This window comes from Cyrtonyx montezumae, unplaced genomic scaffold (assembly GCF_038088225.1).
Source record: "Cyrtonyx montezumae isolate F1298 unplaced genomic scaffold, pur_monq_1.0 scaffold_8, whole genome shotgun sequence".
In the NCBI taxonomy this organism is placed as follows: Eukaryota; Metazoa; Chordata; class Aves; order Galliformes; family Odontophoridae; genus Cyrtonyx; species Cyrtonyx montezumae.
In genome coordinates, this window is record NW_027072089.1 from 67,468,837 (window position 1) to 67,613,015 (window position 144,179).

General features: G+C 41.3%; 2 protein-coding genes across 2 annotated transcripts; one reads left to right on the top strand and one right to left on the bottom strand.

Annotated features, from left to right (window-relative positions):
* The first annotated feature begins 21,691 nt into the window (after positions 1-21,691).
* Positions 21,692-53,311, top strand: ANKRD33B (ankyrin repeat domain 33B). The gene is made up of 4 exons (XM_065751971.1): positions 21,692-22,105; positions 42,015-42,144; positions 46,817-46,957; positions 51,966-53,311. The coding sequence occupies exons 1-4, from the start codon at positions 21,692-21,694 to the stop codon at positions 52,814-52,816; spliced, it is 1,536 nt and encodes a 511-aa protein (XP_065608043.1). The 3' UTR covers positions 52,817-53,311.
* Positions 53,312-68,678: 15,367 nt separating this feature from the next.
* Positions 68,679-110,766, bottom strand: DAP (death associated protein). The gene is made up of 4 exons (XM_065752066.1): positions 110,641-110,766; positions 100,757-100,853; positions 70,667-70,709; positions 68,679-69,030 (listed from the first exon to the last, which is right to left on the bottom strand). Exons 1-4 carry the CDS (start codon positions 110,693-110,695, stop codon positions 68,911-68,913), a joined length of 315 nt encoding a protein of 104 aa, XP_065608138.1. The 5' UTR covers positions 110,696-110,766; the 3' UTR covers positions 68,679-68,910.
* Between the last annotated feature and the right edge of the window lie 33,413 nt (positions 110,767-144,179).

The following is a 144,179-nucleotide window of genomic DNA, read 5'->3' on the forward strand; positions in this document are numbered from 1 at the left end:
AACAGCCTTTTCCCACTCAGCGTGGTGAATTCAGCAGCACTCTTTATTGTGGGTTGCTTTCTGTCTAATTACTGGAGGGATAAGGCAACTGAAGATTGCAGTGCAGTTTTCCCCAAACAATCCCAGTGTAAAATGAACTAAAGGACCTGTGTGAAACCGATCAAGGGGAAGAGAAAATAAGGAGGTGGGTGACAGATGGTCCTAGAACTGAGGGAAGCTCTCCGAAATGAGCTCAACCAGACTAAGCTATGAGAGGCTTCCGGCAAATGGGCCAAAATAGCCCTTGCTAAATACTGGACTCATTATCACATACACAGATCTGTCTGTAGACAAGACAGTGTTTGTACTGAAAAGAAGATTGTCAAAAGTACAGCCTCCATATTCTGACTATCTGCCATGAGCACCTAAAGGTGTGCACTGCTGTTCCAGTGCCAGCAATGAGCTTTCTCTGGATGCTTCTCTTTCTCCCGTCAAACCAGTACAGGTGTGAATGCAATACACACGTGGCTTCATCCTGCCACTCTTAACCAGGATGTAGGGAAATCTGCCTGCAATTGATCTTACTTCTGTATTCACACCTCCTCTGAACACTGATAAAGGCCCTGATCGAACAAAGCACGCAGACACATGCTTAGCTTCAGGCAGCCTGATTTTATACTTGCAGCGATTTCACATCAGTGGGAACAGGCACATGCTGGCAGCATGTTGCTGGGCTTGAGTGCTTCTGGGTACAGCCTGCACAGTTCTGCACTTAAGGCTCAGCTTCCAGAGTGGAAATGAAGTTCATAGCGACTGCTTTTCCCCCCACTGCAAATGCAGAACATAGCACAATATGCTGAAGTCTCGCATTCTCTCATTGCTTTTTTTTTTAACCAGTTTCCTAAGGATGTAAGGTTAATGTGACCATATTCTGCACATTGTTGCTGCACCTTCCTCCTCCAAGAATGCCAGAGGCAGGATTTTAATGTAAAGTTGACAACTTGGAGAAACAGACTGCGGGACATTAGGAGACAAATCTGTAAAGAAAAGTGCAAAGTGAAGGAGAATTGGTTCTGGAGATTGCAGTGGATCATAAACTGAACAAACCTATGACAGACTGCTGTGAAGGAAATGAGCACTGTGCGGGACTGTATAAAGAGCAGGATGGCCAGCAAGGCCTACAAGCTGTCCTGCAGGTGTTTCTTCTGCGTGTTTGCCACTGGTGAGGCTTCTGCTGGAGTTATGTACGTTGTCATTCATAAATGCAACATTTGGAATCACTGATGGCAGAGAAGCTGGAGAAAATCCAGTGTTGGAAGCTTGTAAGAGCACAGCAGTGGGATGCTAAACTGGCAGCATCAGTAACGTTTGCTCCTATGCTTGGGCAGATGAGCTTTTAGGGTTCAGGTCACCAACTGTAGAACAGGTTGATGGAATAAAAAGGCTTCAAGTGCCTCATGGAAGCCCTTGCTTTCAGCCAGTGGCCAGAACATAGTGTCACAGTACCTGTGTGTTTGACCTTCAGAAGGCAGGGCTATCTGTGCAGCTAGCATCACTGGGCCGGTTGTAGAGGGGGCGGATAATAACACTTACACTTCATCATCTGCAGATGGCAAAGAAGATAACTGTGCCTCTCCTCCACAAAGGTGCTGATGGCAGTGGTCTTTCACATTACAAAGGTTTCATAGTTCCTCCAAAAAATGCAAAGGTGCAGCAGCACAGATTATCTGATGAGATGTTGCTCTTGGCTCCCGAACAGAGATCCTGGCTGGCTGTGCCCAGGGAGACTGGAGAAGTTTCTGCCTAATTGCGCAATGCTAAAGAGATGTCCAAAAAGCAACTAACCGATTTCCTAACATCATGATACCCGAGTCCCTCACAGAAATGCCTGGCTTTACCCTTCTAATCTTGCTAGCAGGAAGAAGAATCTAATTGCAATTAATCTTACTTGACAAACAGAGAAGTGAGCCAGAAAGGCAGAAGGGCTCGCTGAAGGCAGCGATGTGCTGGGGCAGCAGAGCCAGGTCACGAGCTCAGCCCGACCCTGCCAGGCACTGCCCCAGGTGCACAGGCTGTACCTCCCATTGCAGCTGGGAATAGGACACCCCAACTGCCCTATAAGGCAGCATGCTGGGTTTTTTTATGTTCACAGTTCTTCCTCTACTTTATCTTTACCAGCACGGTCAATAAATATTCTTACCGCTGTCACAGACGAGTCAGATTCAGCGTTATTTATTGTGTCACACTGCTGTGAGAGCCATGCACTGAGCAGCTCTCCAGCTGTCTCCCACTGAAAAGGAAATATTTTGATGGAAAAATGAGACTTGGCAAGCCATGGTGCCATTGTGTTCACCCGGATGAGCTGGGGGAACAGGGAACAGTGGGCAGAGGGGGAAGAGTGATATTGCTCAGCATGAGCAGCGCTCTGAGATCTCCTGTACCCGTACAGTGTCAAGAGCTGCTAAGGGCTGCTGTGAGGAAACATTCTCTCAATGTATTTTTATACATATATATGCACAGAAAGAGTCTGCGAAACAGTATATCACCGTGTAAGACGAAGTAAATTGCTGTTGACACGTGCATTTTTGGAGGAAACTAAGAGATTAACTTCTAATAACTACACTTGTACCGAAAGGACTGCGGAGGGCAAGCTACTCAGCTGCTGATCGTACACCTCTTAATTACTTATTTCTTTTCTTTTAAGGAGTGGTTTGAAAATGCAACACATTTATGCACATTTCGCTGCGTTAAAAGGCAAACCCGCCTTAGGATAATAAACTGCCTCACCTGTAAGCAGCACAGAGGCTGACACAAAGCCTCCTCTTGGTATGCCGCGACAGCTGAGATCACGATGTTTTCTAAAATGTAGTTTTAATAGTTTCCCTGTTCCTAAATATATTTGACTGTTTTGCTGTCTTGTTTTGCAGCTCATTATTTCCCAGCTGGGAATAGAGCAGACCGTGGGCTGAGGCAACTGGCAGATGGACAGGGAGGAAGAGCTGCCATCCCCAGCAGGCCTCACCCACACTTGCTGGGGAATTGCTTTCCTCAGAGCACAGCCCCAATTTAGGTTAGCTGGCAGCTATTTGCTCCTGAAGGACTCTTATGATACCCGGTGTAAAAAGAAATGCAGTGAAGAGTTCTGAGGTGTATTGCTACATCTCACCCCACTTTACAGCAGCAATCCCCCCCTCACAATGCATGATACATAAAAGAAAAATCTATCACAAATGAAGACTTGGGCTCTATTCCCGCCTCATGCTTCCATTGCTTCTTATGTCTCACGCTGTGAACAGAACTAATTGGAAAACCCACACCACTAGTTTTCCCCTTGATTTTGGACTGATGAATTCATCTGCTCCTAGATAGAGTAGAAATGCCAATTACTCCAGTCAATGTTTTGAGGGAGGAAAAAAGGAAGTCCTTCCACGCACACTCCTTTTGAGGTCTGAGAAAAGAAGTCAAGGAGAACTTTCTGAGTTCAGGACATGGGGATCCCCAGGGGCTATCTTCACTGCAGCAATGGCAATAAATAGCGTTGGTTCTGATCTCCCACAGTTTGACTTTGCAGCTGGGAAAGCGGAAGAGTTTCCTCAACATGTGCTCTGTATCCTAAAATACACAATAAAATGCTTGTGGTGCTCGTGGGACTTGGTTGTGTATTCGTTTTGCAGGCAGCAAAGCAAGGGAATTTGGCCCCCTCACCAGGACTCCTGTAGTGAGCCCTCCATGTGAGCCCTCGTTTGACTGCTATCAAACTGTGGTGGCAATCTGGGGAGTCACAGCCAAAGTGGCACTGCAAAATTCCCCTTGCAGTGCCACGTATCTGTTGGCATAAAAGAATGCAAATTTGTGTTCCCCCGTGTGCACAGTGTGCTGCAAATTAACAAAATACATGACTTCTCCTAGACACTCCTTCCATGACACATATGGCATGACCAAGTACGGTATTTATTTGCTAACAACAGTGTCTGTACCAGTAGTGGAGTTGCTGAATTGGGGGCTTCTGGCTGTCCAGTTGGAGCACCTGAGCTGAGTTGTTCCTTTTTTTGTGGTTGGAGAGCAGCTGCTGGCTGCACCTAACTGCACCAGCTGCAATGGCATGGCATATATATCAGGAAGTGCACTCATGTACTGCAAATTGCAGGGCTTGAGCCTGGGACTTCAGATCCTTTAGGACGGAGACCCCTTTTAGCTGGGGTTATATACAGTGCATAATAATAGCCCAGTGCCTAGCGTAATGATGGCCTACCATGTCTGCTCATTAGCACTGATGATCGTGTCACAGTATTACCAACAGTTTGCTTCTCCAGAAAGCAGCTGGATGGCAGAAGGCATTAAAAAGTTTCCCCTCTGCTAACCTACCCGGTGGCATGAATAGGGAATGCTAAGTCCCTGCAAAAAGACAAAACCCAGGCATCCTTCCTGCTCTCATTAAAAGCCACTTTCTTAGGAGGAGGTTAATTATTTAATGAGCTATGTGATTCACCTCCTCAGCCCACTTTGCTTGGCTGTCCTCATGCTCCCTGTGCTGTGAGGATGCTGTGTGGTCCCCACAGGTGGGATGCTCCAGCACCTGCCCAGTACTGCTGAAGTGAGCCCCTCTCTGCAGGACGGGGGGGGATGGAGGCTGGAGTGGCTGCATGTTTTCCCCCTGCCCTGTCACAGCAGCCCCCGCTGCAATGGCCAAGACTTCCAGGAGCAATTAATTCCTAAGTTGGACACAAACATATTTTTTGAACCTAAGCTCCGTGTTCTACCGCTATACACATTGTAAAAATTACAGAAAGGGGAAAAAAAATGCTTTCAGTGGCAATTATGCTCTGTTAAGCATACTTTAGCACGACAGTGTTACGCCTAATGGACAACCAGAGTCCCATGAAAGAACCAGGGGAAATATGAGCAGCACCAGCAGAACGCTGCCTGCTGTGACAGCTGGTCGTTAGCAACATGGCAAGCCGCACCGATGGCCGTCCTGCCGCTGCTCACTGCTTCCAGTAATAACACACAGTATGGTAGGGCACGTCCTGATCGCTCCAAATAACTGTTACCCATAAAGAAATGTCATACCTGATTAATAAGATAAGCTCCTCACGAGGGTTTGAAGGCGGACATTTACTTGAATTTATTCTTTCATTTGAAGCCTGGGTTAAGGTTTGCGTGTCCTTTGAAATAAAAGCATGCTAACAGCGAATGATCAGGGCGTTTGTTCCAGAGGAGTTAAAAACAAATGGCTTGATTAGTGCTGGAGTGCTCAATCAGAAGCTTCATATCAATTGTTTTAATATATCAAAGATCAGGAGAGGTGGAGATTCGCTGATTGCTTATTAGCATCACGGTTTGTCTTCTTCTGCCCTGCTTCTGTACAATACAGAATTTCTGGGCTCCTAATCCAGGCTGTCAAGTTGGCTGTACATTGGAAGCTGAGTGTCTGAATGTGGTCCATCACACAGGAGGCTGCACCTCTGTGTGAGCCTATCAGCCACAGCCATAATCATCCAAAGCCTTTCAAGTGCTCTAAGGACTGTTTTTCAGGTGCTGTCTTCCCTGTACAACTAATGAGCTCAGACGCTTCCACCTGTAATCAGCGTATTTTGTTTCAAGATGAGTGCTCAGCAAATTTATGTTTCTGATGTGGTCAAAAATCTCAAATGAAATAAAAATGTAGAATGCCACAGTACGATTTCATACATTTCTATTCTTGCCTTCAGAGGCCCCGTGGCAGTAATGGGAAGAATATCTTACACAAATCCCCAGACACTCATTCCTAGAGACCTCGGAGTGCTCTGTGTGTCTTAAACCCCAGGTGTGCATTCAGCCTGTGTGAGTAAACTTCATGCATAAATACATGTAAGAGGGATTACACCTGTGTCTCTGTAAAATATATGTATGCGCACATCTTCAGGCCCCCTTTCCATCTGAGACATCGGCAGCCTCAACTGTTAATTGGCCTCCCCATTAGTAGGCCAACTGCTGATGGCTTGGGATACAGAAGACTTCTCTGGCTGCAGAAGTACTGAAAAGATCAAGTTCAAGGGAGATCCAATGAGGCAAAGTAAGACTGAGTGCACCACATCTGTCTGTGCTCCGTCTGAAAGTGCCCAACACCGAAAGCCAATAGGGGAGCTTAGGGGTAGGACAAAAGGGTGTAGGTGTTTCAGACTCAGGCTGCGATGAGTTAGGATTTATTCCCAGCTTCAGCTTCTTCGACCACATGAATCATTCAGAGCTTACTGACAACCATTAAAAGCAAGTGAGCTAAATGTTTTATCTTGCAGAGCTGTCCTTAGGGTATTTAATTAAAAATAGGCTCCTGACCAAAATAATTTCATCAGATTATTTCTCTTGAAAGCATTACTGTGAAAGAAGGTAATTACTTGCGAAAGACTTATCCCATGGCATGTTCTTCTGTTATAAAAGTAATTTCCATTCACGTTCCAGGTGTTCTGGCAAGAAAGAAAGGACTGTAGCTGGGTATGTGGCTATTTTTTTCCCTGTGTAGAGTATTTCAAGATGATTTGACAATTGTTTGACACAAGACACTTTTTTCTTCACCAGTAAAGTTGACGTTAAGCTCTTGTCTGTGGCGGAAGGCTGTGATGTCAATGTTAATGCTGAATTCTCAATTTCTTTCTTGAAAACATAAAAAACAAACAAACAAACAAACAAAAACCTTACAGCTGTTTATCTGGAAAGAAGTGCCAGCATGGCCTTCCCATTCCTCCCACCCCACCTCCCATCTCCACCTTCTCTACCTAGGGAAGGAGAGCTGTGGGTTACGATCCCCCAACTAATGAGAAGTTCCAGTTCCTTTTTTACTGCATTGTTCTCCAGCTGGAAGGAGTGCAGTATATCTTAGCGGTAAGGGAATCAGTAACCCAGTTAAATGGAGGTGCATTACAACCTCCTGAAGAGCATGCCACTCTGAAGCATTATACATCTGGAAAGCACGGGCCCTGGTCACTGAAACCTTTCTCACATGTGAGGTATTTTGTTTATTACATCTCTGAGCGCACTTTGTGTGTTGAGCCCTCTCTCTGCTCAGCCTGTCCTGAGGCCAACGGGATATCAGTACTAACAGAGCCTTGCCCTAATGCAGTGAAGAAAAGAGATGGAAGGACTGTAGAGGCACACAGTGAGTAACCCTGGAACGCAGAGGGGGCCAGCAGTGCGACCAGGCCTCCCTCCTGTGTAACTTGGCATTGGTAGGTTCAGATAAGTTACGTTAATGTTGGCTTGGTCCATCACTGACACTTGAGTAACAGCAGCACAGCTATTAGCAAACATTTGGTGTGTTCTTCTTCCTCCTGCTAAGAAATTTTTGCAACCTTTCCTGGCCCCTCAGCTGATATAAATCCGTACGAGCCTGGAGTAATATCTTCTTAAGTTTGTCATATAATAACCTCTACAGCATTGCCTCAGATCATGTCCAGTTTCTCTGATTTATCCCCACAAAACGGTGCCTTTGGGTAAACCATGCCTTACATTATTCGCCATTTGACAACAGTAACTTTATTCACTACACTGAGAATGAAGCGATTTATTTACACCACATGTAACAAATATCCCAGAGAGTTATTCCTTGATTAAGCATTAGACAAGATGGTAATAAAAGATCTTGTTTTACTGGACAGCTAATTGCACTTCTTGGGCATGACAGCTTAAGAATAATGCAAGTGAATGCAGAGATGCAGTAATTCCCTTCAGGACACACCACGCACAGTTCTGCAGTGACAAAGTCAGCTGATGCCCCGTTGGCCAAAATGTCATTAGTGACATTAGGAAAATGCCACTGCTTGCTGATTTATGCAAAGTCCAGGCACTCTTCAGAACTAGAGAAAATGCTGCCTGTGAATTTTAAGTCCAGCAAAGTGGCAGTTTCATATGGCTTTTGCAAGTATTTTTGTCATTCCCACTTTTTACCCTAAAAAAACAGTAATAAAAGATCACAATTCGTTACTTTGTTCAGACACTGAACTAAAAATGTAATTACTTGCACTGGATTAATGGACTGTGCACTACACGGTTGCCAGAAGATCAACATTTTATTTATTTTACTAATACCTTGTACCTCTACGGAGGATATCTGGCTACACCAATCTCACTGCATTCACTCGCAGTTCATATGCACACACTGTGCCCTGCCCTTGGATAAATCCTGAACAGTGCAGGCCAACTGTGAGCTGCAAGCAGTTTGTACAGGAAGTCTGTAGTTCTCCCTCTTTGGTTGCACTGATGTCTGCAGCACTGGCTAACTCAAGCTAACAGCCTAACGTGAGGTACCATTTTTATTCCTTAAATCTGAGTGGCCACAGTCAGTAGCTGTATCTGAGGCAGGGGCAGGACCCACTTGATGCTGTCAGTGGAGGGCGTGTAGGTGTCCACCGTGCCACTGCACACTGATCCTTGTGGAGCTCTGAGAAATGTGTGGCGGGGACATCTGGATCAGGGGGCAGAACCTGCTCATGTTCAACAGCACAGATTACTGACATGCCACTTTCATGCCTTAGCATTAACGAATAATGAATGCTTGTTGAATTTTCCTGTGGCTTCATGACACAACTTACTCCCATCTGCTGTACACCAGATGATTTACTTCTCCCCAGATTTCTTTACTTGCCACTTAATAGACTCCTGGATATTTGACCATGCTGCCCTTAATTCAGCTCCTGAAACTATCAGCAGAGGGACATCTTTCCTTTTTCTGTTTCCTTTGAATGTCATCTACCCATGATTCTGTTAGGAATAAAGCATACCTAAATGAATTTCTTTTATCTGCAGTTAATAAAAGCAGAATTAATATAATTGAGATGGGAGTTTCAAACCCAACCTGCCTTCCAATTTCTTTCAATTATGTTTCATTAAAATTACCCCATGTCATCGGTAACTGTTAAGTCAGGTTTACGTGTCAAGGAGAGAACTCAGCTTCAAATGGCAATTTTCCACCAAACCAAAACCATGATAGTTCTGTAACTACATTATTGAACACCTATATTGTTATCCTTCAAATGCAAATTTCCACGTGTAACTCCTGAGTGAGTTCTTCCCTCACACAGTTCTTGGATGTGCCCCTTAGCTTACGCACAACTGACTGACATTGCTTTTATAGTAAATATCCCTCTGCATCTTTCAGCTCAAGTGAGACACTGCATAGGAATGGAGGAACTGCACAGCACTTCATTCTGCTCACACAGTATTTGAGCTGTTGAGGGGAGCAGGCATCCTAACAAAAAGACAAGTAAATGTGATCCCACTGTGGAGTGAGGAATTCTATCCTAGAGATATCAGACTCATCAGAAATTGTGCAATTAACACCACTGATAATTTTTTTGTGTCTTTTGGGGGGGAGTTATTTATGCTTTTATAAAACGCCTATCAAGAGCTACCCTTAACTCATTAGCACAAGTAATAGACAATATGATTATATGCATGCAAAATCACTGCTTTCTCTGATTTTGTCAGCCAAGTCGTATTACCTCTGAATCTTATGATTTTCTAATTTGCTTTTCTGCTCTGGTAATTTTTTCTCTTTTAATTACTTTCTCTTCACACAGCACAAAGATTTTTTAGAGAAGCCCAGTGTAAGGAAGCTTTGTGTGCTATTCTAAGGCAGAAAAAAAGCCAGAAGATGGTCTGAAATCCAGGGAGGGCTGTGAAAATTCTCCCTCCCCACACCCTCTGGAAGGAGGTCCAAAAGGCAGAGCAGACTTCCCCCTCACACGGGACCTGGTTCCCGCTTCTGTTCCTTGCACAGAGCAGCAGAAATGAGTGGCTAACACCTCGGCTCCATAGCCACACAGACCCACTGCATTTATGTGGCAACATAGGTAGGTGCTGATACACCAGCTCTGTTCTTGGAGACTCTTGCTGTAGGAAAATGAGAAAATAAACTACTTAACTGTGCAAGTAATTTCAGCTGGAGCCGATTATCCGTCTGCTAATACAGCGCAGCCTGGAAGCTGTGCCAGTGACAGATTAAGGTCAAACAAATGATCATTCCTAGGAGATATGCTCCTCTTCCTAAACGTGTTTTTCTCTCCACATGCTGCACTATGGGGAAATGCTGATCAAGGAGATGATAATAATGTCCCATTATACGTGTTTTGCAGTGAAGGTGCAGCAGTTCCTAGAATAACACTGGGGTCCAGTCAGTGCATATGTGACAGAGACCCTGGTCTCTGACAGGCAAAAAGACAAAGCAGATGAAGACTTGTAAAAAGAAAGCACAGTTGTTTTATAAAAGCAGAGCCCTGGTGGGAAGTGGGCCCTAGGTGTGTAGACATGGGGCGCGCCTTACAGCCTGTACCCAGCAACAGGGTGCAAGAGGCTGGAGCCCCTCCACTGCAGTATGCATAAGGGTATTTCACCCTGACAAGAACTTATGACTTTTCTTTTTCTCTCTCTCCTTTTTTTTTTTTTTTTTTTTTTTTTGCAGGAACACATTTTCTAACAGGCTTTTAATGTCGCTGACCCTCCAGCCTGCACAGCTGTGTGCACCCACACAAACTGCAGGCATCTAAGGACAAAGTCATGCTATGGACAGCCTTTAACAATGGAAGTTACAGGCATGGAGTCTCCGCAGTCTGAAACAGAAGAGGTCAGACAGCCACGTATTTGATAGCATTCAATTTTATGATAGAAAGGTTGCCAAGGACAGTAACTCAGGCTTGTTTCAGGTTAGGACACAAGCCCTGAGTGCTAAACAGGAAAGTCTCATTCACTCAGGAATACTAAACCACTGTGAACCTTTGTGCTGGCAGCCTACTGCTGCCTGAACTAGGAGAAAGGCCTTTCCCTCACAGCCAGGCACAGCACAGGCACACTGAGGATGTCTGTGCTGGCCTCCTTCTGTGCAGTGCTTGAGTACCCCCCAGCGTGAGCTGCTGGGTGCTGTTACACAAACCCAGCACCCCTGCAAACTAATCCACAGGTGTCTGCCCCAGGACTGTGTAAGAGCAGCAGGGCGAGCTGCAGCAGGGCCTGCTTGGAGGGATAAGGGCCTGGGAGCACATCTGGCTGGCCCCAAGGTCATGGCAGGGTAGGGGATTCTAGATCTCGTCTCTTCTTAACTTTTATAGTTCCTGGTTAAAAAAAAAAAAAAAAAGAAAACTAAAAGGAATGGTAGAAGCGAAGCACAGAAGATTTCAGAAGAAAACGGTTCACCGTGAAATAAAATTTGTCACACAAACAAAAAAAGCTTCTCCAGAGGAGTCTGAAAAATAACCAGCCGTCATTAGTGTCCACTTATTTACAGCACACTACTGGAGGTGCTAAGGACATGGGTTTGGTCAGTGTATCTACAGTAAACAGACCTACCCGACACACGTGCCTTTACATCTCCCTTAATATTCTTACAGCTTCTCTGTCTTTTTTTCTCTATGACATGGACATGTTTCAGTCGCAACAGTGATGGAATAAAACTTTTGAAAAATAAATCAAGGACTTTGAAAAGAAAGAATCGAGACCCTTGGGAAACAAGGACTGTCTGCTGGTGACCAGCAGCCAGCACAGCTCAGAGGGCCACAGGAAGGCACCGCTGGGGAACAGAATTCATCAAAATATTTCTGGAAAGTCACTATTCAAAGAAGACATCAGAGTGTTTTCTCTCTTGGTTTGGCTGGTTGCTTTTTTCATCATGCCAGAAAAGCGCACTTAAAAAAAAAATCTATTGAAAGTAGCAAAGAAAATTAGGGTAAAAAAATGAAGTCATGAAAGCAACACTCCTAAAAAAGCAAGGATTTCTGCTTGAGAGTTACTTCTGCATTTGAAACTTGCTGACGTTTTAAGGGTTCCTTGCAATGGGAAGACATTAAGCCGCCTTAATCACAGAAGGACCAAGAGGCAAAATCTCTGTTATGGAAGCCTTGATATCAATCAGGAGCTCCAGGGACTTCTCTTGAGAAGGCCCAGCATGGAGCTTCGATTACTAAACCTTGCTCCCCACCAATGGAAGATTGGTTATATACACTCTGTGATGTCCTTGGGAAGTTTGAAATGCAGGAACAGAGGCTGAGGGTAGACACAAAGAAGTAGCCAAGGACAAGGCTCAGCAAGGTATGCTTCCAAATCACGGATTCCCAACAACTGAACTTTAAGTTATGCAGTTTTTATTAATTCACATCAGCAAGTATTCAGAGGGTGGAATCTCCATCCCAGACTGCAGCAGAATGAGCTCGGACAAACCACAAATTTGGGGGCTACTCCCAATTTCTGCATTGTTTTGTAGTAAATGTATCAGAGTTAACAGATTCCAAGGGCTGCCACGTGCAAGCTTTCACAGATCCTGTACTTAGCAGCATAAATAACCACATTATCTTCAAAGAAGGCTACAATAGTTCATTTTCTCTCCAATTTCTGCTGACAGGTCAGGTATTCCCCTGCTGAAACCATGGTGCTGGACTGGGGGAAGTTCTCTTCACCCAGCCTATGTCACTCACTCTTCCTTCACAGCCATAAGATGGGATCCCACCTGTGACACAGAGGTGTGAAGGCTGATGACAGGGGTTGCACCACCTGGGCTGAGCTGCCCCACCACCACACAAAGGGAGGAGGAACTCCACCTACTGCAGTGCTTGGGCTGCTGCCTTGGTATACACAGTGCAAAATGACTCACTCCGAAACATTACAGCAGGGAAATCACGAGTAAATTGAACCTGTCTCTCACAGCACTCAGGTCATCATCCCTTGCAATTCTGTAGTGTTTTAGAGTGTTACTAATGCATTTTTCTTAGCTGCCAAGGGATTTGTTACTCAGAGGTAAATAAAAGCTGAGTGAAGAGTGTGGTATATGCCTCAAGAATGAACCCTAAATCCCAGCAGCACAATTCCAGTTAAGTTTTATATGGATAAATAGAAGATGAACTTATAAAATAAAATAAAATGTTAGATTGCTGTTGTTTGGTGTTTTTTCGTTTTGTTTTTGTTTTTTAATAATTGAAGAATGTATTTTAACTTAATCAAGGACAAAAGAGAGGTACAGCAGGAGGGAGGTGGTTTTTTGTGTGTGTGAGTTGTTTTTTTTTTTAAATTAAAGGCCGCTTCACTGTTTTCAACTGACCACCTGTCCTTCTCAGTTGATCAGATAAATGTCTCAAAATCCCATGGTAACCTGTTAAAAACTTCTCTCTCATGGTTTAACTTCAAAGCGTACGGTGCAGCATATCACAGTGCAAAATCTTGTAACGGTGCTGACAGGTTTGTTACACTGAGACTGTGTTTCCCTATCTCAGTAATATTATTAGATTTTTGCCTTTACAACAAAAGCAAGTTTTTCTTTTCTTAATGTTGTAACCCATTGTTCCCCAAACAACATCTTCAGCAGTGTTTGCAATCAAACACAGCTCGATCTAGAAGTCCCTGTTGGTATACCACTGAAATATATATATATGTATATATAAACCACTACCACTGCAATGTGATAAACAGGATACTGTTTTTGTAAACCAGTCAACAACAGCAAAAAAATGAATCAGCGTGCTAGCAAGTTCTAAATTCTCTCCTATTACTTTGTTAATAAAATTCCTCCTGGAAATTTCTAGGAAATGTCAAGGTTTATGTTTTCTGTCTGCATTCTGAAACGGCATTTTTTTTTTGTAGATCAGTTAGTTCACACTGAGCCCCTGTACCAATTATGCTTCATTATGTTTCTTGTAATGCTAATACTGGTGTAATGAAACTCATGTGAGTAATATAACAAACTGTATGCACAGTTAAGACAAAACCTACACCTTTCCAGGAATGCCTAAATACTGTCTCCAGGCTTCTGATGCAAGAATTACCATCCATCTCTGCAACAGCCCCTGGCTCATGTCCCCCTTATCACCTGGCCACCCGTAGGCCACCTCTGGGCAAGAGGGAGAAAGGAGAGAGCTGACATGACCTCTACTCTAGGGAGATAGAAAAGCATAGCACAGGAATGATGGAGTGCATCCAAATGAAGAGCTAAGACTTCCAAGAGAGGCAGCAAAACTGTATGTCCTATACTAACACTTTTCTGTCGTGTCTGCTGAAAATGGGAAAATCTCTATTTCCTCCACATGCCTTAATGTGAGAGAGGGGCCTGTGAGAGAGGGGCCTAAAGGGGTCAATGAGTTCAAAACACTTGCTTTTCTCAGTTACAAATTAAAAAACCCACATTTTTAAGAGCCCTTCAAAATCCACGCATGCTTGATATGCATTTTGAGAGCCACTTTATTAACAAATTACTTGTAAGCGATGTGAAACACACCAGCTCATACTGCTAAGTGAAACTTAACTTCAAAAACAAATGAGATTTTTGAGGAAAATTTCCTCCCAAGATCTTAAATGGATGAGTTGGAAGGTAAAAACTGTGTAAGCAAAGTCCCTCTTGCTGTAAGCGAAGATCAGGTTTGTAACCATCCGTTGCAACGTCTTTCTCTCCACATTGGAAAGATACAAATTTGACAGGTAGGCTGTTTGATGGATGAGGAACTGATTGCAAGACTGTACCCAGTGGTGGTCAATGGCTCAAATATCCAGATAGAGACTGGTGACAAGTAGTGTCCCTCAGGGGCAACACTACATAACATCTCCATCATCTTTAGTAGGGTCTGTTGTGAAACGACAAGGGGAAATGGTTTCAAACTGAAAGAGGGAAGATTTAGACTGGATATAAGAAAAAAGGTTTTTACAATAAGGGCAGTGAAGCAGTGGAAGCAGAGAGGCGGTGGAAGCGCTGTCCTTGGGGACATTTAAGACCAGGCTGGATGGGGCTCTGAGCACCTTGATCTAGCTGTACATATCCCTGTTCATTGCAGGGGAGTTGGACCAGGTGACCTTTAAAGGTCCTTCAAACTCAAACGATTCTATGATTCTATCTTTATATTACACAAGTGAAAATGAATAAAGGAAGTAATTTAAATGGGTATATCTACTGCTGAAATCCAAAAACTAGAGAGACTCAGAATGTCTTTGACCGTGACCTAACATTGCCCTAATCATTAAAACAAGAATGTTTAACTTGGTTACACCATGTCTGGCATATAAATAAGTGTTCAGTTTTCAGGATTCCCAAGAATGTGCAGTCCTTTCGACTACATAGGGTTTAAAAATTTGCAGTTCATTTCACTCATTTAGATGTTGAAGTACAACCATAGATTTTAAATTAGAAGACGTTGACCTTGGCCTCTTTATTTCAGTTTCACCAACTGAAAAGCAGAGATAACAATATTTACCTATGAGTGTCATCTGATTATTAATTGCTGTTTGTGAAGTAGTTTGACTGTGAAAATTTCATCCCTCGATGCTGCCTTCTTACAGAGAAAGCTAAAGAATTTCTTGTTGCTGGATATTCAAGAAGCAAGAAAAAGGAAGTCACACTAGAATCAAAGAATGCATCAAGAGAAAATAGAACCACACGATTCATATACATCCTTTACTGAATCACTAACTGACTTCTTTGGATCTGTAAAAAAATACATTTTATGAGAGCAATACAGAAAGAGGATACCGTACTCTCAGTTTTGTATTGCTTGTCAACTAGAGCAGTACAAAGGGCAAAAAAAGATCCATAATATGTTCTGAACAGTGACAGCTCCCCATTTTCACAGACTAGACCCACACAGAAGACAGCTGTACAAAGCAACAGAGATTAATCAAATAGAACCAGGTAGTTCACCACAAAAATGTAGACAGTGCCATTTCCTAGCCTACCCCTCTTGTTTCATCTGTAGAAAAATAAAAGGAAAGGTATTTTCTGGCCAAAGGTTAGGAGGTACCACAGAGTAAGACTTTTCAAACTGCATAGACGATGATCAGATGGGAGGTATGGTTTGTAAGGAGGGATACTACATGTATAATATTCAGGTTTTGCTAGAGCATCTCTTGGGACAAGTCCCATGACGTTTGCAATTTGTGGAAATTGCATTACAAAAGCACTAAGAAGCAAGGAAACCTTTGGATGAGACAAGAGTCTGTTTATTTTAACCTGGCAGCACGACAACTTCAGTGTTTCCAGGAAAAAGAAATCTCCTTGAAGAACATTTCTGCAAAGATGAGAAAGAGTATGATCCTGTTAGAGGCAAAGAAAGCTAGCAGGGCACAGTATGAAAATAATAATAGCCCCACAGTCATTCCACAAGTTTCTAATACACTGTCAAAGCACACATATCTTTATCAAGGCTCTAATTCATTAAATTGCTGTAAACATGCAACAAGATTTTCCAGAATATTTAAGTGTATTTATCCTTCACTTGAAGCTCCTGGTTAATCACAATAGTGCATGCCCTGGTGAAACACCAGTTAATACTAGAAAGACCGGTTATCTCTGGAAAGGGGAGGAGAGAGAAAAAAACTCCTCCTCTGAGGCATGGCTCCTTGCACATACAGTCACAGTTTCAAATACAACGTGGTATCATTTTGATACCATGTAAATACAAACTGAAAAAAAATCTGAAGCAATAAAGTAGTATTGTATCCTTGCTGGAGAATACTTTATTTATCAGTGCTCTGGTTTATACTTTATTGTCTAGGAGAAACAGCCTGACAAAAATGCAGGATATTGAATATAATTACTGTGTTGACTTACATTTCACAAAGTGCCTTTTAGAGTATTTGATGGCCACCAGTCATTACATTCCAAAAAGAGAAACAGTTTCAATATGAACGCTGGCAGCCTCCATGGAGATGCACTATTTGTATTTAGATTAATTTCTTTAATGATCTCAGTAAGGAGCAAGACCCTCTCCCCCCTCTTCCTGGCTATATGGGTTTGGACAAGCCATTTAAACCACGAGCTGTTTAAAGCACTTGAGCAGGGCCAAAATAAGACATCTGTATGCTTAAAGTCACATTATGTATTGCTCTAAATACATAATGTATCTAAATACTCTCCAATTCAATTTCAGCACCTGTAAAATAATCACCTTTACAACACGAGCTCAGATTTTGTGCTGGAGCATGCCATGGTGCAAGTTACATTCTCAAGTGCTCTGAATTCTCACGGGAGCGTTTGTGAGATGAACACATTTGAAGTGAATACATTTGGCAGCAAAACTTTAAGATGTTGCCTTTAATTGCTTTACTTTGAAAAATTATTTCTGTTTCCGTTTTTTATGACATTGTTTTTCCACTAGTGGGTTGCATTAGATAGCAGAGGCCAGCTCCCAGTTTGTATTAGACAAAACTGAAATAGAAAGAGGATTAAAAACATCGATTTCAGAAATAGAAAGTGGGTCACATATTAAGGCTTTCTCTGGGGTTTGCCAGAAAATACTGAGTTGGAATGAATTCAGTACTGACTTCCTTACAGTTTACTGATGCAGGACTACATTGGGGTAGACTGGCACATATCTGTGGTACTTGGCTAGCACTTGGTACCCACAGCTTGATGGTAAATACCACCTGAACCTCTTCCAAACTGCAATGCTATGTCCTGAACATCCCAGAAGTACAGAGCCAAAACGTAGGGCTGGAAAGGCTGAAAGCACCCACAGATATGTGGAAAATCTGTAGAAGAGGAGTGACTGGATCTTAAATTTCAGAAGTGCAAGAGTAGATGTGCCATACGTTTTGTCCATACGGAACAGCATCACCAGGCTTACTCATACCACTATCAGCACAACCTATTATTGGTTGCCACATCTGACAATGAAGTCAGAGAAGCTATTCTGGGAAAATGTGAAGCAAATATATGGCTTATTCTTTGCATGTAGAAAGAATTTGTATGAGGGATAAATTAAAGACTTCAGTGTAAAATTACATGGCTTTCTTTTATTTTAGATACCCACCTGAGTGACACCTTTCCACATATAAGTGGGGAGCCCTCTACTACAATAGAGTTTAAAAGCAAAACAATAGTTTGCAAATACCTTCTCATGCATGCTAATATGGTAAAAAAAAATTATAATTTAGAAAGTGAACATATCTAGGGAATATTACCCTACTTGTTTTTATAATTTATTCACTTCTAGTGAAGTATTATACTAAAATGTAGGAAAAGAAAATTAAACTCCTAATTTGAGAAATATTTTGCTCTCCCACTCTCAATGTTCGTTAGCCTTCGTGCAACGAAAAAGACAGAAACTGACATTTCAATGAAGAATATTCAACAACATCATGTGCTTACATGTAAAATTTACGAAAGAATACACAAACTGAAAAAATAAAAAAACAAATGAAGATTTTTTCAAATCCACTCTTCAGACGAGGCAGAGTCCTGCTCAGAGATTTTACACAAACTTCTGTTTCCCTCAGTGTTTTAATGAAACAACATATGAACGTTCAAAATAAATTTTCATCAGTTTTCTCCCAAGAAATTCCCTCAGACAGAAATCATGAGAAATACAAACACAGAAATTCCACAGTGGGGAATTACTGGAAGCCTCAAGGACCTTCATCATTAACGTAGTCTATGGTAAATTTAAAAAGAGCAGCTATGGGGAACTCCATCCATCTCACTTCCCCTTCACTTGCTCCCTCACTGTCAGCCTTTTCTTCACCACCTCCAAAAATATCAAAACACCACATAACATATTCAGGGCCTTACCAGGAGCATGCTGCAACAGTAGTTTCTCACAGTTCTGAGGAAATTGTCCAAAAAAACTTAAGTACTTGGCTTCCTGCAGTGGAGCTTCAGATTTCAACGCCTATATCCCTCCATCACATTACCTGGACAGAGACATCAGATGACATTTAATGAAAATCACTGCATCCAGGAATATCCTGAGTTGGAAGGACTGAGTACTACTCGTGGATTCGCACAGGACCACCCAAAAATCAGACCATATGACTGAGAGTATTGTCCAAACATACCTTGAACTCCAGCAGCCTGGTGCTGTGCCCGCTGCCCCGGCCATCCCGTTCCATGCCCTTGGCTCTTGGTATCGGCAGGAAGTAATTCCTCGGTGATCTCTTCAACTTAATTTTTCATCTTTACCTTGAATATATTCTCCACCTGTATCTCACCAGCCTCAACTTCTCTTGTTTGGAGGATGTCTGCAAACAGCTCATCTGAGGAAGAGGGAAATGCCCTCAGAATTTCAGAATGGGTACATAGGCATTCTGCAGGCAAAAATAAAAGATAATCAGCATTCCTGTTAATTAGAAGTTTCAGTTACCTAAACAATCCAAGTAACTACATGGATGTATTACTTTTTCTTCTACAAATGTGTACTTTTATCCTGACCAGATTTTCTTTTTAACAACATTGGCAATCTTTTTCAGTACGTGAATTCTTTCCTTAAGGTTAAACCATTGAATGTGGGTGGGACACTCAACACTCACTGAATCTTTATTCTAATTTTACTATCAGACATGAACCTCATCAAATCTCAGCCTCAGAATTGTTTATAAAGGAAACGGCTTGCAAACCTTAATGAGGCAAATTATGGGGCCCCAATGCTATCGTCATTCCAAGAATTTATTTCTTTTTCAAAGGGAGTTTTGTCTGCACAAGGACAGGTGGTATCTGCTCTGGATATTTTAATTTCCTGCCTTGTTAATTTCCAGCAATAAATTTTGATGAGTTGTTGATGGTGATAAATAGTTATAATACTAGGCTATCTGCTTTAAGATGGCAGTCTTTATTTCTTTGTTTTTATTGCAATATTTCTAAATATCAACATTTAACTCCGGTGACATTAACCAGTATCTATTCTAGGAGGAAGGTTTGAGGCTTTCCTCTTACAGAAGCCATGGAAACAGTTTCTTTCTGTTCAGTTGAAACCATTTTGCGGACATTCTATAGCCTTTCTTCACATTGTTCTCAGTAGAACTGCACTCTGAAGCACAAATGACGTGAAACTGTTTTCCGTGCCATTGAAGGCACTTAGAAACTGAGCATAATCTGGTTTACCTGTATGGCTGTACTCCATCAGATCAGCATCATGCTGGCAGGACCGAGATCTGCAGCGTCTTTTTGGGTAGCCACTGAGTTCTCCTGGTAAGTTCTGCCTGACTGTAGTGGGAATGCTCCCTGTCAGTATCGGGGTCTTAAGGAAAACTGATGTTCTTCCAAAGTACAAGAGGTGTTCAAGTACAAGAACAAAGTACAAAGTACAAAGTACAAGATGGCATTGTTTGGCTGGACGTGTGGCCACACCAGCTGAGCAGGAAAGTTCCCTGAGTGGAGCCCTGAAACTTAATGGTGCTGTCATGCTGCTGCAATTAGCACCAAATCCAAAGCATGCGATTTGGAAGCAGGCAGGTAGGAGCAACGGTGCCAGGGAGCCTTTCCTTGCATGAAGACTTGACTGGAGATGGGGAACATCGCTGCAAGCGTTGCTTTGAACATGCAGCAGTGATCCGCAGGATGCCTGGAGGTGAGGGAGCAGTTTAATCCCATTTCTTCCTGGGTTAGCCTCTTTGCAGAGGCAGCCAATCAAGGCGCTATCCGTTGCTAATTCTGATTACAGATATCCATCTGCTAGATGCTGCACTCACCCCTTCAGCTCAGCATTGGCAAAGGCCCTTTGGCATGGTGGCAGCGCTGAGCTCTGGTTTGGATGGCATGCTCTTGCAAAGCTGCGAGCATCCACTCGCTACTCAGACCCTGTTACTCATGCTTCCGCGTGACTCTAAATCAACATTTTCTTTTAGTTTAAAAAATGCCTCACGGTCTGCCTCAACTATTGCAGAATGCTCATTTCCTTCTCTGCAGATGTGGAACCCCAGACAACTGCTGAAGTCCCTCACATACATAAGGTTCACCTCAAAATGCTGTTGAAACATGGAATCACAGGATGATAAAAGGTTGGAAAAGACCACTAAGACCATCCAACCACCACCAAGTCCATTAACCCAAGTCCCTTGGTACAACATCCTTGAAAATTTCCAGGAAGAGAGACTCTACCACCTCCCTGGGCAGCCTATTCCAGCACCTCACCACTCTTTCAGAGAAGAAATTTTTCCTAATATCCAACCTGAACCTCCCGTGCTGCAACTTAAAGCTGTTCCCTCTCATCCGATCACTGGCCACAACCTCCCTTCAGAGAGATGTAAAGAGTGATGAAGTCACCGCTCAGCCTCCTCTTCTCCAGACTCAACAGTCCCAGCTCCATCAATCTCTCCCCATAAGATCTGTGCTCCAGACCTCTCACCAGCTTCATATCCCTTCTCTGGACGCACTCCAGAGCCTCAGTGTCTTTCTTTTAGTGAATGGCCCAAACTGTGCTCAGTACTCCATGTGACGCCTCACCAGAGTGAAGGAATGGCGTACCCCACTGGGTTGCCTGGTAGGTCTTCCCTCCTCACACCCCTGTGCGAGCATTTGGAAAGGCAAAAGGGTTACAAAACAACTGTGGCACTGCAGAAACTCAAGTTTGTGCACGCATCACTCCTCCCAGCCTGACCTCTAGATGCCTTCCATTAAACATACGCTGCTTGGCACCTCTGTATGGAGCCGCAGTCGCCCCTCTCGAGGGCCCCGTGCCCGCTACATCGCCCACACGCGGAGGTCCCGCTCCGCTCCGCTCCTCCGCCCTCATCCCGGCTCCGTGCCGCCCGAGCAAATCGCATTGTCAGATGTGCCCTGATGTCAGCGCGCTAAGCCCGAGCCCCAATCTGCTCCCGGGGATGCTGATCGGCTTACGGGCCAGGAGTTTGCCCGCCGCCCTGCCCGCGCCCCAGAGCGGCCTCTCCTCGCCGGGCCACAGAGCGGAGTGCCGGCATGTCTCGGCCCGGGGGCGGCAGGGGGGCAGGCGGCGGGACGGCCCCGCTCGGCCGCCGGGACGCCTAGGGAGCGGCGGCGGGCGGCATGGTGCTGCTGTCGGGGGCCGGGGAGCAGCTGGCCGGGGAGCGGGTCTGCCCCGCGCCGGGAACCGGCAACGAGCTGCCCGAGGCGGAGAGCGGCGCCGAGCAAGGGGCGGAGGGGGCCGGCGCCGAGGGGCACGGCGATGAGGAGGAGGAAGAGGAGGACTTCGAGGAGTATGAGGACTTCTCCGAGCTGCCCGACACCTGCAGCATCGCCTCGGACGACTCTTTCTACCCTCCGGGGGGGCTGGAGGACGAGACGGAGGACAGCTGGTCCCTGGAGCAGGAGGACCGCGACAGCCCCGAGGCTCTGAGCCTCTTCCGAGCGTGCTGCACCAACAACGCCGTGGTGCTGCGGGCGCTCATCCGCCAGGGCCCCGAGGAGGAGGAGGTGCGGGAGACCGACCGCAACCGCAGGGTGAGCGGCACGGCGGGGACGGGCGGGGGGACGCGAGGGTTCGGACGTCGAGGTCCGGACGGCGATGGGATGCGCTCCTTAGGGAGAAGGGGGATGCAGTCCCACTTCCCGGCCGACAGCTGCGAGATTCTGACAGCTTCGCTTTGGGCAGCGTGCTAGGAGGAACGGCTTCTCTCGGCACGGCTGTGATGGCCGGGACCAAGCCCTCCTCTGTGCTACCGTCCCTCCCCTGCAGGACTTAGTGCCAGACACCTTGACAGTGTGAACAACCTCTCACACTTCGTCCCACATCTTTCTGCCTTTTTATCTTTTCATCTTTTGCTCTCTCTAAACTTCCAGCTTGCTTTCAGCACCTGCGCTGCCAGGCAGAGAGTGTGGGATTCCTGTGCTGATCACACTGCTCTGAGTTTTCATCGTATTTGTTTTGCTGCTGGCAGCCTGCTTTTGGATTTTGTGTCAGTACACTGTGATTCAGTTTTTGACTGTCGCTTGGCCAATCTCAGGGCAAGGCGTGCGTTTCACCGAAGCAGGAGAAAGCTCATGTTACTGGGGTGTTGGACTCCACTCACTTTTATGTCTACAATTTATATAAAAACTTTTAAAACAACTAATTTTTACTTGGAGTTTTCAAAAAAATATCCCCAAGAAGTTTCTCTGACTGGTTTGTTCATAGGATGGTTTGAGTTGGAAGGGACCCTAAAACATCACCCTAGTCCAACTTTCAAGCAATGGACAGGGACACACTACATCAGGGTGCTCAGAGCCCCTCCAGCCTGACACTGACTGTTTCCAGAGATGGAGCTTCCACCATGTAAGACATATATGACAGGAATGCATAGGCCTGAGCTCGGGCCCCGGCCTGTAGCAGAACTGTGTGATGATGGCCTTCATCAAGCGTTGCAGATTCAGTGCACCCAAAGTGCTTGGCCGTGGGGCAGCCTTGGGTCCTTAGTGCACAGAAGTGCCCTAGTGGCAGAGATTTTTCAAACAGATGTGAATGGGACAGGAGAAACCTTTCTGCTTGAAGCTCCAGGTGCCCAATGTGGGAGCAATCCACAAAACGAGCAGCCTGGCTGAACCACAGCACATTTGCCATTGGCTTTATGTGCCCAAGAAAACTGCTGATTCCTCTTCTGATGTTGTGCATCTATTCCCACTTGTTGTTTATTTGTTTTTTTCCCCCACTGTTGTTCAGAACATCAGGACAAATTCATGTTATTTTGCAGTAGAATAGCCATGTTTCTCAGAATTTCACCTGACAGAAGGGAAGTTTTCCTCAGCTCTTTCTTTTTCCTGTGGAATTTTTGCAGCTCGTAAATTTGCCCACTATTTGAAATCGATGCAAACGGCACATAAGCAAAACTTATTTGTACTGCCTAAAAATAACTTAATGAGTTACATTTTCCACTTATACTAATAAGGTTATTTTAAATTGCTCAAATTTGTACAATTAGCTTTCAAAGTCCATGATACTATTTGTTTACAATGCTACCTTGCATGCATTTATTGGAAATCTGGATACTTCCTTTTTTTTTTTTTTTTTTTTTTACCTTGAACAGATAAGATGAACTTTTCTTGCTCCTCAAATTTTGTTTCTTTTCTGTTAGTCAGGAGAGAGAAGGATCGCTTGCTTTTGGAGAAGTGCAGTGGTGAAGGAAGGGCTGACCAATTGAGTAAACTGTGTTCACAGCTCCAGTCAGATAACTTCTGTATATACTATGTACCTGGATTTGAACAATTTAATTTGTTTTCCTAAACAACAACTTCTTTTAAAGAGCATTGTGTTATGGGAGGAAGACAAGATCACAATGTGATTAGCAAAGTAATTAAACTCAGATCTCCAAATATAACACAAGGAAGAGACTTCCTAGTGGCTAAATCCTTAAAATGAATTTGGGAGTGAACAGCTGGAATTCTGGCATTGTTTATTTTTATATTTTGACCCCAGCCCTAAAGCGATCTATTTTGTGTGCAAATTTAGGATTTGGAAGAAATCATTTATGAAAATGCCAAGGTCTAGAGGAAACTTTACATATTTTTCTTGATGATTTTTATAGAAAGACACTGATTCCCTCCCTTGAGACTGTTTTCCAGGCCTCCACAGTGACTTTTCACAGGGTTTCTGCAGGAGCTGTCTTTTTCCGTGCTGTATTCATGAGCTGCAGGATCTCCCACGCAGGAACCACCTGTCAGGCACAGGCTTTCATTAAATCCACCTTCTCACAGTAAACATTAAATTCCCCATCCTTCACAACATCTGAGTTATTAGTCACCACATGTAGCCTCAGGACCGATGCCTCCCCGTGTCTCCTTTTCATTGTCACAAAGGAAACAGCAGTTTTTATGCCATGATCTGTAGCTGTCAGTTCCCAAAAAGGTTTGTCCCTGCATGTTCTGCAGCCCTGCTGGCTGGGTATGGAGTCCTGAAAGGCCAGCTTGATGCTGCTTGTTTCCTTTCCTCAGCAGGCCTGATAACAAAATATTTGGAAAACATCTACGACAACGCATAATAGAGTAATCGCAGATCAAGCAGGATTGCCTCTCCTAGCTTTAAGTATTTACCTGCCTCATGCTGGCAGTATTTACTGTATTTACCCGCCTCACTCTGGCAGTAAAGAGGTTTCTGCAAACATATAGGATAAGATGTAGTCTTGGCTTCAGTGAAAATTCCTGACCTGAATGGGACCAAAATGCCAGTCAGATAATGATGCTGCTTTTCACCGTGTGATGGGGGGACTGCTTTTCTTTCCTGCTTGCTAGCTACATTTCCAGATCTTTAGTATTTGCATTTCGTGAGTTTAACATAATATTAAATCCTGTCTGAAGATCAGGATTATGTATTCTCACGAAAACAGTTTCAAAATCTGGTGTTACCTAACCGCAGAATGAAATTTACCATGTCAGGCAATGAGGGATGAGAGAAAAAGGTGAAAAGAAGGCAAAGGACATCCCCACACCAGGTTTACAATAGCCACTGTAGCTTATCCTCGGGATGGTTTTGTGTTAACTACCTAAGTGGTGTAGTCCGTGTTACTCAGTGTGCTGAAAGTCTGTCTTTTAGGGTTGATATACATACCAAAACATTCTGCTGTAGTCGTCTTTGGCTTTTCATTTTTTAAGTCCCTGTTCAGTAGGTGTTTCACCCAGTTCCATGCATACTCAGGAACCACTGCTAGAAAAATACGTGCAATTAAACAGATTGTCGTGTAAGTATTATATAGTGAAGCTTGTGCATTTGTGTTTATAGTTGATTCCTCTTAAAAGGTGTGAAGACAAAATAATCTATGTGGCTCAGCTTGTGAACTCCTCCTTTCAGAAAATATTGCTAAATCCACATATGGGCACAGTTTGATTTTTCACATCAGTTCTTCATATGGGATGCTGTTAATCAGTGCTGCTCTGTAGCTGGTTTTCCCCCAAGGGGTGGTAGTTCCACGGCTCTCTCATCAAACAGACCTGGATTTGTTTCTTTGTTCTTCTCTCCTTTTTCTGTTGAAGGAAGAAAACTGATCTGGGGCTATTTTTCATGATCTAAATTTCTTTTGATTTCCTCTCTCATTAGTGGCTGATGCTCAGTAGAAAAACAAATGTAGAAAAACCTGGGGAGGGACAAGGATGCTTCAAATCTCTGGAAGTTAGTAAATAAAAAGTAGATAGCGATGTGCTGTCTAGGAATTTACTTGAAAAACTGGTGAGAATGTAAGAAGTCAGTCCAGAGAGGATGGAGCAGGAGAGATTTTCTGTGGGGTGAAGTGGAAACAGATTTCTATTTTCTCCTCCTTTGCTTGATGTAGAGCAGTGGGTTTCTGCAGAGGACTCTGTTTCCCAGGTTAGGTGCTGTCACCCTTCACAGGTATGCACATCTCTGTGGAGATGGCACCTGAATTTGCCCTTGCTAAAGGGATTTACTCCTAAAATTGTGATCTACTGAGGAGAACATAGAGCCAGTGGATCCCATTTCCTGGGCAAGGAAATATTGGGTTTGATAAGACTTCTGCAGAAATCACGTATCACAAAAGGTGTCAGAGCTTGTGTAGCGTGGTTGTTTTTGTTGCTTTTGTTTTCTCTGCGCAATGTTAAACTCCAAAAAGGAAAAATAGAGTCTGTAGAATTTTGTGATGGGGGATAAAGATCTTGCCACATAGCACTTTTTGGTTGTAGTGGCACATGGTGTAAGTGATCCCCCGTCAGAGAAAGGACTTGATGAATGTCATCAGCTACACTGGTGGGAAATTTTTTTCTTATATTCAGAGGCTGTTTCAGTTCCCTTGTGTTCTCATGTGAGCAATTGCGTTTATGTGGTGACGCTAAACCATAAAAGGGATTTTTTTAGGGTGGAATTAATTTTTAAAAGACCCGAAAGACAAAAGTTATCTAATTTAAATCCCTCAGAATAGTACAGAAAATCCCTAAATGCACACAAAAAACCCCATTTCCTGGATGTATTTACAAGTATATATTTAAAAAGGAAGTGAGTGAGAAAAATAAAAGACAAAGGATAATAATTGGCTAAGTACAGATGTTGCTTAAACCAAATTAGGAACTTTTCAAATACTGTAATTACAACTCAAGGAAAGCCATCAGAAAGGAGAGGATAAACCATGGAGAACACAAATCTAATTGTGTAGGGAGGAATTTGGTGAAATAGTCAGAGGGTAGATAGTGATAAGACAAGGGAGAATAGTTTTAACTCATGGAGGGAAGGTTTAGATTGGAAGTTGGGGGAAGTTCACAGAGAGTGGTGAGGTGCTGGAACAGGCTGCCCAGAGAGGCTGAGGATGCTTGGTCCCTGGAGGTGTTCAAGACCAGGTTGGATGTGGCCATGGGCAGTCTGGTCTAGTACCAGATCTGGAGGTTGGTGGCAGAACTTGATGATCCCTGGCGACCCTCCCAACCCAAGCCATTCTATGACACTGTGATATGATTCTATGGTACAGATAGGCACTTGGTGTCATTGTCAGAAGAATACGTGCAGGGTAGGTGACTACCTGTCCTTGTGTGTGTTCATTCAAAGAGACATGAGGAATGCCTTCCTACATCTGGCACAGAAACAAATCCTTTAAAATGGCTGATCTGCAGAAGAAATATTTGCATGGAACACCATTTCTATGGAGTAAAGGCAATGGTTAATATGGATTATGAGGGTGCTTAGAAGTAAATGGGAATGCAAATCTTTATCAGACCACTGGAAATGCATAATGAGACCTGCTGCATCCTCCAAGCACTAGGCAGGCAGTAAGACATAATTTGTACTTAGTGTCAAAAGCTGCATTAGCTAACAGATGTAGCTCATTCTGAAATCGACAGATTCAGATTTGAAGACCTCATCAACTTGAGAAAGTTGTACAAGTTTAATCTAATTTCAAGTGATGCAGCTTTTGAAGAAACCAGATGAAGAGCAGATTCTTCTAAGAACTTTGACAAATTGCTTCTTGCAAAGTGTATTGGACAGGAGAGAGGTTTTCAGCCTGACTGCAGCCCAGAAATAAAGGTCATAAAAATCTTTTATTCCAATTTAATCAGTGTTTCACATTAGTATCTTATCACCTATTTGGACTCACAGAGCTCCTCAGTGATGAGGTGATGGTCCTGGTTACCCACTTGAGTACAGGTTCACACCAAATGTAGTAAAATGCAACTGCGTCAAGCATCAAGTGGTATTCTGACCTGAGTTATTCCTGAGACATTTGTCATCAATAATAATGACAGATGTATAATGATGTTTTTAGTAGAACATGTCTGTAACACAGATAAGAAATGTAACCTAGGTATGCCTTACTGCATTTTTGCAGTGGTCTTTTGGGCTTGTTTTACAGTGCACAGTGTGGCACTGCTAATTCCTTCATCTCATTGTGAAATGCAAATTCATATTCTTAGCAGAGGACCGTAAAGGAATTGCTCAAGAAGGAACACCAGCTCTAATTTTCTCACGTAAATGTTCCTATGTTTCTTTTCTTGAAATCTTGTTGAGGTATAAAATTCTCTCCAAAATCAGGATTTAGATGAATTTTGAGTTCTTGTAGTTTGATAAAAGGGTTATTTGGAAGTAATGCGTAGGCACTGTATCTATCTAGGCAGCTTCAGACAGAAGTTCCTTTTGATGCTGAAGCTGCAAAAAGCAGTCTGAGAGAACAGGAGGAAAGAAAGAGACAAAGGAATAAAGGAGCTCAGAAAAATCCATGAAGAACAATTGTCTTTAGAAATTCAGTTTTAAACTCTGAAGTAAAAGAGATAGAAAAAGACAGTGGTATTTCTCTCCTCTTTGGTTATGTTGAAAATAAAGACTCCCTTTCAGAAGAGTTAGATTTTTAACTGAAACTTAGTACAGGCTTTGAAATCTCTGGGTCATGAAAAAGGTTACTTTTCCTTTTTGCTGTCAATCCCAGCAGTCATGTATCTTCTCGTAACAGGAAACAAGCAGTTTTTCATAATTTCTTCCTGATTCTGCTTTGCCTCACTGCAATTTAAGCATTTCAATTGTAGTTGTTCAACTTCATAGAAAGTTACCTTGTACAGAGCATCAGTAGTGTCAAAGGTGCCTTAAAGGGAGCCCAACTTTGGCCTGGGAATCCTCAGAGGATTTGATGGCATATGTATTTTCATTAACAGATTTTGTCTTATATTTTTAAAAGAGGATAAGATTGGTCCAAAATTAAATGAAGCTAGAGTTCTTTGCTGTTTTGTGGTGGCATGAAGGCATTCATTTTTGAGTTATTCAGTTATTTTCAGTGAGCACTGACGTCCAACAAACATGTGGCTGTTATGGGGAATCCCTGTATTGTTTCAATCCCAGTGTTTCCGCTGTTACTAACATGCATACTCGTGGAAGTGTTTAATCTCCAAGCACTGTTGTTCTTCTGCTTTCCCCTCCTCAAGATCTAAGATGTCTGATGCAGATTAGAAATTGTTTTAGTTGCCAGTAGCACTTCCTTGTGAATCAAAGATAACCCAAATGTCCGATCCTAAGAGTGTTTTGAATCCCTGAGCAAGGAGTGTTCCTTGAGTTAGGACAATATCCTGCGTAGACATCACTTTTCAGGCCTCATGCCTGACCTGAAACAGAGTACACGTCAGTGTAATTTTTTGGAAAGAAAGTGGAAGTTGAACAAGATGGCACTAGCACCCGATCACTTGAGAGATGTGGGTCCTGCTGAATTTCAGTAGACTGTAGGAAAGAACGTGGGTCCAAAGATCCAAAACTTCCAAAATTCTTCAATTCCAAGATGAGTACCAGTAGAATGATGTCTGGTTACTTTTCATATTAAGGATTTTGGTCTCAAGGTAGGCTGTATGAAGAAGAAAAATAAATTTTCTCAGTCCAACATCTGATACAGGAAGATGGAAACATCATGCAGGTGATGGTTTTGGGTACAGGCTGTATGACAGCAGTTCCTCATTCTACACCTTTCAAAGTCTTCGAGAGCTTAACTTTGAGTCCCTTCACATTTGTTGGTCCCAGTAGAGCTGGAAGCAGTGATTTGAGTTTTGCCTTCTGAAGGAGCACCGTCACCACTGGCAGTCTGAAGGGAGGGCTGTGTGTCCTTCCCAGCAGGAATCTTCTACTGCTTTTCCTTCTGCTATTGCAGTTTGCATAGATGAGAGGTTTGTTGGCTTTCTGCTCAATGTGGCTTACCCCTTTCTTGGTTTCAGAGGACATTTCAAAAAGGCTTTTGGGGCACCAGAATCACTTGTTGTTATAATTTTAGTAATGTGGCCTTGTGTGTGTGCTTGGAAATAATATCAACTATGAAAATAAATACTGATAAATGTTAAATGCAGGTAAGCAAAGTAGATTTTTGGCTCTGTCTAGGCATTCCAGCGGGTACATTCAAAATCTGTTCTACTGCTCAATAAGTGGTATACTGAAATATAAAAAAAAAACAAAGCCCTACTTACGGCTTTATTTTTGTGATACTCCTGTGTAACAGAGACTACTGAAAACTGGATGATTTATCACAATACTGTTATGTGAGAATAGTAATTCATTTTCATAGAGAAGAATAATAGTGAGACTCTTGCAGTACTGTAGAGGTGTTAGTTGCTTAGTGTCAGATGAACCTAATGCGCACCAGGTTTATTTTAAATTACATTTCATTAAAACACAATTTTCTTCCTCCGTAGAAAAGAGATACTTGATTACTAACTAAAATTCACCACTAACTTTGAAATAAAGATCGATTTGGAAAGTGTCAGCAGACTTCTAATGTGGAGGGTCACAGTGGATGAGCCCCTGTGGTTTGTGCATGGCGAGGTGTCTTTGACACTGGAGTTTGCATGCAGCCATGTTCACGTGGATGAAGAGTATCCACACAGCTAGGACTGGATCTGGCCACAAGTGCTTCAAAATCCCCTTCTATTTTATTTTTTTTTTGTCTTTCCAACACATTGCTAATTATTTTTCCCTGTGTTCTTCCTATATTGTCTGCCTTTGCACTGAAGAGTTAGGCTGAACTTTTGTCACTGAGGTAGAGTTGCACAGAAGACATTAAAAACTTCGGGTAGTGCTTTTAAATAGAAAATAAAATCCATGGATTATGTGACAGCCACGAGGAGCTCCCGATGGCTTTATTGAAGACAGGATTTCACCTTTAATGTTTTTATAAATGAAGTTACACTCAGAAGGTTATGCTGTTAAATAATCTAAGATGTCATGTCATGTAGATTTGGATTTACCCATCTCTAATGGCTCTTCCATTTAAGAAAAAAACCAAAAACCCTTCAACTTTTGCTAAATACACATTTTTTACCATGTCCAGTAAGATACATTAGGAAATAATTAAGTACCACCTGAAAGGGATAGTTGTCACAGAATTTGTAGTTGCACATCTGAAAGAGGATTAGCAATTCAAATCATATCCACTGTGGGAAAAATCCACAATGTGGAAATAGTTCCCTTTTTTCCCAGTTCTGTTATTTTCTATCATGTCTCCACAGGGAGTAATTTGAAAGCAAGCTGATTCAAAATGAGAATGACTCATGGTCGGGCTTTTATTGCTTCACACATTTTGGATGTATAATGTTTCGAGCCCAACCCTGCCATATGACTGGGGAACATGTGAAGACTAGCCATGTATTCTTAGAAATGTCTTTAGGTGTGGATGGAGGAAAAGCAAAGAACAAACTGTATCAGCCCTCACCAAGCCACAGTCCTCTGTCTGCTGACTGAGGGAGGGCTGACTCTTCCTTGCCCTCTGCCTGTCCTCTTTGGGAAGGATGCTGATATTATTTTTGCTTCGCTTCATTTTGCTGCTTTGGGAACTGGTGTTTTCTCCTGCTGCTGTAAAAAGAGTGGACATTTCTCAGCTCAGAAATCCTTCCTCATGAGAGTGGAACAGGGCTGTCCATGTATTCCTGAGCATAATTGTTTGTGGAGTAAAAGCCTTAACACAGTACTAGTAGATCATCACCTTGCTAGTACCTTACCTGAATTAAAATAGATTGTATACAGGTTGCTGAACACAGATGTCTTGGTGTGTTTACAATAACTATCTTCATACAAGTTCCCATGGAGTGCACTGAATGCATGACACAAGTGTGGAAAACTCACTGCAAAAGCAAGATAATTTAGTGCGACAGACCAGAGCTGCCTCACCAAGTCACACCTGTTACAAGAAGTATAGTTGCCTAGAGACTTTGACACGTTGCTTTTGAGTTTTAGAAATATAAGCAGATACCATGGGGTAATCATTTCATGAATGATGCGCATACTACGAACAGATCTTCCACTAGGAATGTGAATTCAGATATGAAAGAAAAAAAACGCCTGAAGGTTTCTAGTAAGGTGATGCTGCTCCTCTGTACTTCTTGAACATCAGATCTGGCACTGTCTGCTGTCCCTAAAGCTATCAGATCCAATAACTGTCTATCATGTGACAGCAAAAAGGACTGCTTCTTTCTGAAGAGTGATGAAAATTGTACTACCCTTGATAGGGAAAGTAGAAATGACATGAAAATTTGATTATGAATCTGAAAATATTGTAAATCTCCATAAGTCTACTGGCAATTTTGATCTTAAGCAAATGTTTAGACCAGGGACTTCTGGTGCAGAAAGCCACGTGCTGATGAAGCTCTACATGCCACAAACAGTTTAATGAGAATCGATGAATATATACAGAAGGAAAGATGCTACTATATCAATAATTTTCAATCTTGGGTGTAAAATCTATTTTCCTTGTTCATGAGTATAAAAAAGAGAAGGAAATTACAAATTGACAGGTGTCTGACAGAAACAAGACCTTGATATTTCCTCACTGTGCTTTGTAATATCCGAGTATGATGAATTAGCACACAGTTTTTAACTCAGAAATAGAAAGGATCATAACCTGAAAACAGTATTTTCTTTGAAATAATTATGGTACCCATTTCCTTCTATTTATGAATGAATCCTGTCTGAATCACTGTCACTGTGTGGCTTGATACCATTTCAGTGGACCTGCATGTCCTTCCTGAGGCACAGAAGGGGACTTGTCACTTAATCTGGTTTTGCCTCAGACTCCTGCAAAACAATTTGCTTTGTCCACAAGTGTTAAGGGTTGAGTAATTGCTAAAGGATCAAGGACTAACTTTGTAAAAATGACTCTGGTTCATTAATAGAGAGGAAATGTCTTTTTTGTTGTTGTTGTTTTCATTCAGTGTAACATATATAATTAGGCTACATGGCTGAAAAATTTGCATTTAAAATGTCATACATCACTATTAACTAAGTGCCAAACTTATAATAGAATATTTAGTTACACCAGCACATCCTGCCTTCCTTTTAGATGCATAAATACTCGTTTTGTTTTTATCTTCGCAATATTTCTTCGAGGTAAATCTGTTCCTTTGTTTCCCTTTCTTAGCAAAGTCCAGTGCTGTGGAGTTGGGAAACAACAAAAATGAAGAAAATTGTGTTGACAGGCCACCTCTGTGCAGGCTCAATGGGCTAGTCTCCAAGCAACCAAGTCAGTATCTTCCAAAGGTCCTCTTTAACCATTTAGGAATTCCTGTGGTTGTTAGTGAACCTTTGTTATATCTTTAGCAGAAAAACATGTCCAGTTTCCTAAGCTTGCCAACCTTTTTGCTTGGATACAGCAGATCAGCTCTGGCATCGTGTGCGACCTAACACAGTGCTGAGCTGATGGGAAGTGTCCTCCTATAATAGGAGAACAAAACATTCTGGGAAGCAACACACAGAGCTGAGGGATTTCCAGACCCATTTGCTAATTCCTTATTTTCTCAAGATGGCTGCAGCTAAATGTGGGATGGGACATAAATGAGATGAAATCCAGTATTGGTGAAATTAGATGCACATCCTAGATAAAGGAAGCTTTTTCATTGTTGAATGCATATCAATAAGGGCATTCAAGGACCTGAATGCTCGAACATCGGAAGAACCATTGTCACTTGCACTAACTGATGTTAATCTGAAGAGGCAAGCTGAAGGGCAAACATTATTTTCACAACAGTGGGTTCTTTGGTTGACAGTAGTGAAAAAACAAAACACCTGCTATATCTGGAAACCCTGTTTCATCTCTACCACTAATAATTCAGCACACATTTCCTCCAGAACATCAGTAAGTAGTTTCTATTTTTGTGAATGGCTTCTACTGATTGTTGTTACCATGTTATCCTCTTGTTGAAAAGAGGATGCTGGTTGTTGCTATATGAGATATTAGATATTAGACCAGGGACTTCTGGTGCAGAAAGCCACTCATTTTTAGTGAAGTATGTGAGGTGAATCCAGAGTTTCAAGTACATACAGGATTAAATACTAACCTTGTTCTGCCCCCTGTTATGTGGTACGAGGGCGGCTGACCTTCTCCTTTCTCCTTGTTTCCTCTTGGGGAGGAATATTTACCAGTTTTCTGGTCCATTCAGTCAGTTCCAAGATCAATACCACTTATTATTAGAAGATCTAAGATCAATAAGGAGGGTTACAATTAGAAGTGTCATAGAAGAAGAGAAGAAATGAGGTTCAGTGAGCAGGAATGAAGATATGAGTGTGTTCCTTATCCATTGATGTTATTAAACTTGATGTCAAACAGTGGATTAAGAGATTGGGTTTACTGCTCTTACAGCTTCTTTAGATCACAAGGAGAAGAAATAGAATTCTGTGTGAGGTGTGCAGGGCAGTCCTCCACCTCTGGTATCCCAAGAAGGGCATACAGTTGCTCTTTTTGTTGAGTATAGGGCCTCTGCGAGGAAGAGTTTTCATCCAAATGAGTTTTTCTTCATCAATATTAATTCCTTTGGAGTAGTGAAACCTTTGCATTTAGTGGCTGATTGACCACTGGTGGTCAGATCTCTTCTTGAACTCTTTCTTAACAAGGTTTGAGCCTGGTGTAATTCCGTAATGAGAAGGTTCAGAGAAACACAGGCTAAGTGAATTCACAGAAGTTGAAAAAAAAGAACTGGAACTTCTTGGGATGCCTTGTCTTTTGTAATATAGCTTAGAGGAGCTCAATGCCATGAGTGGGTGCTTGCAAAATCGTCTCTGGTTGTGTTTCTTCAAAAAGCTCCACAGTGTTGCACGGCAAGCCAGAGCTATGACATGAAATTTGACACTGAGATGAGCTCACCATTATTGGGGCAGGATCCTGATGTCAGTGGGAGGCTGCTGCTCTGCCTCCTGCAGCTGGTGGGTTGTGTTGCTAGTGATGATATGCCCTGAGCTGTTGACGTGGAGTGTGTGGTAGGTTCAAAAGAGCCTATGTCTGAATCCTCTCATTAAGGTGAAGTTTGCCCTTTACACTGTTTTCTGAAGTCAAACCTCTTCCTTCTGTTTCATGGATATCTTCCCCCTTACTCTGAAGCCAGAGGAGAGTGACCCACATCTTGCACAAATATTGAAAAAAATATTGAAAGGCGTAGAGAGGAGGAATGTATAAATTTGGCTGCTGTGTATCGTGTATTATTACTGTCAACATATCAAAACTTAGTGCTAACATCTGACAGTATTAACACTGATTAGTATGTGCTATACAAACAGTAATGCTGGGATTAGTAAGGCCGCATTATTTGTCAGAGATCATCACTGCTTAGTAGTTGTACCTGACATGACAGTCTAAATAAGTGGAAAATGTGAAATGTAACCTGATAAAAGTAGCATTACTTCCCCTGCCATCTTCCCACAGCATTTGCTGTCCTTTACAGCCAGGTCAGAATGCAGAACGCTTCCCCAGAAACAAAATCCTGCTGTTTTCCACGTTACTGAATCCAGAGATAACTTTCTTTGTGTATGGCAAGTGGAAGTAAAGCAGCCTATGGCATCTCTACTGGATGAACTGTCAGTTTATTTTAAGTACGTGTTATTCTTATTATACGCTGTTTCATTACAGTTTCCTCGCATGCTCCTTTCCTAAAATTGTACCTTCTCTACTTCTGTTGTGACCTATGGTGTCACATACCCTGCAAGTTTAACTGTACTATCAGAACATCTCAGATGTAACTCCTGTTTTCAGAAATTCCTTCTGTGGAAGGATGATCCCAGTTTCCTCTGTTTCCATACGCATTTATTCATGCTCGTTATTGGTTTTGTTGCACAAGCCTGCTGTCACTAGCAGTGGCATTTCTCCCACCTGATGGAACTTAAGGCTGATCAGTGTATTCCTAATATAGTCTCACCAGCTGTCACTGTAAAATAATAGATTATTTTTACAAAATTGGTCATTAGCATGAATGCACATACCTGCTAACATACTGAGCAAATAAATTAGTTGAATTAATATATTTGTAAGCATGTGCATATTTTAACAGAATTGCATTGAATTCCTAACTCAGCTGCCCCAAAGTTAAGGTATTCCTGTGTTTGCTGTACCCACAACTTGCTTGTCTGTGTTCTCAAGACTTCAATTCTTTATATCAAGCTGTGTTCAGAGATGAAAAAACAAAATAACATTTTTTTCATGTGACAGCATGATTCTGTTTTTACTGTTTTAAGAAGAATCACCAAGTGACATCTGAATGCACATTGTGAGTTCAGCTAGCAATGCAGTCCTATCCTCCTGCAACTCAACTCAGTGCCTATCAGCTCATTTTATTTTTGCATGGCTGTTTCTGCTGCTAGAACTAATTAAAGAGAAAAAAAGAATTAGAAACCAAGAAATGTTTTCTGTACTTCAGCAGCCCCCAGCCTTTTGCAACCATAGTGATCCGAGAGCAGTGCATGCAGAGGAGGATGCAGATAAAGGAGTTTCCTTTAGGAGATAAGGTGTGGGAAGTGCTCTTGCACACTGGATTGCCTCGTAGGGGGACTAGGAGAACTTCCTGCAGGATTGAGAAGGATAAAGGACTGCTACTTTCTGTGTAACAGTCCCATTCTCCTCTCATCAAACTTCTCAGGGGAAGAGGCTGATGGCTACCTCACCACAGCCTCCCTACAGGCAGCTGTAGAGAGTTTTGAGGTCTCCCCTGAGCCTCCTCTTCTCCAGACTGAACAATCCCAGCTCCCTCCGTCTCTCCCATTAAGATTGGTATTCCAGACCCCTCACCATCTTCATAGCCCTTCTCTGAACACGCTCCAGGGCCTCAATGTCTTTCTTGCAGTGAGGGGTCCAAAACTGCACAAAGTGCTTGAGGTGTGGCCTCACCAGTGCTGAGTACAGAGGGATGATCACCGTATCTTCATATGCACCCTGCCCACTGGAACATCTCTGACCTCACTGTGTGTTTATTTTCCCCTTTGTGTGTCCCCCACAGCCCTGAGCTGCAGCTTCTCAGGGCTTCTGCTAGCTGCTGGTACCACTGAAACCTGTGCATGCTGGTAAAGAAGAGAAGTCACCCTGGTGTTAGTGTGTGTTCTTGTTACATGGTGCATTACACAAGTGGCAGTGGTTTTATTTGTTGTGTAAGGCAAGCTTTTGCGAGCTCATTCAAAAATGAACTTTCTTGAGGCTATTTTTAGAGGTGATTACCAAGATTTAGATTAGACTAGATTAAGTAAGGGCTTTTGTAGAGATGATACATCTGCTAAGCTATACCTTTACTTAAAGACGTGCATCCTGACTGATAGAAGGGGGATTATGAAATGCTTGAGTTGAGCATGTCCCACAAAATGGAGGCGGAAAACTGTGTCTCTTCATTTGCATGTCTGAAGACTGGCCCATGTTTCTTCCTTCTAGAGTGGGATTCATCCTGTAACATGAATTGGTTTGTAATGCTGAGAAGCAAAGGTGGCATTTTTGCGCCTTGTGCATTCAGCTGCTGGAATGTGTAGTGTCATTCAGGCTTGCTTTTGTTGCCAGGTTCTGCTTTAGGCACTGTGCTCCTCTGCAGATCATTGGGATTTGCATGCTGCTGCATCCCTCTGTGCAGGAACACCTTTCTGCACCTGTCTCATTGCTTTCCTCTGCAAAATCATCATCTTCCCAGGCCAGGTGCTGGCTTTTTTTGTCCTAACAATGGTTGAACAAAATTTATTTAAATTCCTGACTTTTTTTTCAGCTTCCTGATATAATTTTCCACCTGGCTAAGCTGTTACTGCTCTTTCTCTCAAAGGTCAGCCTGAATTATTTGGTACAGATAATGTTAAAGCTTATGCGCCTGATGGATTTCTGTGGCACATAACCACCACTTCTCATGGGACTGATGACCCAAATAATTACCTCATCTCAGTCACCACTGATCTCATCAACTAAACCAATTACAATATAAGCTCAAGCCACTTACAGAAGTTTCTCAGATTGCTTTATATGGACTGGAAGATTTTATGCATTGTACACAAATTAATACATAGCCAGTAGGGATGTTCAGCACTAAATTTTACTCTCTTTTACCAGGATGCAAATGAGGATTTTCAGTGTTAACCCAAGTTCTGCACAGTGGCAGAGTAATGGAGATATGATTTTTCCTCAAATAATATAAAAGGGTTTCTTTTGCAATACATATTATAGATGATTACAAATTCTATATTTTTTAAATTAAATTATAATTACAATTATAGATTGTAATGAATCATTATCATTTAATTCAATTGTGGGCTGGCTTAATCTGTTAAGCCAACCTTTCAGAATTGTCACTACTTGTCACTAATACTATACAGACTGCTCACAAAACAATCTGGACAGTTCTTATCCCAGTGTTTATAAAACAAAGTGGATAATGTCAATTCAGTCTTCTGCCAGAAACATTTTTTTTTCTGGGATAGTAAGCAAAAAGCTATAATAATCTCTTTTTATTTTCAGCATCTTGATAGAAAATACATTGCCTGAAGAAATTCTTTTAAAAGATAAACTAATTGTGCGCTGTATGTGATTTGCTCTGCTGTTCAGCTTGAGTTCCTTATTGATCTTCTGGTATTTTTCTGATCTCCATTATCCATAATGATCTAGGTTACAAATAGGATGACATCTGTATTTTTGTCATAAAACCTGATTTATAAAATTGTCTCCTGAGATACCCATTGTCTCCCTTAATCAGACTTGTTGTTATGTCATTAGCCGACAGAGCCGAGCAAGTCAGAGTTTTTTTTGTAGTGGCAGCATTATTCCAGTCTTAAATGGAATCAAAAGCAAATGAAGACATTTCAGTTTAAAGTGAATGACAAGTTATCTCTATTTTATTATATTACATACAAGCGCATTTCAAGTTTATGCCTCTGTGGGAAATTTTGATAAATACCATTCTTCCAGTTACAGAAGAGCAGTGTAAATCTCTGTGAATTCTTAAAACACCACTTGAGGAAAATACAGCTACATGTGGTTAACTTCAGGTAGTCCTGTGCCTGAAATTGTCCATTTGACTATCAGCCAAGGATGTTTTATTTGTAATATATGGCAAATCAAGACTGACTGCTTTGCCAGACAATCTATTTATTTTGCCTTGTTCCTCTGAAACAAAGAGGATTCTTTCAAAAATGTTAGTTACATAAAAATAAGAAATGTCATACTGTATAGAAAAATGGTGGGACTGCTCTGTGAAATATTAAACGTTCCCTCAAAACCATGGCAGAACCATGGCTTCTAGTTGGAAAAAACAAAAAACAAATGAACGAAAAAAAAACCCTGTTTTTGAGCACAATTTCAACATTTCTCCTCTTCTGTGGCACAATCTACCATAAATTTTAACATAGAAATGATGGGTGACATGCTTTCTTTTCTGTCACATGGAACCTGCATGTAATATTGGAAAAATGAAAAGAATCTCTTGCACAACTCAGGGAAGCCAACAACCCAAGACTCCTATAGTGAAGAAATTACTTTTCTTATAGTCCAGAAGCATCAGTGCCATTTTGTGTTTATGGTTTCCTCTGCTCTTCTGCATGGAGGATTAAAGCAGATTTTTATCTGTTGTGTCTTGTTGGTCTTGGTAGATGACCAGCAGCAACCAACAGCGGGAAAGAACAGGTCTCAGCCATCAGACCAGCCCTTGAGAATCAGGAATGTTGAGCTTGCATGGGGGAATGCATCAAGAGCTATTCCTTCTGGTCACTAATTGTTATGATGTGCATTTGAGAGCAGTCTGACTTGTTACTCTATGGTTTCAAATAAGCGGTTGTTGGTACAAAAGAGAGGAGAGGAAAAATAATGCAGTAAAGGGAGAATAGTTGAAGTCTTAGAGGGAAGAATATGTCTGGGAATTTATTGTATTGACAAAAAAAATCCCACAAGATTCAATTAAAAAAAAAAAAGTTGTTATTTTCTACATACGCTGGCCATTTCACAAATGCCCTAAAATCTTTTATGTGAGGAGCAGAATAACTGATGCCTTAGTAGAACAGTAATGAGATAAAGTGTCGTGTCTTGTGTGAGGACAATGAGATTGTTCAGATTCAGAATTTCCTAGATAAAATTATCCATAATGCTTTATTTTTATCTTCTGAGAAACGTAAGATGCACAGCTGTATCATACTGCAAACTGCTGTGAAACAGGCTTCTGCTGTACCAATTGCTTCGAAAAACACTTTACTGAAAGAACTGTTGTGTTTTTTTATAAAGATTAATTGAAATTTTTGAAAGAGCTCGAAGCACATTATGGCTGTGGATAGTTGCTACTATAAATGAAAATTTCCTAACTACCAACTCATATTGCGATGGATTGGGTGTGTGTGCTGGTCAGCCTTCATGTATAAACTCTGAGCAAGCAGAGGACAGGCAGGATCAGAAATGGATGCAGAGAGGAAAAAGGGGGAAAAAAAAGAGCACCATGAAACTACAAATTATCATGGTGTCATTGACCCAGGGAAACAACAGTTGAATCCAAGGGTTTATTGTAATTTTCATTCTAAAGTCATAGTCTCCTACAAGTCGTGTTATCTCAGGCATCCATAAGAGTGGCACCAAGGACAGCTGCCTGTCCTACCACTGCGCCATGATGCCATGAAGCACAGACTGGTGGGTACTCTTGGAGGGCCCAGCGTTGGCACTGTGGCTCTGGCCGCTGATGAGAAGCGTGTGATTATGTGTCTATATATCTTTAAGCAGAATCCTCTGTACAGTTACAGTGAAATGCTTTGAAGTTGTACAGGTTCTTCAGAGGAAAAATGAGATGCTCTTTATAAAGCAGTGTTGGGTTTTGTTTCATATTGAGGACAGGGGTGAGCTGAGAATAAAATAAATCAGAGTAACGATCTTATCTAATGACGTAATTGAAAAATATTGTAGATAGCCTTTGAACATCTTTGCCTCTCTGTCTTAATGAAGCTCGTTGCCACCTAAACCAAAGGAGTTATCCAGAATAAGAGAGCTAGGACATTGAAATATTTATACTTTGTTATTATGACAATATTTCAGGAGCCACAGCAGTGGTCATTTGGTGAATGACTCTGCCTCGGGTGTGTCCATAGGGAAAAGAATGAAGAGTATAGAAGTAAAAGCAGCTTAGAAAAAGGACAGAGGAGTCAGGCTGGGCCATGCAGTCTTTTACATTTCAAAAGGTTTTAATCTTTTTTTCTCTTATATTTATTTTCATAGCCAGGTTCTATTTCATTCTGCTATTTGTGGTGGTGCACAATGTGGTGGCAGTGCATGTGAGCAGGCAGGGTCACCAGAGAGGCTGGGTGTCTCTCCCCATATCCTTTCAGTAGCCAGAAGCTGATGCTGATCTTGGGGCAGTGGTCCTGGCCATACAGGGTGGCTGCAGGAAGCTTTGGTGTGTCTGCAGGTGCCTGGCTTGGCACCCGTCAGCTCCACACACGTGGATTCTGGACTGCTGAGACATCCTGACAACTAGGGATAATGGATTTAATCACTGTGGTCAAACGAGTAGTCAGAGTTAAGCACTGTAGTTCCAGGTAATTAATGACAAGTGTTTTTTGATGTATTTTAGAGAAGCTCCTGGTTTGTTGCCATTGAGTGATATGCTATCTGGATGCCAAGCCAAGTTGTAAGGTTCATTTCCTGACTTGGCTTCCTCCCGGAAATTGTACAGCTTCCAGCCATCATAAAGCATATCAAACAGGAACTCTTGACAGCGATTATATTTATGCTTATCAAAAATGTCAGGTTCTAATGGGAAAGTTGGAACTTTAAAAGACAGCAGCAGGCATCAAGAATGCAACTCCTCCCCATTGCTATCCCTTCCGAGAACAAGCCCGTTTTTCAGAGAATTAATATTCAAGTTAGGTACGATTCATGTTACCTGCCTGGTTCCTTTTATTGTACAATAAAATCTGATTTATTCTCATTTGGATACAGAGTATATAGCCATATAAGTGTAAGGTGGTTATAAACAGTCACTTTCCAAGCACAATGTAAAGCCTACTGCTGGAGGTATTTCTGAGGAATGACAAGCATTACTCGCCAAAGGGCAGAGACAGAAAGCTGTGTTTTGGATCTGAACATTGTGCCTGGAGCTAATCACTAGTTATGCTGATACCTGCTCAGCTCTTCAGTCTAAAAAAAAACCACGCCAACAAATGAAAAGCATGCAAATGTGCTTCCTCAGTGGACTTCCCTGAGTCTGGTAAGCCTAACTCTTTCTATTTTGATTACAGAATGGTCTCATCGTTGCCTGTTACCAAGGGTTTGTGGATATTGTCATAGCCTTATCGCAATGCCCTCATCTTGATGTGAACTGGCAGGACAATGAAGGGAACACAGCCCTGATCACAGCTGCACAGGCAGGTGAGGGTCTTCTCTGCGTCTTCTATGGGGTCTTAGGAGACATCCAGGCTGTGACTGCTATTTGTAGGATTTTTTTCAAAGCCTTACAAGAAATTACTATGCATAATGTTACCCTGGTCAGCCCTGCTCCCAAGTTTGTCATTATTTTCTTGAATTAATCCAAAGCAATATTTATCCTATAGGCTAAGAGCGAATAAGCTATACATTTCCAGCAGATGCCATTAAATATTTTAACTTAGAAATAAAGAAAAGTGTGCCCAGAATGTAGAGTCTGTATGACTTGGTTCCTTAAAACTCCTGCGTCCTAAATTTCCTATGTTTGCTCTGATGAGCACCCAGTCACCACTGCTGTACTGTAATGTGCTGTATTGGTGCTCATAGCTCTCTCTGTCTCATGCTCATTGTGCCTTCCTCAGTGGGTTTGTAACAATTGCTGACTGTAGGAAAATATATCATCATTCAGAAATTTCAGCATACGTCTAAAAAGCCTTTCCAGTGAGTAAACAAACTTCGCTCTGTGTTGCATTTAAAAGGAAACTCTGCTAAAGAACCCTGAAAGAAGGAATTGCAACCAAAGTTATGCTCATAGCCAAGTTGTGAGTGTGACAGCTTTTTAAGGAGGTGGAGAAGTCTCATCTTTTATTTATCTGCCATAACACAGATTTGGACAGTGGAAGGTTTAACACTAACACAAACTCCTTCCTGAGTGTTCTAACTCACGCTAATGAGCTCAGAATTAATCTGGACGGTTGACATTGACTTGACTCTGTCTGCCAGCAAGCACTTGTTATTGATCCCCAACACCTCTGGAAATGACTGCAGTCAGCAGAAGTGTACACAGACCCCTAACAACTGGGAAGTTTTCCCTTGCCTACGATAATCCTGAGCTCTGACACGGACACCAGTTGTTGAATTCATCATCGTGAGACACTGCTGTAGTGTTAATACAGATTACCACGTGGTTAACACTGCAACTGGAGCAGCTGCAGTGTGATAGATGCTGCTTAATTACTGCTGAACTTTAAGTAGCAACACTAAGCAGTGTGTTAGAAAGAACTAAAAGAAAAGCCTGTGCTGTCTCACTGTTAGTGGTGGGCTGATTCGGTTTTACTGAATACTATTTATTTCTGCAAAATAAATCATTGAAGCAGCTCGCTGACATTTATGCCAAAATAACAGTATTTCTTGTGTAAAGTCTGGCCCACATCATTTTAGCTAACTGCAAGACGGTATCCAGGTGCTTTCATAAAGCACTTCTGTTCTTGTTATGGTCCCATAAACTTTCGTATGTGTTTAAAAAGTGCCATGGCTGCCAAGACATGTTGTTCCAGCATAGTCAGCATCTAACATTAAGTAGAATTATTTTACAGTCCAGCTGGGGTCTCAGAAGAGAATTCAGTTCCTTTTCCTCACCTGATAGTGATCATTTTAAATTCACATCTTTCAAAGAACCCATCTTAAACTGAAGCCTTTCTGACGGGCTGACCTGAAAAAAATAGTCTGAGGAGATCAGATGGGTTCTTAATGAGAAAAAATTAGTATAGAAAAAATAACTGCAGACTAAGCATTTGACGTCATGTGTAAATTTCAGATTTGAAAATGGGTCTGTTTTCTTGCTCTCAGCATTCCTTGCAGATGTAGCATCCTTCTCAAGAGGATTTTCCCTTCCAAAACTGAAAACTGTTAGTGGCAAGCAGGGTGTGAAGCCCAGAAGCAGGCAGTGATGCTGCTGAAATGGAAGTCATTAATAGGAAGAATAGGGGAAGTGCAGGAAAAAATGGGAGGTTGATGCAAATGAAAGAATGAAATCACAAGCAGCAAAAAGAAAGGAAGGAGAATGGTTACAAAGAAGGAAAGAGAGTGGAAAACTACATTAAATAAAAACCTGCTGGTTCTCAGTTTGGCTGTTGATGAGGACATAGTTGCATCAATGGCAGTGTACAGTGATTGGCACGTACTGGGCTTTAGGGAGAGCTGTATTTGTTCCCCTTTGAAGTATAGATGCTGCACATTTCAGAGACCAGTTTGGGGCAGGCTCTTGAAACACAAATCACGAAGCAGCAGATTTGTTTGTATTAATAGAGACATGAGAACACAGCTACCTCAGACACCCAGATCATAATGACTGTGCATCTTCAGTCTTACCTGCCTGCCAGAAAGCATCCACTGCCTACAGATCAAATGCAGGCTTTCTGGAGACACGAGCCATGTCCAAGTGATGACTCTATATGACAGAGCATCCTCCTTAATATGCAGAGTATCCTTCCGCCTGCATTAAATAGATTATTAGGTATTATTATAACCATTGTATATGTTCTCTCTGTGGCAGCAATAAAGTGAACTAAGCTGTTACAGACATCTGTGCTGCTCACTAAATGTGTCTCACAGGGCGAAGAACTGTGCCCTCAGCACGCCAGTCCTCCAGCAGGTAGAGCTGGCTCATGGGCAGCAGAGCAGGAGCCTGATTCCAATGCCATGTTACTGCCCTGCCCGATGCTAGGCTCATTTATTGCAGAGCTGCATGCAGCTTCCACAGCAGGCTTTAAATCATGAAAGGCTCACTCACCTGATTTATGACTTAGATGTGCTCTACTAGTTCCTTATAGATGCAGGAGAACTGAAGCAAACATTGTGGCCTTAAATCAAAAGCATATGACACGGTTTGAACACAAACTTGGCAGATCGGAGTTTCGCTTTGAATTTGATGTCTGTTTGAACTTGAAATTTGAAACAAACCTCAGAGGACAGAACCTCCTGCAAACTGAAACTGAAGTGATTTTCAGGAATCCTTGTGACATGAAGGTGCTGGATTTTGTTTTTTATTTCCCCCACACTCCGTTTGGGACCATCTGTAGTACCCCAGAGAGTTTTGCCTGAGCAAAGTCCCTTGGGCTGTCTCTTAGGCTTCCCTCTGATTAAAAAAAAACACATCTCTTACTGCAGCTACGGTGCTGGCAAAGGAAAGACCAACTTCTGTAATGTATAAAAGTGCTGAAAAGTTGTCCATTTTATTATTTCTACTTGTTTCAGTTCCTGTCTCTGATTTCTCTGTCAAAAGGCATTATTCCAGCTGTTACAAACCAATGAGAAAGCACACTGTACATTGATGAAACAGAGCATGTCCTGCAAAACAACTTGGGCATGAAGCTTCTCCTGGTAGTAACTGATACCCTGACAGGGTTTGGTCTCATGCCATGAAGTCAGTGAAGCTGAAGCCTCTGTGCTGAGTAAGCGGGACTGGGTCACTCAATCCTGCCTTGAACACAGTTCACTTTTGCTGTGTTCAGCTTACTGCAGTTTGCCATATCTTTACGTTTCATTTCCATTAGTCTGTCCAAGGTACCGCGAGCATCTTCCCCGGTTTTCCCTGACTCTGACATTGTTGAGCTGATCTGTGCTATCTCTCCACCTGCTCAGGTTTCAGCAGGGTATCCAGTTATGTGGCAAGGTAGCAGACTCCAGCAGATTCTAGGAGACAAAGAGTTACACCTGGAAAACATCTTAAATTCAGTGCTAAAGCTTTTCTTACCTTGCTTTCCAGAGTGAGTCTTGGACTGTGTTAGTGCAAAGCAGCATCTGATGAAATCTGCACCAGATGTGACATGATAAGCTTTAAAAAGTGTCCTGTATGAATTATAATCTGCTTCAGTAACATTTCTAGATGAATTTGAGTGATATGCATCACGGAATATTCAGCTGGACTGTGGAGAGAAGTGAGAATATTTTTACAGTGCCTGGTAATTAAACTGTGACTGTCGCAGCTGCCTGGCAGACTGCATTATTTCATAGAGCATCAGAGCATCATAAAATGAATGGCGAAAAAGGGTAAAGTTTTTTGAATGAGTCATAATGGCACTATATATTTGTCTTGTTCTGATGGTCCAATTATAAAGGCTTGATGTTTTAATTAGTCTTCTCACCAGCTAGCCAGAGATAGCTTCAGCTGATCAGCACACTCCTGCTGACACCAACTCATGAGGCACATGAGTGGTAACAAGTTGCTTTTAGAGGCAGAACTCAAGTCACCTATTTTGCTATCTGAACTGAAGTGCAGCCTCATTTCCCAGTTACTGAGAAGTAGACAAGTGGCTTTGCACGATCAGATGGAAAAGTGAAAATGTGGGGATCATTGCAAAATATTTCTTTGCCTAGTATCATGGCTGGCCTGGTTTGCTGCTCATAGTATTGGCTGGAACTGCCACATATAATTACTTCTTAATGGAGTGCTGTGACTGTAAGGCTCAAATTTATCAGAGGGATGAAAAAGGTGAATCTCTGCATAGAGTTCTCCCAGGAGACAAGCAGTAGGACCCCCTGATTCAAGAAACTGAGGCCCCTTCAACCTCAGAGTGACCACCTCTGATCTTTAATCATTACCGTACTTTAGATTCATTTTCAGGGAGGAGAAAATCTGCCTGAGGGCAACCTGAGAGGTGGTGGAAGTCAGCTTTCCAGGACTGTCCCACACTCTGCCACAGGACAGTGCCACCTAATGCTGAAGCTAATGACTGCAATGAGTGGAAAAGGAAGCGAGAGCAGATCTCATTCATCATCCGTACTTTTGCAGTTATCAAACCTGCAGGAGCAATTTTTGGTTTGACCTTGAGACAGTCTCTTAATTCTATGACGGATTTTCGCTTCTTCTTCTTCTTCTTCTTTTTTTTTTTTTAAGGGCACATAACCATTACAAACTATTTGTTGAACTATTTCCCTGGGCTTGACATTGAGAAGAGGAATGTGTTTGGATTTACAGCACTGATGAAATCCGCGATGCAGGGGCGAACGGAGTGTGTGAAAGCCTTGATGATGGCAGGTATGCAGAGTGCTTTGCTGCTTCTTCATCTTCTAACTGCAAATACCGGACTGTCACACAAAAATAGAAACAAGGGATGGTGAGAGACACTGGGACAGCATCCTCTACAGGAGCAAGGCTGATTCTTGGCAGGGCCATATAGCATCTTTTAGCTGCAGGGTTGTATGCTTTACTGTGCTGAGTAATTGGTATACAAATTATTAGTTAACAATTAAAAAATTAGTATATGTGTGTATTAGCATACTTTATTGCAGTTGCAGGCATTGACACAATTAAATTTTTATGGAAATGATAATAGATAGCATGTGAATATTGTTGTTCCTTAGACCCCAAATCCCACAGGTCCATTTAATTGTAGCCTGAGACGTTGAATAGATAGCTCATTTCTGCTGTCTCGGTGCCACAGATGTCTAATCCTTCGTAATATGACTGTTTTAAGTAGAAGGCATTTATCAAACATAGTGACACGACTTTAATCCATTTTTATAATATCCAGTTTCTTAATGTTGATGTGGCACAGAAATGCATGAATGATATGGCAACTGGCATTACTTTCTGCAAGGTTCTCCAACCTGTTACACTGGAATCAAGGTTTAGGAGTCCGATCATTCATTTTGGAGTTAAATTTTTATGAAACAAAAGTTATAAAACAGTGGTTAAAGCTAGGGTATTGCTAGACACAGGTGCACTTTCTGAACTAATGTCTATTTCATGCAGATGCTAGTTCAGAATTTTCCAGTGGCTGTTATAAATTATCACTTACAATGAAACTTCAATTCCCATACCTTAAAGCTTGTCAAATTGACCTGACAGTGTCACGGCTTTCTATTATTATCACTGGGGATCTGATGGAAATTTGCTCTGCCTGTCTTGGTTGTGACAAGCTATTTCAGAACCTTTCCATCATTGCAGGTAACTCAGCGCAGATATCAAGTTTAAACTATGGATGCTGCCTCTGGCATCTGAATAGCCACCTTCTTTTCTTCTTGTTCCATTAGCCAACAGATCAGTGAGAAGAACAAACATTAGGCCAACCAGAAAATGACTTTGTTAGCCCCTATAACGTTTACCTACAGGAAGTTATATTGGGTTGGTTGTGCATTAAAGATAGTGGGGTAGCAGAGAACATCCATTGGCTAACAGGCTATAGGATTAGTCATAGAATATTCAAAGCTTTAAGGTACCTATAAGAATCGTTGAGTCCAAATATACTCCACGTTTCTAAACTGCAGTTTGTTTACATGTTTTATTGATCACTTTTTGCAGGTCCGCACATTTTCAGCTGAAAAAGGGGGCATTTCAATATCCAACTATTGTTTAGCACTGGACAGCCTGGTGAAATGGAGGGAGGGAACAGCTCGTTCAGAATGGATTTAGAAATAGTTTGGGGCTGAAAGGATACTGAGTGGCTGCTGACTGTAAAGTGCTGCTTTGCTGAAGAACATGTGGTACATCATTATTGAATGATCTGGGGAAAAATCAGTCTCATAAATAAAATAATTCCTTGGGTTCTAGCTGAATTCTAATTTAAACAGTAAGAATACATGGAAATATAGGGGGAGAAAAACCCATGATCAGCCATGGGTCTCTTTGCATAACCTCTGAGTGCTGTACAGCAACAAAACAGGCATGTGTGCTGAGAAAACAATTATAGCCTGGCAGTCTTTAGACTCAGTATCAGTTCAGTCGCTTGGGTGAGATCTCTGCTTTCTGGTAATTTCTTAGGGCAGTGCAGAAGGTTGGTAAAGGAAAACTCACCTTTCCAACTGCCTAAGTAGTATTTGGCTGCTGGATGGGAAAGGAGCTTCAGCAGAGCGTGGCAGATGTTTGGAACTAGGTTTAAGTGACTGCTCTTCCTGAAAATTGAGAGTGGCCAAGGTCAATTAGTACAAGAGGAAGGTGCTTTGAGACACTTGGCCATAATGTTTCCTTCTTCAAAGAGGATCTTTGGAAGGTAGGAGTTTGTAATTTGAGAATGAAAAATGAAAAAGAGAAGAGCTGAGCCACTCATGGGCAGTTTTTCACGGGTGGCTGCGCAGCGAGGACCAAATGGTGCCAGCAGCCAGTGAGCCTGGGCAGGAACACAGAAACGCATCATCGCTCACCACTCAAACCCTGTTGAAATCTCCCGTGTGAACTCAGTGTTGCTTCAGTAAAGTCACTGAGGTGGCAGTGGATATAACGGCTGGATGTTAAATGCTGTGTGTGAAACAGCTGGGTAATAGATGCCTGCCTCACTGGGCTCTCCTGTTAAACTCAGAGTCCCCCAGAGCTAATGTGTTGGCCATGCACCTGCTGCCTTCACCTGCTCCTTCTGTTGCCCTCAGCCACCTTCATCAGCTCCCTAAGGGGGAAACTCTCCTATAACTTTGTTTTCTTCTTTTTGCTATGATGCTTATTCCTGAACTAATTCCCCTGTTGGGAGTTTATGAGTCTGAGCAATATTTCTGAGCTAAGAGCTCCCAGACCCAAAGTCCTGTCTCTTCCGGATCTGTTGCAGTAATACACATGAGCCTCTGCAACTCTGTGCTGACAAGGCCATGCCCCACTCTCTCCCTGTCAGATGGACTCAGACTCAGTCTGAATATTGTCTGAAGGAAATCACAGAGCTGATCTTTGTGAATTTCTCTTTCTCTCTCAGGACCCTTCAGCAAGGCAGGACCAAAGAAAAGGGGCATGGTTGCCTGTCAGGAAACCCTCCAGGATCTGTTGGACAGTCTGAGGTTCCACCTCAAAAATGAAGAGCATGGCTAGCAGGTTGAGGGAAGTGAACCTTCCCCTCTGCTCTGCTCTTGTGAGGCCACATTTAGACTACTGTGTCCAGTACTGGGCTCCTCAGTTCAAATAAGACAGGGATCTATCAGGAGTCCATCAGAGGGCCACAAACACGATAAAGGGCCTGCAGCATCTCCTGTATGAGGAAAGGCTGAATAACCTGGATCTGTTCAGCCTGGGGAAAAGAACGCTGAGAGGGGATCTGATCAATGTCTAGAAATACATAGAGGGATGTGGAAGGCAAATGGATGAGGCTCTTCTGGTGTGGAGCGATAGGACAAGGAGTAATGGCCTAAAACACAGGAAGTTCCATATAAACATCTGAAAGAACTTGCTTATGATAAGAATGACGGAGCCCAGAGAGACTGAGGAGTCCTCCTATGGAGATATTCAAGAACCATCTGGATGCCTACCTGTCCTACCTGCTTTAGCAGGGCAGTTGGACTTGATGATCTCTTGAGGTCCCTTCCAACCCCTGTGATTCTGTGATTCTGTGTCTAGTTAATAGGTAAAAAAAGGACATGACTATTCATATCTCATGCAGGTGTGACATTCTGTTAAGTGACAGGTTTTTTTTAGAAGTGCCCCTGGATTTGTACAGAAAATCAATACCATGATAGTAAATCATGCCTTACAAGAGATTTTGTGTTACAAGTTACAAAGTCAACATCAATTTCCATTGAAAGGTCAGGATTTCTACACTACATAGTATTCTTTCCTGAGATAACGTTTCCCAAATACCTGGGTACGCATCTGTCAGGAGCAGCAAGGGATGGCTTCACCTCAAAGGTGAGCGAGCCGAGGGGTGCAGCAAGGCACACAGAGGCGCTGGCCTCATCAGCAAAGGTATTTCTTGAGGGACTGGAGCAGGTCAGGTAACGGTAACCACAGTCAGCCAATGGCTGCCAGTGAAGTTCATGGTGATGAGACAAGAGACAGCATGGAGACAGGGGAGGTCTGAGGTGAAACCAGAAGTCAGGCCTGCAGGGCAGGGTCAGCAAGGCTCCTGGCCAGGCATAGCTGCAGCACAGCTCAGGCAGTGACCAGAGCTGAGAGCCTGAGCTTGAATGCAGCCTCCAAGCAAAGGTAGATTTAGACACTATTCCCTTAGCTTTTACTCTTCCCTTAGTAAATCTTTGCCTGTTATGTGTACAACAGACAAACAACTTCCATGTAGTCTGCCATGTTTTCAGTCAGCTCTAGTGAGAAGGAGTGCAGACACAGGCAAGTATTCAGAAGGGGACAAGATGAATCTAGCCCAAAAGCGAGAGTCAAGGGTAGGAAGTTGGAGCAGGAGGAGTTCAAAAACAGGCTAGTGTAGCAGAAGAAAATGCCTTTTAGTGCCTTTCTTCCAGCCTCCTCTCACTGGTCTGTCTGTAGCTTCTGTTGTCTTGAACATCTTCAAACCCTTTGCCTTTGAGCTCTCACAGGCCTTTCTTCAGCCCACAGCTAATGAACTCCTTGTTTTGATCAAATCTTCCTCTTCTTTGCCTCCTTCCAGATTGGGCTCCATGCTTGACTCTTTGAAATGCTTCTGTGCTTTCTTTCTGAATGATTCTGCAAACTTCACTTAAAGACCTCTTCCTCTTAGACTGAGATCAACTTCTTTGCTTTGGGTTTCTCCTTCCATTCACATTCACTTTTTCTATGTCTCCAACATTCTCTTTATAGAGATTTTCTCAGGGAATTTGGAATCAAATGATACTTTGTAGGGTTAAAACTGAACTTCTGATCACTTTCCCTGTGCTCTCCTTTTTCCTGTTTTCTGTGACTGTGAAACAGCCTTTGAGCGGAAGGTTAAACTGGAGCCATTACAAACCAGTTTCTGGTTGCCTTTCCTTATCTAGTCCCTCTCACGCTGTTTTGTAAGGCTGTCACTGAGATAAATCCAACTGGGAAAAAATAATCCTTCATGATTCTTCTCTGTCCTTTTCTCAGTCTCTGTGCATGTCCATCTTCCAAAGCAACATGACAGAATGCCTTTTCTTATTTGACAAGATATCTGTAGGTCAGTTATGTGTTGGCTGTTTGAAAGTGGCACTCCATCTGATAGAGAAGCCCATCAAGAAGTCAGAAGTTGTAACCTGTTCACATTTCAGCTTAAAACTTTTATAGGGAAGCGAGAAGTTATCTACAGGAACAGTGATACTTGTACATCAAAAGTGAATATTGAAGTGCTCAGAAATTTGAACGGTTTCACTGACTAACACTATTTGTTTTTCTTTTCTTTGAGGGGCAAATGTTCACACAACAGACCCAAGCCGTGGACTGACTTCATGGGAATGGGCCTGCTATACAGGAAGGTCAGAATCTGCTTTCATCATGCAAAAGCTAATGGATAGACCATGCCCAGAACAGTTCTGTGATCAGTATAAACCAGAATGGCCAAAGATGAAGGAACTCCTCGCCAAGGCTGCAGAACCAAAAACCTGTTTGCAGAGGATTTCTGAGTGTGTGAGGTCAGTTGTCTCATTCCGGGCTTTCCATGGCCCAGAAGAGGACGGGGTCCTTGATCACATGGTGAAGGTGACAACAAGCTTAGGCAGTCCTTTCATTGCTCTGTCATGTAGGACTGTGTGTCCAGGAAGCCCACCTTCTGTGGGAAAACGCAGACTGGCTGTGCAAGAAATCCTGAGGAAGCAGAGAGCTGAGGAGATCCGATCTCAGGACAAAGACCACGTTAGCAGCTATGAGAAATTATTTCAGAACTCCAAAATCACAGTAATCCCCAAAAAGAAGGACCGTCGAGCCAGTCTGCAGCCCGTCAGCCTTGCAGTGTCTCAAGTGAGCACCATAGCCACCAGGAAAACAAGCCTCTTGCCGCTCCACTTGCTCAGAAGAAGTAGTGTGAGGCCAGGATTTGTCATCCCCAAAGTTCGTGTCAGCAAGGCTCCTCCACCCACCTTCCAACCAGAAAAGGCGAGGAGGAGGAGCAGCGCTAAAGATGACCCCTATTTGCAGATTCCTAAGTGGAGATACAAGGAACTAAAAGAGGAGCGGAAGAAGGCAGAGGAGCTGGAGAAGAAAAGATTAGCAGAGGCTCAAAGGCAGAAGCAGGTGTCTCCTGCCAGAAGCAGAACCTGATTTACTGGAAGTTACTTGGAAGGTTTTAGAGCCATTAGTCTTGTTATCTGAGCGAGATAACAGACTGCATGCCGTCGTGCATGCCTGCTGTTGATAGAGCTGGAATACTGTATGGCGGCCTTTATGGTGCAGAATCATGGCAAGGGCTATACCACAGTGTGTCTGATCATGGAAGGTGAAATTATTTTTAGGTGGAAGACAAAAAAGTTTAGCTGTCTGCTGTTGACAGGAAGTTAAAGTTGTTTTTTTTTATTATTATTATTTCCAGTTCCAGGTGAATGACTGCAAAACTGCTCTAAAAACAGTATGTGTGAAAGGATCATATTTTGTGTTTGTTCATTTTGTAAAGGGCACAATTAGAGAATTGCACTTTTGACACTAGATATTATTTCCTCTCTTTGTATAGGTAGGCATATTACAAGGTTTTATAGTAATAATGAACAGTTTAAAATACATCACAGTCTCAATGGGCAGTGAAAATCTACTTTTTTTTTTCTTCTTTTTTAAGGCGTGAAGCACTTTATGGCATATTAGCTATAGTAATCAAAGATTAGGACAAGATAGATATTGAACTGTACAGCTCTATATGGTCTGTGTGGATGCATTTCATAATGTTATTGTTCTGTTGAATATAAAGAGAGCTGCATACAAAATATTTCTGTAGCTGAGGTACTAGCATCCTCTGCAGATATAAATCAGGGACAGTGACTGGTTTCTTTGGAGCAACAGAGAAGTTGAACTAAATTTTGTATGACACAGTCACCTAACATTTGCCTCCCCCATCGTGTTTCCCTGTATCCACAATCTGTTTTCTCCTCTTTAGTCTCAGGGATTTTTTTTTTTTTGTCTTTGCATTTAACTGTGAAATAAGGGAGATGGTGAACCTCAGGTGGATTTAGATATGTCTTATTCCCTTGATACTTAAATTTCTGTTAATAAATAAATAAATAAATAAATAAGCACCAGTTTATTGTCAGTGTCTACAGCTTTTCCGGATTATAACCAGGACAGACTAATTGTGTGAATTCTAGAAATACAAGCAGTTTTCCCAAGTATCAAGTCCATCCACAAGCTAGGAAAATCCAGTCAGAGATGCAGTACCAGCCACTGATGTTTGGAAACCGTGGTTGGATTCACTGTGTACCCACATTTATCTGGGTACCTGGAGCTCCACTCTGTCTCAAAAACAGAAAAAAGCGTTCGTCAGTACTGAAGTGAAAGCAGGAACGGGCCATGCTGCTCCATAGTTGAAGACTGACAATCACATGTCTGGTCCCTGACCTTAAAGCCCACTGATATATGGGGACCATATCATCCTCACTGTATGAAAATTTTCAGAGCCATTCTCCTAGCCCAGAATTAGATCTAAACTGCTAGGTTGGCTAGAAGATCACGCTGTGCTTACATAAGCACACCATCCCCTGGTGCACACGAGCGCTTCTCTAAGCGTTATTTTCCACAGGTTGGTGCTGGTTCTCTTGGTCCAAATTAAGGCTGTATGTGCTTTAACCAGAAGTTGGTCTGAATGACATGCCTTACCCTGGCAAATTCTGATGAGGAAGGACTCTACAGTTGCTGCTTGCTGAAGAAAGAGCACATTCATTAAGGTGGAGGCCGAAAGCAGAAAAACAGACAATACTGTAAATATCAGGCTATGATTTTGCTCAGGCTTAAGCAGGCCAGATTTTGACCAGTTTCAGCTGCCAAGTAAAGGAGAAAACATTTACATCCTTTACTTTAGCATCTCAAAGGCTGACCAGAGACTCACTGAACTTGCAATGAGACAACACACTATGGGAGAAATAAATCATTTGGCAGAAACTGAACTTCTCTGGAGAATGGGAAAACACCCTTTTAGCTATCTGTGGCAAAGACGGCAAGATGGACTGGGGTGTGGTGTGCTGCACTGAATGGTTTTACTATTGATTTCTGCTTACTGCCAGCCCAGTGTGCTGGAGATTTAGCATCTGGACTGAGTGTGGAAAAGCAGCGTGTGCTGCAGGTGAAGTCGCACTCTAACACTTGCAGGAGGCACGCAGCTGCCAGGTGCTCTCAGGGATGAAGGTGCAGTGTGTTAGCAATAGGGGCTGAAGTTAAAGCCTGCTTTCTAACTCTGTGTCCTTCATTCTGCACTTCTGTGTAAGTACACGATGTTTCCATTAAAAGAAGCACAGGCTGTGGAACTTACCTGGTGACTTTATTCCTCAGAGAGATTTGGGTTGCTGCCTCCCACTTCTCAGTGCAGGGGAGAAGGGAGGGAAAGGAGCATGGCTGTCAGGTGTTGGAGGAGGCCCTGGCACTGGGTAGGCCGCTCTAGATGGTGTTCCGATGGGTGAAACCCAGAGGTTATGCCCTCTGAGGTGTCCCTTCAGAGCCCACAGAAAGAAACTTGGTCTGTCTGTTGGATGGTGACGGGTCAGGGCCTGTGTCCCATGTCACTGTTGAGGGACCAATAAGCACCAGCAGCCACAGAGCTGCTAGGGAAGGCCAGCAGGGCAAAACGGTTTGTGAGGAATGGAAGTTATCCTCACATTTTTCTTCCTTTTAAATCATCACATGCATAATTAGAAACCAATGCAGCCATTTGGGTCATTTAAAGAGGCTCTTCATTACTTAATTAATTGCTCACCAAGAGAGCATATTCAGCAGAGATATGGCTGATAAGCAGCCAGCGGTCTTCTCAAGGCAAGCAGGACTGGATTGACAGTTCTGCACTGCCTCTCAGTACAGTAAATCATGCAATTAAACCTCTGAATTCCCAGCCACTAATGGAAAGTGCTAAGCTGGCATTATTAGAGCTAACAATGAGTGGAGATCGTCTCTGGGCAGCGAGGAGAGTGGATGTGGGCTAACGGAGGCAATGGGGGGAAGAGAAACACATTGATGTCTACGTTGCGACTCTGATGTAAAATGAGATTGGCTTCTGACCCAACTTTTTCTGACTGTTTTGCAGACAAGACTTAGAAGCAGACATAAAGGTGTTCTCTGGTCTGACAAGAAGTGTTATTTAAAAAGAAATTGATTTGGTGTGAGTCTCCTTCAGTGCCTCCTCAGTTTCTCAGAAGTGGCTTTCCTGGTCATTCAGAGTCACTGTTTTCAAGGCCTTCCTGAGCAGCTGGTAATTGGTCTGTACATCACAATCACACACAAACACAGCTACTTACTTTCTTAGAGGTGTGGGTATAGATTTGAGAATGTTTTAAGTTTCTTTTTTGTCACTGTTTAGATAATAAATAGCCTGTCAAATGCCACAGTGAAATGTCACTGCAGTCATTATGGGGTAAAAGTTGGTGCTTTGTAAAAAAAAGCAACACAGAATGACCAAACCTCTGGTCCCTCTCTTTGCTGTTATCAGGGACTCTGATGTGACGCAACAGCAATGTATGTCCTGCAGAGCACGGTGTGCAGAAAAGAAAGTAAATAGATTCCAAGTAGCATGAAGATAAGGTTTTACTGAATGGACAAAGGAAACAACAACAACAACAAAATAATCCACTGCTGCAGCAATCCTGGAGGCTCTTTTCAGGCTTTTTATTCAGCAATGGCTTTGGACAGAGAAGTGCAAAAGACTTGATTTGAAAAAAAAAAAGGTTCATTTTAATGGATGATTGAATCAATGTTTAGATGAAGCCATGCTTTATAATGCTACATATCCCAAATATGGACATCCCAAGCATGGCGAACTGAATGCCCCAAATCACTGAACAACTTAATTCCCTGCCTGTGTAATGATATTAATTATGCATAGTATTAAAATAACCGTACCCATAAAACTAACTATAGGTAACACAGCCATACATCATTAACATATATAGTAGCAGATTATTTAGCACTTGCATATTCATATGCATTTACATGCCTATAAAACATACATATATGAAAGGCCTCTCACCTTGCAGTGATGATGTAGAGTACTCAGATATGCTAACGATGACCGCTGTACAAAAGCCAGCAGTAAGTAATTGTTCTCTAATAGCCTTTCATTGAGGCTATAAAATGGATGCTACAGAGAGAAACCAGACCAGCTGCCTTCTCACTGAACACCACAGAGCTCTTGCATGGAAAAAGGCAGGGTGTTCTGTGAAAAAAAATTGTACTGCACTGGGTAATTAAAGTTACTATGCATATTAATTTTGCCTAGTCAGGTTTAAATCTGGCATTCTCTCTGCACGTTTGAATTCACAATGTCCTTACCATTCTTTCATGGCTACAGAACCGTGGCTATTGAGCAGGCCAAATGCTTCTGTTTCGGTCCACTCTGAGGAAAGCAGAAGAGGCTTGGGAAATGGAGTTGGGTGGTTCCTTTTCCCATTGCAGCAGCTTCCAACACAAATGGCTGTTTACAAAGCCATTCTTCCCAAACCAACTGACAAAGCTGTTAAGAGGCAGATGAGCAAAGCCCATCTCAGGAGGCTCCATCCTCAGTGCATTTACCTCATAGAATCATCAAATCATAGAACCATTAGTGTTAGAAAAGACCACAGAGGTCATCCAGTCCAACCATCAGCCCATCCCCACCATGCTCACTAACCATGTCTCTCAGGGCCGCACATTTCTTGAACACCTCCAGGGACAGCAGTGACTACCACCTCCCTGGGCAGCCTGTTCCAGTGCCTCACCAGTAACCAGTACTCCAGTATCTCACAGGGCTCCAGTCCAACTGGAAGTACTTGTAAATGCTGATGAAGAGATGGTTGCCACCAGCTTCTCCGTCTAGTGGGCACACGTGTGCATGCATATGGCATTTTTACAATCGGTGCCATAGTAACCAAGACCTGCTGAGGGCAATGTTAGCCATCAAACGTGTTTTCTGAATATCTGTATTCAAGGTGATAAAATATTTACATTCCAGCCACATCTGGCAGTGGGAGCTAAGGTTTCCTAGTGCTTGTTGCCATTGTGTTGCAGCCAGCTTCCTGCAGGAGCTGGTGGCATTGGGATGTTCTACATCATTGTGTGGCAACGTTAATGTGACACGAATCAATATATGATTCAGTTAATTAATCACCCCATTAAAAGCCCTGTTCCAGCATTTCTAAAGCATATACAAATGCAGTTGTGTTGAAAATAGACATGCTTTATTGCCAGCCTGGCTGCTTTCCCAGGAAAGGGCAGTGAAATAATTGTCGCTCAGGATTTGCCCAGTTTCCATGGTCTTACATGGAAAGATAAGATAGAATCTCAGCCTCCCCAGATGTGTCATTATAAGCGAAATAAAACAACTCACTTTTGCTGAGCAACAGAACCGAACCAACTGATTGTGCCAGATTAAGCGTACTTTGTTTTGCTCTTGAAAATCTGTTTTGAAAACTCAAGTTCTACCAGCGTGTTCATTTTAGAAAGTACTTTGTGGATATGTCTGACACGTCATTTTTTCACTTGTGGTCTTTCAAAACTATGGGATTTTATTCTGCATATGATGGGTTGCATTACCTTCTGTTCTCGAGTCCGTGGGCACAATGAGCAGCGTTTGCTTGTGTTTTCTCAGCCACCATGAAGCAGCCTTCTGCAAAGAGCCTTCTTGGGACTATGTAAGGTTTTCTGCACCAGAGAACAAATTGTGTCAGAGGTACCGGAGCCACAGGGAACAGCCCTACAGGGTGCCAGCAACTGTGCTGCCTGCTCGTGGAAACAGCACTGCCCCATCCATTCTGTTCTCATCGCAGCTTCCACTTTTCCAGCCAGAGAGTGAGGTCCTTGCTCCTCAGCCACAGCACGCTGTCAGTGAGTTTTTACCCACATCACAGAGTCATTGGCAGCTCCAGCACCAACCTCTTACCTCTGGCTATTTACCAGTCTCCTTTTCATTGCCACAGCTTGCAGTTACCCCTTGCAGACTCTGGCACCATGTTACAGCATTGCATTATCGTTTGGGTTTGGATAACTTTAAGCGCCTGCAGTGCTGGGTAAAGAGCCATATCCGAATAGTCCTCTTTTTCCATCAAGCGAGACATGGGTTTCATCTTTAATTCAAGGCTGCCTTTTGAGGATCACAGCCCCAGCTCAGGAACGAAGTGAGCCTGACAACAGTCAGAGACAGATGATGAAATATTAATCCACGCTTCTGTGACATCCAAGCTGGATTATAGTAATTCCCTGTTTGCAGGTCTTCCTGAGGCCTCCTCCTACAAAACACAGTGTGTGGAGAAGTCAGCTGTGGGATTTAAATGTGTCCTGCAGACAAGCAGCCACCCTCAGCAACTGAGCTTGGAGCTTACTTGGAGCCATCCATCAGCTCTTAGTGTAAAGGTATAGCAGAGGGTATATATAGCCACTAAAAACAAATCTCAGGTAAAGATTGAGAAGGAAATAGTGAAGAAAACCTGTAAACATGGTAGGAAAGCTCTGACTCTCTTCTTCCAAAGCTTATCGCACCAGGACACAGAATGGATGCTAGGTTGGTCATCTTTCTTCTAAAGGGTTGAAGGGCCTTTGCTTGGGGCAAGAACTGGTTGAACTGGAAATCTAACACAATAAGGCAGCAGCAAGGAGCTGAGGGCTGCGTAACAGGCAGCTAGGATGTGACTGTAGCAAGGAGAACACCAGGTTGGGTAAGAACAAGGGAAACCATCAGCACAGGACAGGAGCAAGGCTGAGAGAAGCACTGAGAAGCAAACAGACTGAAGCCAATATCACCGTCCAGGTATATGCAGAAACTTCCAAGCTTCTTATCACCTCTGTGCCTCAGTTTCCTCATCAATTACACAGAAGGTTATCTCATAAGGGCAGCTCCTGTTTATCAGGTAACAAGGGAAAAAAGATGGCTAGGAAAGCCCACAGAAACAAAGCTACATAATGGAAGCTGTGTCAATCGAGCCATAAGAGCACGTAAATCTACTTGCTTCAGAAAAACATACAAAGTCCTTTGCAGATGGTGGAGGCAGCTCAGACAGCAGTGGAGCCTGGGGCGATCCTACTGGTATTCTGCAGATGCCAAATGACAGTGAAGCCTGACACATTCTGAACGATGGCCATCTGCTGCTCGTGGCTGAGAGGTGACCAAACCTGGACAACTGCTGAAAACCAAAAAAGAGCGGAAATACAGAGACAATGTACAGACACTGAAGTTACTGTCCTCTCAAACTAATGAGAAAAAAATAAATAAAGGTACTTTCCTCAGAATTGCAGTAAGCTGATGGTGTCTTTGTCCTGTTCTTCCCACCAATTCCTTTCCCAGAGAAATGACAGGCTGAAAACTTTGCTTAGGATTGCAAGGCTAAACATGTTGTGCCTCATATCCCACCATCACACCCTACCATTCTGAGTGGCTTCAGCTTCTGGGGGTTCTCGTGGGCCATTGGCCAGATTTATGAAGTAATGAAAGCACAGAAGGCCGGTCGCTGCAGCCCAAATGCTGTTAAATCCCTGTGTTGCCATTTCCCATTAGCTAGACTCTTCTGAAAGCCTCGTGCCAGCCAAGAAGACACATCAGAGATGACACTTAGATGGGATTTAAGTGAATCGGGGGAAGAATGACAGAATGCATGGAGACAAGAGGGGAAAGATGGATGCAGCGATCCAGCTGCAGCAGCACGTGAGATGAAGCCAAATCCTAATTTAACAGTGATCATTTCCCACCAGAGTTATTTGAAAAACACATTAGTGTGTGGATATGAACTTTGACTGTTCTTCTGCAATTGTGGATTTGCACCCAGCCTAACAGCCTTCATATTTCTGGGCCAAAGGCAGAAAGCAGAAGCAAGCAGCACTGCCTTCCCCCACAGCCCAAAGGGGCCAAGCAAACCTCCTGTGTAGTGTGGGAGAGTCACGGGTGAGGATGAGGCAGAAGGCGGCGAGCTCAGCCCAAGGGACAGCCTGGCCAGCTGGGCCCAGCCCTGTCATAAGCCAGAGGAAATGCAGCGTCTTCTCATATGGTTTATTTGAAGATATTTAATTAAATGAAAAATAAGAAAAACAAAAACCCTTGCAGTTAGAATAGGAGTTGGAGATCTTATTTTGATATTTCTTACCCTCCCTTCAGCTTCAATTTTAACAATGCTTTGGCTTTTGGAATCAACAGAGATGCCTGAAAAGTCTCTTTTCTCTCAGAGATGATGTTTCAGGCAGCTACCCCACCAACTCTTATCTCAAGGTGCTGGTGATACTGTTCACAGTTGCAAGACGACATCACGAAGCACGTCATGTTGGAAAAGAGGGGAAGCCACACTTCTTGCCCACTGAGCTGCACCCACAATTTTGGAGCAAGGTCTATACCGACACAGTCACTCAGCAGCTGCTCACACCTTTCCTAGGATAGCTTGCAAAGTGTTTCTGCTAGCGTTAATTATATAGGCATGTTTTTCCTTTGAGAAAACACCTACTGAGCTAGGCAGCGAATGCTGGGATGCTGTCAGGGCATGTAGCTATTTAAAGGCATTTCCACATCTGTTTTCACAGGCGAATTCTATTAAACTGTAACAACAACTGAGTGCATTTTACTGGTAAGCAACCAGCTTTCATGAAAGACAGCGACAGCTTCCTCTAAAGCAGGCTAGGAATTCAGATCCCTTAAAATCCAGTGCCATACCCCAGTACCATGCCCGAGGCATTGCCACCACCAGCACTGCCTATTGAGGGACACATGTACTTTTACTTATGGTTGGTTACTCATAAGCGTCACTAGAAGATAGAGCCACAAGAGGTGTGTAACCCACAGAACGAGGTCTGGAACCAAGCACTTGTGTCCCCCTCTCCTGTCAGCTGCTCACACGAAGCCTGGACAGCCTGTGAGCTCAGGGCTGGTGCTGCTGGCTGTCACCAACACTCCACATGTGACGGCACCTTTTCAGCACCCCCACTAATGGCCTGGCTCCAAGAAGTGCCATGGATGGACAGGCCCATGTGCTGCACACTGCAGCCTGTCTGACCCCCAGGGGCTGTGGCTCCAGCATAATTGGCTCAGAAGTGAAGTCAGACTCTCAGGAAGGATCTGCTTAGATGCTGCTCCAATGTCTTCAGCTCTGGAGGCTGGCAGAGGACTGTGCCTTTCACCCCACACCCGCTGAACAAAGTCACACCTGTCACAAAGTGCTGACCACCACAGAACAACACACGTGGTGCAGAATGACAGCCGGGGAAAGGCTGCATTCTGCTAACAACTACATGTGTAAATCTAGGAGAGAGGAATATTATGAGTCACAATGAACAGTCAGATCACGCTCTATACTTGCCATAAATATTTATCTTGGAAACAATTGGCTAATGGTGAACCAGCTATTAGTATGTGAAGTAGAGTTCTTGTACTACAAAGAGTAAGTTTCCAGTGTGTGCGTTTTAGGAGCTGTTTGGCACAGCAAAAAGCAAGGCTGTGTGCTTAACAAATGTCCTCATAATAAGCAGAATTGAAAGGCTTGTTTAAGGTTTCAGCCTTCCATACCCGACACCTCCAGTTGTCACAGTTGTCACATAAGCAGTGGACTGATGTTAATTCTGTCCTGGGTGATAAATCAGGCCCTAGAAAAGAACTCTTCCATTTGATCTTTTTTATATTTTGTCCAGAGAATAGGAATTAGGTAAGGAAACAGCTTCCAATGTAGGTTTTCTTTATTAGCAGCTCACATTTAAAGCGGTGAGAAGATATCCGCAAGAAGGATGCTAAAGGTGTTCATCCAAACTGTGTGTTCCAGGAAATCTGATCTCACAGTGCTTAATGCCCCTCGGATGAATAAAACATGAGACCTTCAGTTCTAGAACTGACTACTGTCTTTCTTTGTAGGTACACACACATACTAGAATATTAACAAGACCTCACTTCAACTGAAACAAGTCTCAGTTCCACAGCCGATACACAAATGCACACAGCGCTGGCTTTTACAGCAAAGAGAGACTTCATTTGTTTTGCATTTGTAAATTTTCTGCATCCAAAGTTCTTCCACGCAATAAATAAATAATTAAATAAACAGTTTCGAGGAAAATATGTTAAAAGCTTAACACATCAATGAATTGTACGCCCTGAGATTTAAACAGTGGAAAGTGAGGTTACTGAGCACTACAGGCAATGGTCAGTACCTGCTTCTGAAAGGTGATAGCTTGTTTTCTTTTCTCTAACAATCTTCGAAGGGTGGTTTCATAGAACACCACCAAATTCACTGCTAGACCTGAAGCCAGGCTAGTTGCTGTGATTTCCAAAGCATTCGTTCCTATGTGTGTAAGAAAGTGAGCTCGCTATCCTTTTGAACATAGCAACAGGCATCCACTGGCACCTGAGACAGCTTCCACCAAAAATACCTCAGCGTTACTTTATCCACCTTCACAACACGCCACGTGTCAGACAGACTGAAGGACAAAACCCACTTACCAAACCAGCTTGAGGCACAACAAGGTGAGAACGTTAACAGAGGTAGTGCATGAGCCCTTACTATTGGCTGCAGAAAGCTCACAGCTCATTAACAGCCGAACAATTTTACTTCCCTTAAAACCACTGTGGATTACAAATGCTTTTCTTTATTAAAGATGAGAATGACCCACAGAATGCAGGCCACCAGAATTTTCTAAAAATAACTCCACTACAAGCTGGCCAGCAGAGATTACATTGCGATGAGTCCTTTCAAGGTCACTTGCTAGATTTGTGCTTGCAATGGGCTTAGTATCTGCGTTTGAGAGTTGTCCCAACCTGGCCAGGTTGAGAGCACATTTTCAAAACGAATTGCCAGCACCCATGCATGCCTGCCAGCTCCAAGCACTGCGTTCTCAGAAATTTGTATTCCTGTTGACACCTGAGATCAGCAGCCTGAAAGAAAAGGGAACAGCCTTTGTAACAAAACTCAGTTCTCATTCACTGAGTGCTTTGTAAAATGTAATGCATTCCGTCTCTCCCTGGAGGTTTCCTGTGTAAATACGTGCACTAAGATTTTATGAAAAGACCCAAAGAAAGAGGCATTTCGTGAATACCGTTTTTGCGATGCGGGATGAGGAAAACCAACAAACACATGTTCTTGAAGGAGACCCAAGAACACAGCAACAAGCAAAATACAACCTTCCATCTTCCGAAAACAGAACTTGTGCACGCCAGAGGAGTGACAAAGAAATTTTGAGAGGAAAAAAAAAAAAGGAATTCAATAGGATATCAATTTAAGGAGCTTTAATAATTACGTGTAATACATACACAGCACTTACAGAGGCTGCAGTGACAATGTATATTATTTTACCTCCTCTGCTGAGGAAGTCTGATGATTTTTTACCACTGTGGACCTGACTCACTCTATGCCCTTCTAGACTACTCTGGTCAACGCAACATGGATTCCTCTTTTACTGATAGAGCAGACAACGTTAGCTGCAACCCCTTGTGTGTAAACCACATTTCAGTGTCTTCTTTTGAGGGAAGAGTGCAAAGGAATTTGACTCAGACTGAAACGAAACAGATTGTTGTGAATATTTTCACTGAAAAGCCAGCAGCATGTGCTGATCCACAAATAAAAGCACAAGACTTCTGTCTCAGGCCATCCACCGAAAAATAGATAAATTATACTGTTGAAAGGAGAAGTAAATAAACTAATTACTAATAACTGCATATAGTGGAAATGCAAAGTCATGGCCTGAAGCAGTGTTTGAGCACCTGGTGGGAGGGCAAGACCCAGGGGAGCTCAGGTGTATGCAATGTACCTGAGTGATCAGAAAGGGTGGAGCCAGGATCCACCCCTTCCAGACCTCATTTAAGGGTTGGCAGGGGAGTAATAAGGATATCTCACCGAAGATCTCCTACTTGCTGTTAGCTTCTCTTAAGTAAGTAGTTTTTCATTCTTTCTGCATCTGTGGCCGCTGTATTTGGGACTGTTTGCTTTAGCCTAGGATTGTGCCGCTTACTGCATTAGGCCAATGTTTTTTGACAACTGAGGGAAGGGTAAAAACAGCATCTCCCTATAGCATGGCTGCTGCTGCTAACTATTAATGCTTATTGTTTTTCTGAGGAAGAATCGAAAGATCAAAGTAAGCTCTTAAAAGCCTGCATTAGGCAGCTGGTAAACAAAATTATATCTCTGAGGGGGCAAACTGCCTCACCTTCAAATGGAACTTCTCTGAAATGAAGACCTGTATCATTATGAAGGGTGAAAGGATTTAGATCAGCAGGATCCCAGTTGAATCTAGGGATAAAAAGGAAGCCAAGCAGACTAAAATCCAACTAGAGGATCTGAGGTTCTCAGAAATCTTAATCCTCTAGAAGTAAGACTGGTAATTACTCAAAAGATGTAAATTGGGATAGAACAGCAGGGCTGTCACCTGAAGAGTGGCTCCCTGCCTACACCACACTACATGTAACAGCATGTCTATGCACAGCTGCCAAACTCGTGGGTCTGTCACAGCAATTTAAACAAAGACCCAGGGAGCTTACCAGCCTGTTTTTTTTAGATTATGAGGCATGGGGCTGGAAGTGTGGTAATTAATGGGCCTGTGGTTTCCTAACTGGCACTTGTTACCACATATCTGTCCCACAGACAGGGATAGTATGTGATGGTAATGCATAGTGAAGAAAACCCTTCCATAATTCCATGGATAATGGCAATGTGCAGGATTACATGGCCAAACAACTTATAACCCATAAGAATTCCAATATGGCCAGTATGGAAGTCAGACAGCACGTGGCAAGTGACAGTGGATTATGGAGAATCCATACGGTGCTGGGCAGAAGGAAACAGCACTGAGTGGTGATTCCACCTGCCATATAACCCAAAGGGAGCAGGCCTTTTTGAAAGCTATAATGGTATTCTTCAGGCTGCCCTGAAGAAACTCTTTCAGTTCCTGCAGGGGTGGAAAAAGAGACTCTGCAAAACCCTGTGGGACCTGAATGAGATGCCTAGAGATGGCAGACTCAGTGCTTTTGAGATGCTACGACATGGGCCTCTCCTCTTAGGATTCAGATTAAAGGCACTTCTTATAGGGTTAAGACTCCAAATTGGCAATGAAAATTAAGGGACCTTAATCATGTCCCTGTGGCAAATCAGGACCACTCCCCCTTTGGCACCTGATAATAGTTATGCAGCTTTGGATGCTGGGCCAAAGGTACAGATTGCTATGACGTACCCCAGTGTTGACTCACGACAGGAATGTGGCCTGTATCTTGCTGTGGAGGGCAGACCTATCCCCTCTGGTACCTTTGGAACATCTATGCCACTCCCTGTGAGTCTTGAGTCCACAGGATCACTGAAAGGAGCAACATGACATCAAAATGCTCCAATGTCACCGTAAGATCAGTGTGACACCTGACAGTGGGCTGCGTAGGACTGATAGAATGCAAGCTGAGACTTCCCTGGTCCAAGCAACTATGTGTCTCCAGGAGAACCACCAAGTAGTGGCCCATGAGGGAACCTACACTGCAAAGGGCAAATTGTACAAAGCTTTGTGGTATACTGGGTGGCTGTAATAGTAAGCTGGGTCACTCCCAAAGGTAAGCAGTTTTTCTTTTGTTTCTGCATCCACTGCTGCAGCTTTTGGGCTTGTTCTCCTTTGCTGTAGCCTAGGATCGTGCCACTCAGCTGTTACTGCTGTGCTTTCCATCACGTTATGCCATTACAACATTACACTGCAGAAAACAGCCCGGAGTAGTCAGGAACAACTCTATCAATGACATGCCAGACATCACACTCAAGTCTCATTTCCCTTACTGTACAGATGTATCATGAGACTTGGATTCTATAGCTTCATCTAGACCATGTGGGGCTCTCCAATTTCATAGTGGAAGATAGTAGCTCACTTTCCATTGACAGAACCCAACAAGTCTCCTCACTGTCATGAAACTTCCTAAGAACTGTCACCAGCTATTAAATGTGACGTTGATACACAACCTCAGGTTCTACTGTTGCATTACTGCCACAGTGAGAACTTCAGAATGACTCTTTTGCAGTCATTTAATGTAACACTTGAACATAGGCTGTGCTTGTACATTACTATGACATACTTATTTACTTAGAAAGTATTAATAATCAGCAGGCAATCCAGATGACCAATGATGATTCTTTATTTTCAGCAAGATAACACATTGGTAAGAACAGCTATGCATAAACATGGATATCTTCCAACCATATATAATATGCTTTCATACAGAGACATTTTCTAGCCATATAAGAAATGCTGCACTCTAAAAGTGACTGAAGGTATCTTGAAAAATCATACTTTGTTATACAAACTTATATACCTCATCTAAGTAATTAAAGACAAGATTCTGATACCGCCTATATATGCTGTATGTATCATGTTGACAGCCAAGAGCAGTTGTTTCTAACTCAAAAGCTGGAAATGTGGAGCTGCTTGAATAAGGTAGAAACACACAGCTGCACCTGAGTTGAGTGTGCAGCTATTCTGAAGTATCTTTAGCTGTCCACTACAGTCATGGAGTCAAAAGCAATTCAGGTTGTCTAGACTGTCTTGAAATGCTGGTAGAAAGCATCATGTCATACGTATGCTCTACTGTTTTGATTGCAGTTAGTCTACACATTGCTTCAGGTGTAGAAACAGGAGAGCTGAATGCCACCATTCTTGAGCCAGCAGCTACCAGCATCAAGTGGCCATGACCATCTGCTGATGCAGCACACTGACAACAACTGGCTGCAATATCAATGAGATGATGGGCTCTCTGTCCTGAATCTGCTGCTTAATTACTCCTAAATACGTTCCATGAGCTTCAACAGTTCTACCTCTATAGCTAAGTTACCCACATGTGAATTGCTTGTATACTCATAAGCAGCTACGAACAAGGCCTCAGAAGTACCAACATCGGAAACAGAAAGCATAATTAAAAAAATATGCATATTCTAATGCAGATCAATTCTTATAAACACCACTCACTCCTTAAGGCAAGTACAGTTATCTAATGAAATTGAAAATAAGGACTTCATACAAAGGTTGCAGGTCCCTTCCTTGGTGCACGATCAATGCACCCATGCCTATCTTTTGTAGTACACCCTTTGCATTTCAAGCCTAGGAATAGATGGACGTACCAGGTCCCGTTCACCCACATGAAGTCAGTTATTCCACTTCTGAGATGGGCTGTGTTTCACTGCTCTTTGCTCTTGTACACATTTTTTTGAGACTGGTAGAAGTTTATTAAACTCACAGGGACTAAAACCTGTACTGTACTTATTGTCAGTTAAAAACAGAAGTACATTTTAAAAATGTAGGTGGAATGTTTCAAAAAATGACTTACTTTCCTGGGTTTTCAAGAGATGAAGAAGGAATTGGATTGAGCTTCTCTTTTTTTTTTTTTATTTCAAACTATGTAATTGGAATATGTATCTATGTGGCCTAACCTAATCCAAATGCTCTACCTGAAAAGTGACTTTTATTCCCTACAACAATAGTAATTTAAATTAAAAGTAGATGCATAACAGAGCTTGGCTCAATGTTAAACACGGTAACAGTGTAAAAAGTATTCAAAAAAGAAAACAGATTGTCTTCCAGTTTAAGTAAGTTAACTCCTAGAAGGTCCTGAACTCCTTCAATTTGTTACTGGAATTGAGAAATCATCACCTCAAAAGAACAGGCCTGAGAGAACATAGCAGCATGATTATAACTCTTTACTACTTCTCACTCATGCAGACCTTGCACAAAGGAACTTCATCAAGACTAGGTGTGCAAAGGGGTGTCAAAAAAGATTCAGCTGGATTTCTGCCCACCTGAGATCTAACATCTCAGGATACCGAAGACTGCAACACTGTGTATTCAAGGCAATCACTAATTACTGTTTCAACACAACATATTCCCTCCAGGTAACAAAAGTACCAGTACAAAGGGGATGTTCTCTACTGGTTTAGCATCAAAACTACATTAACTATCTGCTACTGCAATGCCAGAACTAAAAGCACACATTTTAAGCTCACTAATCTTAACTGTAATTTTCATCTTGTCAATGAGACAGTCTCTGTAAAAAGAACACCCTTGATTAGCAAATACTTAGTAGAAAAGGGAAAATTTTCCATTTGGTATATCAACTCAATAATGTCTTTGTTCTTATTAACCCCTGGGAACTGAAGTAAAAGAACAGGACAGGATATGATTTCAGAGGTCGATATCACTGATTTGATAGCGTGAACCATGAAGGGTCTATGTCTTCTCTAGAAAACATATTCACTGATGGCAGTTAGGCTGAGATCGTGGTGGCGAGCTCACTTGCGAGGTTGGTGGATGTGCTGTTTGACATGTTGAGGGTGAGGAAGCTTTTCCACTGAAGGATGTGGTTTCTGATGAGCCACCTGAGCAGCTGCTGGAGGGAAATCCTTATCACCCTGTTTGAAAAAACACATCAGGAAAAACTTAAGAAATAGTAGAAGTGTATATTCCAGAATAGTGCTGCATATTCTCTCAAGCCCCCCCCCCACACACACGCACACATACCATCTTGCCATTATTGCAGGCAACTTCAAAATTTCATTTGCACAAATCTAACTTCTTCCAGTTATACACAGCACCAAAAAATGCAGTATCTTAAAGCGACAGGAGGGGAAAAAAAATGAACATTTTCTCTTCAGCACTGATAGCTCCTTGTCTTAACTCACTGCCACCGGCTCTGTTTGGGCAGATCTACTTGATGTATTTGTTTGAAAACAATGCAATAAAACAGAGGAACTATTTTACAAATACTCCAAGGCAGCTAGAAGAAGTACCTGCACAGGAAAACCAACTGCACAAACACTAGTTCTGTAGGAAGAAAGGCAGTACCTAAAACTACTCTTGACTCCAATCTTCAAGCTGCCTACCTTTTAACTTTCTCTTATAAGGAGGTCTGCTGCTCCCTTTCTGCTGTTCTACAGTATCAGCTCACATGTAACATCTATGGCACTGACTTAGAACTGTCTTTTCTAGGACTAGTACAGTGTGCTTTTCAAGAAGTAGTGGGAAACAGCTACCACCGATGGCTCGATGACTGAGAACAGCACCTCAACTTCCCTGCTTAGAAGCTGGGACAGACACAAGCCAGAACAGCCTGTATTCCCCAAGTTCAGAGGGTGACAGTGTTACAGAGGTATTTTGCACAAAGCAGATGCCTCAGACTGCTTGTTTCTCATCTGATCCCACTCCAACCTACTCCAATTTCTTCCATTCCATTCTGACAGCATTTTTTTTTAAATCTTGATCACCAGGTTAGCATTGAACTTTTTTTTTTTCCTTTTGTACAATACTCCAAGCTGCCTCTACTTTTCAAAGATCTGTTCTTCTCAGACTTGACATTTTCCCCCTTCTCTCTCCTTGATGCTGATGATGTTTATCTTTCTTTTACATATTTCCCTGGCACCTCGCACCTGTTGTCCCAGACAGACGACGTAAAAGCAGCTCTTTCTACAACCTGTGAGTAGATGGGTGAACCATACCATGCACCCCAGTGATAACCAGCAAGACTAAAGCCCTGTCACAATGCACAAGGAAGGAATTACTGATCAGACAATTAACAGTTAGTTAGTACTACTGACTTAGCTTATGGATATCCAGGTCTTGCTTGCTGCTGTGGTTCTACATACCCCAAGGCACACATAGCAGCTCAGTGCCTTCAGACACATACCATTGCTGGCAGAAGCCCTGCTCACAGATCACACTACAGCGGCAGACTTAAATGCAACTGCTTTCAAAGAAAATCAATGCTGTAATATCTAGCTTAGATATGAAAAGAAGATCAAATAAGCTTTAAGTGCTGAAGTTCAAAGTAAAATGGCAGAAGCATTTTCAATAAATAATTTCAATGTCACACACCAAGAAGAAAACAACCAAGAAGAATGCTCAAAGAGACTTAAACACACAAAACATGAAGACTTCTGTCGTAGAAGTGCTTTGGGAATGAAAAAGATTACTTCTGCTCTGATCAGTGATAATTCCAAAAAGCCAACAATCGTATTTCTATGATGAAAAGAAATTTAATGGTAATCTTACCCTTGCTATCACACCAGAGATGAACACTGTTGGTTTAGGTGGGCTGAAAAAAAAATAAGAGTGATCAATTGTACAACATATTTAGAAGGTAAAAATGAAAAGCACATCACCTGTACAAATGAAAAAAAAAAGGCATTTTTGACAATCAATGTTTCAAATAAATGAGATAAATTTCCTCTTCAAATGAATTTTGCTTTACTACCAGTTAGTGCAGCTGAGAACACTGATACAGACCTGCAGGTGTGGGCTGCAATTACTCCACATAAACTGACAGAAGTAAATAGCTAGTCCAACAGCTCTGTGTTCCTTTCTTAGTCTTGAGTCTTGGTTTGTTTGCATTGGCTTATTAATCCTCAAATTTTATCTATAAGCTGCCAGCAGTATGCTTTAGACCTAGTATATTTGTACTGTGATAAACAATGAAAATTCTTGTTGGAGTAAATCTACTGCTGTCACATGAAATAAAACAAGATTCCGAGTCTTAAAAAAACCAAAACCCAGTACTTTAAATCACAGCCTTTCAAGCAGATATTTATCTATTCTATTACACAGAAGGAGAATAAGGTAATAAAACAAATGTTAAAAAAAACAACAACACAACAATCAACAAAACAAAGCCTGCCCCACTTTTTCACTTGCGGACTTCCACTCACATCAACAGAGCCAGCCCCAACAGTAGGATTAGACTCTGAAACCAACACACCAGATTAGATTCCCAGGCCCACGGCTGTACTGATTAAGTCACGGCATCGCTGGAGTCTCTGAGCACGCTAGTTACTTAACAAGATTCATCACTGCCCTTCAAAGTTTTAACAAGTTAGCAAGACATGATTAAAAAAAGGGAAAACAGAAAGGAATTTCAGCTTTAAAATACTTCCATTTAAGAGTATCAGTAGTATTTGCTGCAATGAGGAAAAGTATTTTGATAGCTGTATTAGCACTTCTTTGATCCAATTTTCTGCCAGTATAAACTAATAAGAAGCAAAGATCAATAGCAAAATGCTTTCATTTTATCCTGATTTTGCTGAGCCAATTAGTACATTACAGTCCGGATGAGAAACACTGTAAGATGAGTAACAAAGTGGAAGGAACAACTCTAACAAAATACAGACGTACTGCAGTGGCTGTGGGTCCCATTCATGAACTAACACAATGTTATTATATGGGAAATGAACAAGAAATGGAGAAACAACATGCAGCTAGTTCTTCTTCAATTATACATGGAATCTGGCTTTAATCACACTCAGAGAAATAGTTATTTGTTTGGCATCACATTATTAACAGTACTGGATAGTGAGAAATTCAAATCAGATGGATTTTTTCCTATATTCCTACAGTAATACTTGAGTGTTCACTATGCCTGCATGATGCGTGGAATTCAAATCAACATTTCCTAAAAACAGCCTGCATATGCTGAACGTGTTAAGGCTTGTCTGTCTACCACCATACTGCATTATCTGCTCTAAGTTCCGTGCAAATTGAATGTTCCATGGTTTTGGCCAAAAATAAAACCCAAAAGCGTAACGGCTGTAGCATAATGGCTGTTTCAAGGAGCTTTTCCCACTGCAAATTTTAAGTCTCCTCAGGAACTCTGGTCTCCTATTTAGAAATGTCAAGCTGTTAACATTCAAAGGACTGAGCTTACACGTGCTAAGTTCCCTGGGTACGCACTAAGTTGGATGGAGTTAGAATATTTGGTTAAGTTTCTGCACTTATTTTTCACTTACTTGCATAATTCTTTTGTCTAAGGAAGTAGGCTGAAGGTCCTTTAGGGATCATTTTCATAATAAGCACAAATAAAAGCCTGTCAGAGTTCTACGCTTCATGCAGTACAGCAGATGTAGTTGGCCTATCTCTATAAAGACAAAAATCAGTAATACCGTTTTCCGGGTAAAAGCTCTTTCCCATAAAGAATTTAACTAGAACTCCATCATGAAACAACATATTTAAACTTGTGCACAGGCAGTTGATTCTTGGACTGTCTTTAATTGCACTGCATTCTAAGACAGCAATTAGATCCACCAAAATGCCTCACACTAAGCTTGCCCAAAGTTAACACATAACATTTTAGGGCAATTCACTGACAATCAGGGAAAAACCAACCCATTTGGAAACCAGAATATCCACATCCAGACTTGCTTGGGACAGACTTGAACACTACTTGCTAATAAGGTTCAACAAAGCAAATGATTTTATACTAAAGGAAGGGAGATCTAGATTAGATGTTGACGAGGTTTCTTACTGAGTGGTGAGGTGCTGGAACGGGTTGCCAGAGAGGATGCCCCATCCCTGGAGATGTTAGATGAAACCCTGGGCAATCTGGTTGTGCACTTGACCTAATGGCTGGCAAACCTGTCTGTAGCAGGAGGGCTGGAACATGACCCTTGAGGTCCCTTCCAACCCAAGCCATTCTATGTCTGAATTCCACCCTCATTTGTCCTCTTCCTGGCTTTCTGATCAGACTCTTGCTGTACGCTGGGTTTGCAACTTTCACAGTGAAGCACTACTGGGAATGCTAATCTGACTTCAACCTCAAGGACTTCTGTTACTCCTTTCTGGCTGACCTGAGTAACCATGCTCAATAAGAACTGCAATGAGGCCTCATCTCTGGAGAGAGCTGATCACAAAGGCAAACGTGAACATTTCACTCCTACAGAAGAAACATCATCTGATCAGCAAGTTAGTTTTCATATGTTAATTACCCCTTAGCAGGTAAAAAGACAGCAGGCTGGCCAGAAATATGAGTGACTGAGTGTATCTCTATTTATGTTCTATGCTAAGGCCACTGGCATTTTCCTTATTTTGATTATAATGTCTCAGAAAAACTGTAAAATTTTAATATTATTGATTACCTTGAATGATACACAGAAGCAGCATCAGGCTACAGCATATCTAATCACACATCTATACTAATGAGGAATCCAACTGATCAAAGAATGGCCTGGATAATCAGTCATTGATTCAAGCTTCAATTTCATTTTTAATGAGAAAAATCGTTTTACAGATGAACTTCTTCACAATAAATTCAATCTCTACTGACAGATTCTCAAATCATTGGCTTTGCTGGACACAGTTTAGCTGCCAGGACCATAATTTCATTATCACACTCGAGGACATCTAGTGCAGTTGTGGCATTCCAACATCACTCACTATCATTCCAAACAGCCTACCAAAAATAGATACAAAAATAGAGAATAGGCACAGACTACTATTGCTACATTTGTAAAATACTATCAATTACTTCAAATTCTGTTGGTGTTTTAAAGCACAACCTACATTTCTATTATTTCATAAGCTGCAGTGGTTGCTTTGAGGATCTACTTAATCTGATGAAAATCGGTTTGACAGATGTTGTTTTGAAGATACAGCATTCCTTTGTCTAGGCATCAGTAAGCAAGAAAACATTACTTTGGGACAAAAAAAAAGGTGTTTGTTTACAAACATTAATGTTTTTAAGGTTTAAATGCACACATGTATTTATAGTTTAATAATATCCACAGCTGATACTATACAAGGAATACAACAGTAGATTTGCCAAGACAGCTTATTACGTGTCAACACTTTCAGAGTCAACACTTGTTTTATTATAACACAGAGAGAAAGGGAACACATCTGTCAAAATTTCATCGTTTAAAGAACTTACCCTGATTTTACATGTGTGATGCTGTTAAGAACTGCACCTGTTTAACATCAGAATCTTGACTAGATTATTTATCCTGACCGTACTCAAATAAAATAAAGATTTTTATTACTTCATATTAAGCTTAAATAAGACCTTCATTTGACATTGCAAGTAAATCACAAAGAAGATGGAATACTTGAAAAGATCATTAACTAGGTGAAATGAGGCATTAATAATACTAGAATCTTATGTCTTCTCCTTAGAGGGATTGTTTGAGCCTGAGTCTGACAGAAACATAGTAAAAACAAACACAATGGCATTACAATTACAGCAAAATCTCCTACAGCCCACAGAAAAAGCAGATTATGATCATTTATCCAATTCCATTTAAATATAGAAACTGAATAAAGCAGTATTCCAAGTCATTATTTTTATAGCCCTTAACTAATATGTTATATACGTAATGATACATATGGGTGTGTGTATATGTGTATATATATATATATATATATATATATATATATATATATAAAATATATGCTATTACAGATCACACAAATTCCCAGCTTTTTAAGAGTGGTCCTAAGCATAGGAAAAGGCACAGCACATTCACACATCCCCTCTCCTGTCTGCAGCACCTAGACTGCCCACCCCAGTGTTACCTGACGAGATGGATCTGAGCTGAGGGCACCTTCCAGTGACTGAGTGGCAGTTCTGATCTGGATGAGGGAGAATCACTCAACTTGCAATTCAGAGCAGGAGCCTACATTTAGAGTTGACTAAATGGGAAGCAGAACCACGTGTATCCTCCACATGAATTGTAAGAGCTCGAGGAGGGGACTTAAACACATTCATGCCAGGACAGAAATGTGACAGATGAATGCTGATGCTCTAGGGCTCAAGTTAACCTCAAAGTGACAAGGTCTACGAAGAAACCTCTTCTGTGCAGAGGTTAAACTCTCATAATTCATTTTCCCTTCTGCCTTCAATTAAACTGCACAAGAGATTATTTTCTTGATACAACTGATCCATCCAAAATATTATCTGAGTACTATAAATCAGGGTACAATCAGACACAAGATACCCAATACAGAAACACTTGAACAGGCTAATCTACTTTAAAAAGGATAGAGCTACATGGGTACAAGTTTTTTGCTACACTGGGTCAAAATAGGTTAAAACAATCCAAGTAAACATATTGTACCCTCTTAGGCAAGCAAAGTGAAAAACATTAAATAGCACGATCCACCCCAACTGTTCCCTCATTAGAGCCGAATGTGTCTTTTTCATACCTTGTCCCACGCAAAGCAGTCACTCAATGAACAGAAATTTCTCCAAATATTCTGATCATCTTCAGTCAGTAAAACTTCTGACTTTAATCCTACCCTTCCTTTTTCTGGAGCTAAAAACATTTTGGCGAGCTGCTCAAACCATCCGGCTTAATCTTCAAGGTTACTTGGGAATTCGTATATTCTGATTACAAAACATTAAAGCTAACTTTCAGGTTGTTGCAGTTACATTCCGTTTTTAAAATGTTCAGACACTTCTTCATTGCAGTGCTTATCTGAATTTACACGGCTGCCTTTAATTTTGGCTTTGTCTGCGAAAATGAAGTCTGAGATGATTAAAAACACACCAAGATGATTAAAAACACATTTCTCAGCAACAGAGAAAGACTAACAAGCACACTGCTCATCAGCTTGCCTCAGATACTTTCCAATTGGTTATTATGCATTTAGGTTATTAATTTTCTGGACAGAAAAGTAATAATTAGCCTGACTGACTACCATTGGGAAATAAGCTAGTTGATTGCACTGGGACATGCAGTATCTGATATTCTACGATAATTTATCCTGCTGAGGTCATTTATTTATCTGCCATAACTTCAAAACCTTTAGGATCACCCACAGGATGGCACTGTTGAACCTCTGCTTACTGTGTATGTAAGTGCAGAACCTCACAAAAAATCCAGGTGCTCTAGCAAATAATAAAATTAGTAGAAGCAACGCTTCCTTCTTGATGAAATGAGGTATGTACATTTTTAATATGTATACATCCACATACAGACACTGCTTTGAGAAACAGCTTTCTTTTCTCCCTGTATTAGTCTGTGATCCAGTATATTCCATGAGAGAGCTCCCACTCTGCCAAGCAGTTGTTCTTTCTATACATGCAAACGAATCCAAGTTTTAAGGCAGCTCTTAATGCCCTATGAGGGCATTTTAATGACTACTTGTTTGGCTATTCATATACAAGCAAATTGGGTATCCTGGTCTTTTAATGAGATAGCAAATCACTATTCATTACACTTAATAGAGACTGATTCACTTTCATTGTTCTTACATCCACTGACAACTCACTGCAGCACATGGCCTGATTAATCTCAGCAGCATCTCATTCATCTTTGTTTTTAGTGCATGCATTAGCCACAAAAGAAAATTATTTAAGAAAGCTATCTCCCACCTCTTAGCTGCATTGTTGCACAGGCTGCACAGAGAGTATATTTCTCTTTCTTGCCACCTTCTGACCACAAAATGAAGATTTACGTATTTCAGTTTTCCTACAGACTCAGAGGAATTAGAAATAGCCCATAATCCCCCAGCTGCTGGTTCATTTATTAGGGTTCCAAGCTGCCCACCCAATAACTACATAGCATTTAGTGACCATCAGTGACAAACTTCACATAGGCAGGAACTGTAGCATCAGCCCACTTAGAACTCTTGCACTGGAAAAATGAGGGCTGTGAAAATTGACACAAAGCGAGTTTTAATCGTGACACAACTCTAAGGGAACTCTAAAACAAAGAACTAAGTGCAGTGGACTCCAAGCATGTGCAAAATGGCCAAAGATAGAAGTACGAAGGAGAGGATCAAGTCTTTCACACTAGTGCATTTCAGTGTATATTCCCATGACAGTACCATGCTTCCACACTGAGAATGACTACGGGCCTGCACTGCATCACCTCATCTTTTGGGACATGCTATCCAGCTGTGGCACTGCTGTACCTTCTCCTCCTTCTCCAGCACATGAAAGATAGAGTGGAATTGTAGAATCACAGCAACACTGTTCTAAGACACCATGACAGTACAATGGGAAGGCTAAAATCTCTCTGGTGAATCTGTTTTTGTCTCAGATGCAGAGTGGTACTTCAGAATGTTCCAGACACTGCTACTGGAATCCATACCTAACTCTTGCCTTTATATATCTCAGGCCATTAATCACGTCAGTAGACGTTCATGTTTCACTTTCCTACTGCTTTCAACAACAGCAATGCCATTTCCTATTAATCCAAACTACACAACAGATACACGTATGTGTCTCCACTTGTATAAATATATCCTCTTCCATATCCACAGCACTATTTCAAGAAGCCTCCTTAGCTCTGCTTTACATTTCACATTCTGCAGTTTCCATTCTGCAGTAGTACCCCACTCTTGTGTGAAACTCTCCAAAGCAAATGCAGATGAAAATGAGCCATTTTGTTACTCCCCCTGCAGCAAAACAGATCATGACAACTTTTTTTGGCTCATTTCCGTATCTGGAAAAGCTCCCAGAACAACCAAGGGCATTTTGGGAGGTTCTGAATGCACTCTCATGGTATCAGATCCTGTACTGAAGATTGCACGAACTGGGTTTATTGGCCAGGGACTCCACTTTAGTTCAAATCCTTCTGAAGTTATTTACTCAACTCTCTTTACCCTCCAGAGGCAAGTGGAATTTCTAGAGGAACACATCTCGTCACAGGAACAAGAAACCAACACATCTTGGAATCTGAAATTCAACCACAGAAAGCACAGGAATCATTCTTAAAGTACCTGATCCTGCATTTACAGCTCATAAAGGAGCAACAGAAGTCCGAATTCAAACATTTTTTCATCATAGTAGCATACGTCTAGTAGTAAAAAGCAAACAAACCAGAAAACAACCGAAAAAGACCCCAACACTATCCACTTAGCCCAGTGAGTGTTTCAGTATGACAAAAGACAAGGAACAAAGCTCTCTAGAAGGGATTCAGACAACAGCATCTCAATGTTTAAGTGAACTTTGAGAAATTGAATCTCTCCAGATCAAGCGACCTTCACTGACCTGCCAGGAAGCAACAGCCTTGCTCCTCTCCTACCATTTCTATGCCTGCTCTGAGCTGCAGTAGTTGGTAAGGCAGAATCTTCATTTTTCATCCAGAAGCACCCAGCCACCTGAACACAGAACAGACTGTTTCTTTCTTCTGTGTTTATCTTAAGGATTTAATCCAGAAGGTCAACACTGGATATTACTAAAATAAACTGGAAACATTCTACTAATGTCAACAGGACTGGAACTTCATACTGAGGAAAGACACGGGAAATGACCCCGAAGAAATCAATAGCAACCTGATTTAAAGTATTACAGTCAGAGGATTTCAAGAGAGTTCTTAGATAGTAAACTTTCACTCAGCGTGAAATAGATGTTTCAGCTTTTTAAGTGATAATAAAATCTGTGACAGTGCAAACAGACAACAGATCAACGTGCTGTTTAATCTGAATATAGTTCTGTAATAGCACTCATTCATTTAAGTGGGATGCACAAATCATAAAGCAACTAAAACCTCCTGCATGTCAATACCACTAGCGATTTTTTCTGTTAATCTAACAAAAACTAGTGCCAATTTTCTAGTTTAGTCTGTTAGATCTGTCACACCCTGGTGCTCTGCATGTTTGGATGGCATTTAATTGCTTCAATTAAAATATCTAAAGCAGATCATTTCCTCAAAAAAAAGCATTACAGAACCTGCAGGATGGCAGATAACCACTTGGCTACACTGCTTTCTACATACGTTATTAACAGCCATTATAACATAGTTAGATCACATCCTTTTCTGTTTGTGATGTGTACACAGCTCTGCTTTTTGGTCTGCTTTTTACAGGAGAAATAGATCAGTTTGAGGAGAGGAAACAAAACAAGCACCCACAGTCTCAGCTGAATTTACATTTATTAAACAACAGCAATAATGTTGGTACTTTATACTAGTAGTTTGCAATAGTATTTTATACTTGAACAAACATTTTTTCACACAGAGGACAAGAGAAATAAAAACACTGTAAAAATGACTCCTTCTACCTCAGCCACTACCTGGCAGCACAGCTCTGGCCAGAGCACTGTCTGCAGTCATGCTCCTGTGACTGGAGCTGAAGGGTGTTCACAGCAAGAACACAGCTTATCCAAAACATCAGCCCAGTGGTAGTACCTCTGGCTACTGCCTGCATAGTATAAGAAGTGAAGTTACAATTACAGGAACCGACTTATTAAGTTATTAGCTTTCTTATCTTTGAAATCAGGGACAATTGTCCTAAGCAGAATGTACTGCTTATTTAAAAAACAAATTGCACCTAAGCATCAATGTAGATTAGATTACCCCCCCCACACCAAAAAGATTTTTTTTTTTCCAGAAGATCCCTTGACATTTATTTCCATACACCTCAAAGGGTCACTTCGATCATAACTGTGTCTAATTGGACATACAGGCACTTTAGTTTTACTTGCTAATGAGACAGGATATAGCTTTTCTAGAAATCCATCAATAGCCAAAGGCAGAGATCTCTCCTGATTCAGAATGTCATTTTCACTCTGTACAGATGTCAACAGAGTAATGGAGTCCCAGGACATCACTGTGAAAATGAATGGGAATGTATGACACCAGAATGAGATTGTCCAACAATTAAAAAGCAGAAATAGTGATTATCAGAATAGGTGCAACTTCTACCAACCACATGTGCCCGTTTGTAAAAACTACAGTGCAGGACTTCTCATAATATGTCATGACTGACAGCTTATTCTTTTCAATTTTCACATTTTGAAAAAATATTCTGTAAATATGAGACACTTCTACTACAAAAATACGCTTTTTATCTCTTGGTTCTGTTACCATTCTCCTGTGCCCTTCCCACCACTGAGGCTCTTCAGGCTATTGTGACTCACAGTTAAACTCAACTGTGTAGTAAAGCTGACGCTAGTTTAAGAATTCCATATAAAACATCTCCATTTAGTTTTCATTACAATAGCACGTGCTTAGAGGGAGCTCAACATCTGCAGAAGCAAGAACGAGAGGAAATTTTTAATGGCACATTTTGGTAGAAGGTTCTCTCCATCCCCTTCACCTCCAGCTACCTCTGATAGTCTAGCTCCCAGGGGCTAGTTCCCAAACCAGTAGATTTTCCTTGTTTTTAGTGGTAGCACAGAAGTTGTGCAAAGTAGAAAGAAAATGATCTTATTCATAACTGTCAATAACTACTTATTTTCAGAAGAGTGACGACTTTAAATAACATTGCTTCAAACCTGGCACTTTCCTGGAGAAAAAAAAAAAAAGAAACATCTCTCACAGCATAATCACTTCACATGAAAATAGAAAAAATACAGGAATTTGGAACTTCTAGCAACCAAATTTTGCTGCAGGCTGGAGTGTAAGATGAGGCACGGCCTGATACAGCTGAACTCTTCTGAATTTGAATCATTATAGAAACAGCTAAATACCTCAGAAAAGAGAAGACTTAAAATACTTTAGAGGAACTGGAATATTTTGGATCTTACCTTTCTTCTTTTTAATCAAAAACTTAGGGACAAAAATTATAGATAGCTGGCTGGAGATGGCTAAGTCAAAGAACACCAAGAAAGTATTCAGATGGTTAACTTGCTTGCACCAGAAAAGCAGACCATGAAAGAACGTGAACAGCAAGAGAGACAGTAGAAATCAAATGGAGGGAAATACGTACATCTGAGGAAGGTCTCACATCCCATTATCACTCTAAATTCCAGCTCGCTAATTTATAATACATGTAAATCTTAATAAATAAATAAAAAGACACTAAAAATAATCTATATTGTCACTTAACTGAAAATTAAAAATATTATCTGAATTTGTTGTTCAGATTTGGAAACGTAAAATAGCAAAGGCTAGTGAAAAGGAACAAAGCTGGTCTAGCATCCAATGAAAATTAAATCAATGTTAGGGATTGAATAAAACACTCTAACACACATGGATTACTACCAGATTTAGTCAAAACATGATAGCTGTGTTTATGGGCCCAGCATAAGAACAAAGAAAAACCACCAAAATAATACCTGATAGCTTTACAGCTTGTCTTTGTATTCACTTACAACCCCTTTGCATTCTTTCCTGGGATTATGTTTTATAAACTGCTTTCAACCCGCAAACAAGTCTGCACATTTCTCACATCAAATACCCATGCATTCACTGTGGTGGCTTTAGCAACACAAAAAAAATACAAACAAAAAGAACAGACGTAAAGAGAATATCCTTAATTAATCAAAAGACCACATCACTTCCTAATATTCAACCTCTGCATTTATGGCAAAATGTTGTATTAAGCGATATGGCATTCCTATTATTAACCTGCACATTCAAAAGAGACGGCAGACCTCTCTTGTGCATACTTGCTCTGAATTCTTGCTGATATGACATTAAAATTGACAGAAGGGTATTGGGCTCCTGTCGTATCTATTTAAAATCTTCATAGAGAAGGAGTCCATTGAGACCTACCCTAGGCACCTGGATGACAGCCGTGCTATTGCTGCTACATAATGGCCAGCTGCAAACTGAAGCCTAATTTTGTTTTTGTCTATCAGAGGGATCTTGTCTAGGTACCTCCAGTTGTGAAGAAAGAAACATCCTCCAGTTTTACAGCAATGGTTCTCATTCACATTACTGTAACATATCAAGGGAAGTGAAAAACTGTAAAAAGAGCTTTAAGCAAGAAAAGAAAGTTTCTGTTTTGTTTTGTTTTCGTTCCTGATGAAGCTCAGCTGCAAAGCACAGAACAGTGCAACACGGAGGGGATACAAGTACAATGCACAGCTCAGAAAGAAATGTGCAAATATGCTACTGTCTGTGAGTGGAAGTAAGAAGAACCCATTCTTTCCAACGACCAGATAGCTCATATTATTTATTTATACAGTAGTGGGCAGAAGTACAGAATAGGGAACTGTAGAGGCAAGAAGAGAGAGCCAAAAATGGGGAAAAGGAAAAGAAATAAAGGAAAAAGAAGAAGTGGGGGAGAGGTGGAGAAGTCCTCTCCTTTGGCAGCACTCCTGAAAAAGTATCAAAAAGAATTTCTTAGAAGGTGGTGGAAGGATAAGTTCCTTTTACAACCGTTAAGTGACAGGGCAGGAAGAAACATTGAGAGAAGCACTTCTTGTTACCACAGCTCACATGTGCCTCTGTTAGGAAACAACTGGGAGGACAGTTAACAGGCTGGTATTGTGGAGCACAGCTGATTGCAACAGGATCACTGAAGCAAAATAAGGGGAGTGGTGAAATCTGCAACAAGAGACTGGAAATCCTAAATGTCAGAAGTGAGGACTAGCATCCCGCAGGTATTAATTAAACTGCCTTACCTCCAGATAGGTAGCAGATCTCTTACAAAGATAACGGAGGACTAAATCAAAAGGGAAATTCATTCAAACAACCCTGCCTGTCAGCAAGTGAAAGGAAAAGGGAAGCCAACCACTCATAGCCAGGTACATGCAGCCTGTTAAAATCCAGCATTGCATACACCAGCATATAAGAGGACAATTACATATTTGATGCTGTTTCTGCCAGAAACATGGAAGTAGGAAGTTCAATCTACCCTTAGCCTCAGCCATTTGGAAAATACACCCGGGCACACGTTCAGATCCCTCTGCAAGGAGCTCTGATAACCTTCTCAGCAACCAATCAATGCTCAAAGACTCTCATATTGATTTCACTTAATGCTATCTCACTAACACTTGGCATATGAACCAATTTGACCACCTGTTATTACCACTTCTTTTAGGTATGGTAATCTTGAGGAACTAATCAATTAAGAACTTTTACACCAGGCTGACAGACTATATATTTTTTAACTTTTAGCCAACGTGCATATTTAGAACTTCGGGAAAATTTTGCTTTGTGATGACAAGACTCAATTATTTCAGGTGGATCAGGTCATGTATCAATTCAATATACTAACGTAGCAAGGTGAGGCTGTAAATTAGCAGTATTTATGTATCCTGGAAACTCTAGGGAACATCTACCTACTCAGCATCTCAATCATTGCACACACAGTGCAGCAGTTTCAAAAGCAGTTTATAAACTTGGACTTGAAATCCGGGTTTTTGCATTAATGTAACCTGCCACAGTTTCCAAACGGATTGGGTATTCACCATTTCACTTAATTTAAATAGAAACACTATCTCTGAAAAATGTGAAGAGTCTCAATTGAGCAGGGTACTTGCCCTCAAGAAACCACTTCTGAATTTTCAGTAGAACATGCAACTTAGCCTGAATAACCACTGTCAAAGAGCTACAGCAAAACAGAAACATCTGATATAATCCTTGGGGATAATATGAAAAGAAGTTGAGCAAGAACACACAGTTTAAAGAGGGGAGAGCAGAAGAGCTGGTGGTTTAAAACCACATATGATCTTGGTTTTGCTTCTAGTCCATGTAAGCTGTTTTTCAACAGCCAAACATTACTTTTCTATTAATAAGAGAAGGAACATGCAACACTGCAAAACGTGGATTTGAAAGCCCAAGAGATCATAGTCCAAGGCACAGAATGGACAAAGAAAGCAGAGCCCAACTCAAACACCAGTGTACATGTGCCCTTGTGTCCCTTGTCCCATCTTCCCTAGTGGCTTGCTTCACTGTTAGCTGAGGCTCCACTAGCCATGCCAACAGGTATCAAGCTACAGATAACAGGCTCATCACTACAGAGTTGCACTGGTTCAGAGCTCCGGGAAGAACATTACTGGAGTTTCAAATGCCCATGGCAATTTGCATTTTCACCTGGAACATGACTAGGTTTTCCTTGCTTTTAGCAGCATGTCACAGCATACACGTACATTGCACAATCACACTCATTTACACTGGCACTTCTGTTGATCAGAAATTAAATCAGGCTATTTGGACCAGTGTGGTCGTGAAAATAAAGAAGTGGCTTCAGATGGTTCCAGCAGTCTAATTAGTAACATTCTGGGGATGAGTATATGAGCTTTCATCTTGAAAAGGCTTGGCAACTCTGCAGGGCCATCCTGACTCCACAATTTGCTGCTTAAGTGTCTCCTCCCAGACACTGACACAAAGTGCATCTTCTCAGATCACTCTTAATAAAGTACACTACACTTTGAATTGCTTTAGAACTGCTGTCTTGGATTATACTGACTCTTTAAAATGATACAAGTGTACATACTATTTACACAGCTCAAAAGTAAAACTGTCTTCTATGATTCTATTTTAGAGAACCAGAACTACCAAATCTGAGGGACAAACACTGAAAAAATAAAAACAAAAGTACTAAGTTGTGATTCTGTAACTGACTGTTCTGTAATTACAGAAGGACTAAGTGGGAAGGGATCACTGGAGGCCATCTGGTTCAAACCCCTGCTTTTGCAGGGAAACTCAGAGTCACTGGTCCAGGATTATATCCAGGCAGCTTTGGAAGATCTACGAAGAGGAGACTCCACAGCTTCTCTTGGAAAATCTGTGCCAGTGCTATGTCACCTGAACAGCAAAGAAATACCTCCCAATGTTTACAATTGCACAATCTTAAGTGACAGTAACAAAACCTGTAAATCACAGTCCTCTGCCCGGTAATATTTTAATAGTGTAAATTACTTCCTACTGGAATGCAGAGGAGAAATTGGCAAGTGTATTACACATACAGGTCAAAGAATCATTACACACACAGAATCAAAGTACTTTTTAGGGACTGGCCTCATCCCACTTCACTCAATCTTCATTTATAAAATCAAGATTCCCTGGTCACCTACTTTCACGCTGTCATTCAGCAGGATAAGGTTATGCATTACTCCAAACTTGCTCTATGAGAGTGTCATCCAAGACAGTGTCTGTGTCAGTGAGAATGAATCCCTTAAGCACTGCAGGAAATATTTTTTAAGCCACCACACTGTTTAACTGCAAGAGAAAGATGATAATCTTACACACTCTGTGTTACCTATTCTCCAAATTTAATTAAAAAACAAAAAAAAAACAACCCACAAAAGATAAACTACCTCTGATTTTTTCCAAATACTTCAAGATCAGTACAGATTAGCTGAGGATTGTTTTCTGCAAACAGACAGTTCTTGGAATTCATCAAGTAATGGAAAGCCAAAGATAAAAAGGACCTTGAAGAAGTGCACAACAGTCACAGAGTGGGGTTCACATGAAATTATTCACAGGAACACCTCTAGCTGTACAGAAGTCAGAGCATATTACCTCTTAACTTTTTAAAAATTCATACTGATGCTTCTTGAAATATTCATGCATGACTGACAGCAGAACTGAGACAGTTCCCACCAGGACTTGACTTCCTACACAGCAAAAAGGCTACCTACACTCTTGAAGGTAGAATTCTTCTCACAGGAGAAGAAGATAAAAAAAAAATAAAAGGATATAGTCCTGCTTAGAAGAGAGCCTTAGCTGATGCTCCTTTGTCCAGACTCATCCTTTCGGTGTTTTGAGGGACCAAAAACATCTAAGGGGTCCTTAAGGTGATAGCAGATAACATTTGTCCCATGATGGGCAAAGAACACAGACAAGGCAAGACTTGTAGGAATTTTCAGGTGTGCGACAGAAGTCTGAATATTTCAAGCCTAAAAATGGCCAGGAGCTCAAAACCTCACCTAAATTTCCAAGAGTGTTAAGTGAGAGACTAATGAGATATTTCATCCATGCTTGTAAATTATGCTCCAAAAGCATTTGTGCTTACACATATCTACTACACACACGCTAAGGCACAGCAAATACAGTTCACTCTGTACAAGAGTCCTCAAAACTCCATGGGCTAAATGGGACTTCCTGCATTTTTAGGAGACTGCAATATCCTCCCAAAACAACATAATACACCAGCCATGCTTTATTGTCATTGCTTCTCTGTGATGTCTCTACTATATACCCTTACAGAGACAAATCCCATGAGATCTAAGTGCCGAAAATATGAACTTGACAGGTTAGGCAGGAACAGATGAATACAAAAAAAAAAAAAAAAAGAGAGAGACTGGGATTTGTAAAAGAGAGGAAAAGACATCTGAAGCTAAACTGGAGAGAAACCTAAAAGAAAATGCTAAGTGATGAAATGCAGGTTGTACATAACGAAGAAGAGATCGAAGTTTTACAGCTAATATATTTTTCTCCCAGAGTCCTGGTGAACAGAAAACTGAACATGACCCAGTAGAGTTCCCTAGCAGCACAATAGGATCACAGAATCGTAGGGGTTGGAAGGGACCTCCAGAGATCACTGAGTCCAACCCCCTGCCAAAGCAGCTCCCTAGCCCAGGTTGCACAGGTAGGTGTCCAGGTGGGTCTTGAACATCTCCAGAGAAGGAGACCCCGCCACCTCTCTGTGCAGCTGTGCCACTGCTCCGTCACTGCACTGTGAAGGAGTTCCCATGCACATTTGTGCAGAACTTCCTATGCTTCAGTTTGTGGCCATTTCCCCTTGCCCTATCAGCACACACTGCTGAGAAGAGTCCAGCCTCGTCCCTTTGCTTCTCTCTCCTTAGATAGGATGCAGAGATTAAGTGGGAGATTATGGACCACATCATCTGGAATATGGCCTCTAATACAGGACACCAGATCAGTGAAGTGGACTCAGTGGAACCACATAGATGATCGGGGTGCCAGAGCACTCAACCTGTGAGAAAAGGCACAAGCTAACTGGCTTTGTTCAAGAAAGAAGGCTTTGGGCCAAGAGCCTGCCACTACTTACAAAGAAGGCTTGTCTTCTGACATCTTAGATGAAGTCAGGCTCTAAATAGTGGTACATGGTGGCAAGATAAGAGAAAATAAACATAAATTGATACAAGGGTGGCTCACACTGGCTGTGAGGAAAAATTTTCTTCGCTTGAGGACAGTCAATTCTGTGGCCTCCGTCTTTGGAGGTTTTCAAGAGCAAGGCAGTTAAAGACCTGAGTATTCTGATCTCTATAGTTGACCCTGCTGCTCTGAGGCTGGTCTAGAGATGCTGAGGGCCTCTTGAATCTGAATTACTACATGATCAAGACCCTGGTCTGTCTTTGTAATAGGCCAGAGTTTATAAGAAACATAGAAATATAGTACTCTAAACCAGACAATCTACACCAGACAGTTTGCTTCCAGCTATCAACAACAAATCTTCAACAATACTGCAAATAACTAATTGAAGTATAATATGATCACTTCCCTGTAATTCATCTCATCAACAGCTCTTTGTCTTCATCTGTTCCTATTCAGCTAGGCAATCCACAATTGAGAGCTTTCTGAAGTTTCACCGTTGCCCTTGCTTTCAGCATACACCTGGAATCATCTCTAAAATGTAAATAACACCTTCACTGATCTGAAGAAAAGACAGGTTTTCAACATCCCTTACGACTTCTAGAAGAAAATTGGTAAACCAAAGCTCAATGAAGTTCTAAGATTTATTTTTTATTAATCTTAGTTCCACCTAGTAATATTCCTATTTGAAAATACCTCTGATAGCAGAATAAATAAAAAGTAGACAGTTTTTTTTGTTGTGCTTTTTCTGAAGATCGCCTTCACACGGTTGAAAAGCTGCATACAGGTCATCAGATGGTATGTCTGCAAGGGATAAATTTTCTCCAAGTTTTCTCCAAGAAAAAAGAAAAATGGAAAAACAGATTTGATCGCACAACACCAACCTGACCATCACAACAATGAGCACTTGGAGATTCTTACATTCTACAAATGTGTTATTTCAGCCAGAAAGGAAAGCGATAGCAATGAGCTGTCATCCTTTGGTTCAGCCAGCAATGCATGAGGTAAAGACTCTGCTAGTGTTTCATATCCTATTCCTGTCCACAAAGCGACAGCACAATCAGAAGCAAATATGTCTTTCCCTGCTACTTTCTGTTCTTCAGGTTTAAATTCTTCTGCCACTCTGTTTTAAATCCTCCTTCCTTTCCTTCTTGCTACCTAGCTCCATATAAATCTCAGCAGGCCTCTCACCCAGTTCTCTGTCATACCTAGTGCAGTTCATGTCTCTCAGACTCGCACAGCTCCACCTTGCCATTATCTTTTCAGACTATTTCAATCTCTTCTTCCACGTGTCCCGAATCTCACTTCTGTCCTAGAAAGATACTCATCCCCTCAGGACCTTTAATTCTTCTTATTAAGCAGCTCTGAAAAATTACTGCTTGGAGACACTAGTCCCTATGTATTTCTGCAGCCAGGATCCTCCCGCTGATTTAATTCTTGCTGCAGGATCAAAATGCAACTTCAGGAAATGGAATGTTTCTCTGCTGCCAGAAACTAGTACCACTCCAAAGCTGCTGGCAGATTGTGAAGAGGAAAAAATAATTATTCAGGAAGAAACAAATGCCTACTTTAAATATGACAACTTAACCTGTAAGTTTTCCTATAAATCTTTCTGGTACTGTTGTACAGTTTTGTGCACTACTACAAAGCAAGCATTGATAAGAGTACAACACTTCTTCAGAAAATCTATACTGCTGAAACAAAGCAAAGATGAGAAAGTGTTGGCAGAAGTAAAAAACAGTTGTCTATAAAGACAGTGCTTAATTCGGATTGGTGTCTGAAGTCTTACCTTTCCAAGAAAGCACCGTTATTTCTAATTTCAAAGCAAGTCTCATAGCAGTGTTTGGCAAGCTTCTTTTCTTTCTGGACAGAACTAAGTGCATTCTGTGACTGCCTGAAAGGTCTGGCCGAACTGGACTAGTGTGAAAGGACAACAATAGAACTTTGATCATTCAGACAATTGGTTCCAATTTTACCTATGCCAGTTGCCAAACAGCTCTTTGCAGCCTTTGCTTTGATCAAAGAAAATGACCTTGCTGTCCTTTTAAATCCAACTGCAATTAGTTCTTCAAAGTTCAAGTGATTCTAATGAAATCTCTTATGACCAAAAATGCAAATTAATGCTCTAGTTATAAATATTGACAGTTTAGGGAATTCAGATTGTTCTCTGTCCCAGATACACCAGAGAAGGAAAGAAAATATCAACAGAAACAAAAACATAGGGATAAACACACTAACAAGTCACCAGAACTAGCAATATTTTTATATGCCTGTGCTTGTTACTAAAAATTATGAAACAGTTTTTAAAGTATTTCATTAAAAGAGCACAAAATCATACATTATTTCTACTAAGCGTGATTTACAGCAACTAGTTCCTAAAAACATGCATATTTTAGTTCTTTTCTCGTCAAGTCCAACAACGGTTAGAGAATAGAGCTGAAAATAACTTTGGTACCAATACATTTATCACATTTCCCAGAACATCAAGCTGTCAGACTAACAATTAATTTCATTCCAAATTAAATCTGACAGGCAGTTTCTTGATGAAAGAACATGTGTTAACTAAAACACATCTGTTTCAAAACACCTCCTTCACAAAGCACATGGTTTTTGCAATAGCTTCTTCCTGTTAGATGATTCTGTTCTTCCTGTCATTCTTACTGTGAACACAGCAAACCTCTAACTTACCCTCCAGCAGTACACAGAATGAAAATTCCCCTCCCTCCCTAAAGAAAACAAAATCTGGACTTAAGTTTTCTATCACTCACTAATGTAGCAGCTAATAATCTGTAAGAACAGATGGAATACTGAATTTCTCTTACATTCATCTGCTAAATTAGGATTGCAATATACTCTGAGGAACTGATGATTAATAAACACAGTATCCTCTATACTTCATTGCTTATCCTCAGATTCCTCATCTATCTGTGCCCTCAATGTTTTTACAAGTGAGGTCTACAAAGCAGCTCCAACAGAAAGGAACAATAACCAAAGTAACACAGTGAGGACAGTGACTGTTTAGCTAGAAGGACAGCCACCTTCCCATATCTAAGGAAGAAAAAAAAAAAAAGATGCACACAAAAAGAGATGCCAGCAAAATTAGCCTTGAAGCCTCCTCTTTTTAATTCGCTCTCAGCCAGTGCTCCCTCACATTCAAACACTCATCTTACCGCAGGAAGAGGTGTCAGACCTACAACACTAAGCAAATTATACAAATTATATCTTCTTCCTGCATTAGACGGAGGTGTATTTATTTATTTATTTATCTTTAAGAAGTAAGCTGATAAATGATATACATATGTACTGCTATTGTAAGTCTTTACAAACCCTGCAAAGTTCTTATGAATGACCAAGTTTCTAGGTCAAATGTGCTTATGTCAAACAGTTTTTTGCTTGGTCATTTAAAAATGTTTTAAGCTATCCAGCTGCCTGAAATTTTTCCACACCAATTAGAAGACAATGTAATTAAAGTACTCCCTGTAGATATAATCAACCTCGGCTCAGACCTTATGCTCGTAGACAGGAAGTTTCAGAGCATCTTGCAAAGGTGATGGTTCTCTATTTAACAGACTTGCACGTGTCAGAGATTTTCACAACTTCCTCAAAGCACTCTTACAGGACATTTTACAGAGAAATCTCAAGCTCAGCAGCTATGTTTTCTGCATGCCAGGTAACAAAGAATAAAATTATTTATGACTTGAAGATGAAAACCAAAAACCTGCATCTGATTCATGAACTTAAGGAAGAACTACCATAGATTTGCACAGAGCACTGGCACATTAAAGATGCTGGAGTTTACTTCCTAAGCAAGCCGTAAAACTCTGTGCTGGATTCAACTTCTCCATGGTCCCTTATGGAGCACACAGCAGCAAAGGAAGGACATTTGGACCACCAGTGATAAATGCAGTGGGGAGCAACAGTTCTAAGTTTAAAGCTGGATACATTGGGGAAGAGAATAATCTGAAACTAGGACCTCTGCTCCTCAGCCTAACCTAAAAGCATATCAGCATTCTGACTGCCTCATAGGGCTCTCATTTCACCAGGCCTAGGTGAAGATAGCTTACTGTGCTTAACGTGAGCCTTGGACCTTGAAGACAGTATCTCATGCCCATTGTTTTTCAGAGGCTGCTCACAGAACTGAGCACGTATACAGCTTTTGTTTACTGCTATTGAGATCATAAATTAATATGGCTGTTGCATTTTCTAACTCATAATCAGGCTTAGAAAAAAAGAATTATTCACATCAACAGAAACGTGAGAGAAGGAAAAGAGTCAGCTTTGTCCCATCACGAGACTCAAAGATTTTCTCTTCAAGAAAGTTATCATAAGGTGGAGCTGGAAGGTGAGTAATATCATCCATACTATGATCTAGTAGCTGGCATCCTTGCCTTTGGCAGAGGGTTAGAACTTGATGATCCTTGAGCTCCCTTCCAACCCAAGCCATTCCATAATTGGTGACTCCATAGGACTTAGAAACAGCTTCCCTGGTTGGCCTGGAGAGTAAACACAGAGCTCAAACTATTCCAGTAACAGGTTACAACTCTGGTTAACTGACATTCTGGCTGTAGCCTACATTTTACATTTGAGTCATTTTATCAGTCAGCTAGCACTAAACTGCATTAGCTCATGACCAGGGCTCCAAGGTGAAGCTTTTAACAGAATCACAGCTATTGCTATAGAACAGAGATTTAAACATTTTACCAGTTGTCCTACTCTGTTCACAACATAGTTTCCAACTCCACCTTTACTTCTTTCTCCACTGTCATGCCAGAGACAGGAATCTAGCAAAGATGGCCAAGAACCATATGAATATTTCAGGCAGCAGCCAGACTGCCAGCCTCTCAGAAGTGTTTCAGCGTGAGGAAATACAGACACTACAGTGCAATTAAAGGAATCTTTATCAGTTTTTCACACTGCTGTGATATATGATCATAAAAAATTCTCTACATCACAAATCAGTTTGTTAAGAGAATTACCAGCTCATCTGAAAAATGGCACATGTTCAATCTTTCCTTTTATTACCTTGTATTTTCCCTGGATATTCCAGTTCTGTGTTATAAAAAAGAGTAAATAAAAGCAACCTAAATCTCCCCTCTACCTGATTTACTGATAATCTCTATTGTATCATTTTTATTTCATAGTACTATAGACTAATGTAGATTGCAAGGAACTTGAAAGTGACCAGTCTGATCTTCTGCTCCAAGTGCCACCTTCATCTATCAATTTTTGAGCACCTCCAAGTACCTCTTCCTCAGTCACTCACTGGTGAAGAATCTCTTCCTAACCTCCAACCTGACCTTCCCCTGAAGCAGCTTCAAGCCATTCCCTTCGGTCCTGTCACTGTTACCAGAGAGCAGAGATCTCTGCCCCTCTGCTCCTCTCACGTGGAGCTCTATATCACCACGAGGCCTCTCATCAGCCTCCTCTGCTATGTGCTGAATAAAAACTGCTTCTCATTTGTCTTGCTCTCCAGATCCTCCACCATCCTTGTAGCCTTCCTTTGGACACAAATAGTTTTATAACCTTAGTAGACAAGAATGGCTTGAATTTGCTTTCTTACACTACTCCTTCATGTCACTTTACCAATCATTTGGAGAGATTTCATTTTTACTTACTTTAATTACCTTCTTCAACTTAAAGCTAGCTACTACTTTTGACATCCACAGTAGTACAAAAATTCACTACTGGGTATTTTCCTAAATAAGGGTACATTTGCTTTATTGCAATGACAAATATGTAATACTTTAATAAAGGAAACTATTTGTTCAGGCTTTAAGGCCTAGAGAGCACCAACAGGCACTAAATGCTCTGAGCCAGCCTCACCCAAGTCTCCATTCTTGCCCACAGGCTCCATTTCAGATGTGGCTCAAGTCCAATAGTCAAGTTCTGTCCCCCCACTGCCACAGGAGTACTGGTGCCTGGGCCCAGGGTACAGTGGGGTATTACCCTGCCTGTGCCATGGTACCATCTTGAGAGTAGGTATGGTGGTAACAGAACTGGGAGATTTTGATCTGGTTTCCAGCGTACACTACCACCCACACAACAAGCACTGATTCCCACTGCTTACTTTACTAGCACTCTCAGGGACAAGAGGTTACACGTCTTCAGAAGACACTTGTCTCAGGAAATGCTTGTATTATGTTAGCTCAAAGAGATTTAACAACGTTGAAAGAGTGTCTGTTCCCAAATACAGTGTGAATAAGTGATGAACATCAATTCTGATAGTTACAGCACTACTTGTAATTACCAGTCCAGGAGTGCTACCACAGAAGTCAATGTTTACTCTGCCGAAACTACTTCTACCAAATAGGAACTCTTCCAGGACATTGACTCTAACATATCATTTCCAAATTATTTCAAGATGCCTAGCAGCAGATGGACCACAGACTTGCATCCTAAATGAGAATTATCACACTAGGAGTGCAGTAAGGGGGCAAGAGGAGCTCACCACTGAGTACTAAAAGTCATGAATGTCAAGTACTGAACACTGATTCACAGCTACTGTATGCTGCATAAAGATTTATCAAGTTTCTTTGTATATACTGGTATTTCATCTATCCCAATAATTTACGTTAAGGAAGTCAAAGTACATGAAGAATATGTACTTCTAAATAAAAAACATCCATTTATTCACACTTATCTATAGAATGACCAGGTTCACTGCAGGCTTTATTTGCAAAGACTATGCTTGCTAGACTAACACGTGTTATTGAGTAGTTTTCCTCAGTCTTCAACTGTGAGGAAAAAAAAAAAAGATGAAGCTCTGTATAAAATCTCTGCCAGACTTGAGGTATTTTTTTTCTCCAGCCACTCTTGCATTTCCTTCCTTTTACATATTTTGAAAGCTTGAACAGTGTTGGATTTTTTTTCCTCTTTTTAGCCAAGCTGGATTTGGCAGATCATGAATCATCAAGTAACAGTGCAACTCATACCTCAAAAAAAAAGGGGAAATCAAAATGTGTAAATCGAGTCTCCTATTCTCTTGGCTTCAATGACCATTTTCATTCTTTTATCTGCTATAAAAGCTCAGTTTGTACTTACACAGGTGACTGTAGCCTGAAGAAAACAGGAAAGAATTGTAAAATTTATCTTGCAGATTAAAGGTAATGGAAGCAAATCTAAACAAATTATAGGAGATTTCAAATTATAGGAGATTTAAGGTGCTAACCCAAGTACTGCTATCCCAAAACCAATCTTCAGGAAGCATTCCCTGGTAATTAAATCTAAGAAAGTCCAAGAAGCAAAAAGTAAATAAATAAAATAGAAGTTGTATCCTGTTTCACACTAAAGAAAACTCCCAGGATGTAAACCTTGGAATTTCATCATACACCGCATCAAGAAAAGCAGCTCCTACTCAAATGCATTTGCAGCCCCAGGCTTACAGTATTATATATATTCTAAGGAATTAGTCCCAGAGAAACTCAAACTCGTCAGAATTGAGATTTACATGACTCTCGCTAAAGCAGTTTTTTGCTAAATACAGTTTATTTAAGAGGATGCCCCCATCCAAGCTGCAATCACTGAAATGCTACAATAAATCAGAAGGCAGCAAATCTACTTCAATGAACGCTTTCTAAGCAAGTAATCTGCTGCAATGGAACTGCTACAACAGACTAAATAAAACTCCGATAACCGTAACAAGTGCCTTAGTGTTGTCTTTAATTTTTTCTCATGCAACTCTGGCAATGAGTAGAAGGGGCCTGGGAGCAGCTGAGTGAAATCCCTTCCTATCTGTCCCAAAGACAGTTAAAAAAAAAAAACGAACAATAATTCTCATGTTTATTTTAATACTGAACTGCTTCAGTACCTAACACAGTTGAGACAAAAAAAAAATAACAAGGGAGAGGAAGGTGCTACTTGAAAAAACTAGATTCCCTCTTGGCACACATGGTGTCAATCTCACACACCTCCTACTCATATTTAGCTCATGGTGGCTTCGCTTCAAACATAGGTTTTTGATTCTAAATGAATGAGTAGCATCTGGTTCTTTGGCAGCTTTTTCTAATAGAGATTCAGACACTTTGCTTTAGAAAGGATCCCAGAGTTGCTGAATACTTAAGTACTAACAATTTGGGCTTAGTTGGCGTAATGAAAATCATCTGATTATACTGTTTGGATTTGGAGATTTTTGTGCATTATTAACGCCCATGTAATACCCTCTTTCAGCACTATTTTCTGCTCTCAAGCTACCACAGGGACCTCATCTCATGCATGCTAGGATACAAAGTATGATGCAAAATAACTGCTAAAGCTATTACCTTAGATTTTACATTTTGTACAGACGTGAGATGTCATGCTAAATAAATAGCCACTCAAGGCACTACTTCCCTTCACATTCATTTTATTCTCACATATGACTAAGCTTTCTCACTCTCTTCGCCACACAGAATACATATGAATACATCACACAGACTCATTCTTTTACAGTCTTCTTCTTACAACAGTTTGGCTGACAAATCAACTCAGCGTTCCAGTTAATTCCATAAGACAACGTATGTTTCTTTGAGACTGAACAAGGTTCTCATTGAGATGGATGGTATATCTACTATTCACTTTGGGGGGGGGGGGGGAATATCAGATCTTTCCTTAGTTCTTCTCACGCATGCAGAGTACTTGGAATATGAAGAGAGCTACCCATACAATAAAATAACCAGCGCTCTGATGGATTTATTGACTTACTCTTTCAAGCATCAAGAAATATTGGAAGCATTTTCCTGTATGAGAATGTTTCATTTATAATCTTGTCTAGCTTCTCCTCCTTCCTTTCCATACACGTACAGATATTTTCACTAAAACGGAGATATTCACAAAAACTTCCCCTGCATTACACAATATCTGCATTTAAAAATCAGTATTATATATGCTATTTTTATGTACTTACAGTTACATCTGTAACAATATATGCATTTGATAAGGTTCAACACAGGTCATAGTGTTGTCTTGTTACTTCTCTGGGTGACTGGTCATCAGGAAAAGCTATTCTGCTGAAACAGTTGCTTGAAAATTGCCAATACTATTTTTGTTTATTTAATTAAATTATGCACAGCTTAACTTTATTAGGCTCGAGCATCTGTTAATCATAAATGCTCTACACAAAAGATTAAGACACGAAGATGAAGAACGAGGTGGGAAAATGTGCTAAAGAAAGTATCACTTACGTAAAGAAAAAACATGTAATACTTAAGAAGCTGTTTTCTAACTGTGAATTTAAGTCCAAAATAGTAAATATGAAGAGGGTCAGAGGAAAAAAAAAAGATCCGCAAACAAACAGAATCTTTCAGAAAAATAAAGATGTTCTGTAGAATAGAAACCTACTTCCCTTACTGCACTAAAATGTTCTGTACTCTTTTTAGTAAGACCACAAAAGTATAACTGCAAAATCTTTACAGCACTTTTGATTGAAAAGCTTCCTTTGGAATATTTAACCAAGTAAAGAAAAAGTTTGAGCCACATTAAACTCTAGTATGAAAAGAGGATAACACCCAACATTAGCTGTGGTTTGTATTTCTTCCAGAAACTGCAAGCATAGTTTTCACAGTCAGGCCGCTTTTTCCATTTCATTTCCTCCAGACGTTTTATCCTCTAAGGCCAACTGTCTCCAAAATTCCATACCTGAGTAATCAGAGCTCAAATACATGAACATAAACCCTCAGGATTCACATCTACTCTACCCATTCAGTTCATCAAGTTTCAGTTTTCACACGGTCAAAAAAATATACTCTCTTTGGACATAACCTTTGCATCAAACCACCTCAGCTCACAGAGGTAACAGAATAAGGCCCCAAAAAGATTGTGAGGAAAAAAACCAAGGATGTTGATGACTGATGCTTGTACATATTATCAATTTACTCCTGCAAAGCTGCCCACAGTGATACAATAGCCCAAGGGGCCTTTTAAAGCAACAAGGTGGCACTGCCACAGAAAAGTCTGAGTCAATCCTTGACCAATCCAGAATTGAGCACTTCTCTCCAAACACTAAAGCAGATGATACGGTATCTTATCTGTCCCAATCCATTTTATTTTTCTAACTTTGAATGTTCACTCTGAGTCAGTGCTCACTTTTCCACCATTTTAGCTTTACAGATACAGGAACACAGATGAAGAGGAGTTCGTGCAGATTTACGTTGGTGAACTACACACGATAAACATTAATGGGCTGTTCATTCTGAGTATGCATGAAAGTACTGGTACCCATTCTAGGGGTTTGGTTTCTAAATTTTAACAATCTGTAAATCGTCCTTTTTTTAATCCGTTTACAACTTCCAAGATTTTCTTCCATCAAGTGAGTACTGTCTCTAAAACAGCCAATATTAGGACAAATTGGACTGAAACATCTTCATCCACGAGGTTCATTACCTCCTACAAGCCTTGTGTGCAAGTGAACTGAATATCAGATGTCATTTTTAGTTCTTGGTTATGATGAATGGCAGCTACTCTGAAGCTGAAGATTGAAGACTTCAACTCTACAGTTTCTGCAGCAGCTGAATAACCAGAACAGGGTGAAATGCAAGAAATAAAATAATTCCAAGGGTTTCTATGCTTATAGTGTTAAGAACCATATAAACTTCTGCCAACGGCTTAGATGTATAATTACTTCACATTTTTTAACTCTATTCTAAGTTTGCATAAAGTGGGCTATTACATAGCAAAAAAAAATTCAGTGAAAGAAAACTCACCAGTAACAAATGAAAACAGAAATACTGCCTATAGCTTGCTTATCTTTGTCTGCTAGAAAGCTAATTGAGGGAAAGGAAAAATAAAATTATTTCTGAATGAAAGTATATAGCCACTGACTAGACTTCTGAGATTTCCACTGCACTTCCCTATGAAAACAGAAGTGGAATTTCACTAAAACATTCAGACTTCAGACTCTACTGCATTCAGTAATTAAATCACTGTTATTATCCCACTTTGTGTCACAAATGAAGCAAAAGTCCTGAAAGCCTTGGCAGTTTACTGTTTGCGACAATAAGAAAAAGAGCCAGATACCTGACATTTTTTCTTATAGACATCCAGATCCCAATTATAACTTATTATCTTTTCTTCTTCTTGATGTCCTAAAATGACAACTAATGAAGCTCTTGTGCAAAACTGAACGCCTGAAGTTACCTGTCTTTCAGTACTACGGTTAGAGTGAAATTCTGGCAGAGAACTGAGCATGATACTGCAAATCTCAGTTAAACATGAATTCTAATAAAATCCAGAATTGTGAGTAGCCTATTTATTCCAAATGACAAGAAAGATTCATTGCTGAGCAATGCAGTTTCTCCCTTCTTCACTGAGCTCTTCTCCACAGAATCAGACCAGCCATTCCTCTTCAAGTAAAACTGAAGTAATACCATTACCATTCAAAGCTGAGAACTGTCTTACAAAGGTTAAAATTAGTACGAGACCATCTTACCACATGTTATTTTAAGAGATCACAAACTGCCACGATGAGAAGTCAACCACGAAATGGTAGGCTGTCACAAAAATGTTACTCCAGGAAGCAGGACTGAATAAAATATTTTGGAAAGTAAATTACAGTAACCGGACTGCAAGGTGCTGAACAACTAAGTAAAAGAAATGCCAAAGATACACCTGGTGAATGTCATTTTATAGGCAGCTTTGTCACTGTACTCTTGATTACTTCAGTTACCTACATCAGTTTTACCTACGCTAACTCCAGCAATACTAACCTATTGCCTTATTCTTCAAGTGCACTACAAAAACAACATTAGCCTCTCCAAAGCCGTAAGTACTTACACAAACTCTAGCTCAATGCTTTCTTGTTAGACAACTATTTAGGTTCCCATGCTGATGCACAATCTTGGAAAGGACACATATTCCCAGAAGTTCCCAGGGAATTCTAGGAGAACTTGGAATCCTCTGCCACGATTTAGTGCCAGTTCCACTAATCTGTCCTCAATTAAACCTACAGTGAGATTAAAATAATTGCTAGATCACTGCAGCCTCCCTGTGAACATACGCACTATTATGGTTTCTTTTCTCTTAAATCATTGTGAGCTGCTGGTAACACCTGCTAAGAACTGCTTGAAAGTCTGTTTGCCTTTTTTTTTTTAATTTGACTCTGCAACAGGGAGTAGAGATTGCATCATATCAACAACACCGCCTTAAAATGGCTGTCTTAAAATGGCAAAGACTGAAAATTAAACAGCAGAAAGTTAAAAATGTTAAAGAGTTCAGTGAATAGACATAAAATACCAGTAAGCAATGATATATATATCTATATATCTATATATCTATACTGATGCCAGAGAAACCACAACAGAACCCTAGTGGCTTCTTCTACTGCAGCTGATAAACCTCTCTGCATTGCCATTAAAAATCCAGATGTTTTGGAAGGTCATCATGGATCACCAGATGCAGAGGCACAGAATAAGAGACTACACCTTCCAGAATGAAAGCAGCTATCACGCTGCAAGGCATGTTGATTTAATCCTGACAAACAGCTTTCTGTACTATGACCTGTGGAACTTGTTTATCCTGTCTATAGCTAAATAATCTCTTGCTCACATGTATAGCACGTACAGACATCAGCTGCAGTATTCCCACAGAAACCTAAAACAGGCACATTCAACTTTTTACCCTCATAGAGATAGGTTTCTCAGTTCTGCTAGGAAACTGAAAATTTTATAATGCACACTGGTTTCCATCTAGGTATGCTCCTTATGTTCATTCTTATATTTGGTTCATGAACAAATAGCAGAAACTTCAGTTTTCCAATCTTTCATTTGAAAACATCAATTAAAATCATTCCCTCCTTCTCATAAGCACGCCATTTCTTTCCAATGCAAAGCGTGACTTGGAACAAATTAGTCAGTTTTTATTCAGTTTTGCAATGCTTATTTTTTCTTACCATTGTTTTAGATGTTAAATAAACATTACGTAAGTCGGTCTCATTAAAGATCAAGAACAGTGCTCTGATTTTTTTTTTTTTTGCTATGAGTAAATTGCAATGCAGTTAGCTAGTACATAAGAATTCTAGGTAAACACAGTGCTGGCTACAGAAAAAAGAAGAGACAGACAAGGAAAGCAGCAAAAAAAAATAGGAAGAGTTTGTATGAACATAGAACATACAGCTTAGTTAACTGAACTTCTGCTTTCATTTCTACACTGCAATTACTTAGCATTTTTAAGCACATTTATCACGTTAACAGCTGTCTGCCTTGGTATCCTCCACCACAAAAACAGCAGAATTCTCCACCTGAAGTGGCTCATATTAATAACTTAATTCTTGTCTTAACATCATATTGCCAAATACCTTACAAAGAAGGAAGTACAAACTAAACAGGAGAAGGATTCCACTAGCACACAGCGAGACAATCTCATACGGAGACTGACAACCTAACGCCTGTGTCTGAATGTGCCTGCCTCTGTTCCTCTGCAGCCTGAAATGATGTTCAGAGACTTTTAAGAAAGATGATATCTTGCTTAAATTGCTGTGTTATTTTGTTTTTTGTTTTGTTTTTCCTCCAACCTTCTCTTACCTGATCGTTTAATGGAAGCTCAGTGTGGAAAAAATGCCAAAATTTCCAATTCTCTTCATAGAGATGTAACTTGCTTGCTTAAAATCAGCTTTATAATACAAAAAAAACACTGTACCATTGCTTTGCTATCTACAAGTAATACAAACTGCTGATAACGTTCATGGCAACGGAAATTAGCTGTAGCTTATTCACAAAACCAAAACACTCACCTGCTGGTTTCCCAGTCTTGATCATCCTTATCTTTTTCTTCTTTGGTATCAGAACTGTGTGGGTGTTTCTGCACAATCCGCATCCCACCCGCTTTAACTGGAACAGGAATGAAAAAGATAAAACCTCACTCAAACCAGCACAAGTGAATAACAAATGCTTTATTGAAGAGCACTCCACACACGGTATTTTGCAGAGTAACTTATAATAACGGCTGTTTGAAAAAGGGGCCCAAACTGATTAACAGTGGCAACTCTGAGGAACGTCTACTTCAAGACTGCATCTGCCATTCTCATTCACATCATGCCATCTCTGCTCATCCTGAGAAGCAGCAGCTCATTTTTCCACCTGCTTCCAACACTGTTTTAGAATAAGACCTGTTTGTCACACTTAACTTGACGCAACCAGGGTTATGATTGGCCTTCTGGGCCAACTGTCAGCTCACGTTGAATCTTTCATCAACCAATAGAGCTGTTTTAACTCTCCCCCTATCTCTGTTAACTTGTAGTACTCAAGAAATCAAGGCAACAGCTTATGTTATAGTATCCCTGCTTTACATCATATTCAAAAAAATATGTCTGTCAGGTAAAATCCCTGGTGACTGGAAAAAGGGAAACATTACTCCCATTTTTAAGAAAGGATGACCTGGGAAACTACAGGCTGGTGAGCCTCACCTCTGTGCCTGGGAAGATCACTGAGCAGATCCTCCTGGTTACCATGTTAAGGTATGTAAAAGACAAAGATGTGATCCAAGACAGTCAGCATGGCTTCACCAAGAGCAGATCTTGCCTGACCAATCCGATGGCCTTCTATGATGGAGTGATGCCACTGGTGGCCAGGGAAAGGGTGATGGATGTCATATACCTGGACTTCTGCAAAGCCTTTGACATGGTTGGTCCCTCACCACATCCTTCTCTCTAAATTATAGACAGGACAGTTATCCAAATGGTACTTGCCCTGACCTGGAAGTCCGGGACGGGGTGCATAATGCACCCCCTGTGATTCAAGCAGAGACGGTCAGAGATCTTCTCCTCCATCTGAACTGCCACAAGTCCATGGGGCCAGATGGGATCCACCCAAGGGTGCTGAGGGAGCTAGCAGAGGTGATTGCCGAGCCACTTTCTGCCATCTATCAGCATTCCTGGTTATCTGGAGAGGTCCCACAAGATTGGAGGCTTGCCGATGTGACTCCCATCTTCAAGAAAGGCTGTAAGGAAGACCCGGGGAACTACAGGCCTGTCAGCCTGACCTCGGTATCAGGGAAAGTTATGGAACAGATGATATTGAGGGAGATCACACGACACGTGCATGGCAATAAAGGGATCAGACCCAGCCAGCACGGGTTCACCAGGGGCAGGTCGTGCTTGTCCAACCTCATCTCCTTCTATGACTGGGTGACCAGACAGGTAGATGAGGGAAAGGCTGTTGATGTAGTCTACCTGGACTTCAGCAAGGCCTTTGACACGGTCTCCCACAGTATTCTCCTAAGGAAACTGGCAGCCCGTGGTGTGGACAGGTTCACTCTTCTCTGGGTGGAGAACTGGCTGGAGGGCCGTGCCCAGAGGGTAGTGGTTAATGGAGTTAAGTCCAGCTGGCGTCCTGTAACGAGTGGTGTCCCCCAAGGGTCAGTTTTGGGGCCCATCTTGTTTAATATCTTTATTGATGACCTAGACGAGGGAATTGAGTGTACCCTCAGTAAGTTTGCAGATGACACAAAGCTGGGAGGATGTGTCAAACTGCCTGAGGGTAGGGAGGCCCTTCAGAGGGATTTGGATAGGCTGAACAGCTGGGCTGAGCAAAATGGGATGAGGTTCAATAAGACCAAGTGCCGGGTCCTGCACTTTGGCCACAATAACCCCATGCAATGCTATAGGCTTGGGGCAGAATGGCTTGAAGAATGTAGAGAGGAAAAGGACCTGGGGGTGTTGGTTGATGCTCGGCTCAACATGAGCCGGCAGTGTGCCCAGGTGGCTAAGAAGGCCAACAGCATCCTGGCCTGTATTAGAAATAGTGTAGCCAGCAGGAGCAGGGAGGTGATCATCCCCCTGTACTCAGCTCTGGTACGGCCGCACCTCGAGTACTGTGTTCAGTTTTGGGCCCCTCACTACAAGAAGGACATTGAGGCCCTGGAGCGTGTTCAGAGAAGGGCAACAAAACTGGTGAGGGGCCTGGAGCACAAGTCTTATGAGGAGCGGCTGAGGGAGCTGGGATTGTTCAGTCTGGAGAAGAGGAGGCTCAGAGGAGACCTTATTGCACTCTACCACTTCCTGAAGGGGGGTTGTGGTGAGGAGGGGGTAGGCCTCTTCTCCCTGATAAGTAATGACAGGACGAGAGGGAATGGCCACAAGTTGCGCCAGGGAAGATTTAGATTAGACCTCAGGAAGCATTTCTTTTCTGAAAGAGTGGTCAGGCACTGGAATGGCCTGCCTAGGGAGGTGGTTGAGGCACCATCCCTAGCGCTGTTCAAGAAGCGTTTAGATGAGGTGCTAAAGGACTTAATTTAGTAGTTGGGTAGAGATAGTGATAGGAGGATGGTTGGACTAGATGATCTTATAGGTCCTTTCCAACCTTATGAACTTATGAACTTATGAAATTGGAGAGATATGGATTTGAAAAATGGAATGTTCGATGGATTAAGAACTGGTTAGCTGGTTGCAGCCAAAGGGTTGTGACCAACGGTTCTATGTCTGGGTGGAGGCTGGTCATGAGTGGCACCCCCCAAGGGTCACTCTTGGGACCAGTGTTCTTCAGCATCTCTATCAATGACACAGACAATGGAATCGAGCGCACCCTCAGCAAGTTTGCAGATGACACCAAGCTGAGCAGTGCAGCCGACACACTGGAGGGAAGGGAAGCCATCCAGAGGGACCTAGACAGTCAGCAGAAGTGGGTCTGTGTGAACAAGGTTCAACAAGGCCATCTGGAGTACTGCATCCAGGCCTGGGGCCCCTAGCACAAGAAAGATGCAGTGCTCTTGGAATGGATCCAGAGGAGGGTCACTAAAATGACCAGAGGGCTGCAGCACCTCTCCTATGAGGAAAGGTTGAGGGAACTGCGCTTGTTTAGTTTGGAGAAGACCTCACTGTGGCCTTCCAATACTTGAAGGGAGCATATAAACAGAAGGGGGAACAATTGTTTACATGGCTTGATAGTGATAGGACAAGGAGGAACTAAGACAGGGCAGATTTAGGTTAGATGTTAGGAGGAAGTTTTTCACTCAGAGAGTGGTGATGCATTGGAGCAGGTTGCCCAGAGAGGTTGTGGGTGCCCCATCCCTGGAGGCATTCAAGGCAAAGCTGGGTGTGGATCTGAGCAGCTTGGTCTAGTGGTTGGTGACCCTGGCCACAGCATGGGGTTTGAAACTAGATGATCTTTGAGGTCCTTTCCAACCCAGGCCATTCTATGATTCTACAATCCAAAAGGCCACAAACTTTAAATACTCTCAAAAAACAAGAGAGGCAGAACAACCTCATTTGTCATTCCAAGTAAAAACTTCAGCTAAAATATTATAATAGTAGTATTTATACAAAAAAAAAAATCACAAACAGTGCAGTAAAAAGCAAGTTTTAGGAGATCTCAATTTGCATTAAGAACACAGCTTTCTACTTTGCACATTTCAAATCCTTGTCATGGTTCAGTTTTAGCAATAACATAATCACGAAAAGCATTCCTTTGAAACACAGATCGAGAAGTGAAAGCAAATCCACTTACATTCACATCTTCCCCTACCTATGTGAAATATGAAATAAGATCTAAATCCAGAATATAGCACCGCAATGATTAAGTAGAGCATCAGGCTGGGTCCTACTGATGGACTTCCTGTTCTAATACTGTAGGTTTCTGCTTCAACAATTGCTCTGCAATACAATCAAACATGGGACATCATCATGGGATGGTTTGGGTTGGAAGGGACCTTTAAGATTACCTAGTTCCAACCCCCATTGCTATAGGCAGGGACAACTCCCTCTAGACCAGGTTGCTCAAAGCCCAATCCAGCCTGGTCCTGAATGACTCCAGGTAAGGGGCACCTCCAGCCTTGCTGGGCAACCTGTTCCAGTGTCTCACCACCCTCAAAGTAAAGAATTTCTTCCTAATATCTAATCTAAATCTACCCTCTTCCAGACATTTCCCCTCAGCCTGCTGCTGCATGCCCTTATAAAAAGTCCCTCCCCAGCTTCCCTGCAGGCCCCCTTCAAATACTGGAAGGCCACTGTAAGGTCCCCCAGAGTCTTCCCCAGGCTGAAGAGCTCCAGCTCTCTCAGCCTATCCCTGCAGGAGAGGTGCTCCAGCCCTCTAATCATTTTAACAGCCCTCCTCTGGACCTGCTCCATGTCCCTCTTGTGTCAAGTACTCCAGAACTGGACACAGTACTCCAGGTGAGGTCTCACATGAGCAGAGTAGAGAGGCAGAATCACCCCCCTTGACCTGTTTGTCACACTTACCTTGATGCAACCAGGGTTATGATTGGCCTTCTGGGCCCCAAGCACACACTGTCAGCTCACGTTGAATCTTTCATCAACCAATAGCCTCAAATCATTCTCCTCAGGGCTGCTCTCAACCCATTTTCTGCCCAACCTTTATCAGTGTTTGGATATAAGAGGATGCATCACAGAGAACCAGAAGTTCCATTCCAATCAGTAACCACATCAGAAATCCATTACAGCAGCCAACAAAAACACCTACAGACAGACTAGTTTGTGCTCTACGTTAACAAAAGTGGAATGCCCATGGGCAGCTTCAGCTGAGATGGCACACAGAGCGAGCACAGTGCCAGGGAACAAGAGTGGGTGACTCAAAGGGAGCTGAAGCAGCTCGCTGCTGTGGTTAGGGGAGGCTGGCACTTGCTACCCAGCTACAGAGATCAAGGCTCAGTGCTAATCTCTGAAGACCATAGGGTAGGTTCTTAGTTCTTAACTTAGTTCTTCAGAGCAGCAAACACACACCCCTGTGTGCTACGTTTCACAGCCTACATCAGGGAAAACAGAGAGAGCAACCACACCCAAGGAAAAGTACATGTCTGGTCTTTGGATTTGTTAAACGGATTTTTAAGTTTCGTGTAATATTTGAAGTATATAATTTTGTTAAATGACACTAAAGATAAGCAACCAAGAGAAAAATAAGGAACAAAATACCTTTTACAGACCATCAAAACTATTCCACTTATTTTGCAATAAAAAAAAAGCATATTAACCATTTTTGTGTTGTTTCCAGCATAAAACTAAAATATTTAAGCTTGTGAGACATGTTTCATGTAGGACAGGGAAAGACAGAAAGATTAGGTAACAAAGATATGTGGTGTTAGAGATGAAACAGAAATAACAAAATCCTTTTATTTTTTTCTAGGTGCAAACTCTTTACAAACTCAAGTTTATTCCTAAGAGCCCACACTCTGTATTCTATCAAGCACTGTCTTGCTCTTAACATCTTGACTTAACTTAGAGTCTACAAGCTAGAATAAGAGCAAGACCCATCAGCTGAATAGGGCACTAAAACAACATTTTGTGCCAGGGCACAAAACAACATTTCTAGACAATGCCTGCACATTCCCACACTGCAGCTTTTCACCATCTAACAGAGAACCAGAACAACACCCAAGGATTTAGCTGGTCTAAAACCCCTCTCCTCTTCCATTACATATCATCAGGTTAGCAGCCACTTGTTTTCTCTTTAACACTGGCAAGAGTATCAAGCTAACACATTCAGATCCTTCTGCAGGTATTAATTATCTGAATTTCTAAAAGCAAAAGTGAAATATTTACCCCAGACTCCCATACATACAGCTGAGGTACACCTATGCCACCCACAATACAACACAGTAATACCTAATCTAGTTTCAAAAGTCTTGAGAAAGAATGTCTTTGCACCATAATTCATCTCCCTTTTGAAAAGATTTCAACCCAGCTACACACCAGTGTTGGACAGAGAATAAATGATTACATGTACCAACTTGAAGGAATAATATTCCATTTGTGAGATTTTCTTGGATTAAGGGGATTCATCTATTTCCTGCTTGCCGGGATTTTAATACATGGCTTGACAAATGCTTACCACAGTGATTTTGTCATGTAAGAGCTATTCTTAAGAGAATATGAGCTCAGATCCTTCACGGAGCAGAAAAAAAGGACTTAACTGAGAAACCACCTTCCAAAACACTGCCAGGAATAAATGCTCCAAACAGGAAGGTGTCAGCAACTGCCCTGGGACTGGGAACAAAACAGTTTCCGTACTGAGATGGGTAACTCTGCAGACCTCAGGCTGCAGTGCTGCTGGCACAGGGTCCCTGTGAGGGCAGGGGACCTGGGAATGGCTGCTGTGAAGCTGATGAGGCACCACCAAATGAAATGAAGAGGGGCTCATCTCCCAGCAAACTCTGGGAACAGCAGAAGAGAGGTCTCTTTGTCCAGTTACTGGATAAGAGTGAGCTTTAGTTCTTAGTTTGTCTGCTCTGAGCTGCAGACAGGACTACCTTGTTTATCCTACAAATGAAGCCTGTGTTCTTCTTAAGGGTACAGGTACTCCAGGCATCTCCTGGAAACGCACTGAGCAACCCGCTTCATATTCAAGGTGACCTGGAATCTATAAGCATTCGTATTTACCCTTTCCTCCCACTGCTGCACTCTTAGACTTCCAAAATAAATCACACCAGTCCAGAAAGCACCAGCCATCTGCAGAAACGTTGCAACTGGGTGACCGCTCTGACCATGGTTCATTCTCAGACAGGCAAGGTGCTGCCTTGTGACCTGGGGCAATCCTCTCTGGGGACACCTTTTGAAATAACCCCATTCAGAGCCTTGAGAAATCAACAGCTTAACCAAGATCCTCAGCACCTCCCTGTTCACCTTGAGCATAGTGCTAAATATTAATAGGAAATTTATTTCTCATGAACCACATCAGTATAATGGAAGCTGTTATCATAAGATGCATGAAAATCCAAGACCAAGAGAAACCTTAAACAAGCCCTTCTGTGTGCTTAAGGGAACATACATTAGTGTCTGACAAAACAATGGAAGTCAGTTATTATATACCTTCATTTCATAGAAATCCTGGCTTAGAGCTATTTGTTCTAATGCAGAACTAAAGCACGCCACTATTTTCACGAATCCACTGTAAAGCTTCATAAATAAACTATTACCACAATCACCCTGCTTTACGCATCTGCAGTAGCTACCGGAAGAAATGAACAGCTAAAAGCATAATTACACAGCTCTGTGTTGAAAAACTGCTGCAAGCCATACAAACCTACACAGCATTGTATTACAGACACATTGATCTTACTGACAGATATATATGAGGGCCTCAACTTAAGCTTTATTAAGTTCCAGAAAGGAGTTCAAAGCCACTTCATGTACCCTGTTACCAACCTAAGGTCTTAAGGTTTCTATTTCATTATCCTTTCTTTTTTCAAGTGTTTTTCTTGTCTTTTTTGTTTTTCCTGTGGGCAAAGATCAATGCAGAGGAAGAGAGCAGGCTGCATGCAGTCAGTGAGGGCTCACAGTACACGTGAAATATAATCAGTTGGTCAACTCAGGTTCAATTTCACGATCCGAACCTTTCCTAACTTTTATGCATGCGATTACTCAGTGGGGTAAGACATCCCTAATTACAGATAAAACCATAGGCAGCAAATCCACAGCTTTCAAGCTGTTAGTCAATGAAGTTCTCCTTCTTACAGCTTTGCTAAGAAATACCCTATTTATTCAGGAACACAATTCAAATTGCATACAAGTTTTTCTTTCTTTCTTTTCTTTTTTTTTTTTTTTTTTTTTTTTTTTTTTTTTTTTTACAGAATTCCTGATTTATTAAAACTTCCGTTGAAACAGCCATATGACATTACATTATTATTCAAGGACCTAAAACATCTTGGGATAGAGGATTAAAACCTAGCTTCAGCCTCTACAGTAAATATAAACTGCCATTAGTCAGCACGTTCATTGTGGATTTTCAAAGTGTTCAAAAGATGACAGATAAAGAGGCACCGTCCTATGCCAACCAGTTCAGAACCATCCTCCTCCTGGAATGACTACAAGTTTCTGTAAAACCTCTGCTTCCCTCATCTCATAGGCATACTCAGCAAGCCCCTTCCAAAGCTGAATTGGTGCACACTCACAGGACACCCTCAGGGTTGCTAAAGATCTTAAAAGGTAAACAGCTGAGCAAGTTCTTCAGCTCATATGTGGATGCACATCTTACAAAGGGAGAAAATGCTGAAACGCTGATAGCAAGGAAAACCTACTGTATTCCAATTACAGTTTTGCACTGTGCATTGTTATTTTTTACACTGGCCTATGGAGATTTTTAAATAAGAAACCACTTGATTCAAAACACAGGCTTTGAAACAAAACCTTCAAATAAGCAACAATATCAAAAAATAGATTACAAGGCAGCTAGCTGGAAATGTCTACAAAAACATTATCTAACTAGCCATGGAGGTGGTCAAGGCCAGGTTGGATGGATCCTGGGCAGCCTGGTCTGGTGGGTGAAAATTGTGCCCACAGCAGAGAGGTGGGGTTGGATGGGCTCTTTGGTTCCTTCCAACCCACCTCTCTCTATGATTCTGCAAATTCTGATGAATTTCAGCATTTTTGACTTTAACACTTAAAAGATTATTCCGCTAGGAAATGCTGGAAGTCGTAAGCACTGACACAGGCTGCCCAGAGGAGTTGTGGAATCTCCTTCTCTAGAGACATTCAAGACCCGCCTGGATGCCTACCTGTGTGACCTGGTGTAGGGAACCTGCTTTGGCAGGGGGGTCGGACTCGATGATCTCTAGACATCCCTTCCAACCCCTATGATTCTATAAGAGAAGTCTACGGCACAGTGACTGAAATTCCTATTTTAAGAATATTGTAATCAAGATGAAGAAAAACGAGCAGTGTGTAAAAGAACAACAGTATGAGTAATGGGCCCCTGCCGCACAGGGGAGCTCCTGTCCATGGACCTATGTCACACCAAAGCTCAGCCCATGCCCCACCACTGCTCTGCTCTCCTGTGAGCCAAGCAGCACTGGGTGGAAACTGCCAGAACAGCCTCAGCCAATGAGCACCTTGTCCTGCCTCCTTCCCTACTCATCTTGAAAACTAAAGCTCATCACTTTAGGGCTTCAGTCATCTCAACCTAACGCAGTACCAGAGCCACTGTACACACACAAAAAAGGATGTAAGGAGCATTCTGAACTCTCGGCTTGTGTTTCTGTTTGGCATGCAGGGCCTAGCAGATGGTAGGGCATGCTGTGATTAGCTCAGGCTGCTTGTTCCCTGTGCTGGGCAGTCAGGGCACCCCTGTCAGCCCAGGGGTTGCTCTCAGAGCTTCCCCATCTTTCAAGGACAACATGCTCATGCATGAGCATCCAGGTCAGAACCTAAAAGTGTCAGAAGCAGCCTGAAATCACGTTCGAGCAGATAAGCTTTTTGGGAAAGACTGACTAGAAAGGAAGGCACAAGGGGCCGAGGAAGGAAGACTGACAGAAAGCCAGCAAGCGGCTCGGGGAGGGATGACAAGCTGCTGGCCGAGACCCAGACGGGGCCCACGCACGCTTCCACGCCCTAAGGCACAGCAGAGGACGGAAGCCGGCGAGCTGGTGAGCTTCCCAGCAGACAAACACAGAGCGCAAACAGCAGCAGCCTTGAACCTCCTCCTGCCCGTGGACTTCGCCACACAGCTACGTGGCACCGGAGCGGAGCAGCCGCCTCCCTCCCACCCGCGCCGCCGGGGCCGCAGCCGAGAGGAGACCGCCTGAGCCCAGCCCCGGCCGGGCGCTGCCCGCTGCTGGGCGCCGTGCGCCCCTCGGGCCTCCCCGCTCCTCCGCCGCCGCCGCCCCGGCCCTCCCCGAGGCCCGCCCCGAAGGCGATAAGAAAAAGAGCGGAGAGACGAGACCCGGAGGCAGTACCAGCAGGAGGGTGTCCGGCCCGGGTCTCGGCTTTCTCTTTGGGAGGCGAAGACATGTTTACCCTGACAGCGCCCGCACGAGCGCGCCCACACCCCGCTCCCGCCGCCAGCACCGCCTGCCGCCCGCCCTGTCAACGTGGCCGCCGCCAGGACGCGCCCAGAGAGGGTGGGGGCGGCAGCGGGCCCGCCCTGTCTCCTCTCGCCGCGGGGCGGGCGCGGAATCCGGGCCCCTGTACCCGCATCTGCGCCTTCGGTTCCGCTCCTCAGTGTGGAGCGAGTGTTGTCGAGCTGATGGTGTGCTGATGTCGTCCTGTTGCTTTCTGTTTATTTCCTTGTTAATTTTATTCTCCTCCACGCACTATGAAATCGTGCAACTGGTGCCAGTAACAGGCTGCCATTCAAAATTGTAATGACCAACTACGTTACCGGCAAAAGCGCAAACGCTATGTGCTGTTTTTTCTTCGCTTTCGTAAAATTTGACTTAAGGAATAGAGTCATAAAATCATTTAAGGTTGGAAAAGACCACTGATGGACAGTTGGCTGAATATGAGCCAGCAGTGTGCCCAGGTGGTCGAGAAGGCCAATGGCCTTCAGGAATGGTGTGGTGAGCAGGACTAGGGAAGTCATCCTGACCCTGCACTCAGCACTGGTGAGGCCCTACCTGGAGTTTTGTGCACCTCAACAGAAAGGACATTGAGGTGCTGGAGCAGATCCAAAGAAGGGCAGCAAGGCTGATGAAGTGCCTGGAAAATATGCCCTATGGGGAGTAATTCTTCAGTTGCTGGGGCTGTTTAGTGTGGGGAGAGGAGGCTGAGAGGAGACCTTATTGCTCCCTTTGAATACCTGAAAGGTGATTGCAGTGCGAGTGGGGTTGGTCTCTTCTTACTGGTGCCAGGACAAGGAGAAATGGCCTCAAGTTGTGCCAGGGGACATTCAGGTTGGATATAAGGAAAAACTTTGTTACAGAAAGGGTTGTTAAACACTGGAATAGGTTCCCCAGGGAGTTGGTTGAGTCACCATCCCTGAATGTGTTTAAAATCCGTTTGGGTGTGGTGCTCAGGGACACGATATAGTGGTGGGTTGCTATGGTTAGGTTGTGGTTGGATTTGATGATCTTGAAGGTCTTTTCCAACCTGAGCAATTCTATGAACACCTGCAGGGGGAGTGACTCCTCCACTTCCTTGGGCAGCCTGTTCCAGTGCCTCACCATTCTGAGAATTTTTTTCATAATATCCATCCTCAGTCTCCCCTTTTGCAGCTGAAGGACATTCCCTCATGTCCTGTCACTGGTTTCCTAGGAGAGGAGACCGACGCCCACCTGCCCACAATCTCATTGCAGGGGGTTGCTGAGAGTGATCAGGTCTCCCCTGATCCTCTTCCACACTAAATCCCAGCTCCTTCAGCTGATCCCGTAAGACTTGTGCTCCAGACCAGCTACGTTGCCCTTCTCTAGACACTCCTTAGGATCTCAATGCCTTTCTTGTAGTGAGGACCCCAGAACTGAACACAGTACTCAAAGTGCAGCCTCACCAGAGCTGAGTACAGAGGGATGATCACGTCCCTGGTCCTGCTGACTACAGCGTTTCTGACATAAGCCAGGATGTCGTTGGCCTTCTTGGCCTCATGGGCACACTGCTGGCTCACATTCGGTTGGCTATCAGCTAACACCCACATATCCTTTCTCCCTGTGCATCTTGCCAGCCACTCTGCCCCAAGCCTGTAGTGCTGAAAGTGAGTCCCCAAAAACTGAGCTTATGATGGTTTTAAACTAAAAGAAGGGAGACTGAGATTTGATGTCAAGGGAATTTTTTCTCTGAGAGTGGTGAGGTGCTGGAACACGCTGCCCAGAAAGGTTGTGGATGCCCTGTCCCTGGAGGTGTTCAAGGCCAGGTTGGATGGGGCCCTGGATGGAGAAATTGATTTCTGGTCAAATCTAAGGCAGCGGGCATTCCTTCTGCTAGAGACATTGCCCTAATTTAGCAACAGTTTCCTTCTTGATTATGCCAACATGTATATACAGAGGTTAGTGGTAGACATTAAAAAGCTGGGAGTTGTCGTTTCTGTCATTTCTAACAGCCTTGTTATTTCTTCCAGAATGCCTAGAGGATGACAACTATGGGCAACTGGAGAGGAAAACAGGCAAAGCATTTACAAAATGTGGGCAGCTTCCCTCACCAAGTCAGCCGCACCTGGTACTGACATCCATATCTCAGAAGATGGAACAAAGGCAAGTCTCAACTGGAAAAACAGTAAATCAGAGTGCCAAAGCACTGTGAGAGTGTATAAATCAAACTGTTGAGAATATAGAATAATGGTTCTGAAGACCAGCATTTTTTTAGAATAAGAGCATTGTGGTGAAAGATTCCACAGAACATCTCTTCAGTTCATCAATAAGAGCTCCTAAAAGAAATCTCAAGCATCTGCAGTGCTATCCAGAGCAGCCAAGAATGAGCATTTTCCAGCTACTACTAATTCTAGCTTAAAGCAGATATAAGCTACTTCTGGTAATGGTAGAGGTAAAACCCCAGCTTTCCATGTTCCACTCCACATTAAAAAAAAATGAAAAATGGGAAAAAGCCCTTTACAGATTTTAAAGGCTAGTTTAAAAACAAAAACAACACGTGAAGAGATCAGATAGGAGAGCATGCTGAAGCATGCCTATAGAAGCTATTTCCAGTTGCACTTGGCCCTTCACAAGACTTCTGACAACAACAGTAGGTTCTTATTTTTGTGCTCTACAGCCCAACGTATGCTCAGCAGTCTATTTTAAAAATAAGCAGTCTGTTGAACTGTGATTAGAACACAATCTATGTCTGTTTTGAAACTAGTCCACTGTACTTAGCAGATGGCTACAAATTGTTGTGCTTTCGCTTGGGCATGCAACAAAGCTTCATGTTCTTTCTGAAAATGTTAAAACATGTAGAAAAGCCTTTACTGGGTTTGGATCAATGGGAAATTATAGTAGTGCAATCTAGGGTCACTCAGTGCTTAAAAGGCAGCTGAATACTTAGCTACAACTCTCTGAACTTCTCCCATCATCTCTGGCACACGTGCACTTGTGTGCTGTAAACCCTGAGGAGCATGATAAATTGCTTTCACTTACAGGATGGGCAAGACTTTTTTAGTGAATAGGCTTTTGCCTAACTCCTGGATAAGTATAACGTCAGTGAAAATAACTAGCTGAATTTGATATGCATCCACAATAGTTTCACCTGAAAACAGTTGTTTTGAAGGTTGAGCCATTTCATTTCGATGTTTTAAGATTTTGTGATTTTTTTTAAGATTAAAAACCACTTGAGAAACTTAGCTGGTTTTTCTCTTTTGTTTGGTCAGTTAATCAAAATATCAGTTCTCCACGTAGTTCTAATCCTCTGTGATATTTTCAGGATAGCATGATAGTTTCTGCTAAATGTTAAAAAGACAAATAAAAAACCAGAGTTTTCTTTGGAATTTTTTCCTTTGATCTTTGAGTTTATAGATTTTTACTTGTACATATCACTAGCTGTTCATTAAAACAAAAGGTTTGCAATCTGATACAGTCACAACATGGGAAAATTCCTCACTTTTCTACTTCTATAGGAATAGATAAAGCCTTTATGAAAAGCCCAGTAATGATCATATGAGGTCTGTCCATTGTACTTTGCATTAAGAAAGTGGTAAGGTTATTAAGACTATGGCTTCCCAGGAACTCTGCAGAGATATTATGAGATACCATTCAAAAACATGTTTTCAATATAATATGTATATATTAATACATATATTAATTATATATATTAATATATATTATAAAGATAATATATATATATATGAGAAAACAGTTCATGTGAGAAAACAAGCAAACAAAATTGAGGCAATGAGTAACACATGCTTTTCTACTATTCCCTTACTGACTTCTGCTGTACTGACTTAATGATCAAAATCACTTGGGATGCCACTGTTCATTGGTTTCTCCATACCTTGAAGATATGATTGATTCCATGTTGTTACTCCAACTACACTGTTACTGTGACAAGAAGCACAAATGTATTTGCTTTCTGGATTTACTAACTCAGTTTTCCAAGGAAAACTGTATATTTCTTTAGAGTTAGAATAGGTCCCCACTGGGGCAAACATGGAAATCTGTAAGTGGTATAAGTTACTAAACTGAATCATAATGTAATTGAAAAACTCAAACCCTCTTTTATCTAACAGTTTTATTAGATTTTCTTGGAAATGTTTTTGCTAAAATGTGTACAACAGTCTGTCTCATCAGAAATGTGGAATAATGTTTTCATAAAGGAACACTGCAGCCTAATGTAGTCACTCTTTTGTTATATTGTCATAATGTTCTGACTTCTATGTTGCTATCAAAAATGAAATCAGCACAAAAAGCCATTTCTCTGTGTGATGGATTACTGCTGAGAAGCCAGTCAAATTTGGGTTTCTAGCAAATGAAGATCTTTTGTATGCATCTTTCACATAAGCATTCTATTTTTCTGTAGGTAATTATCATAGAATGATGCGTGGATGCATGTCCAACCAGCAGCCCACAGGCTGCGTGCATCCTGGTACAGTTTGCACTGTGGCTGCCCCCTACCCTGCTCCAACATGGCGGTGACTCTGGCCTGGGGACAGCACCCTTAGCTCAGCAACAGCCAAACATCAGTGTGATATTAACACTATCTGGGTTGGAATCAGGGCACAGGACGCTGTGCAGTGTTAAGTTATGGCAAATAAGTTTATGGATTTTGATACGTTGGCTAAACACAGACTTGCAAACTGCAAAAGATATGTAACCGTGCCTTCTGTTTTGGTAAAGGAATTTGAGAACTGGTCATCTCTCTTTACCAGACTTCTCTAAGACCTCTTACCAGAGAATAACATCCCTTGCTTCAAAGTCACGTTTTATTTGTGTCACTGCCTTTGACAGTGCGCGTGTTTGTGAGCAACTCTTTCCAAGGATGAAGCACAGGAAAGTGTCATCAAAAATCTCTGACCAACACACTGAGAGCTCACCAAGAATTGCAACCACTGCCACCGAACCAGGCTGGTGCATTAATTTTAAAAGATAAGGTCAAATATTTCACTACTTTTATGGTTTTGTTGTTCTCCTGTTTTTATGTTTTAATAAAAAAATATTAAAAATTAAAACGTTCTGTATAATACATTAACTTTATTACATATTTTATGAGGGCTGCTCCTAAAGTAATGTCTCCTATTTTATGATGTTGGCCCACAATGTCATAGGCGACTGTTGGTGGTATGGCAGTAGAAGTGGAACCTTCCTGCCAGTATTCTGTCACATTTTGTTGCTGTATGACAGATGGCACCGGAGGGGCAGTCTGACAGAATGGCCCAAAGACAATTCCTTTTCTCTCAGCATGACCCAGGCAAGCTAAAGGTTTGGACAATCATGTCTTAGTTGTAATTGCTACTTTTTACATTGGCTTCTCCTCACTGTTTTTTATGATATAATTCCATTAAGTTTTGACACAGTGCATGCTAAAGTGACATAAGGTGTATTATGCTTTTTTTTCTTTCAGTACCAATTTTAGGGTTTTTTTACTGAAGTAGAGCTTTTAATTTAAATCCAAATGGAAACCAATATCACCATGTAGCCTCACATTAAGCTAAAAGATAGTGCTTTTCGTTGAAATCTTCATAAACCTCTCTACCAATAACTTCTGAAGGGAGAATAAAGCAAAATAAAGTGAATAAACCTCTGCAAGTTTCCATAGATGTTACACTATAAAATAGCATTGTTCATTCTTTCTCCAATTCTGTGCAATTCAATTCTGCCATAGGACACTAACAGTGATAATGCTCCAAAAGAATTGTGATGTTTAAGATTGATACAGCAATTTACAGATTCAATGGAAGGAATGGTAGAAGGAGGGAAAGGAGCAAAGAGAAAAAGAGAGGAGAGGGGGACAATAAAGGAAGACAGAAAGAAGGGAAGGGTAGGGATGAGATAGGGGAAAGAGAAAGGGCAAGGGAGAAAATGGAACAGGAGGGAAGAGGAAGGGAAGGGAAGAGAAGGCAAGTTAAGGAAAAAAGTAGGGTAGGAAGAAGGGGAGTGAGAGGAAGAAAGATGTTCAATACAACAGAGAAAGTAAAAGCTTTCCTCTGGAGTCTTTTAAACCAAAGATCTGCAAAAAGACCATCATTTTCATTATCCCCCACCTTCCAATGGGTAAAAGCAAGTATAAGGAGGTAAAAATAAGTAGCCAAAGCCAAACTTCAGAGTAACAGCAGAGATGAAAATGGAATTCAGGTTTCTTGGGGCACAGTTCTCTCTCCATTAAGTCTCCTTAGCCTTGCACCTATTAATGAAATTGCAGTATGTTGTCATTATAGGTAATGGGTACATTAGTACCGCCCAGTTAGAGAGTCTTACTGCTTGAGCTCTGTAGATGACAAGTGTGAGTGTGCACAGCCTCTTGGTTTTCTGAGTCACATGGAAGCACCTCTGCCAGTGGAAATGAGGACTGTAAACTATTGGTATGGTTCCCAAATGAGACTCAAGAGAATTAGGCTTTTACTCAGTGCTGGGTTTTAACATTCGTCTATTCTTCTGTTTTCATTTGATTTATCTCTCCGAGATTGCTATCGAGTTGGAATTTTCAACCTGTGGAAGCAATACTACTTCAACACCAACTCATCATAGTTCAGCAGGTGCTGACTTTTACTGTCTGTCCCTATTGGAGCTTAGGCACAAACAGCCACTCCTAAGGGGTGTTTGAGAGGTTGGTATTTGGTTTCCCACAATAAAAAGACCTGCTGTTGGCTTTATCTAGCTCTACTCCACTTCATTAATCCAAGAGATAGTCCTGTTCTAAAACATCCTTTATCTCCTGGCAGAGACTTAGTTTCAGATTTTTGGTAGTTGACCCAAGATTTCTGTTAGCTCTGCAGCAGATTTATCAGTTGCAAAGTTTGTGTCTTTACTCCATGAAATATTTATTTCCATTCCTTCCAGAGTGTATTAACTAATAGACAACAACAGATTATATATTGGAGCATATATTTAGTCCCAATGTGTCTTTCTCTAGAAAAATGTACTGTTTTTTTTTAGTCCTTGAACAGATCTTAACACATAACTTGGTTGTAAAACAAGACAGTAATTTTCCTTTAGAAACACTAGTTAACCTTATAGAGAGAACAAATTGATAAACAGCGAACTTTCCCTTTTCAGTTAAATCCTAGATGCTAGATTTCCAGCCATAATTGTACTTCATTCTTATTAGAAGGAGTCTGAGTATGTTAACATCCTTATTGATGTTTTCTGCTGAATACTTTGTTATAACCTGAACATAATTAAATGTAAGTAGACTGGTATTTCATCACAGATCATGGGTATAAGACTAACACATTCTTTCTCCTGTTATCTTTCTAGTTCTTTGCATTCTTTTCATGTAAGAAGAAAAAGTTCTTCAGGGCTGCAAAGTCTGATGACCTCTCTACAAGAAACAGCAGTGTTTGAACTAGGGTGGAAGGGAAGGATGAAATATTTAATGTATGCTTTTGTATTTTGTTTTTCTTTGCACAAAGATTCATTTTGTTTATTAATTTTTTTATTGCTTTGACTACATAATACAAATTAATTTCTTTTTGTTGCTATTATTACAATTCTTATACTGACCACAGAAGTATAGTTTGATGTACAGTAGTTCTCTTGTGTGGAGCATTAATCAAAATATAAGCAGGATTTTACTGTCTCAGGCTTGTCTCGGGTCCAGCAGGGATGGAGTTAATTATCTTCCTATGGTGCTGTGTTTTGGATTTGTGACCAAAACACTGTTGTAAACACACCAATATTTTGTCTGTTGCTGAGCAATGCTTTCAAAGCATGGAAGCTTTCTCTTTTTTTCACTTTACTCCCTGTAGCAGGTAGGCTGGGGTGGGCAAGTGGTTGTAAGGGGACACAGACAGGGCATTTGGCCTGAACAGAGTAAAGGGACATCCCATGATATTCTGACCAGCAAGAAGAGCTCAGGAAAAGAAGAAAGAGAGTTGTTTGAGATTATGTCTTCTCCATAAAGTCTCCTTTTAATCTAACAGTTAAGTTGATAGAAAATTCTGTAAGCTGCTAGATGCAGAGTCTGACACATAGCATGATGACATCTGTCATCAGACTGTGCGTAAACACATTTTTGTATGTTAAAAAACTAGAATTTGTAGATATATGTTTGCTGCATTTGTAGCAGGTACCGATGGACCAGGTGTAATGTCATATCAGGATCACTTCAGTTTCTTCTCAAAACACCAAAATAATACTAAGATATACTTCAGTGTGCATCATATACTGCATAACTAGTAGCCATTTGTGTAGGCTAATCAGTGACAGGCTATTAACATATGTAACAAGGGGCCTGTATTCTCCAGTTGCTTCCAAGAAATCTAAGTTTGACCATCTCAATCATCCCAAGGTGGGACTCTGACTCAAGTCCATGAAATCCATCAACTCTATTCAGAGCAGCAGCTACCAACTAACTTCTTCAAGTGGGTGTTGCCAGGCCCTGCTCAATGAGGAAACTCATATTGTGCTGCTTATAAGCATTGCAAAGAACATTTTTCTCCAGATTTACCTTTCCCAAGAGCCTCAAAAACTCATCAGAAAGTGCTTTATAAAAGCCCTCAGTATCTCTGTTAGAAAATAGATCTGCTTTCCTTGGACTTAACCTTTTCTCAGGGTCTGTAGCAAAAAGGTATTGCCCTGAGCAATTCACTGTCTGAGCAGGCAGTTTCCTAAACCAACATATTGTTATGAAATTGAAATTAATTGTCTTGGATTCATTTACTCAGACCTGCAATGTCCTCATTTGGAATAAGATGTAATGCAGTCAGCACTGCACAACAAAGCAAGTTAATGTGCTGTGGCAAATCATGTTGCTCATTAATAGATGCATCTCTTTCATATATGGACATCAAGTTTTGCAGTGTTTAGTGCACAGCACTGTTGTGCAATTGCCACCACTACGCGTGCAAGATCTACATGTCTCCCAGGACACTTGATCCTTCTCAAGTCTCTTATCTTTCTGATCTTCATCCTCTCCTCTTGGGGATAGAGTTGCTCTTGTATAGGTTTCTGCCTTCTCATGGCAGCTTCTACACAGGAATCCTCTTATCTTCTTACATGATCATAGGGACTCCTTGCCTCCCTGCTACCATATTATTGTGGACAGTTGTTTGTCCTTTCCTCCCTTTCCAGCAACACTCTGAGGACAGTAAGCTACCAGAGGCATTCCACTTCCCATTTCACTGCTTATACTGCTTCTTGATGAATTCTGAGAAACTGCACTGACCACAGAGCAGCCTATTGACGTTGCCTTCTTGAAGAAATACTGTCCCTGGATCTTGAATCCCAGCAAATTGAAGCTGTGATGGTGAACTGGTAGTAGCTGAAATAACAATTTTGTGTCACAATTTGCAAGTCGTGTTACAAGGCTATGGGAAAGAATGACTGATGCTGTTAGGTCAAAGAAAATGTATGTCAAAGAACTAATCGAGGGTCACTACCATCATTTATGGACTCCGCAAGGATAAGAAAAGGGGTTGAATAGACCATTCTGAATTCATCACAAACTTCTGTCAATACCTGTCCTAGAGGAGTAAAGGGACTCATAATCCTCCTCTCAGCCACCTCATTTATTATTTCTGGCCATTTCTTCACTGATTTTAAATTCTTGGCTGTTGCAGTATTCCTGATTCCCCTCAAGGACAACTCTGCTAGAAATATTGTCTCTTACGGTCATCCTTAAACTGAGCAGATTAACTGGAAAAGTTCTGGCTCACTACACAGCCTTCTCTTTCTGCCCAAGGATTAGCGCTCCTTCCTTGCCATTTTCATCTGCTCCGGATTGTTCTTCTTGAACTTTTCCCTGGCACAGACCCAGCCACTGCTTCCTAACACACATCTCATATGGAAGCACGAAAGTTTATAAGCTATCAAATTAAAACAACATTCTACATCAAAACAGTACAGCATAAAGAAGCTTCCCTCTATACCTCTCCTCGTTACGTGTCAATACAGACTCACTGTCTGCAACCTGCTGATCTGTCCCTTTTGCTGTCATCAACAGCAGCCACAAGTCACACATCATGTTTCTGTCCTCTTTTTAACAGTTAATTCTTGTCTAAACTCAATCACAGGTTATAACCTCATCCTTCAGAAGACAGTCTGGCCTTCCTCTTGCATCTGTAATGCTTCCTGTTAGTTCTGGTTTATCCTTTCTCTTGTTTCTATCTTTTCCCAACGCAGCAATGAAAATAGCTCTATATGTTCCTGTTCCAAATGTTGTCTTTCTAGAAGATTAGCCAGTCCTTCATATTGCTGCTAGCTCTGAACATGTGATGGAAATCCCTCCACCAGCAGATTGTTTAGGAAAAAATGTGCCATTGCTTTACTCTGCTCAGTTCCATACATCAGTTGAATACCTGCTGTTTTGCCTGCCTTCTGCTCACATAATCCTCTGCTCATCCTTCAGAAACAACCCTGGAAGACAGTCCTGCAGCATCAATCTTCCCTCAGCAAACAAAATTTATATGGAAACAATCTAGATGCTTTTTAGTTTCATGGGACCTTCTCATACCTCATGACTCCCAAGCCAGTAGGGAAAAACACAAAATGAAAAATCCCAAACAAAAAAATCTCACATACTCCTCGAGTGCTTCCATGCCATCTATTGGAGTGTTCTCTTGTGGCCTACTGCCCACACCCCCTGTTCCATCTGGGTTTCTCTGCTGTCCTCTCAGCTAAATGGGGCTTTTTGCCAAACATCTCCTTGTCAAGTGCTGGAACTGCTGCAGAGGGAGCCTGTGCCTGGAGAGCATATCTGTACCAGTGCCCCTGGGGTGCTACTATGATGCCTGAGAAGTGTTGGGTGAGACTCTGTACCCTGCATTAAACCCAGTTAGCTTTATCATGGGCCAAAAATGGATCAAACCCCATGCTACAAATGTAGTAGTCATCTGGGGCAACTCTTCAGACATCCCATGTAGAGCTCAGTTGCATGTTTGCAATTGCATCTGATAGCCAGATGTGGCATAGTCGATCATTATGCTTGTATAAATCATAGGTGAAACCTTATGGGAAATAAAAGCTTCTGATGGAAGAGATACTTAACAGTGAGTTTCAGAATTATTTTGGTTTTGATTAGGTAGGAAGGGAGTTATACCAGTTAGCTAATTAATGGTTTGCTCATACTCAAGTCAAAGTGTTGACCATGTTTTGCTAAATGAAAGCCAGGGTTTTCAAAAAGGCAGGAGTGACTAATAGTCAAAGGAAGAACCAAAGTGAAGCATCACTTTTCACCCAAGAAGCTCAGGTTCAAAATTTTGTAGGAATAGAAATTTGATTTTGAATGCATTCTTAAGATGTATTTTACTGGAATTTAGTATAAAGGGTAACTTTCTTCCCTCAGCAAAAATCCTCTTCCATTTGAAGTCTGGATTCTCAGCCAAGAGGGTCTGAATTTTTAACAGTCTCTCAGCTGCATTGTAATGTGTAAGAAGAAACTTTGAAGGCAACATAAATAATGACCAGAGATCTGCATGCATCTTCCATTTCCTTTTTGCTTGACTTCAGAAAATTCTGCAACCACCTATTTAAAATTTCACAGACAAACAATTTTTGTTCCTTTTACTGCTTGTTGGCTTGATTTAAGGATGCTTTTGTGGTAAATAGCTAATGACTTAATTCCATAGGTGCAGCTATTTTTGGAACCAGTTTCCTGGAATATTTTTGCAAAACCCATATCCCAATGCATCTTTGCTTTCTGGAGCTTGTACAATAGAGGTGTAAGTGGAAGAAGAATTTTCTGATGCGAGTGAGGAAAGCGGAAGAATAGGGGTGAGGCTGCTTAACCTAAGAATTCTGCCAATTGAGTGTGAGAATATTGGCTAACACTGAAGAAAAGGATTTTTTAAATGTCGGCTTTCATAAAATGAAAGGCATGAAGCACTGTGAGAAGCAGTAGGAAAATGATCTGTTATAAATATTTGAACTCTTGCAGAGGTATTTTTTTCTCCTTTGTCCTCCCTGAAATAGCTAAAGCTAACATCTCTATTGAGCTTAAAGAACCAGGCCACTCAACTATTGAACACAGAATATTCGTTGCCTAGAAGAATGAATAATTAATGTAGCCTCACTAATCTGATATCAAAGGGAAAGAGATGTAATATTAAATACGTCTATGCATAAGGAAAAACAAACAAAAAAACCCAATGGTAACATCCAATCATGTGTGAATAAGTGCTTCATACATATGAACCTGAACTGAGGGTGCAAACTGAAATACTTACTGAAAATAGGCTGGCGGAGAAACCAGAATAATTTGTTTCTTTCTTTTCTTTTCTTTCTTTTTTCTTTTTCTTTTTTTCCCTGAGAAAAAAGAGAGATGAAGGCAGAAAAGATTTCTGAGCCTTTTCAAAAGGAAGCAAAGGAAGTATTTCCAAGCTGTAGACTTTGGACTTAGATAAAATCACTGCTGCTATGCTTGGCTATTCTCTAAGCCTTTCATTACATAGGTAATGAAAGATTCAGGCTTGCTGTATTTCTTTAACTCTGCCTCTGAGTATAACTCAGGCAAATCAAGAGTTGGAAATCTATTTCATTTTCTATTCACTGTTAGTATATTTATTTTAATGGTTCTTTCTCAACTAAAAGATAGGAATGTATATATATATATATGTATATGGAAGATAATCCTACAGTTTTTACCAATTGGAAGCTTGCTTATGTTTTTGAAGATAGATACTATAAAGTAAGTGCTCAAAAATACACTAGAGCTAGTGCAATCCACAGAGATAGCATAGCAACAAACAGGGTAAAAAGGTAAACGGGCACTAGTTTAAGCACAAGAACATTTCTGGAGTTTAGTAAAGTCCCCAGAGGCTGCAATGAATTTTATGCATGTTTCTGTTTTGGAGATGACTGAAAAAATGTACTAGCAGTTGTAGACAGAAGTGTGGAAAAGATAGGGAACTGACAGCATAGAATAAAAAAGGCTGTAGTTGACTGTATATACTTATCTTACTGTTTATATTTCAAAGACTTTTCTTTATAATAAAGTTACACCTGTCTATGTAGGTATGCAGTTGTAAATAAATAGCCCAGGCATTCAGCTGAGCTCCCTTTTTTTTTTTTTTCTTTTTTTTTTTTTTTTTTAATTCAGGACAATAAAGAATAATACCAAGTAAGAAAGTCAACATAAGTGCTTTAATTAGTTGTGTGAAATTGGTTTAAAACTTGGTTTAAATTAAATCAGGATGTTTTTCTGTTGTAAATAAGGCTACAAATACATATACAGTCCACAGTAGAGACAAATCTGATACAAGAACAACAAAGAACTTTACAGCCAAGAGGTTGCAACTGGGGAATCATCATTTTTCACAGAAGTACCTCAGAAAAGAAGCAAGAATTAAGAAAAGTTGACTGCCTTGTAGAAAACAAACAAACAGGAAATTTCACATACACAGCATGAAATAAGACAACAGATTGTGGATGCCCCCTCCCTGAAAGCATTCAAGGCCAGGCTGGATGGGGCTTTGAGCAACCAGGTCCAGAGGGAGGTGCCCCTACCTATAGCAGGGAGGTTGGAACTCGGTGATCCTAAAGGTTCCTTCCAACCCAAACTATGATTCTAAAAAATAGAAGGCAGTTTGAAGGACAGAAAGGGCCATTCAACAAACAGCATTAAAGAAAGCCAAGAACATTGATACACAGAAATATATGACTTTTAGCTTGATGAAAAGACCAAATGACTAATTCAGAGAACATAAACTGTGTCATGTTTAATGCTGAAAGATGAAGAAAGATTGATGTTGTTGTTTTTGAAGTGTTGAAGCAGCAAGAAAACATACTAAGTTGCCACCTCATGGGCAAAGAAGAGCATGCATAGAGTTATACTTCTTCCTTCTTTGCTCAGCAATTAATGGAAGGCAGTCTGGGTAGGTAGTCTAGAAAATAACAAAAAGTTCAGAGCTTGAGGAGAAACAAAGGGCAAATCCTACAATAATTTCTTGAAGAATATTCTGATTTTTCAACAGTCGGTACGTACTAATGGTAGTAACCATGAGAGAAATATGAAAGGATGAAACATGCGCAATTCTTTCCGTGACAGAGAATGGCACCGAAGCAGCTCAGATAATAAATGTAAGCTAGGAGTGGAAAGAGGCATAACTGAGAAATAAGGGAATCCATGGACTAAAAATGCATAGTGGTAGTAGTAGGAGACCATTACATGGCTGACTGCAGACTAATTGCATTTGTTCAGTCATTGTGAAAATGGATACAGATGGAATGCACAAATTTGGAAATATCCTACTGTTAAAGAGAAAATAAAGCAAATGTTATGTGATGAGCCATTGCTTAAGATCTGGTCTCTGGGGAGACCTCAGAGGATCATATGTTTAAAATATTATTTCCTGCTTTAGCAGCTCTTTTAATTCTTTTTACCAATTTTTTTTTCTCCTGTTGAGATGTAAAGTAAAATGGTGAAAAAGGAAGACAGATTTTAGCCAGTCAGGTAGGTTTTCTTAGTCTACCACTGAATGAAATATCATAACACTTCCTTGCTTGATGCAGACCTTAGTTTTGTGAAAACCTGCTACAATGACTTGCAGAGCTTCAGTGGCTCAACAAGTATTTTGTATTTTCTTCACTGCTGTGGAATTTCACATTCTTACTCAGATACAGTACAGTCCATATTTTACAAGCTTTCCCTAAGCACAAACAGCTGGGGAAACAGCTAATATCCAAGTTAACAATTCCTCAGGGATCGGAATACATACCAGAATAAAAGAGAGAGAGAAAAAAAAGAAAGAAAAATAAAAGCCCAGATCAGTCTTTTGCATCTGGCTTTCATATACTGAAAATACACCTAGTGGGATCTGGGAGTCAAATCTGTTACTTTGGATTGCTTTGATTTCATTGCATGATTCCTGGAAAATTGCTTAGGATCTCAGCAAATCTTGTTCTGGTCAGAGGGGAAGCATAAAGCAAAGAAACTCTGTTCTAACTGCATAAACAAGACAAGTCCTACTTCATTCTTTAAGTAGCAGGAGGTAGCTGATGCATGCAGGGAGATCTTTGAGATCTTCCTGTCCAGTCTGTGCCATGGTTCATATTTACCAGACCTTGGGACAGATGGTGGGCATGTCATCACCTGCAGCTAAGGAAGGATACGTGTTCCACCTCATTAATGAGATGGTAAGATGTGTTTGGTGATGTGCTCTTCTGGTCAGTGTAACTGAAATAGTCGATGTGAATCAGTTACAGTTACTTCACTTTCCATCTCAGCATCCCAGGTATACTGGCTTTACTGCAAACATATCTGTGTTTACTCATCTCTCAGACATATATGGATGTAAAACCAGTAAATATTTGCAAAGTGCTTCAGTACTGCTGGAAAAAAGCAGAAGGGAAATGAGAAAGAAATTTTATGGATAGATTTAAGTCAGAAGATTAAAACAGTATTGTGTGGTCAGCAACACTGATGCATTTGATATTTCTTCAAACTATCAGTTTCTCTAATAAGAAGTCAGAAGATCCCTGAGCTCTAGTAATTTAACACAAATTTTCATTCATTTTGTCTATATTGCTACAAACCTATGCAACTCAAATTAATTAGATAAGCCTAGGGAACCCTATTACAGCAGGAGTAGCCTGTAAGAATGGACCTTAGGACCTTTGAAGAAAATTCTAGAAGAACCACAGGGAGGATTAAAATTATACAGCAGAAGCTTAGGAAATTGAAGTGTCAGGAAAAATAAAGAGCTTAGAAAGAAGGGAACAATAGAGAAGGGGAGGCAGAGCCAGTGATAATAGTTTCAATATCATTTAGGGGAAAGAAGGGGTCAGGTAGAGCAGTGTGCACCAAAGAATTATGTTTGACGTTCATAAGTCAGAAGGAAAAGCTCCCAAGCTTGCTACCAATAATCCACCTTTTTCAGGTTTAACTGACAGCACCAGGGGAAGAGTCTAAAGTACTCCTGCAGGTATACCACTAAGAAAGCTTGGGGAACATTATTATTCATTCTGTGAAAGACAGATGCTAAATATTTAAATAAATTTAAATGCAGCTCTTCTGTTGTAAGTCAGAGAAAATCCATAAATGAATCAGAGGTGCACAAGGATTTTGCTAGGAAGCTTTCCAGGGAAAGGATCTGAAAAGCAATTACCCATCCGAGCTTCCAACAAGCCAATGAAAGATAGCTGAAGCAGGCTGACTGCCTCACGGCATCACTGAAGGGATGACTCATCTAGATGAGTGAGAGCAGAGCTTCCCTGTACTCTGGCTGGAAGAAGGAGGTTGCTTTGTCTAAGAGAGTAGAACAAAAACCTGGTACAGAGATGTTGCAGTAATTTGCAAGATTTCTCATCATGGCTTGGACATTTCATTTATTTGAGTCAGGCATTTCCAACCCACAGGCCACACGTGGCCTGGTTCAACCTGTCCTGCTGCCACCTTCTGCCCCATGTCATCACGGCAGCGGCTCTGCTCTGCAGAATGGCCTGGCCTGGCCCCCAGCATGCACCCACTGCTCAGCAACAGCCATCGGTGTGATATTGGCTCTGTCTGAGCTGAAATCAGGGCATGGGCTGCAGTGCAATGCTGACTCAGGTGATAGCAAATAGTTGTGTGCAGTTTGAAGTATTGACTAAACACATTTCTGTGAACAGCAAAAAGTAGGCAGCCATGTTTTCCATCTTGATACTGAAAAATTGAGAATAGATTTCAAGATTGCTGAAAAAATCATCAGTTTTTGGATATACTCTGATTCTATTTTCATGTTTTAGACATTGTCATATATTTCATATATTTCAGTTGACTTAAATAAATTTTCTGTGAATTGTCAAATGGACTGCAAGTTGCTAGCAAGTATTTGATTCAAAGAAAAATCTATCATGTCTCATTACCAGATTCTGCTTACCAGAGAAAAATATTCCTCGCTTCAGTAACACACCTTATTCATTCCACTGCTTTCTGCAAGTACATGCAGTAGATTCAGGTAGAACTGCATTCTGTTGATATACAGAAACAGAATCATTTGGGTTGGAAAAGACCTCTAAGGTCATCAAGTCCAACTGTTAACTGCCAGCTCTACCACTAAATCATGTCCTGAATCGCCACATCTGCCATCTTTTATGTAGCTACAGGGAGCAGCAGCGTGCACATAGCAGCACCAGCTCTGGTTGGGGTAAGAATGAAACTTTGTGGAATAGTCTTTTTTAAACTAATTTGTTTTTATTTTATGACAAATGAATGTAAGCCCTGCTAGCAGTGTGTGGGGGGGTGGCCTCCTGCAGGGCTGGGGAGCATGCTGGATGCTGCTGGCCCTCCTCTTCTTGGGGTGCCAAGGCCCCCCAGAGCAGCACTTCCTTACCTGGCCAGGAGTGGAGTGGCTGTGGCTACAGCCATGGGCACTGGGCCCTGTTGCCTCCTGCCCTGGCTCCTTGCAGGGCTTGGTTCCTAAGGCTAGGTCTGACAGGGAGCTTGCCTGTATTCCCATGAAGGAATCTATTGGATGTGCTGGGGATCTCCTCCACATTCAGAGCAGCCAGAGGGGATGGAGCTGGGTATGAGGGTACGCTATGGGAAGGCAGCTGTGGGGCTGTCCTCATGCTCCCTAGCAGTGCCATCGCCCTCAAGGCCCTGCAGTCTCCAGGCCTCCTGGCCACAGCAGCTGATGGTGTGGACAAGCCAGTTGATGAACAGAGCAGTGATGGGTCCCATGCTATGCTCTGAAGCATGATGTCCCTGTCCAGACCCAGCTGACACAGGCAGCACAGGAAGATTCCCTCTGCCAATCAGACTTGCCATCAGTGGATTCCGTGGGTGGCAGAGAACTTCTGGTGCAGGGGGAGCACCATGGGTTTGAGAATGCTGCGTGACTCCCTTAACAGTGCCACCCGTTCCTGCAGCAGGAGGCCACTCAGCCTCACCCTCATCTCCAGCCCCATGACCATCTGCTTGGGTTGCTGTGGTGGAGGGGATGGAGCACGTGCTGCAGTGCCATTGGGGTGGGTGGAAGTACCAGGATGGAAGTTGACAGGTCTTTTATAAGACCTCTCTTACCAGAAGAAGTTACCTCTTACTTCACAATCATGCCTTGTTCATGTAATTGCTTTTGGCAGTACATACATTTCTGAACCACTGTTTTCAAAGATGAAGCACAAGAAGAGTAAAAATAGATCAAAAACATCTGATGAACACCTTGAGAACTCACTAGGAATTGCAGCCACTTTCATGGAACCAGTCTGTTGCATTAGTTTCACAAAACACATTCAAATATCCGGCAAGTTTTATGTTTTTGTTGCCAGCTGTTTTTTTGTGTTTAATATAAAAAATCGGTTTTGTTTCTTATACATATTAACTGTATTATACATTTTAAATGTGGCTTAAGACAATTCCTCTTCACTCTTTGTGGCTCAGGCAAGCCAAAAGGTTGGATACCCATGATTTAGGTTTTCTTTACCTAAGTATTTCCTTGTCTTGCTTAATCACCCATCAGTAACTTTACAATACTTTGGGGACTTCTCTATCTTCAGAGGAAGCATTGGCCATCTGCATTTTTAACTTAGCTTGAGTCTTACAGTACTTAATTAAGTATCCAATTAACTTAAATTGTGAAAATGTAAATGGGCTTATTGCTGTTGAATTGCTTTGCTAAGTAGTTATTATCTAGCAAAGTAGTTGGTTAGTTAATACATTTTATTTCAGAAAGTTCCTTAGAGTAATTGTCTTACCCGATTCCAGCCTGCGCTAAATACTCTGTCTTTGGTCTCACATCTTTCCAAACTCTTTTTTTTGCTATCATGACATTTCCTGTTATATATATGTCCTGATACTTGGATCTTATATGTAGTAAAGAGAGCAGAAGGTTCAAGTGGCACTACTTATTATTTTTATCACCTAGGGATCAGTACCATCAAAAAATATGTCTTTCACTGATTAAAAAAAGAATTTCAAGGATGATAGGCTTTAGGAGGAGGTCATGAAAGCAATATTCATGCAATTTTGGTTAGACATGCTCTTCATAATTTATTGGAAATTAATGATTAAGAAATAGAACAGAACAAAAGTTGAGTACAAGTCTGATAAGAAAGAATAGCAGCTAGGTGGATGCCATATGCACTTAGGTCTCTGTATCTGAGATGGCTTTAAGCAAGTCACTTAAGAATAATTCTCTGAAGAGAATTAACCATAATGCCAGATTTCAGAGCTTTTTAGACTGAGGTACTCAGTCACAAGAACGGAAGCTCTCACTAGGAAATGGAAATCAAATATCCTTCTTCCTCCTGTGCTTGAGAAAGATTCACATGCACATCAATGGTTCTCTAGGAGAATATTCTCAACTTTGAACAGTTAGTTATCCCAGTGGAAGGGAACAGGAGAGACCATTCTTTCTGGACTGCATCTCTTAGCTGTACTGACCAAAGTACGCTCACCTTAAAGATCCATATTATATTCAGAGAGAAGTGTCTGACTATTCAGGCACTACGACTATGTTTCTACCAGCAGCCTAAACAAGGCTAAGGAGTATTCTGTGCACTGAACTGTAGACCTGAATGCATGCACTACATAGCAACTTGCCTTCGTGGTCCTCCATGGGGTGCTTCTGTGGCTCCAGCATTTGAATATGTTTCTGGGTCTGAAACATTGAGGCCGCTTTTATACAACCTGTCATTGCTGTATGTATACAGCAGTGAAATTAAGCAAAAGAGAAGGTATGTGTTGCATACCTTATGGTATGGCATGACAGCATATAAAAATTTTTGAGATTGCATGGTTGCCTGCAGTATCAATGAAGGACAATGATGGCCAAATGGGTTTTATAAGGTTGTGTACATGCTGCCTCTGGTTCACCTGTCTCAGAGATGGCTGGTAGGCATGGGGAAAACGTATGCTTGAGAGCATGATAACTACAAGGCAGTAGGAATGGAAGAAGGCAGGCACTGAATGCTTGAATATGTTTCTGGATCCTATTCAAGTGTGTGAGCATTCCTAAAAAAAGAATCAGTCCACGTACAAGAGCAAAATTTCAGAAATTTTGAAGAATTTAGAATTAAATGCTTAAATTGATTTCTGTCCTATTTTATGCTTCAGTTCATCAGCATGGAAAATAATCCTCTACTCAGGGCTGCGGGGATGAATAATACAACAATTTTTGCTAAGACTTCAATAAAAGAATAACGAAGGCCAAACAAGGACTTTGAGTAGTTTAACTATGAAAACAGTAATGCAGTTTGACTGCAGTATTATCCTTCATTTATAGACTATTTCAGCTCTGTCAACTATAGTTAACTGTAATCTTGTAAACTGACTATGATATTGTGTTGAAATTTTCCTGGTTCCTCTGATATGACTGTTGGTAAGGATAGAAAAATATACTACATGTAGCTATAGTTGCCCTGCTTCCTCTCATCTGAACCTCCCATATTATTTAACAAAGTTTTCCAAGGATAACACTTAGCCTCAGAGGTATGCTGAAGTCCCAGGTGGAATAACTCTCTGTGGCACTCTGTAAGTTATGTGACAACAGTCTGAAATGGAACCTCTATCAGACTCCCCAGACAGGAGGCTTATTGCATATGGCAGTCAGTTCTCAGGCTGGGCCTAAACCCATCTTATTTTATACTGGGCAGCAGTCTGTCTGATGCCAGCAGATATTACCACAACTGTAACAGAGCATGTGGATCACAATCACAAATGTATGTTATATTATCTCTGCCCATTTCAGATGTAGACTTTCAAGATTTTTGAACACAAGTCAACAATATGACTTTGAAGAAGAGAAAGCCAGCAGCACTCTGGGCTATATTACGAGGAGCATCGCCATGAAGTCAAGGAAAATGACCTTCCTCTCTACTCAGCACCGGTGAGACCACACCTGGAATACTGTTCTAATTCTGGTATTTACAGATCAAAATAGATATAGACTTACTGAAGCAGGAATGAATCAAAAAGCCACAAGGTTTGTTGTGAGACTGGAAGGAGACTGGAATAAACTCCCTTGTGATGAGAGACAAGGATAACTGGGATTATCCAGCCTAAAGAAAAGAAGGCTCGAGGGAATCCTGTCAGTGTGTATAAACACACTATGGGAGGGTATAAACATACAGAGATAGACTTTCATCTATAGTGATCGGTGATAGAACAAGAGCAAAACTGAAACACAGTAAGTTCTACTTAAACATAAGAAAACTAATTTTTTTTTTTTTAACTGAGTGTGTGAGCATTTCAACAGGCTGCCCAGAGTGGTTGTGCAGTCTTCATCCTCAGATTTATTTGAAACCAGACTTGAACACAACCCTCAGCAACTTTCTCTAGCTGGCCCTGTTCCAAGTGAAGGATTTGGGCTGGACCTGAGAAGTCCTTTCCAGCCTCAATGATGCTTTGATTCTGTTTTATCACAGGGACCAATGTGTGTTTTTCTGTTTTCCAGGCACACTGCAAGGGATAATGAAAGCTGTGAGGTGATTAAACACTGCAAGAGTAGTATGAGAAATTATCTCTAGAGCCTAGCTTAGAAAATGTAGTTTTTCCTATATTATAGTGGAAAAATAAAAGGCTAGTGATGGCCTCCTTCATGCCTAAATACATTGCTCACTGAACTCTATATCTAAGTTGGTGCATTTTCAGGTGATTTAAGTACAGTCATTTGCTATTTGCTGAGTGCTGGAGATACAGTTCAAGCTATCTAGGCACATTTATGAACTGTATCAGGAACTTAAAATGACATGAAGTCAGTGCAGTGAATGCTATACTGAGAGTTTTTCATCTTTGTTTTCTGTCATGTTTTAGCAAACATTTCATAAACTGCACAGGCAAGATTCAATTTCAGTCCAAAAAGATTTTTTTTTAAAGCAGAAGCTGACTGGTGCATAGAAATATTCCACCAGTTAAAATAAATGCCTAACGTCATTTTACACAATGTTACTGTTTCCCTATCATGGTATAATTACGCCATTTCCATGCAGAGTACACTGAAGAAAAGGAAGCTGAGGAGAGACCCCATTGCTCTCCACAACAACCTAAAAAGAGGTTGCAGAGAGATGGGTATTGGTCACCTTTTCTCAGGTGGCATGCAATAGGACTTGAGGTAACAGCCTCACATTGTGTCAGAGGAGGTTAGATCAGACACTGGGAAAACTTTTGTCACAGTAGGGATGGGGACAGGCTACTCAAGCAAGGGGTGGAATCACTGTTCCTGGAAGTATTTAAGAAACACGTGGACATAGTGTTTAGGGTCACGGTTTAGCAGTGGGCTTGGTAGTGAAATGGATGTTTGGACTTGATGGTCTTAAAGGTATTTTCCAACCTAAACAATTCCATGATTTTATGATTTCTGTAATGTCACAGCAGGTTCTCAGTGGAGTGAAGTTTTTATCTACCACATTAATGAATGGTTTAATAATACAGTAAGATAAACTACTCACATAAAGTGCTTTAATGATGGATATCAGAACAGTTTCTAGAGTGGATTTGTTTTCATGTAGGCAAATGTGTTTCCTCAGGCATCTGTGGGATTACTACTAATAAAAAGAATGAATACCTTTAAATTGGTATCATCATTTGCCTACACTTTTATTGTCCTTACTTTTATTATGTTTTACTAGATGTTTTTGAAACATGAATCATAAAACACTCTTTGCCACATTTATCAGTAGAGTTAAACAACCTATGCTCATTGTAGTGTTGCCCAGTGCTTATTCCTTGTAGCATGTATTTAGATACATCTAATCCACACACAGAGAGATTAGAAGGCTACCACTGTGTCTATTAGACTGATAAAGTAAATATAAGATGATACAAAAAAATGCAAGCACTGTTCTGTATTTAAGAGAGAACGTTATCAGCCCATTTTTCCTCTTAGACTGGATGAATTTTGAACTCAAGGTGGAATAAAGGTTCTACCAGGACACTTAGATTATTATCTTAAAGTACTATGTGTCAAACCTTTCTTATTATTATTCTGTAAAGATACACATAGAAAAGTTGTGTATTTCTTTTTCTGTTAATGTCCACATAAGAAAGACAGGTAGAGAAAAGTTCTAAAGAATGTATCCATATTAAAGCAGCTGCAACAGAATGGATTCAAGGACAATACAGATTTCTTTACAGTACTGAAACTCCATGAAGTTATGAAAGAGCAGCTCATGATGAGTTTCCCATTGTAATGTTATAGTAGACCCTAAACTAATGTAAGAAAATAGTTTTAAAATAGTTTTAATTAGCAGTCAATACCTGCAAAATACCTACCCTCTCATTTGCTTGCTAAAATAGAAAAAAAAATTGTAAATTGTATTTGTGGACATGTATTTACATTATATATGCATTGTATAAAACCTGAGTAATGTACTTGACAGCCAATCTTTCCTCCAGGCATGGAGCTCTCATTGATGTGAGCTTAGTAAACCTTAGTTTAAGTTATTTATTCACTCTCTTATTACCGTGTTTTGCTGCATAGGAACCAAAATAATTAAAGATTATATGAAATATATGAGTATTTCAGTTAAAGTCTGAAATTCTGCTTCAGGCAGCGGCCAGTGCTTAGTGCTTTAAAAGTGGGCAGAAAAAAAATATCTATAGTACATCTATCCCATCATGTAGTACCAAATATCTAGGGGACAATTTTCATCTTGCCCCTTAAAAAACAAGTAATTATTAGATCTGGAGAAAGAGACATGAATGCCCATGTTTCTAATGTTCATGTCCTAATTTAACCCAAAATGACTTTCTTGAAACACACTGCTGGTAAAAGAAATAGCCAATATAATACGAGTATGTGATGTATGTCTGTAAATATTTATCTATTCAGGTATATCGGGTAAAATACAAGCAGAATACTATATAGTTTTAGTAACACAAAATATTTTATTCTAAGAAATCTTCCACACTGCTAGTTTACTGGTGAAAATAACATTTAAAGGCCAATTGCAAATTGTTTTTAAAGTAAAGTATTCCTTTCCTGGTGTCTTTTTTGTTTGTTTGCCTTGATGGCTGTGCTCTAAAGCTTTACAAGTTTCCAAGGGAACTAATGGCTACAAATGTGACCGAAAATTGAATGAAACAATTTTATTTCCTAATGCTGCTACTAAATCTGTCAGAATGCCCTTCCTTAAATCTTCATGTCCTTAAAAAGTAATTCTTAGTTCTTCACTTTCTTAAGGAATACGTAACTAGTCATCATTTCCCCCCCCCCCCCCGTGTTGGTATTACACATGCACTTCTACTTCTGATCAAAAGTTGGAAATGTTTTAGCCTTGACAGGTCTGAGCCTCTCAAAACCTACTCATGCATAAGCCCTGTTAGCACCCATTAGGCAGGTACTTCTCCACCTATTTTGCCAGAGGGCCTCTGTCAGCAGGCACTGCCTAAGTGCATTTAATGGCTGGCTCTGCTCAAACCGCAGTAGTGGCTGCCATTCCTGACTTCCACTCGCTTTTGCTCACGCACCTCTACAGACCGTGCACTGGCTCAGACGGAGGGAATTTACGTCCGGGCTTTTCCTAAGAGACCACATCGCCTATTTGCAGGTGCCGGATTTTTAAAATACAGCTTTGACAAGTCACACATGGCACAGTCTGCTTCTTTGCATATGAAACTTCTCAAAAAATGCCCTCCAATTTATTGGATAAATTGAGAACTTAATCCTTAAAAAAAAAAAAACCAACGAAGTTTATGATTTCCCATGTTTGGCATTTCATGTAGTCAGAAGCCTTCTATCCTCACTGCAGGTTCCCTAAAATGAGGGATTATTCTCTCTTCACTGCAAGTGCACTTTTTTCCAGGGAAGGTCATTTTCCATGACACCTCAAGCCTGAAGCTCCTGACTAAAAATAACAGCAGGTATCCCAAGTACCTGTACCCCAGCTGGGTCAGCCATCTCTACAAGGCAACCTCTTAGCGGTAGATCTGCTGCAGGAAGCATAGAAATCTGCAGATCAAATTGCATCCTTTCATGGAAGATGCATGAGGAAGGAAAGACAGGAGGGTCCTGCCAGGCAGGAGGAAGAGCAAGGCCCTAAAATAGGATGACTGGGAGGGAGAGTGTATTATCAAAAGCTCCTGGAGAACAGAGGAAGGAGGTCAGCTGGTGGCAGACAAAGGCAAACCACTACTGTCCTAGGAGGACATGGAGTGAAATGAGATGGTGGTGAGTTCATAACGAGCACATGGAGGCAATTCCTCATGCATCCTGCACTTAACTTGCCCAAATACTTCCTGTCAGAGGCTGCTCCTGCTTGTGAGTTAAGGGTTAACTGAGCAATTCTCAGTGGAGGAAAATTAATTAATTGAAAGATATTAGCTAATCAAGACACCACATCTGGCTCAGATGGTCTCTGAACCATAAGCTGTAGTGTTGGAGAGTGAGGAAATAACACATTTTCTTACACTCAAAATCTTGTTATATGTACATATATGAAACCAAGACAGTTCTGTTTGCCAAGTTAATGTTCTAGTAGTCCATTTGTAAAAACTGTACAGGAAATAGAAAAAATTACACAGTTAAAATTGCTATTCAACAGGGCTTATAGATTTCTACCCTTTCCTCTCCAATGATGTGCTCATCCTTCTGATCTCCCTCTGGGTGCTAAAATCAAGCCTTGAGCCTTCCTCAAAACAAACTGGGAGGGATCAGGTTGACTTAGCGGCATCCTGAGTTCTCTTGTGGCAGCAACGCAGTGTCTGCAATGGGAAGAGTCCCTTTCCCCTCCTCCTCAGGGTCCACTACTGAAGTAAAGCCAGCACCAGGAGGCAGCAGGCACCTCCGCCCACCAGGCTGTGAGCACCACCACGTATGTCCTGCTCCCACCAAACCAATACCATCAGCTATGCCATCAGGTCCCTGTCATGGCTCCAGCTTTCTGCTGCTTGTGGCAAAACCTTTGTTTACTGGGCTGCAGCATGCTTTCCTCTTTCCTAGGTTTTCATCAGTTTTTCCTGGCTTTTGTCACTGTCAGAACTGAGAAACAGATTATTGGATTTCTGGTTCAACCTTGTACACATATTCTTATTTTCTAGTGTAAGGCTCCATCTTCTATTTAGATCTGTTAAGCTGCGAGAAGGGAGCATGAACAGTGAGTAAGACTTCCAAAATTTACCCTCAATCCTTCTATTCTTCCATCCTAGTTAAGAGGTATTCCACAGATCACCTCCAGTCATTCTTGAGTCTATTCTAAATCTTTCAAAAAATTTAATCTGTAGAAAAATGGTTTTCTTGCCTTAGAATGAATACAAGATAAACTTTGACCTCCTTTTCAGGTAGAAAAATTGAAGCACACCTGTATTTACACAAAGCCTTGAGCATGCTCTGCCTCAGGTTAGAAAGGTGGGATTCATCTTCACTCAAGCTTCATCACATATTTTAATTAAGCAAATTCTCAATGAAATCAATGGAGTAAAAGCTTCGGACTTTGCACCAGTTGCAGTAAAAATATTAGGTAGTAAATAACCCTCTAGGACTTCCACAGTGCCTTTGAAAAAGATGAATCTTTCTCCATTACACTAAGCTTGCAGAAATATTTTCTGTACAACAGAGGGCCATATATCAGAACAAGACTACAGCCTGCCAGCAAACCAAGGTACACAGTTTCATTGATAAAACTTTCAGAAGACACAATTTGGGTTGTGCAAGAACTGACAAAATCAGAGAAGAAAGAGAAAGGATGTCAGACTCCTTCAGTGTGCAGGGCAAGTCCCCAGATTATACTGAAAGATGCTCCTGCCAGACTCCATTCAGTATTGGTAGCACTCCAATTTTAGCATCTTTTGTCTTTTTCTCTCTACTTGATCAACACAGTCTGTCAAAACCCCTGGGTGCATAGAGGTCTATGGCCATGTATATACTGCTGTTACAGAAAGGCTTCTGTGCTTCTGAGACATTAAAAGGCTGATTCTGCTTTAATAATGTGCTTTACTCTCAGTATTTAGCTACTTCTATACTAACTTTCCTCAAAATCAAATTTAAAGTGAGAAAATGATTACACTTTTTAGTTATTCCTGGACTGTTTGGCTAGAGTTATGCTGTCAAATCCAGATCAATAACCACATCCAACAACCTCAAGTGAAGTTTTATGCTCAAACAAGGGGAAATAAAAGATAGGGTGAAAGGAATTTATTTTAAGAATGATCATTTTTCTGCCATTACTTCACATAGATGTGTCACAGCAAGAAACTGCATACAAGACACTGCAGAGTACTAACCAGGCCACAGAGTGCTCATTTATAGGCAGCTGAAATATTTCAGAAACCTTACTTAACTGCAGTACCCTTTTTGCCTTGTAAAAGTGGGCTCTTGTTTTAAATGCAAGAACTAGCTTCTAATGTACATTTAGATGATCTTCATCAGTTCTAAGGTTCCTCAAAAGCACATATATCTTTCCATGTCAGCACACAGCATGGGCAGAAAAAGGGGGCAGAGATTGAAATTGGTGATTGAAATTGTACCCTATATTTACTGGTAATGAGAGCAATTCAACAGAGAACTTCCTTAACAGTAAAACTCCTTGCTCTGTCAAGGTAATTTCCCAGATCATGAAGGATGTAGACAAATGAAAATACAATTTCAAAAAGCCTTTATATTTTTCCTTACATCTAATATACAAAATCTGCACAGTGGCAATTGTAGGAAAATTCAGCACTTGGTCTTTTTAACTACAAGACATAGGAATACTACAATTACTACTACTACTGTTCACCAAGTGCTGTAATTACTGACAATTGGCAGTAGCAATGAATGTTTCCCCATCAGGTCAGGCTTGCACTGAAGGGTAGCATTAAGGTTAAGGAGATGTTTGATGCATCTCTGTGGAATCAGCATCTACCTTAAAGTCCTAAATGAAAAACATATGCATTTAACTATTTGCAGGTAGCTATGCATCTTTATTTTATTGAAAGACATTATTATATTTTTGTTTATATAAACATTAATGTCCACAATCCATTAGTCATTTCCAGTGAATGTGCATACAACTTTTTTAGAGCAAGTCCATAACAAGTGAAAATTATTCTCTGCCTTTGACATGGCAAGAGCCAACCACTTGTACCAGGCACTCTGCTATATGACAGAGATAAGTCATTCTCATTCGCACTTCCAGAAACAGAGAAGAATGCTTTCTGTTTTTAAAGGCTATTTATAAAATAATTTATTTTATAATCATATGCAGGCATTCATGATAGATTGAGGCTCTACCTTGCGGGAAGCTTTATGAAGCATGCATACCTTTTATATCCTAAAAAATATTTATAGCCCAGTGCTCTAACCATATTGGGATTTATCTTTTTACTTTGACAGGACTCTAGCATCAAGCATATGGAAGAGTACTTGAAGTACTGGACCAAGCTAAGGTAAGAGCCAAGAATAAGTGTAAAGATCAATGGAGACATGTGGAAGACATGCAAAACAAAAATGCAAGCAAGCAGTAACAGAAAACATCTGTAAGGAGCAAGATGGTTGGCTTTTATTTTCAATTTAATTGAAAATACCAGACATAACCTTTGGGAAATGTTAAAACTAGCAGAAATAAAAAGTTACTAATGAAAGAGATATTTCTGCTGTGAGTTTTTCAAAAGTTGCTACAAATACTCAGCTTCCCACTAAATAATTCATGTTTTTATTTTTCAGGGTCTTGACAGATACATGAGGCAAATCACAACCACACTGCAGCTTTACCCACGCCAGAGTAAAACAGATGACACTGGAGATCCCCAAGCTAAAAGACATCCAATTCAATAAATGCTGCATGCTGATGTAGTCCAACTTGGATGTATATATGTAAGCAAGATCCTGTCTCTCTATCATAACACAAATAAATCTCAGAATGCTTCCAGCAAGGGAAGAAGCTTGTGTTGATAATGTCTCACTTTGCCTTATGTGTGTTAAAGGAAATTGAATTCAAACTGGCAGAGATGGTGGAAAGATCTATTAGAATTATAAGAGAGGTTATCATAAAGAAGACTACTACAAGAGACTCATTAGAGATAGGAGTATGAAAATTATCTAAGAATATAAATGTGCAGGATTCAATAGCAAGAAAGAAGAACTACTTAAAATATCAAGCAAGTAGGAGAGGTGTTCACTGGAACACTCAACCAGAACTCAAAAGACTCAGCTTCAACTACTTTCTCATTGAAATACAGATAGTGCCCTGCCCAGATGTCTAAATCAGTAAGCCAGTGGCATGTTCATTCTTTCTTTTGTAGCTTAACAAGAAGTGGAGCTAGTGTAAATGGAGAAACAAAATTTACTCCTAAAAGATGATGGTCTTTTAGACCAGAGCGACGTAGCCTGGTTATTTCCAAATTATTGCACCATCACACACATGAATGCTTGAGCTTCTTCACAAGAAGCAAGTGAGAAATGGTTGCTGTAGGATAATACACAACTTTCATCTCTAATGATGTACAACACATTTCTCTTTGTACGTTCTGGACACCAATGGTCAAAATACACTTTTTAAAAACTGTATCAGAAGAACCCTGAGAAGGAATCTCCCACTTCAGTAACTGAACCATCACATACAATCTGTCTCTGTTACCTTCATTCTGCAAGACATCCCTTTTGGCACTTGACCCTGGAAGAGGATGCAGAAGCCCAAAGGGAGCCAGGCATCCTCCTCTGTATTGCAATAAAACATCCAGTCTCTAAGGAGATGCAAGACAGACATCTCTGCTTTTTTATTATTATTTTATTTTTGATTAGGTGAGCTAGCTGCCTAGCTGAGCCAGCCAGCTGGCTTGTGTGGATTCCTTAGGCATGTGTCCCCCTGTCTCCATGGATTACAAAGAAAGTCTAAACCTAAAACAAATTCTGTGTTATACCTTACTGATTATTCCACAACACTCGTGCACAAGCTTTAAAAGAATGAGAAGAAAGTTGTGACAGATGTTAGTCAAATTTCCTCATACTCTGCTGGAAGGTCCTCAAATAACAGGGAATGTAGCCTCGTTTAAAAAATATGTGGATGCCAATGGTAAAGATCATACAAGGATTTTATTTTTATTTTTTATTTTTTTTAAATAGAGGCTCTTATCTATGTAAATCTAACTGGAAGTCTTGCAGCATAAGCCAAACTCCAGCTGAGGCCAAAGTACATCTTTATCCTATTTTGCAATCTGCCTTATACTTCTAATATATATATATATATATATATGCACATAGTCTGTAAAATCAATATACATTTTTTAATGCATCAGTCCTGCAATGACTAGAGGCCAAGATGTTCTGATCTTGTTATGAACTTTTCATTGTTCTAGTGCAACAAACTTATTAGTCTAAAAAGCAGACATTGAACACGATGCCACTAGCTGTGCCTTGATGCTTTTCTTTCTCATGTCCCATCTTCCCAAAACACACAGAAAAGTTAAAAATATAAATTGAAAAGTAGAAAAATTAATGAGTCTCAACCAACATGACATTTCTTTTTTTTCCTCTCCTGTGCATCAAAGAATCATGCCTTTTTTTTTCCCCCCCTCAGAGCAGAACAATTCCTTGAGGCATCTAATCACAAAAAATGTTGGCTTCAGTCAAGGAAAAAGGGAGTGAAATGTTTAGCCTGACCTAACTCAAAACCTACTGAAAAATCCCCTTCAAGAAATTATAGCACTTCCTTCCTTGACCATGCTTTCTTTCTGAACAATCTACCTATAGCATCGTAATTTGCAGCTAGCTCTTAGAACACCCAGAAAATGGTTTTCAGAAATGGTAAGCAGCTAAAAAGAGCATCAAAGATAAAAGCACTAACAATATTGTTGAAATGATGTGTAAAAAACTGGAATAGAAAAAGGTGATTAACTTTGAGCCTGTAGCCAAAGCAAAGATAAAATATGAAGCAGCGCAGATTATTCAGAATTCACGAATTTAGTTGTTTTCCTAAACTACCACGGAGACTACCTTTTGAATGTCTTTTTTTTTGTTTGTTTAAACAATACTTTTTGTGACTAAATCCATGATTAGCTGTTTAGCCCAACATTTTGAGCCAAGTGCCCAAATAACAGAACTTACATAACATCTTTCCAGCTACTACCTCTTGCCAGCACTGTAGTCAAGGATCAGCACTATTCTGCAGTGGTACAGTTAATGAATAGGTTATTTTCTTTGCCTACTTTTAGGGCTGAAAAAAATTACTGACAAACAGCCAAGCTGCTGGGAAAAGTAGCAGAGACTTTATTATATAACAAGACAAACAGGAAATAATTTGACCACACCTGTGAAGCACAAGACTGCATTGTAAGTTAGACATGATTTTACCAAGTGATTTCTCACACATTTTGCATCTATCCTTTACACATGCTCTCGAAACCTTTGGATATTCTAGCCTTGTCCTTACAGACAAATCTATCTTCTAAATGAGGAATTATTTTAGGACATGGGCAGTTTGTAGTTGCAAGTGTTCTTCACAGTCTGCACCATTACACAGACAATTCTCTAAATTAAAATTGGGCTTGATCTCTATAAGCAGTTTCTAAGGAAAGGTGAAGATAATCTGAATTTTTGTTTCCATGAGATTACATTCTTTGTATTACAACAATTGAGATCAGCAGATTATAAAGGCAAAGAAACCAAGGCAAACAAGTAGAGGTTACAAAAGGAAGGATAAAGGAATGCTCACCCACCTCTGAGGATCAAGATTCACAGAGAAAGAACTTCAAAGGAGGGATCTCCAGCAAGAGACCCTTTCTTAGTGACAGTCAGCCCTTAAATGAGGTGAACTGCCTTCACCTGTGCTCCCAGAGCTGACTGGATCTTTCCTTCAGGTGCTCAATCACTGGTTCAGGCCATGACTCAGCAATCTCCATACACAAATGCAGAAAGTAAAATTTTCCTTCAGTATTTCAGAGTACAGTTTCACACCTGGATCCCTCCTGTGTGCTGTTTCTTAATTGCCAAATGCGTTTGCAACCTTTATTAGCTATAGTGAATATGTGCTTTATTACTGTGCATTGATGACAGAATCAGTCAGGTTTTAGAATTTCTGGGAGAAAGTAAACCTTTTTCATCTAATAAGAATCTTGAGGTATTCAGAGAAAAGACTTTCAGCAGCTACTAGGAGGACACCTTTCTCCTTTTGAAACAAGGTCCTAAATCATAGTAAAAGCATTCAGGCTAGGAAATTAAACACCGTATTAGGGAATCATAGGATCATAGGTTGGAAAATACTAAGATTATCTGGTCCACTGAGATCATCACCACCACTAAGATCATCACCACCACCATGCCCACTAAACCATGTCCCTAAAGCAACAAGAGCAGGCTGCTTCATTAGAGAAAATAAGCAGAGGACCAAGGGTGGCAGTGGGGAAGGAAGGGGCAGCATCCTCAAAGCCAAAGAGGGAAGATCCGTGCACAGGAACAAGAAGAGCAGAGTAGTAACCAGACTCATCTGACAATGCAGCCTGATGGAACATATCTGAGGTCCAGCTGGAAGGTCCCAAAAGCAAGGCAAGGTCAGGGACAGCAGGATACGCAGCTGGCCACAGTGTATCATTACCGTGTAGCTTAGGCTCCTGACCAGAGCCCCAGATAAGGCTTCTCACAGCACGGCTGTTTTCAAAATAGAACAGTGCACTGTCTCAGAAGCAGTCTTGAACGTAGCCAGCTAAGTCCTACTCAGTGGGGAGAGATGTTGCAGATCTGGTTGATGTACTCACGGCCAATTTCACTCTGTTCTGACAAAAAAGAGGAGATTCTAGGAGTTTTACAAACCAAGCAGGAGCTGGGGTTGGTGAATTGTTAGCAATGCAAAGATGCATACGTAGTTTTATATTCCATCTCCCACCCATCTGACACATATGAGGAGCTCTTTTCTGACTCTTGACACTTCCTCTAATGCTGTTCTCTGATGATCCAGAAATTTATTTCACCTTGCAAAAAAAATTGATAAGCATTTCATTAAGCAGATCATGTAAGTGTTTTTACTTTTTCTCACATAAAGAAAGACCCCATCCTCAGAGGTCTCTTCCAACCCAGACTAGGTAGCTGCTTTGGTACAGCAGGAGTGAATTCTTTCCAAAGAAATGAAAGGCAATGCCTTTTTTATCTGCAGAAAGAAAGAGAAACCTTGCTGTGTTTTTTATGTCATGAAAGAATTTCTCCATCAGCCAAGATTTGCCTGAGCATCAGCCTGAGATTAGCTGAGGCTCAAGTTAACTTCTTCAGAACTTGTCTTTTCCCCTTGTTTGACAGAAATTTTGCTGTTCTTCAGATAAGTCAACTGCAGCCTTTGGACCAGATTAATTTTGCATTATTCCTTATTTTTTTAATGAGTTATCAAGTAATTTCAATGCAAGCAATTTGTTTGGACTAACGGGCTGAAATCTAGAAGTGCTTTATTTTATTTCTTATTAGGGAAGATCATTTTTCTGCCAATATCTCACCAACATTTAGGATGGTTTGCTCTTTTCCTCTTCACCACATTATAGTTTGCATTCAAGGTATATGCCACCATGCTCTTTTAAGAGAATGGTGGTGAAGTAATTCCTGAGCAACTCCACTGACTCCAGTGAAAGCTGTGAGCGCACCTTCCCTTTGAAAAACCAAGCTCCTTATTTA

What these genes read in the sequence shown, in the direction of transcription:
- ANKRD33B (XM_065751971.1), top strand. Translation starts at nt 21,692, where the DNA reads ATGGTGCTGCTGTCGGGGGCCGGGGAGCAGCTGGCCGGGGAGCGGGTC. An exon ending in GATCACAGCTGCACAGGCAG is followed by an intron (nt 42,145 to 46,816) that starts GTGAGGGTCTTC and finishes TTTTTTTTTAAG; the next exon opens with GGCACATAACCATTACAAAC. An exon ending in GAAAGCCTTGATGATGGCAG is followed by an intron (nt 46,958 to 51,965) that starts GTATGCAGAGTG and finishes CTTTTCTTTGAG; the next exon opens with GGGCAAATGTTCACACAACA.
- DAP (XM_065752066.1), bottom strand. Translation starts at nt 110,695, where the DNA reads ATGTCTTCGCCTCCCAAAGAGAAAGCCGAGACCCGGGCCGGACACCCT. An exon ending in GGCCGGACACCCTCCTGCTG is followed by an intron (nt 100,854 to 110,640) that starts GTACTGCCTCCG and finishes TTCCTGTTCCAG; the next exon opens with TTAAAGCGGGTGGGATGCGG. An exon ending in TCTCTGGTGTGATAGCAAGG is followed by an intron (nt 69,031 to 70,666) that starts GTAAGATTACCA and finishes TTTTTCAAACAG; the next exon opens with GGTGATAAGGATTTCCCTCC.